The 144,044-nt window shown below is 33.9% G+C and overlaps 1 protein-coding gene across 1 annotated transcript; it reads left to right on the forward strand.

Annotated features, from left to right (window-relative positions):
• The first annotated feature begins 20,451 nt into the window (after positions 1-20,451).
• LOC129228439 (cubilin-like) lies at positions 20,452-113,842 on the forward strand. The gene is made up of 19 exons (XM_054863120.1): positions 20,452-20,538; positions 44,521-44,545; positions 50,294-50,560; positions 52,756-52,887; positions 57,443-57,693; positions 58,929-58,959; positions 59,437-59,586; positions 63,267-63,512; positions 65,175-65,306; positions 66,950-67,186; positions 70,506-70,634; positions 72,396-72,626; positions 76,700-76,834; positions 90,130-90,372; positions 91,291-91,413; positions 94,582-94,833; positions 103,005-103,145; positions 108,544-108,780; positions 113,678-113,842. The coding sequence occupies exons 1-19, from the start codon at positions 20,527-20,529 to the stop codon at positions 113,779-113,781; spliced, it is 3,078 nt and encodes a 1,025-aa protein (XP_054719095.1). The 5' UTR covers positions 20,452-20,526; the 3' UTR covers positions 113,782-113,842.
• Positions 113,843-144,044: the final 30,202 nt, after the last annotated feature.

A 144,044-nucleotide genomic window follows, 5' to 3' on the forward strand; every position in this document is an offset into this window, starting at 1 on the left:
AATAATATGCACTAATCAATTTGAATATGGAGATGAAATATCTTGAGCATTTCAAGCCAATTAAATACTAAACCCTTTATAATATCATTGAGATGCTATAAAATGAGCTATTTTAATTAGAAAACAATTTCTATATAAACAATGATTATAACACGAGAACGAAGTTATTAAATAAACCTACAGTGGTGGACAAAATTATAGACTCAATTTTTTTTTATTTTGTTTCAATTACAACATGACTCAGTTTAAATTATTTTCATTGAAGTAAAGATGAATAGTTGAAGAAATAGTTCTAAAATTAGTACATCTTATCAGTTTAATTAAAAAATTCATAAAATTAGAAAATTTGCAAATTTAATATTTTATTATTACGTGAAACCTGGACAAAAATATAAACTCAAAGGTAAAAAATCCAGAATTACGAGAAAGTTTCGTTCTAAAAGGTTAATTTAACGCCATAGAATGAATAAATGTTGCCATCAGTGATTGCTAAAAGTTTGGTTTTTGGAAATTTATGAGAAACATATAAATGCACTGCTGGACAAAATTATAAACTCATTTTTTTTTTCATTTTTTCAATCATAATTTAACTCAGTTAAAAAAATTTTTGTTCCAGTAAAGATAAATAACTCTTTTAGCATGGTAAAGCAGAATTGGCATTTCTTAATGGAAGATAGAACGCTGAAGATTACCAATTAATACTGGAAGATCATCTCTTACCTTTTGCTCATCTGATTCCTGGAGGTAACTGGTCATTTTAGCAAGATAACGCGAGTGTACACACAGCGAAAAGTACAAAAGAATGGTTCAAGCGCTGGGGTATCAAAGTAATCTAATGGAAAGCTCGTAGTCCGGATCTTAATCCGATTGAAAATCTTTGAAGGACCACGGTTCGCAAAGTTTATCATGATCGGCACCAGTACCAAACCATAGGGGAATTAAAAAGGGCAATATTTTTAGCATGGAACCATATGCCACTGCAGCTGTTGGAAAGGCTTGTGAAATCTACATGCCCATTCGCATATTCGAGGCAATTCAGAAAACTGGGAGCCCAACTCTTTTTTAAAAGTTTGTAGTTTACACTAATGGCTAGATTTAATGCAGTGTTAGTTTTTAAAACATTTCAAATATTGATTTTTTTAAAAAATTTATCCATGTTAATAGCAAAATTATATTTTCCTAAATCTACGCTTTTGTTTTACTGAAGTAATTGCAAATTTAAACTTAATTAAACTCAAAAAAATTAAAATTTTGTTAGCTTATAATTGTGTTTATGCAGTATTGTAAGTTTGTAATTTTGTAATTCAGCATTGGTTCATTTTTGGACATTAAATGATTAAGTATTTGAGTAAAATTCTACCAAACTTCAGAGTTTCTTACTTTTGTGAGCTGATACTTTTGTCCAGGTTTCATGTATTATAAAGATATTAAAGTTGAGATTTTTTTAATTAAATTATTTATTTCATAAAGTTTATGAGTTATACTGAATTCAGTACTATTTAGTCAGTTATTTATCTTTACTGGAACAAAAAGTTTTTTAACTGAGTTAAATTATGATTGAAAAAAAGAAAAAAAAGTGAGTTTATAATTTTGTCCAGGGGTGCATTTATATGTTTCTTATTAATTTCCAAAAACCAAACTTTTAGCAATCACTGATGGCAACATTTATTCATTCTATGGCGTTAAATTAACATTTTGGAACGAAACTTTCTTATATTCCTGGATTGTTTACCTCTGAGTTTATACTTTTGTCCAGGTTTCACGTAATGATAATATATTAAATTTGCAAATTATCTAATTTTATGAATTTTTTAATGTAATTGATAAGATGTACTAATTTTAGAACTATTTCTTCAACTATTCATCTTTACTTCAATGAAAATAATTTAAACTGAGTCATGTTGTAATCGAAATAAAAGAAAAAAAATTGAGTCTATACTTTTGTCCACCACTGTATACCTCTTGTGGGTTTTTATAAACTAACTTATATTTTAACTATTAAATAATCTTTACTAATATTATAAAGAGAGAGGGCGGGTTTTTGATAAAGAGAGAGGGCGGATTTTTGAGTGTTTATATGTTCGAGGTAATCTCCGGAACCCCTGCACCTATTTGAAAAATTCTTTCACTTTATGAAAGGTGTTTTTTACTGAGTAACATAGGCTATAGTTCGAAAAAAATCCGATAAATAGTTCTTTTTTTAATTCCAATTTAGGCCAAAATTTCACGTAAATTTCCTATTATTGGCTATTAAAGGGGTGAAAAATTACTTGCACATATTAATATTTTATATCGTTGAAAAGGGTAGAATTTTTCGCGTTCTAAGCAATTTGATTCAATGCTCTAACTTCATTACGACGGGAATAATTTGCGTTTTTAGCTCGAACTTTTTAGGCTTAGCTGAAATTTTGGCAATACTTTCTTCATTAAATTTATCAATAAAAAGTGAAGGAATTGTCTCACAGTTTTCTTTTTGACACCGTTGGAAAATGCGACATTTTTTACTCCAGAAATATCTCGACCTATGGTCGAAAAAATAACCTTCTATCTCCAAAGGAAAAAAATTTACAAGCCGTTAAAAATAAAACTTCGAATAAATCTAATCTCCATTAAAATTGCTAATGTTTTGTTTTGCATTACCATGGTTACGTCTTTTAGCTTCGCTTCATTTTAATTTCTTAAAGATCCACAAACTTGGCGCCACGGAATTATTAAGCAGTGGGGAAATGTTTTCGCCAATTCTGCACATCTTACGATCTACGTTATGATAATTCCCCTGGACAATGTAGAAATTGTGGGAAGAGTTTGAAAATTAGGAGACTCAGCAATTTTCCCTATTATCGCCAAATTTGTGGACGCCAAAGACCAAGAACTAATGTATTTCGACCATCTCCTTGCTGATAATGACAGAAGCAAACGATTATAGCCCATAATTGACGATAGCGCCAAACCCCCAGTTATCGAAATATTTTCGAAATTACAATGAAAAGAAACCAGTCCACCGAAAAAGCAGGAGGGGATGGAAGTTGTATTTCTACGTGCTTTTACATTTAATTGTAAAGAAGAACATTACCATGATTTAGCTTTCAAAACTTAATGATATCCAAACAAAATATCAATGTAAAAAGCAGCCAAGTTCGATCGAAATGAGGTTCTGGATAGACGGTGTCACCGACAAGATTCAGATCTCAACGGATAACAAGTTCCATAGCAGTTCCTCATGGAAATTGGATTGCCCCGTGTTCTTCAATTCATTTTGAAAACTATTTTTTACTTTCTTTAATCCCGGATTTAAACTTAGCAAGTTAGTGTATAATTGGAGTGGGCACATGTTTTGGAAATTGTTTTCTGACGACTAAAACTTGCCGCAATTGCAAACATGCTCGCCGATTTTCAGCGTCAAGAAAGGAAATACACCACTCAGAGCATCCGAGGTTATCGGATCCACGTTTACCGGCATTGGAAGCGAAGTTTCTACCACAAAGCCACGAAGGCCCCCAACGCATAATGAATGAGACATAATGAGTGATATAGTTTACAAAATCATTCCAATAAATTAATGAAAAAAAAAATTCTTTCGAGAGAATTTTGGCGGACAGGGGTAATCTTTATATCAGGATTTTTCTTAAAATTACTTTATGGACTATGTTTGGAGCTCAGACAAAATTATATGTGCACATTTTAACTAACGAAACAGGATCTTTCTTTTTATTTCGGAGTGCAAAGAGAAATTTACACTTGCTCTAAGAGTTTTTTTTTTTTAATTTAGTTTTATAGCACGAACAGAGCCGTGCGGGTACTCCTAGTACGTAATAAAGAAAATCATAGCTCCAAACATATAAGTTTTATTGAAGAATTTAGAAGCTATTTCTTTGCGCATTCCAAAGTAGTTTCTGAATTGTTTTTAAAATCATGATACAACTGAGATAACATTTTGATACTAAATGCCGTTTCCATTATTAACACGCTTTTATTAGCTTTACCTGTATGTATGTATGTATGTATGTATGTATGTATCTTGTAACGGAATCTTGCAGCTCAAATTTCGGCCACTTCCTGCGAATGGATTCTTTTGAAATTTGGCACGCGACCTCAGACCCGATGACAATGCAATATTGTATAATCAAATTAATTAACTCTTTTAATTGTTAGTTTAATCCAATTTTAATCAATATTTTGGCATAAATCCAACAATGTGAAAAAGGAAAAATTAAAAAAAAAAACATTAAAAATGATCGCAAAAATTATTTAAAAATATCTACAAAAACCTTTAATTTTTCTGCATCAGACAAAATTTGTTTCAATGTTCCAAGGTAATTAGAACATCCTTATATATTATTTCTGTAGCCTGTTTTTGGTTTCTACGCCAGATTTTCCTCAATTCTTGATCGATTTCTTTGATTTACGCCTTATTTTAAAGCTTATGGTGCTGGCTACTGACGAAAAATAGACCCACGGTCTAAAAATTGTTTTTTTCAGCCGAAAAACCTGTTTTAAAAGAACCAGAGTGAGATTTTCGGTTAAACTTATAACTTTAAATTGCGCTACGACCGACAGAGCTGAATAGCTTGATCGGCAGAGCGTTCTCTTCGTAAAGAGGAGAATGCGTGTTCGGGCCCACGTTCGGACAATCTGCAACAAAAAATTAGAGAAATATCGCACATTACATGAACACTTAATTAAGTGAATAACCACTATGAAGGAATAGAATAAATGAGAAGGAAACGCTCCTTGCTGATATGAAAACTTGAAGCGACTTTGTGCTAAATTACTTCGGAATGGTACGTTTTTTTTTTTTTTTTTTAAGCTTTGGCTCTGGTAAGAAAATTAAAGCATAATGTAAGCGAAAATATAAGTAACAGGTTTAAGATTTCAGACTACAATACAGCTGTTTTTTGTTCAGAAAAAAATAATAAATCGTATATTGAAATATATATTCTTCTAATGAGTTTTTGACTCTTTGTACAAATAAAAAAATTACTACCTCAATTTGAAGGGTAAAATATATATTTTTTCTTATTTTTGCAAAAAAAAAAAAAAATAGCTTATCACATTTTTACTACATTCGAAAAGCTACGCTTAAAAAAGAGCATAGTTCAATTTATTTTGTATTTTAACCGTGCTGTTAAATGATGAACACGTGCTGCCATCTAAGTCATAACGGTTCAAGCAGCCTGCGGTAACAAATTGTAAAAATTTTCAAGAATAAAAAAATGTTTCTTCAATATCTTATCTTATATGTTATTCAATTTTCATTTTAAAACTTATCAGGCTGGCTAATGAAGAAAAATAGACTTACGGTCGAAAAATCAAGTTTTCGAAAACGACCCTTGCTGTTTCAAAACCTTGATGCTGCCTGTAGTTCTTATACATTTTTTAAAAGCCACGTTCTAATGCAGTTTTCTATTTTTTACGTCGCTTTCGGTCAAAAAAAAAAAAAGAAAGAAAGAAAAATTAATTTGAATTTTGTCATTTTGAATTCAAGTTATGTTTTTCGCAATCACGAGTGTGTGTTTGTATGTGTGTGGGGGGGGAGGTATGTGTATGTGTGTAAGCATGTGTGTTTGTGTCTGTGTGCATTCATGAGTGTGTGGGTAGTTTTGTGTATTCGTGTTTGTGTGCGTGGGGGCGGGGTATGTGTATGTGTGTGTGTGTGTAAGCATATGTGTTTGTGTCTGTGTGCAGGCATGAATGTGTGGGCAGTTGTGTGTATTTGTGTGTATGTGTAGGTGTCTGTATGCATGCGTGTGTGTATGTGTTTGTGTATGTGTGTAGGGGTATGTGTGTGTATGGTGGTGTTTGTGTATGTTGTGTGTATGTGTTTGTGTGTGCGTGTGTGTTGGTGCGTGTATGTATGCGTGTGTGTGTAGGATATGGACGCAACCTGGAGACGGTTTTGGCTATAGGAGCAGCATCGTGAGGCCGGCCGACGCGACGGGTGGGTGCTGGCAGAGGGTGGCGCCGCGCCGGTGGGAAAAATGATAGGACGCCAAAAACAGTCAAATGAAAGAAATAAGCAATCGTGATTGCTCAAAAAAAAATAGCCTGTGTGTGTGTTCATATTTTAATAAAGCTTAAAAGCACTGGACTTAGTTGTCCGGTTAAATTGATAAGTTTTTTCGGCAGAGCGTTCGGCTATAAACTATCTGAACTTCGGACAAGTTTGGGCTGTCCGAAAGAATATCAAATTTATATTAGTATTACGCATTACATGTACTCATAACATACAAACGTAATAAAATAAATGCAGTGGGAATGCTACTTGGTGTTTTGACTTCTTTATGCAGGCTACAGTTATCATTCGGATAAGTTGACTGTTAATCGAAGAGTGTTCTTCCTTTTTTTTAAGCTTTGACTAAATCCAGACCACTCAGCATAATGTAAGCATAAAAAAGTATTAAATTTACCTAAAGGGAATCCTTTTTGTGCAGAAAAACATTTTCATTGTATGCTGAAATGTAGATGTTTCTAATAGCAGTGTTCGACCTTTTTGTACAAATGAAAAAATACTACGCCAAATTAAAACTACGAGTTTCACCCAGTAAACCTTTAATTTTTTATTCGAGCGAATACGATATAAAGCTTTAAAATTATTATCAACTTCATTAGCAAGAAATCATTTTCTACTCCTCTGCTTTCTGCTGAAAAAAAAATACATTTTGTCTACATTCGAAAAATTACACTTAAAAAACGGACTCAGTTCAACTGGTTTTGGTTTTGAATTTTAAGTGTTCGATTAAAAGAGAAACATGTGCGGGCATTTGAGCCGTAACTCATAAAGCAACCTTCTATGTGAAATAGTTCAATATTCAAAGATAAAAGCACTTATTTTCAATCTAATTTATTACTTCTCTAGAATCTTCGTTTCAATCGCTACGTGAGATCTTCGTCATTCTTTAATCAAATTCCATGCTTTTCGAATAATTTTAAATCGTATCATGCTGGTTAATGACAAAACATAGAAGCATGATCTTATTATTATTATTATTTATTTTTTTTTGGCAAAAAGCTTTTTTGCTGTTTTTCACTACGCATTCCTTCAATGAATAGCTTTCGAAAAGGAAGGCGCAATTGCTACGTTCGTTGGGGTGTCGGGCTGTTAATCAGAATGGCGCCAATTCGAATCCGTGCCAATAAATATCTCTTCAATATTTCCTTTTTTCCCCGTCAGATGTTCACATGGGCAGGACTGTATTTGCCACAACCTGTTTTTTTACATGCACAATTATTGCTTTTTCACGAGTCACTACTCAGCCACACTTTTAATGATATTTATGTTTGAATTGAAAATATGTACGACCAAAAGGTGAGCGATGATTAAATTATCACAACGTTATATTTAACGAGGTTTTGTTACTGATGTCATTAAAATACATGCCTTCTCTTTTGGGCTTACTTTTTTTTCGGTTCTTCTTCATAATGTTCTTCCTTTGAAATTCTTAAAGAACGAAATACCTTATGAAACGATTCGAAGTGCGGAGTTCCGCACGGGTCGACTAGTGTATTTATATTTGCATTGAAAATACGTACAACCAAAAGGTGAGCGATGATGAAGTTATCACAACGTTGTATTTAACGAGGTTTTGGTACTGATGTCTTCAAATTACATGCCTTCTCTTGTGCGCTTACTTTTTTCGGTTTTTCTTCATAATATTCTTTTTTTGAAATTTTTAAAGAGCGAAATGCCTTATGAAACGATTCGAAGTACAGTGCGGAGTTCCGCACGGGTCGACTAGTGAAATATAATTGTTTTTGACTAATTTCATGCCAAAATTTAGGTGAGCCTTCAATTGGAAATTCATTGCTGATCAGACCATTGTTGAACAAAACTTTTATTCAAATGCATCTCAAATTTTCAAAGTAATATAAATATAATTTCCCCAAACATACATCGATGACTCACAGTAACTTCCCATCGGGGGTGCCCTTGTCTTTAAGATATTACCTCGCACTCGTTTTATAAATAATTTCGTCACCTGATAATTCTCCAACATAAGACTAAAAAACAGAAAAATAAAATAATAGTTTAAAAAACTAAAAAAAACACGCTTTCGTAGCAAAATGAACTAAAAAGTGAAAAATAATCTTTGGATGATAGTAGTTGACCAATCACTTAATTTTAATGTAATACAAAAAAGCGTGGGGGCTTCTTATCAGTTGTCTTGAATTTCTTCCATTTGTTGTCCAAGCAAAAATGTAAATAGACAGCACCCCACGCTTTTTTGTATTACATTAAAATTCAGTGATTCGTCAACTACTATCATCCAAAGATTATTTTTCACTTTTTAGTTCATTTTGCTACGAAAGCGTGTTTTTTTTTTTAGTTTTTTAAACTATTATTTTATTTTTTTAATTTAACGTGCTTGCCAATAAACTACCATGTGATATTATTTTCATTTTGCATTTTTCATTAGCTGAAAAAGAAACCTATTGTTTCTCAAACAGCTTCCTGGATCAAGATGACTTTTCTAGGTGCGTCGACACATTTTTAATAATGTTAATTATTGATTCCATCAACACTGAAATAATGGACGAATCACGATGTTATGTTCCCTTGAATTCGAATTCAGTGAGTTAAATGTTTTCCGTCGCTCTAGTCTCTGATTCCAATATTACTTCTTAGCAAACAAAACTGCTTTTTAGAATGAAGGCATTCACGGCCGGTGTCAATAATGTTGTAAGATTCCGGACTGTTGTGCAGTGGTCTGAGTGTTGTTACCCCAACAACACTCAGACCACGGCACAACAGCCCGGAATCTTACAACATTAAAAATAGTTGACCCGTGCGGAACTCCGCACTGTACTTCGAATCGTTTCATAAGGCATTTCGCTCTTTAAAAATTTCAAAGAAAGAATATTATCAAGAAAAACCGAAAAAAGTAAACGGAAAAAGTAAGCGCACAAGAGAAGGCATGTAATTTGAAGACATCAGTAACAAAACCTCGTTATATACAACGTTGTGATAATTTGATCATCGCTCTCCTTTTGGTTGTACGTATTTTCAATGCAAATATAAATATCATTAAAAGTGTGGCCGAGTGACACGTGAAAAATCAGTAATTTTGCACGTGAAAAAACAGGTTGTGGCAAATACAGTCCTTCCCATGTGAGCATCTGACGGAAAAAAAAGAAACATTAAAGAGATATTTAGCGGCACGGATTCGAACTAGCGCCATTCTGATTAACAGTACGACGCTCCAACAAACCTTGCAACTGTGCCTACCTTTTCGAATGTTATTCATTGAAGGAATACGTAATAAAACACAGTAAAAATGTTTTTCGCCGAAAAAAATATAATAAGATCATGCGTCTATGTTTTGCCATTAGCCAGCATGATACGATTTAAAATTATTCGTGAAACATGGAATTTGATTAAAGAATGAGGAAGATCTCACGTAGCGATTGAAACAAACATTCTAGAGAAATAATAAATTCGGTTGAAAAAATAAGTGTTTTTATTTTTGAATATTCAACAATTTCCCACAGCAGGCTGCTTTAACCTGCACGGCTTAAAATCCCGCACTTGTTTTTCTTTTAATCGAACACTTAAAATTCAAAACCAAAACCAGTTGAACTGAGTCCGTTTTTTAGGTGTAATTTTTCGAACGTAGACAAAATGTTTTTTTTTTTTCAGCCGAAAGCAGAGGAGTAGAAAATGATTTCTTACTAATGAAGTTGATAATAATTTTAATGTTTTATATAGTATTCGAATAAATAATTAAAGATTTACTGGTTGAAATTCGTAGTTTTAATTTGGCGTAGTATTTTTTCATTTGTACAAAAGTTCGAACACTGCTATTAGAAAAATCTACATTTCAGCATACAATGAAAATGTTTTTCTGCACAAAAAAGATTCCCTTGAGGTATATCTAATACTTTTTTTTAATGCTTACATTATGCTCAGTGGTCTGGACGGAGTCAAAGCTTAAAAAAAAAGAAGAACTTTCTTCGATTAGCAGTCAACTTATCTGAATAATAACTGTAGCCTGCATAAAGGAGCCGAAACACCAAATAGCATTCCCACTGCATTTATTTTATTACGTGTGTTATCTGTTGTATGTTATGAGTACATGTAATGCTTAATATTACTGTAAATTTGCTATTATGTCGGACAGCCCGAACTGGCCCGAAGTTCAGACAGTTTATAGCCGAACGCTCTACCGAAAAAAAAAACCCACAGGTAATTTTAAATTTTGTTTCTTGCCGAGAAGTGCTTTTATTTTTGAAAATTTTTACAATTTGTTATGGCAGGCTGTTTGAACCGTTATAACTTAGATGGCAGCACGTGTCCATCATTTAACAGCACGGTTAAAATACAAAATAATTAGAACTAAGGTTTTTTTTAAGCGTAGCTTTTCAAATGTAATAAAAATGTGATACGCTATTTGTCTTTTTGCAAAAAGAAGAAAAATGTGTATATTACCCTTTAAATTGAGGTAGTATTTTTTTTATTTGTACAAAGAGTCAGAAACTCATTAGAAGGATCTATATTTCAACATACGATTTATTATATTTTACTGAGCAAAAAACAATTCCAATGTAGTCTGAAATCTTAAACCTGATACTTATATTTTCGCTTACATTATGCTTTAATTTTCTTCCCGGAGCCAAAGCTTAAAAAAAAAAAAACAACCTTACGATTGAGCATCAATTTAGCTCCGTGTTGCATCAAGTTCTCGTAACAGCTAGGAACATTTCGACCTCATATATTCCCTCATATTTGTTATTCATTGTTCGTGTAATGCGTGATATTTTTCTAATTTTTTTGATGCAGATTGTCCGGACGTGGGCCCGAACACGCATTCTCCTGGTTACCAGTCGAGCGCTCTGCCGATCAAGCTATTCAGCTCTGTCGGTAACAGTGCAAGTTAAAGTTATAAATTTAACCGAAAACTTCATTCTGGTTCTTTACAACATGTTTTTTTGCTCGAAAAAACTTTTTAGACCGTGGGTCTATTTTTCGTCAGTAGCCTGCACGATAAGCTTTAAAATAAGGTGTAAATCAAAGAAATCGATCAAGAATTGAGGAAAATCTCGCGTAGAAACCAAAAACAGGCTACAGAAATAATATATAAGGATGAAAATGTTTTTCTGCACAAAAAGAACTTCCTTTAGGTAAATCTAATACTTTTTTATGCTTACATTATGCTGAGTAGTCTGGATGTATTCAAAGCTTAAAAAAAAGGAAAGAACACCCTTCGATTAACAGTCAACTTATCCGAATGATAACTGTAGCCTACATAAAGGAGTCGAAACACCAAGTAGCATTCCCATTGCATTTATTTTATTACGTGTGTATGTTATGAGTACATGTAATGTGTAATACAGGTGTAAATTTGATATTATGTCGGACAGCCCAAGCTTGCCCGAAGATCAGATAGTTTATAGCCGAACGCTCTACCGAAAAAAACTTATCAATTTAACCGAACAACTAAGTCCAGTGCTTTTAAGCTTTATTAAAATATAAACACACACACTCAGGCTTTTTTTTTTTTTTTTTTTTTGCCGAAAGCGACGTAAAAATTTGGAAAACTGCATTAGAACTTTGCTTTAAAAAAATGCATAAGAACTACAGGCTGCATCAAGGTTTTGAAACAGCAAGGGGCGTTTTCGAAAACTTGATTTTTCGACCGTAAGTCTATTTTTCGTCGTTAGCCAGACTGATAAGTTTTAAAATGAGAGGGGAATAATATATAAGATAAGATATTGAAGAGAAATGTTTTTTTTTTTTTTTTTTTGAAAATTTTTACAATTTGTTACCGCATGCTGCTTGAACCGTTATGACTTAGACCGCAGCACGTGTTCATCATTTAACAGCACGGTTAAAATACAAAATAAATTGAACTATGCTCTTTTTTAAGCGTAGCTTTTCGAATGTAGTAAAAATGTGATAAGGTTTTTTTTTTTTTGCAAAAAAAAGAAAAAATATATATATATTTTATTCTTTAAATTGAGGTAGTAATTTTATTATTGGTACAAAGAGTCAAAAACTCATTAGAAGAATATGTATTTCAATATACGATTTATTATTTTTTTCTGAACAAAAAACAATTCTATTGTAGTCTGAAATCTTAAACCTGTTACTTATATTTTCGCTTACATTATGCTTTAATTTTCTTACCAGAGCCAAACTTTAAAAAAAAAAGGACATTTCAGAAGTACTTTAGCACAAAACCACATCAAATTTTCATAACAGCAAAGTGCGTTTCCTATTCACTTATTCTATTCCCTCATACTTGTTATTTACTTAATTAAGTGTTCATGTGATGCACGATCTTTCTCTAATTTTTTGATGCAGATTGTCCGGACGTGGGCCTGAACACGCATTCTCCTTGGTTACGAGGAGAACGTTCTGCCGATCAAGCTATTCAGCTCTGTTGGTCACAGTGCAAGTTAAAGTTATAAGTTTAACCGAAAATCTCATTCTGGTTCTTTAAAACAGGTTTTTCGGCTGAAAAAAACATTTTTTAGACCGTGGGTCTATTTTTCGTCAGTAGCCAGGACCATAAGCCTTAAAATAAGGTGTAAATCAAAGAAATCGATCAAGAATTAAGGAAAATCTGGCGTAGAAACTGAAAACAGGCTACAGAAATAATATATAAGGATGCTTTTATTCAAAAAGGCTTTGTGTGCTTTGTATTCTTTTTAAATAACTATAAAATGTTCTTAACGTTATAGAAAAGTCAACTAAAAATAATAAATTAAATACATAAATTAATTCATCCCTTGGGGGGGGGGGAGGGGCTCCCCTTAAAATCTGCTGCTAGAAACAGTTTACTTTTAATTTTATAATCATAGTGGAATATTTGTAATGTTTTAGTGTTTATTTCATATTTTCTTTTTGTAATTTCTTTCTCTAAATAAACATAAAAATTGTTTACTGTACAGATATTTTTTTGGTGTTTCCACACAAAAATTTCAAAATGAATACCCTTTTCAGAAAAAAAAAGAAAGAAAAGGCATAGTTATGCTGAAGAACAAACCCCCTTTATTAGTTCAAGAACGAACACTATTAATGTTTCATAATGAATTGTTAGTGTTATTGAATCTGTTGAATTTCTACGGAATGGTATGGGGGTGGGGGGGGGGAAGTTAAAGTTCGCTATGGGGGCTAGAACCCATAGGTATGCCACTGGTCTTAACTTTAGTAATACACTCAGGAACATTGAAAATATCGCCCCAAGAAGGAAACATTGGATTGAAGTGAAATTTAATATACATAATAATGTAGGTGAGAGAGACACTTGATCCGAAAAACCAGGCAATTAAACAAATACAGACTAAGAAATGAGATAAATACAGTGCTACTTCAATAGCGCGTTGTACCCCCTTTTGCTGCAATAAATGCCGTAACACGAATCGGCATTGAGCTAATTAAACGTCTGATGTTGACCTGAGGCAGATGGACTCTCAAATTTTGAACAGCCTCTTCTAAATCTTGCACAGAGATGCACGGCGACGTCTGGCGTTTCAGCTGATCCTATACATACTCTAAACGGGACATGTCGCATTGCCATCCATGCAGCTGGCATTGGAAAAGTTTCAAAAGGACGTAAGAAGTCTTAAGTAACTCTAGCTGTATGCGGGCAACATTATCTTGCTTAAAAATTGCCCCTGGGAGACCATTAAGGAACGGTCCTACATGTGGTTGCAGAATTTCATTAATATAACGCTGGCCCGTTAAGGTTCTACGTACCAGAGCTAGAGTGGATTGGCTATCATAGGCTATGTCCCCCTTCCCAGACCATTATGCTCGTTGTTCGGTAGTGTGTAGTGCGATAAAATGGGTTGAATGGTACCTTTCTCCAGGGCACTTCCACATCCGTTTGCAGTTATCATCTGACCCCAAAATGAACCGGGATCCATCACTAAACACCACCTTTTGCTAGTCGGCGACTTCCTACATCGCTCTGGCTCCGTACTATTGTAGACGGAGTTGCCTATGCTTTGCTGGAAAAGGGAGTACGCGAAAAGGGCGCTTGGACTGCAGATTCAGTGCCGCAAGACGTTTAGAAATGGTTCGTAGAACAACTACTACCCCTACGTCTGCTTGTATGGTGGAACGAGTCACTATGGGATACACGAGTGCTTGGAACACGATTACTCGATTATCTCTCCTCGTCGACTTCCTGGTCGTTCCAGACCCGGTTTTCTGCACGTGGATACCATCTCGTGTCCACTGCCTACAACAGTTTCTAACGGAACACTCCTAGCGATCCACCTGAGCAGCAACACGGCTTGTCGACCAGCCTACAATTTTCATGCCGATGATCAAACCCACGGTCGGACTGGGAGCAAAATTCGGCTCGGGCTAAGGAAAGGAGAAATTCGGGACCCTTCATAGATGCTCTTTGATGATGTTATCAGGTTATCAGGTGGTTCAGGAGTTTTCCCCGAATTTTTTTTTTTTTTTTTTTTGAAATTAAAGTCTCCAAAAAGAAACCCCTAAAAAGTACCCCTGGAACTTTTCTAAATTGAAGGGCTAAAAACGTTATCGAAGGATATCTTCAATGATGAGAAAATAGGGTGGGGGGGGGGGAGTCGGAAGCATGGGTGAATAATTCTCCTGGAAGCCTTTCGAATTCAAAGTCCTAAATACGTAATTGTTAGTCATCTTTGATGACAATAGGAGAAGTAATGGAATTAGGGAGCCCTCCCCCGGAATTTTTTCGAAATCAAAGTCTCAAAATGCACTTTACTACCTTTGGTGCAATGTAGTAAAAGGAATGGATAAGGTTCTGGGACCTCACTTCCTCCTCTTCTGTTATTTGTCTTAGTTATTGATAAAAATGTTGCGGAAAACCTTCTCCCAGTTTTTCTTTTCCAAAACTTCATTGTTCAAATCAGTCATCATTAAAAAAAAAAAGTGACCCTCTATTCCGTTTGTCTCAACAATCATGTTCATTATGTATAAGTGGCAAAACCCCCACATTGTGTGAGAAGGAAATGAGAGTAACGGGGAGAGGTCTAAATCAGGGCCTTAAAAAGGCCTAAATAGCTTTTTTTCCCTTTCCGATATTTTCTTTTGCAAATCAAAAAATTCTTCACTTTTCAATTTAGAAAAATTTATACAAAAAAAAAAAAAAAACCTGCCATGAAAGAAGACAACGATCGACCGGCGCTTTTCAGAGCGGCGCACCGGGCATTTGCCCGAATGCCCACATGGCCAGTCCGACCCTACAAACCTCTCTCAAACTTGCTTAACTGTAAGAAACGCTTTCTAACTAATTGACCTGGCAATTGATTGGCCCTTCACTCATTAAGGCCCTCCAACAACCGGGATGTTATCGTAACATTTATAAATCCTTAATTAAGCACTGGTTTATATAGCACCTTTTTCCCGATTGCACCAATACTGTAGGGTAAACGTTCATGTGCATTGACACCAAACTTGGATCATATGCATATCAGATGTCACTCTTCTTGTATGCAAAATTTCGCGATTGTACCTTTCTTATTTCTTGGGGCGCTATTTTCAATGTTCCTGAGTGTATATACCTTGTACTTAACTCTAAGAGAAATAGTCCTCAAACAATTGAAACTGCATCATTTGCGCTTATTCCTAACACTCACTAGATATACTCATCTATTGTTCTTAAAGCAGCAGTCACTTTATAATCCCATGTTCCAGTTTTTACAATAGCCATGTTCGGGGAAAACATCTGATCGCCTCTTCTGTTGCGTACTTAGCCATGTTAGAGCAATGGACAACGAAAGAGTCGGTCTCAAGCTAAAGATACAAATACGCATAACGTTACAAGTATACCAACAAATGATTGATAATCCCCGACTTTCTTCTCTTTGTTCTACATTTTCTCTGACATTTTCAACAGTAATTTTTTATGGCAATCGAGGAGAAAAAAAAAAGTGGTCTGAATTTACTATAGCATTGTCCTTAATGATATTTTTTTCTCATTTCTATAATTTATATTTCTCCGAATTAAAAACTCATTAAACACAATGATAGATAACTTTACGAAATATTTCAATGTCATGCAAGTTCATATTGAGTGAGGAAATTGGAAGAAAGCAACAATGAGAGAAACTACATTATTTCGTTACGCTTATTATCTTATATGTTGCGCGTTTTCCTTTAGCGAACATAAATACTCAATTAAGTTTGAAACTTTTTTTTTTTCCAAACCGGTGACACTTTCGTCTCGGATAGATACATCCTTGACACGAACGTGATGACAGGAAACAGGAATGAGAAATTCAGCACATTTTGCATTTGAAGTTTCAGATGAATGATAATTCGAAAAGCACTCATCAACCACAGAGGGAGAAATCATTTTAAACACGAATATGCTAATAAGAAGCACGAGATGTAATTTTTTTATGAAGCAAGTTCGGTGACTGATAAAGATCAAGATTAGCGGTCGGTGAGTGGCAACTACGTAAAAAAAATGGCGACTAAAAATGTTCAGTCTCCACAAAAGACTTTGATGGGACTGGTGCTGTGAGGTTGTGGTGTTCTGAGACATTGTACGGAGCAGACGGCCAAATTTATGACATTTGCAAATTAATGAGAGGAAACAAGAATGAAAAATTCAGCATTTCAAGAAAACGAAATAATTAGGCTGGAAATTGAGAATTTTACTATGGGAAATCCAAGCAAATAATCGTGTTTGGCAGAGGAAAATTGGAAGAAAGTATTAGCACAATTTGTGTATCAATAATTAAAATTTAAAATGAAGATAGGGACGTAGCCAAACCGAGGATAGAGTGGAGAACTCCAAATCCTTTTTTTAACGTCCCCAAAGCTGGCCTGGAAGTGAGTTTTTAAAACTTCAATTTTGAAAAAAGAAATCGAGAAAACGTTCTCAAACTCCATCCCTTGCCCTAACGTCATTAAAGATGGCCTATACATGAGTATTTAGGACTGCACTTTCGAAAAACCATGAGAGTGCTTCCAACATAACCCCGAGAAACGCCCATTCAATTAATCATTCATCATCATTCACGATCGAATAATTTTTGTCTTTAGACTTTGATTTAAAAAAACTACCTGAGGTCTCCCGAACCTGTCCTCCTCCTAATATTACCGAAGATCCTCAAAAATGTCATTGTTAAGGCTTCAATTCAGAAAATTTTTCGCGGGAGATCCCCCAAATCCCCTACTTTTCTAACAGTATTGAAAACTACCTACGATTGCGTTATTGAATTTCAATTTTGAAAATTTGCCAGGGGAGGATTCCAAATATCTCCACCCATTAACAATGCCAAAAATCTTCTCAAACTGCGTTTTCTACAGATCGAAAATTTTTCAAGATAATGGACCTCTCTGTCTCTCTCGTAAACATCATCGAAAAATGTCTTAAATTTCGCTTTTAGTGCTTCAATTACGAAACATTTCTGTGCGCGAGCCCCTTCAATCGAAAGTTGGCTTAAATTACGTTTTCGAGAGCTTTAATTTCAAGAAACTGGCGGTGCACTAAATTTTGACAAAAAAAAAAAAAAAAAAGCCAACAACCGCCTTTTTAAGGTTTCAATTTCAAAAAATTTCAGGGGGATGGCCTCGCATTTATCTTTCCCTTAATATCACCATAGATCGTTTAAACTGCCTTTTTTGAACTACAATTTTCAAAATTTTCCCGGGGGAGAACCCCTGGACGCCCCTTTACCTGGCACAATCAGCAATAATTCATAATCGCGTGCATTTGGAGTTTGAAATTTGAAAAAATATCGGGGGATGGCCCCGAGTTTCTTCCTCCCTTAACATGACCATAGATCGTCTAAAACTGTTTTTCAAATAACAATCTTGAAATTTTTCCGGGGGAGAGCCCCCGGACCCCCTCTCCTGAGCATAATCAATTATAACTTACGATTGGGTTTGGGAAACTCAAATTTAGAAACATTATCGGCAGAAACTATCCTAGACCTCCTCTCCCCTTCCTACCCAACTTAATAGTCTAAAACTGCCTTTTTTCATCTTCAATTTCTTCTTCCTTGCGATTAAATTTATATTGCTAGTACTATGGTCTAGTAATACGCCTATCCCCTGCCTAAACCAGACGCTAAATCTTCTCTCTCTCCATATTGGAACATGCGTTAACAATTAAGGGGACGTCAAATGCGTACCCCCCCCCCCTTTTTTTTTGACCTAGCGACGGCCCTGTGCGCTTTGGCCCGTTTACTTCAAGTTTCGTGCGTTCGATGATGGCCAGTGGCTTGCGCTACGGAATTGTGCATCTAGTTATACTACATCTATGGGGAAATATCGAGTGTATCTTCTGGTGATAGATAGAAACCGCCACTTGTGTGCCAAGTTACGTATCATGTGGGAACATTTCTGTAAAGAAAGAACGGGAGGTATTGTGCGGGAAGAAAATGACTATTCATCAGGATCGGTATCTTATGGGCTCCGGAGCCCAGTACAGATGAGCTCAGCCACTTGCCACCTAATTTGTAAAACATCGTTTCATAAAAAGAACAACAGGAGCTAAGCTCCCATGAGTTCCCTTTCAAATTAAGCCCTGGTCGCAATTGTAGTTAGACGACTGCTTCATAAATGACATTATTTTCGGTAGAAGTTAATTCGTCTAGTAGCTTAAAAAACACAAATAAAATGGGGGACAATTTAAGTTAAAACAATAACCCTTCAGTGACAATAAAGCTACATGCACGACGAGAGAAAAATTTAAATTAAAAAAGAATTAGTTTTCTTCATTGAAGCATTGAAGTAAGAAAAAAAAAAGCAATTGTGATTCCCACATTTCAACCAGAAAAAAAAACGTATCCTTCCAGAGGACAAGCAGGCCCGTCATTTCAAAATTTTCCTGGGGAATGCTCATGAATACTCAATGCATATTATATTGAAGAATAACAAAAACCACCGCCACAAATACAGAAGGGAATTAATTACTCAAAGCCCAAGGGGAGGGGATCGCCTTCTCCTGACCGCCATAAATAACGGGACTGGGGAAAAGATCTCTCACGTGCTTCCTCTATCTTACACCTATACATGGGCCTGTTTTAAATAGTCATATCATAAACTTTCTTACATTCTTTTTCTTTTTTAAATTCTCTTCCGAACGCTTCCATAGTTCGCTTGTTTGGCGAGAACATCAGAAACCTTTCAGGAGAAAAAAAAACTCTTCCCCTTTGGCGGACCTTATGACTTTCCTCCTGTCACCTCCAAACGGCGCAAATAAGTCGAATTTGCCAAGCTCGTTCCATCTTTTCGCTCTTGGAAGTTGCGAAAGTTGAAGAAATGAAATGCATATAAAAACCCGTTGCATATTTGCCTCGGATTGAAACCAGAAGAAGAGAAAGTCAGATCCTGTTTACAAAACGGGAAGAACTCTAGTATGAATGTGTGAAAAGCTCTTCCTCTGGCTGGGCGGGACATCCTCCACACTTTCTTCAAGGAGTTGACCAAGAGGGCGTCATGCGTGTTCCACGCTTCGTCGAACGCCGGAAATGACGATGCTTCAAAAGAAAAGATTCCTGAGAAGCTTTTTTACCTTGGCTTCCAACACGCACACGGCCTACATCTTGTGGTCACGCCTCCTTGCATCCCTTTTCCTCATCCCTCACTCTCAGAATAAGAAGAATCTACCATGATGGTGTCCTTTTAGCACATTCAGGAAGATGATACTCCTATCCATGTAAGAGACTTCGCTGTCGTTCAGTGTTCGAGACCAGTTTCCAAATTAGAATTTTGGACTGCTTAATCAGGATACAGGTTTTCTGTTAAGACTCCCTCACTGAAAAGAAACTATTATTCTCAAAAACGTTGCCTTAGTAAGAAGTTTTGGAAGAGTCTAAAATAGGATATTCGTGATATCAATGTAACAGAAGCTCTTGGAACAAAATGAAATGAGTTGAACAGAACCTGGTCGCAATCAAGAAAGATATAGAATTAGCAAATTTCTGTTTCATTTTCTTACGACTTTCAAATTCTATCTTACCAAACTTACATATCATTGCCACATTTGTGCACAAATACTGAATTTTACTGCAATTTACCAAATCAAGATTTGCAAGTGTATACAAACCGAGATCTTTTTGCAAAGAATGGATATGCTGTTTCATGTGCAGAGCTATTTGTTGGTGAATGTATGACAGCTGACTTCAACATTTGTCTGTCTCATAAAAAATATTACATATTTTATTTCATTGAGCGTCTGATAGAAGGCTTCATCAGCATCACAGGACATAATTAGTAATTTCTTTTATAAGAAAACCCTTGAAAAAGTATATCGACCGCAATAAATCAAAAAGAAACGGAAAGTAGGAGTAAAATATTGCTGTTGATAATATCATTAGAAATAGAACTGCTGCATAAAAGCAGATGAACCTGGAATCGCACTTTTATTAGGATACTAACTACGTATTGCAATTTTCCATCCAAGCATTCTTTCTGGAATACCAAGCGGAATAATGTGGACTTGGATACTTCTCGTTTTACCATATGTTGTCAGAGCTGTTGTGAATTCTGATGGCTTTCTTGGACATAGAAACTCGTCTTCAGGTTTGATTGTCCTCAGAGGATCTGAAATTGAAAGGAGTGAAACCAGAAGGATGAATCATCCGGTGAGTGGATATTTTATTTTTATTAGTTCTGATAATGAAACAATTCATTTAAATATTTAAAGACCTTAACATTAAATTTTGCTACATTTTTTTTAACGAAGTATTCAATATCACTTTTTTTTTATAAAAACTTTTTTTTTCTGCAACCTGAATGGATATTATGTAATAAAGCAGCAAAATTGTTGATTGAAAAATTGAAAATTAATTGCTACCAACATCTAAGGTTTTGTTAAAGGTTCCGTTGCTTTATTTTAAGTTCATTCTAATAAGCGTTTACGTTTTTCCTTTATAAATGACTAGTTTTTGCGCCATTTAGAAGTTAATATTTTTTGCTATCAAAACTGTACCAAATTGTATATGGTCATCAAACATGTCAAAAAATCTGGTTTGGATTGTTAGGGACCGTATATCGGTAGCACACAAACTAATAACTTTATGCTAGTGTGTGTGCGTGTGTTTATGAGAAGGGCCAGATTAAAGCATTGGAGCGCAGGGCACCAAAGTTGAATGGGTACCAAATCTGTAGCTGAAAATTATAAAAAATCTAGCAATTTCACATCGTACTGTAGCAAAGTGTAGATATCAAATGTAGAAAAAGATTTCTTTTATAAAATTTTATTCTTTACATATTCTAAAGCCACTCCAGTTGCAGTACTCTATTTACTATATTATTATTTTAAAAAGTTTTAAGAAATACTTTTGATATTTACGTTTTATTGTAACAAGGCAAAAATTTACGACATATTTTATTGACATCTTCCATAAACAGTCAACTCTCGATAACTCGAAGTCTTATAACTCAAATATTCCATTATCTCGAAATTTTTATTGGGTGCCAAATTTTTTCAGATGGCGGTAAGAACTTCTCATAACTTGAACTACCAATAACGTGAAGGTTTCAGCCGGTCCCTTTGGATTTCGAGACATCGAGAGTTGACTGGGTAAGTATAGTCCATGCAGGGAGGGTGAGGGGGTGCCCAGTGTTCCCAAATGTCATAGTCGAGGGTCGGGGCATGTGTGTGTGTGAGAGAGAGGGGGGAGGAGGTAAATTTTAGCATTTCGAGTCCAGAACCTAATTTAAGCTGAACTTAATCCAATACTGAATTTACAAGGGGTGTCCCAAAAGTTCGTAAACACTTGCAAAAAATTAAAATTTTACTTGCCAAGTAATAACAAAAAAAAAAAAAAAAACCAAAAGGCTAAAAACTGAATTTTTAGCAAAAGTTTGTGAACTTTTGGGACAACCTAGTAATTCAAGTCAAACTACTGTTAGCATCCAAGTCATCTTTCGGCCCAACACAAAAGTTTTATAAAATGAAAAACTGCTAGTTCATTCAAGGACTTACGTCTTTGAACTGTAGAAAGGGTGTCCACCTGGGAGGGGGAGGGTCATGGCGCAGACTGCGTCATTGAAACTTTTAAGGAGGAATTTCAAGGGCTATTTTTCTTTTTTTTGGGGGGGGGAGGGGGGAATCTTGTTCTTGGGGGATATTTGTGGTACTTAGAGGGGCACCCTTGCTTTTCGGGAGGGGGTACCCCTGATTACAGAACGATGATTTTAGTAGAAATCTATACAAAATATACCAAGTATAAAACAATGAAAAGTTTTAAATTCTTGATGTTCGAATTTAATAAGAGTTTTAGAGTTCTGCTAAGTTTTGCTGCAATATAATCCGACAACCCGATCTGGTATAGGATAGGGTGGGGCACAGTGAAACGAAAAATGCAAAATTCAAGAAATTTGGAAACCTTGATTCGATAATAATGTTTTTAAGGTGGATTTGTAATGCAGCTTAAGTGTACAAACGTTTGAGCCACAAAAAATTTCATAACTATTAGTTAAAGTTTTTGAGATAATATAAAAAAAGGAAACGTAAAATTTTGTCTCACTCTACCCCACGCATGTGGTACAGTGATTAAATGAAACATAATACGTTGAATGTTTAAAGTCAAAATTAAATCAAAATGAAAAAAAGATTCAAGTTTCCTCGTACATTTAAATAAAAATTTAACTTTCAAACCAGAAAAAAGATTTATTTCGTTTTACATCATTTCTTTTCATAGGAGCTATTAACAACAATTTAATAGTTTTATTCGGAACGGTTGCAATATCTGGTGCAGATGGTCAAATAAAAACACTTAAAATGGTTTTACTTTTGCGCAAAAAACTAATGTATGTGTCTCTATCGCTGTCATCTACCATTAGAACATTTCCAACATAAAAATATTTATGTTTGATAGAAAATTCTATCAGAACAGTCTGCTTCAAGTGTCTCACGAGCAAGCTCTTCAAACCCAGGAGGTAGACTTTCGCACATGTCAATATGGTCTGATAAAATATCAGATTCCTCATTTAATTTTTTATACCTGTTTGAAAGAAGCCTACATTTTTTGAGCAATCACGATTGCTTATTGTTCTCATTTGACTGTTTTTGGCGTTCCTATCATTTTATTTTCCCACCAGCACCCTCTGCAGCACCACCGCCGGCCGGCCTCACGATGCTGCTCCTCCGGCGAGCAAAGTCTCCAGGTTGCGTCCATATCCTACACTTACACGCATACACACACGCACCTACAACATACACACATACACCCACACACAAACACATACACACACACACCTACACATACACACAATTACACAAACACTCATGCCTGCACACAGACACAAACACATATGCCTACACACATACACACAACAACCCACACACACACAAACACACATGCGAAACACACATACACAAACCCCCCCCTCTCCCCACGCCTACATACACACGCACACTCGTGATTGCGAAAATTATAATTTGAATTCAAGACGTCAAAATTCAAATTATTTTTTTTTTCTATTGTTTTGATTTTTTTTTTTCATTTCTCTAGTTTTTGTGTTTTCTTCTCATAAAATTTGTTTTCCAGGAGTATCGATCACAATGATACTTTTATCCATTTTGTGCTCTTTCTTCATTACTCAACCTTTCCTATCTTAGGTTTTTGGATATCCTCTGAAACTCTAAGATCCTAAGAAAACATTCACTGCTACACTACACTGTAAAAAAATTCAGAAACATTACTGACTATTTCTGTGTCCAGGAAATGGGTATTGTGTTTCGGGATTTCAATGGTTTTTATCCACTTCCTGGAAATAGCACGTATCAAGGACAAAAAGTTTCCTGAATTGCTACATGTTGCACGAATGCAGACTTCTCTCTGTTGTAAAAAATATTTTTAGCTCCCAGTTTAAAGATTAATTGAGAGTGGTATCTGCTTCAGTTCGTTTACGGCTCGTCCATGCTGATTAAACTCCCAAAGGGAGCGAATAAGTATGGACTTCATAGCTTTGCCAGAATTGCAAGCAAGTGAGATGCTTGATACTTGCAATTCTAGCTTAGCTATGGCCATGCTTGCAGTACTGCTTTTGGCATTGTCTTGATAAATCAGGAAGGTGCCAAGCTCTGTAATATTATCCCTACCAGAGATAAGTTTGAACTTCCAGAGACACAAAGGCTTTAAACGGAAAGATTTCTGGATTTTTCAGGAAGGTTACTTTTTTTAGCGGAAAACTTTCCTGGTTTTTGCGAGATATGTTACTGACAGAAAGTGGGCACATCAGCTGCCTATTATTTTCCAGGAACGTTTCTGAATCGTTTTTACAGTGTAGACTTAGATACCTCTTTTGTATCGGTTTTATCTATAATTTACTGATTATCATGATCTACTTTATCTGAAAAGCCATTTGAAGTCAGAAAGGTTAGTTACAGATGAATTTCTCGTGGAATTGTCAGAAAATATCCCTATTTTTGCCTGAGGTGGTTTAATTTGTATTTTGAATGAGATAAAGATACCTGTAAAGTAAATAAACAGCAAGTTAGAATCCATTAAACCACAAAACAAATTTAAAAAATAAACTTCCCTTTCGAATCAGAATTCAGGAAGGGACACAGTGGGATGGTTTCACCCTGCCCCGTCTACAATTACCTCACCGTATGTACCCCACTCCGCCTTTTTAAGGAGTTCGTTTAAAGCCTATCCTAAATGTTTTGAATGATAATTAGCTACATAGGTAGAACAATGAAAATAATCGGATGGCTAATTTTATTCATTAAAAAAATGTTATAAATCGATACGCGAGAGTCAAAAGAAAAACATTTCTTGCCTGTAATCAGAAAAATAACAACATTAAAAAAAAAAAAAATACTAAGCACTTTAAATAATGCACTCAAAAGGACAAAATAACTTTTCTGGATCAGAAAGGACAATTTAAGTATTCCTGTAATTTTCAAAAATTCCAAGAAAATGACACCACAAACGAAGAATAGTGCGGCTCAGGTCATGAAGAGAATTTCTTATCATTACCTAGCTTTCACTAAAAAAAAATTCCGAAATGTTACTGAGTATTTTCGTGTAACGTTTCGGGATTTCAGTAGTTTTTATCCATATCTTAGAAAAATCAAGTATCATGGTCAAAAAGTTTCCTGAATTGCTGCAAGTTGCACGAATGCAGACTTTTCACGTTGTGAAAAATATTTTTAGCTCCCAATTTAAAGCTTAACTGAGCGCACTTATATAGTGTATCGGCTTCAGTTCGATTACGGCCCATAGAGACTAATTAAGCTCCCAAAAGGAGCGAATAAGTCTACGGTCGGAGCTTTGAAAGAATTGGAAGTGAGTAAAATTTCTGATACTTACTTGCAATTTTGTCTTAGCTTCAGCTATGTTTGCAATACTGCAATTGGAACTTCCTTGATAAGCCAGGAAGGTGCGAAGCTATTAGAAATTACTATAGACGACCCGTGCGGAACTCCGCACTGTGCTTCGAATCGTTTCATAAGGTATTTCGCTCTTTAAGAATTTCAAAGGAAGAACATTATGAAGAAGAACCGAAAAAAAAGTAAGCGCAAAAGAAAAGGCATGTAATTTAAAGACATCAGTAACAAAACCTCGTTAAATACAACGTTGTGATAATTTGATCATCGCTCACCTTTTGGTCGTACATATTTTCAATGCAAACATAAATATCATTAAAAGTGTGGCTGAGTAGTGACTCGTGATAAAGCAATAATTGTGCATGTAAAAAAACAGGTTGTGGCAAATACAGTCCTGCCCATGTGAGCATTTGACGGGAAAAAAAGAAATATTAAAGAGATATTTATTGGCACGGATTCGAATTGGCGGCATTCTAATTAACAGCCCGACACCCCAACAAACCTAGCAATTGCGGCTTCCTTTTCGAAAGCTATTCATTGAAGGAATGCGTAGTAAAAAACAGCAAAAAAGCTTTTTGCCAAAAAATAATAATAATAAAAATAATAAGATCATGCTTCTATGTTTTATCATTAACAAGCATGACATGATTTAAAATTATTCGAAAAGCATGGAATTTGATTAAAGAATGACGAAGATCTCACGTAGCGATTGAAATGAACATTCTAGAGAAGTAATAAATTAGATTGAAAATAAGTGTTTTTATCTTTGAATATTGAACTATTTCATGTAGAAGGTTGCTTTATGAGTTACGGCTTAAATGCCCGCACATGTTTCTCTTTTAATCGAACACTTAAAATTCAAAACCATAGCCAGTTGAACTGAGTCCGTTTTTTAAGTGTAATTTTTCGAACGAAGACAAAATGTTTTTTTTTCAGCCGAAAGCAGAAGAGTAGAAAATGATTGCTTACTAATGACATTGATAACAATTTTAATCTTTTATATCGTATTCGAATAAATAGTTAAAGGTTTACTGTGTGAAACTCGGAGTTTCAATTTGGCGTAGTATTTTTTCATTTGTACAAAAGGTCGAACAATGCTATTAGAAAAATCTACATTTCAGCATACAATGAAAATGTTTTTCTGCACAAAAAGAATTTCCTTTAGGTAAATCTAATACTTTTTTATGCTTACATTATGCTGAGTGGTCTGGAAGTAGTCAAAGCTTAAAAAAAAGGAAGAACACTCTTCGATTAACAGTCAACTTATCCGAATGACAACTGTAGCCTGCATAAAGGAGTCGAAACACCAAGTAGCATTCCCACTGCATTTATTTTATTAGGTGTGTATGTCATGAGTACATGTAATGCGTAATAATAATATAAATTTGATATTCTTTCGGACAGCCCAAACTTGCCCGAAGTTCAGATAGTTTATAGCCGAACGCTCTACCGAAAAAAACTTATCAATTTAACCGAACAACTAAGTCCAGTGCTTTTAAGCTTTGTTAAAATATGAACACACACACAGGCTATTTTTTTCTTTTTTTCTTTTTTTTTTTTTGCCGAAAGCGACGTAAAAAATGGAAAACTGCATTAGAACTTTGCTTTTAAAAAATGCATAAGAACTACAGGCAGCATCAAGATTTTGAAACAGCAAGGGGCGTTCTCGAAAACTTGATTATTCGACCGTAAGTCTATTTTTCTTCATTAGCCAGCCTGATAAGTTTTAAAATGAGAAGGGAATAATATATAACATAAGATATTGAAGAAACATTTTTTTATTCTTGAAAATTTTTACAATTTGTTACCGCAGGCTGCTTGAACCGTTATGACTTAGATGGCAGCACGTGTTCATCATTTAACAGCACGGTTAAAATACAAAATAAATTGAACTATGCTCTTTTTTAAGCGTAGCTTTTCGAATGTAGTAAATATGTGATTAGCTTTTTTTTTTTTTTTTTTTTTTTTTTGCAAAAAGAAGAAAAAATACATATTTTACCCTTCAAATTGAGGTAGTAATTTTTTTATTTGTACAAAGAGTCAAAAACTCATTAGAAGAATATATATTTACGATTTATTATTTTTTCTGAACAAAAAACAATTCCATTGTAGTCTGAAATCTTAAACCTGTTACTTATATTTTCGCTTACATTATGCTTTAATTTTCTTACCAGAGCCAAAGCTTTAAGAAATAAAAAAAAAAAACCGTACAATTCCGAAGTAATTTAGCACAAAGTCACTTCAAGTTTTCATATCAGCAAGGAGCGTTTCCTTCTCATTTATTCTAATCCTTCATAGTTGTTATTCACTTAATGTTCATGCAATGCGCGACATTTCTCTAATTTTTTGTTGCAGATTGTCCGGACGTGGGCCCGAACGCGCACTCTCCTGTTTACGAAGAGAACGCTCTGCCGATCAAGCTATTCAGCTCTGTCGGTCTTAGCGCAAATTAAAGTTATAAGTTTAACCGAAAACCTCATTCTGGTTCTTTAAAACAGGTTTTTCGGCTGAAAAACGAGCTGATGTGTGCATCACATGACTTCCTTTTACTCCAATTTAATGTCATTTCCCCATTATTCGCTATTTTAATGTGATTCAATATTTATTCTCTAAATATCACCAACAATGGCCAAATTGAAACCAAAAAAAAAAAACTCCGCCAAATTTGTCGCCAAGTTGGCGACAAAACTTGGCGACCAAAAGACTGGCGATATATCGCCAAGTGTCCGACAAATTATAACGCCACTTGAGTTTACATCGAAATTAACAATGATTTCCCCCCAAAAAGGTGCAAAAGACCCCCTTAGGAACATCCGAAAGCAACCAAAAGGGGAGGTGCACAACTAGACCCCACTACGAGTCTATGTACCAAATTTCAACTTTCTAGGACATACCATTTTTGAGTTATGCGAGATACATACGCACATACGCACATACGCACATACGCACATACATACAGACGTCACGAGAAAAGTCGTTGTAATTACCTCGGTGATGGTCAAAATGGATATTTCGCTTGTCTATACATTCTTAGGCACATTTCCGCATGTGGTCGAATCGAAAAAAAAACTCAACATTCATTTGGGGGTGAGCAAAATGGAAATTAAGGGCGATTTTTGAGTGAAAATTTTTTCGCGAATACAATACTTCCTTTTTTGTAAAAGGAAGTAAAAAACAATTTTTAGACCGTGGGTCTATTTTTCGTCAGTAGCCTGCACGATAAGCTTTAAAATAAGGTGTAAATCAAAGAAATCGATCAAGAATTGAGGAAAATCTGGCGTAGAAACCAAAGACAGGCTACAGAAATAATATAAGGATTGAAAATAAGTGTTTTTATCTTTGAATATTGAACTATTTCACATAGAAGGTTGCTTTAACAGTTTCGGCTTAAATGCCCGCACATGTTTCTCTTTTAATCGAACACTTAAAATTCAAAACCATAGCCAGTTGAACTGAGTCCGTTTTTGAAGTGTAATTTTTCGAACGTAGACAAAATGTATTTTTTTCTTTTTTTTTTTTTTCAGCAGAAAGCAGAGGAGTAGAAAATGATTTCTTGCTAATGAAGTTGATGATAATTTTAATGCTTTCTATCGTATTCGCGCGAATAAAAAATGAAAGGTTTACTGGGTGAAACTCGTAGTTTTAATTTGGCGTAGTATTTTGTCATTTGTACAAAAGGTCGAACACTGCTATTAGAAACATCTACATTTCAGCATACAATGAAAATGTTTTTCTGCACAAAAAAGATTTCCTTTTGGTAAATCTAATACTTTTTTATGCTTACATTATGCTGAGTGATCTGGATGTAGTCAAAGCTTAAAAAAAGGAAGAACACTCTTCGATTAACAGTCAACTTATCCGAATGATAACTGTAGCCTGCATAAAGGAGTCGAAACACCAAGTAGCATTCCCACTGCATTTACTTTTTTACGTTTGTATGTTATGAGTACATGTAATGCGTAATACTAATATAAATTTGATATTCTTTCGGACAGCCCAAACTTGCCCGAAGTTCGAATAGTTTATAGCCGAACGCTCTACCGAAAAAAAACTTATCAATTTAACCGAACAACTAAGTCCAGTGCTTTTAAGCTTTATTAAAATATGAACACACATACACACAGGCTTTTTTTTTTTTTTTTGCTGAAAGCGACGTAAAAAATGGAAAACTGCATTGGAACTTTGCTTTTAAATAATGCATAAGAACTACAGGCAGCATCAAGGTTTTGAAACAGCAAGGGTCGTTTTCGAAAACTTGATTTTTCGACCATAAGTCTGTTTTTCTGCATTAGCCGACCTGATAAGTTTTAAAATGAGAAGGGAATAATATATAAGATAAGATAGTGAAGAAACATTTTTTTATTTTTGAAAATTTTTACAATTTGTAACCGCAGGCTGCTTGAACCGTTATGACTTAGATGGCAGCACGTGTTCATCATTTAACAGAACGGTTAAAATACAAAATAATTTGAACTATGCTCTTTTTTTAATCATAGCTTTTCGAATGTAGTAAAAATGTGATAAGCTATTTCTTTTTTTGCAAAAAGAAGAAAAAATATATATTTTACCCTTCAAATTGAGGTAGTATTTTTTTTATTTGTACAAAGAGTCAAAAACTCATTAGAAGAATATATATTTCAATATACGATTTATTATTTTTTTCTGAACAAAAAACAATTCTATTGTAGTCTGAAATCTTAAGACTGTTACTTATATTTTCGCTTACATTATACTTTAATTTTCTTACCAGAGCCAAAGCTTAAAAAGAAAAAAAAAAATACGTACCATTCCGAGGTAATTTAGCACAACGTCACTTCAAGTTTCCATATCAGCAAGGAGCGTTTCCTTCTCATTTACTTTATTCCTTCATAGTCGTTATTCACTTAAGTAAGTGCTCATGTAATGCGCGATATTTCTCTTAATTTTTTGTTGCAGATTGTCCGGACGTGGGTCCGAACACGGATTCTCCTAGTTACGAAGAGAACGCTCTGCCGATCAAGCTATTCAGCTCTGTCGGTCATAGCGCAAATTAAAGTTATAAGTTTAACCGAAAACCTCATTCCGGTTCTTTAAAACAGGTTTTTCGGCTGAAAAAAAACAATTTTTAGACCGTGTGTCTATTTTTCGTCAGTAGCCAGCACCATAAGCTTTAAAATAAGGCGTAAATCAAAGAAATCGATCAAGAATTGAGGAAAATCTGGCGTAGAAACCAAAAACAGGCTACAGAAATAATATATAAGGATACCTATCTAAGTAGTGTCTGAAGTCCGAGAGACACAACTGGCTTTAATCAGGAAGATTTATGAATTTTTTAGGAGGCTTCCAGGATAATTTCAGGAAGGTTACTGAATTTTAGCAAAACACGTTCCTGGTTTTTGCAGGATATGTTATTGGCAGAAATTAGGCACATCAGCTGCCCATTATTTTCCAGGACCGTTTCTGAATTGTTTTTACAGTGTTCAATCATAACTTTGAGTGTGTTCGTTCAAACATCCTTTTTTTTCTTATAGGAAAAGTTTGGTTTGAAATGACTAGAACCGCACTTTTCTTCGTCTGTGGTATCATTTTCTTGGAATTTTTGAAAATTACAGGAATACTTAAATTGTTCTTCCTGATCCAGAAAAGTTATTTTTCCTTTTGAGTGCATTATAAAAAGTGCTCAGCATTTAAAAAAAAAAATGTGTATTTTATTTTTATTTTTTTAGTGTAAATGTATTTCAGAAATAGAATGATGTTACACCATCACGAAACTTCACCTTATTTTTTCATCTAAATGCTTAATATTAAAAAGAAAAAAACCTATATACGTGTCTAAAACTTTAAGTAGTTGCCACTAAAATTTTATAATTGTTTCTCTCTAGGATTTATTTGTTTGTTAATTTAATTAAATATTAAAAGGTTTCCCAAACTAATTTATGTGTCAAAAATTCTTATATGTATCTTTACTTAGCCCTTATTGATTATTGGCATAGATGAGAGCAATGATAGGAATACTTTTCATGCTTGCTGCAGAGAAGCCATTATTCAAAATGTTTATTTGGATTGCTATTAATATTACTGTTGCAAGGCAATAAAATAATTGGGAAATTATATGAAATTTGCTGTTTTCCATCCAACCAAAATAATAATTTTATTTTAGAATTTTAATTTTTCAGTCTGAAGTTGCACCTTAAGATTAAGCAAATCATTTAGTGAAATCCCGAAGTTTCTAAGTAGTCTAGTTGCTAAGATATAAGCGAAAGCAGGCTTCAGATTTTTCCGTGACAATCAGGCCAAGTATAATAAAAATGCTTAAGTATAATAAAAATGCTTAAAAAGGCTGTTTTTTTTTTTTTTTTTGTTTTTTTTTTGTTTTTTTTTTTCTAATTAAAACTTTTAACTTTATGTGTCTTTCTGTCAAGCAGAAAAAGAAGATGTCCAGATTCAGGGCCCAATTTCCCACTTAGGGAGAGTAAGCAGCTGCTTAAGGCGGCAAAATTTTTAGGGGGGGGGGCAAATTTTGTTTAAGCCATACATTTTTTAAGTGATTTTTTTTATTCTTGAAAGTAAAATATTAGCATTCTGTCATTATTCAGAGAGACAATTTTGTCTTAAAATCCAATAATAATAATTACTTTCACACATCTTATGAAAATCACATGTTTTTCAACCCTTCTGCCAATCCTAATATAGTGGTTTGTATTCAGGTAATGATTGTTATTCCCCCCCCCCTTTCAAAAGGTAATTTCTGGTTACGTTGGTCATTAGGGATCATTACAAAGTAGGAAAACTACAATATTGCAACACTGTCTCCGTATTTGTCGAATCGAGAGACAAAAAGCGCCGCTTAATGACATTTATGGAAAAGTCACAACACTGTAAAAACGATTCAGAAACGTTCCTAGAAGTTAATAGGCAGCTGATGTGCCCAATTTATGCCAGTAACATATCTCGTAAAAAACCAGGAAACTTTTCCGCTGAAATTCAGTAACCTTCTTGAAATTATACCGAAAAATTTAGAAATCTTCCCATTAACCAGTCGTGTCAATGGAACTTCAGAATAATCTTAGTCCAACAGAATGGCACCTTTTTGATTTATCAAGACGACATTTCCAAAAGCAGCATTGCAACCATGGCCAAAGCTGCAAGGATCTAGTACTTCACTTGCAATTATTGCAAGGCTACTTACTACCAAACGGCACGAACTTGAGGGTCACAGATTTGGATGAAATCCTGGATTTAGGACAATTTCCACTAGTTATGAACCATGTAAAGCGGTTTGACTGCATAGGCCTTAGTTCGGCAGAAACGGGGGTCCAAAGTTGCTATTTGAGTCCAGAAAAGCAATGGTTTTCCTTTGAAATTAAACCTTTCTTTACGCTTCTCTTGCATTCGCATTGCAGAAAGAGCCAATTAAATGCATTCACAACCATAGAATAAATCTCCCCTCCCCCCTTTGCTGTATTGACAAGAGACGCCGAATGTCTTGAGAGGGTAGATATTGTCCCAAAGTTTCAAATTCCAGTGGTAACGCCATTGCAATTCTGGAAGCTTGCAAATCAGTGTGGTTCTAACGGCAAAAACTTGAGAGTTCGAATCTGGATAAACTTCTGGATATAGGTTAATTCGTACTAGATATCAACCCAGGTAAAATAGTTTGAGCGCATAGGGTTTAGTTTGGCTGCAAGGAGGTTCTAAATTTACTTGTTTGGCCCCGGAACTGCAACAGCGTTTTCTTTGGAATTTTGAAACTTTCGCACAATATTTGCTCTCCTTACATCTGACGCGCCTCTTGTTAGTACAACGTAGGGATGGTGGAATTTGCTCTATACTGTGAATGCATTCAGTTGGGTGATACTGCAATGAAATATCAAGAAAAGAGTTAAAAAAAAGGTAAATTTCAAAGGAAAACCATTGCTTTTCTGGAGCCAAACTAGAAACTTTGGACCGCCATTACGGCCTAGCTAGGGCCTATGCAGTCAAACCGCTTTACATGGTCTCATATCTAGTGAGCATTGACTTATATCCAGAATTTCGTCCAGATCCGTGAACCTCAAGTTCGTGCCGTTTAATAGTTAGTCCAAGAACTTATGCGCTTCCTTTGGGAGTTTAGTCAGTCTGGACGAGCCAGTATCGAGCTAAAGCCGATGTATCTTATAAATACTCTCAGTTATTCTTTAAACTGGGAGATATATTTTTTTTCACAACAGATAGAAGTCTGCATACGTGCAACTTGTAGCAATTCAGGAAACTTTTTGACAATGATACTTGATATTTCCAGGAAGTGAATAAAAACCATTAAAATCCTGAATCGTTACACGGAAATACTCAGTAACGTTTCGGAATTTTTTTACAGTGAATATCCTCGTTCACAAGAGACTTTGGAACCTCGCAAACCCCCGCTCCAGCTTCGAAAAAAAAGGTTGGAAATTTCCCATTTACATGTAAAAAGAGGTTGTCCATTGTACCCTAGAAAGCGGTTTTTACCCAGCATCCTTGACAGCTATACCCAACAAGTAGACGAACTTGTTTCTGGCAGTGCATTACATGTAAAAACTCCGCATTTACTCCAGAAAGAAGCAAGAGGAAGAAAAATCCACATTTAACCGGTAAATAACCGGAATGCGGTTTTAAGCAGGTTATTTGCGGGGTAGAAAGTGTCCATATAAACACGGCTAATGACCTACAATCCGGATGCCCCTGCTGTTACAGTTCATTTTTCAGTAAATTTCAACGGTTAAAGAGTTTTCTATCAGGGACACTTTAAATCATTTTATCAAATAATTTAAGAGTAATTTTATGAAAGGCAAATTGAAAAATAGAATTACAAAAAAAAAAAAAAAAAAAACTCTCAACGTATAACTTCGAATTTGAATACGTGTAAAAATTAATAAATATATACAGAAAAATAACCACCTTTTATACAATACAATGGCAAATAATATATTAGATATTCTATTTTTAAACCTTTTTCTCGTTTGTTCAGTAAAAAAGAAAAAAATATTAAAAGTATATCAACCAAGCAAAAAAAAAAAACTTTTTTTTTGTCCAAATCAAAATCGGTTGCAGCTCTTCTTTTTGGTTAAAAAGTGCATGTGTCCTCGGTTTTCTTTCTTTCTTTTTTGTTTTTTTGTTTCCAAAACTTTTTTTAAAATGTAAACATTACAAAGAAAAACAATGATAAAATACTTCTAAACAAACAATTTTTATTCGCAATTCAAATAAACTATCGGAGGCGCTGCAATCTCTGGCTAATGGCAGCTGAAAGAGGTAGAACAAAGACCAGTCCAAGCTCTATAACAATCAATCCGTTTGCAAAAAATAAAGCCCTCCCAATTTCCTTCTATTTTCTCTTTGCCAAAGAAACATAAATCTATATATGTAAAAATGGAGTTTGGTAAATTTGTTCCCTAAGATCTCAGAAACTACCCGGCAGATTTGGCTGAAACTTTCACCGTTTGTTTTTTTTTTTTTTTTTGGTACTGGGGAGGTTTGTAGACCAGTTCGAAAAAAATCCGATTGATAGTTCCTTTTTTATTCTAATTTGTCCAAATTGTCGCATAAATGCCTCAATATGACGGTGAAAAAATACGTGCACATATAAAAGTTATGTGTCCATCGAAAGCGCTTATTTTTCTGCTGAAGATGGCATCTGTTAGAAAGTTCTAAGTTGTATGAAAAACGAGTTATGAGCTTTTTTGTTCCATGTTCGAAGGCTTTCCTCAACCCAATTCATTATTTAGTGCATCATCTCAACTCCCAGTTCATAAGAATTGTTGATTTTTTTTGTGTTTCGTCTGACTGTTTGAGGCTTTTCTCAAGTCAAACATGAAAGTAACGTTTTTTCCCCAAGATTGGCTAATAATAATTAGATTTGGTTGATTATTTTCCATTTAAACGGAACTTTAGTGTAATTAATGGGTTTTTTTAATTATTATTTGTGCTGATTGGATTTTTTAATTATTATCCAATCTAACAGCAGAAAACTCGCCAAAATTTATGCAGAAAGATTTCAATAGCGGATGCATTTGGCAGTTTTTTCAGTCAAAGACTTCGCGGTTTTTGAAGTCAAAGACTACGTAATAAAGTTTGTCAGCTTTCACCATCTAAACAAAATATCGTCAATCAAAGAATCTTTAAAAACTTTTTTTACTGTAAAATAATGTAGCAACTAAATTAGGCAAATTCATAAACAGCACAAAAACTTCCACTAATGTGACTTTGTGCAGAAATTCAAACCATCGCCAAATGTTACTACTGGAAATTGGAAACATTTCAGATGAAATTGTTTAGCGCCATTTTATGGTGACCAAAAGTATCTTAGCATATGGCGACAATATCTCTTTAACAAAAATTAGTAACATACCGTTTTACAAAGTAAAGAGGGGGAGCATTATCAAAGGCATCCCAAAACGATTCCCGCAAATTCGGTAACATTTTAAATCGCACCAAGAACCCACAATAATTGAAAATTTCCAAAATAACTAAAGCAAGTTTAAGGGGATCACGGGCGCGCGACTACATTTTTTAAACAGTTCGTTCTTCAATAGCCATACAGAGAAGGTAAGACTCCATGTAAACAAAATGTAAGTATTAACTGATAAATCTTTTTAAACATGTGAAGTTTAATTTCATATTTCGGAAATTCTTCAAATTTGTAAACGCTTAAATTTCGTGTTTTCGTTTCTAAATGAATACTATTTTGCTCTTTTTACTTACTGCTACTTTAGTTTTATGAGTAAGAGAGAAGCTAGATTTTAAATCACGTCAAAAAGGTGCGTTTTAAGTTCTTTCACTTAAAACAGAAAACAAATGCAAGTAACGATTGTTTCTCATAATTATTGCTAATCCAGGCAACGCCGGGTATTTTTGCTAGTAAATAAATAAAATCAAACTGAAAATTTTGAATGGAAAAAAAGAAAACATGTCAACAAAGGATTTTTTTCACTATAAAATTATTTGCGCTATGAATTCACTTCATTTTGATTGAATCAATTAATCTCTAACTTTGTTTTATGGTATGTCTACGAGAGATGGAATTCCGATTTGAATGAGCAACTTTCTTCTATTTCTTGTAACTAAAGTTTAAGAATGGGTTCAGAATCTGCATACTTTTTCAAAGACTATTTCTTAAGCTACTTTCTCTGTCCTACTGACTGCCGATTCCGCTATTTAATTGTTGCCAAAATAAATAAATAAATAATAGAAATTATGAAGTTAATTTTTTTTTCAAGTTAAAGAACTAATTTCAAGGCTGAATATAGCAAGCATAGATTTGTGGACTTTTGGCATTTGAATGTTTTCAAATAATAATGGTTTTCGAAGTTTTCTTTGATTCAAGTCAAGTTATCAAATTAAAAGCTTTTCATTTACATTTGTGCATTTTTTTAAAAATTTTACATGCTAACTTGCAATACTTAAAGTAGATTGGCGGTTAATATAAACTAACGACTTATGCGTGTATTACTTTATGCACGCTAAACGAAAAACTTTAAAATCTCTATAAACAGTGACGGACAAAAAAAAAGTGCATCACTTGCAAAAATTCACATTTTAAACAATTTCCCAAAAAATAAGAGAATAATTAATTGTCACATAAAAGGTATGCTTCAGCTGAAGTGTTTCAATAAAAATTAGATCACTCATGTAATTATTAGACCAGCAACAAATTAAAGAAATCAGAAACGTTCTTGCATCATCCTTCATCATTGATAGCTGGAATGCTGGGAATAAGCTGTAACTGTCAGCAGTAAGTCTACTCGATATGTGCAGCAATTTTATACATTTTAGGGAAAAAATCTTTTCTATTTACGAAAACATAACATTTCTTTCAAGAATGTCAATTTTGTTCGCATGTTTTTAGCTCATAACACGCAGAGTTTTCCCCGTTGTGGCTTACCAAACCTTTATAAAACTTGACAGCATCCAAGAGAATCATTGTGGTTAAACTTGAAGTAAAAATTTAGAAAATTTGATGAAATATAACCATTTAAAGAAATTCAAAATTTCTTGCGCAATAGATTTGGAAACATATAAAAAGATTCCAGTTGAATATCGTAAAAACTTAAAAAGATATCGTTAACTTAATGAGCCGAATTTCAATTATTCTTGGATAACTGATGATTTGTAAGGGATCGTTAACAATTAATCTGTTTTTATCACGAATCAAGCTGCGCGATTACAGGGGAGTGTTTCTGTTATGAGAATGATCCCTAACAATTCTTCTCGTATCCGAGAATATTTGAAATGCGTCTATTAAGTCACCGATATCTTTTTAAGTTTTTAAGATATTCATCCAGAATTTTTTATAAGTTGCCAAATCTATTGCCAAAGAGATTTTGAAAATTATAGTTTGATATCTTTCGCGCATGTGCAGTGAAAAATTAAATGCTTTAAATATTCACATTTCATCAAAATTTTAAAATTTCTATTTCAAATTTTAGTATAATGATTCTCTTGTATGTGCTGTCAAGTTTTCGGAAAATTTGGTAAGCCTAAAAGTAAAACTTTGCACGTTCCAAAAACATGCGAACAAAATTGATATTTTTTTTTTTTTGGCGCAAGAGCCTTGTTAGGTTAGGCGGTGCCAAATGAATGTCTAATAGAAAAAGTGCCCGAAGAGTGAAAAGGTTAAGAAAGCAGAGGACACAGAACTTCTAGAATCTTGAAAAACATTGCCAAAATAACACATAATGAAGTTTTACGTTTTGAAATAAAAACCAAAGGAAAAACTGAGAAATAATTTAGAGTAATGTAAAACATATAAAACAAAACAACGACTAAACAAAAACAAGGAGATAAGGACGGGCACTAAATTAAAGACATAAGACCAATCTCCTAAAGGAAAGGGAACGATTTCGGACGAGGCGTGTTCCCTAACAATTCCTTCAAAGAGTTAGGAAAATAATTAAAGAATTTGAAGCGAACATGATTGGAATTCGGACAAGCAGAGAGGATGATATTTTTGAAAGAGTTGCTTATATCTTACTCAATAGGAAGTGATACTTTTACGAATACGTATAAAGTTGTTTAAGTAAACTAATGGCTGAAACTTACAGCTTTTTCTCAGCTATTTACGATGAAGGCTGATTAAAAAACGTTTCTGGTTTCATCAATTTGTTCCTAGTCCCTAAACGCTCGAGTACAGGGCAATTGTGACTGTGGGGTCAAAAAAAAGGGGGAGGGGTCGAACTATGAAGTTGGCGACCCTTTGATTATTTCAAACCTATCCTAAATAATGTAGAGAGAAGGAGAGAGAGAGAGAGAGAAAATCAACGATATGAACCGGATCGTAATTACAATAGGCCCTCAGACTTGTAGCTCTAGTTTTAGGTGAACTTTTGTGATGTTATGGGAAGAAGAAAGTAGGATGGCGATCCCCGGAAAATGTTCTAATTTGTATAGTATTTAAAATGCTAACTAGACGACGTTTATTAATGTTTGGGGGAGAAGAGGTTCGGGGACGCAGCCACAACCATTTTTCCAAATTGAAATTTCAAAAATACAAACTGCTATGTCTTTAACAGAGGGCGGAGGGGGGGGGGGGAGTTCGGGAGGCTCACTTGCGAAACTTTGTGGAAATTGAAGCCCTAAATACGCTGTTTTAGATGATCGTTGGTGATATTAAGAGTCAGAGAGATTCTAGCGCCCATCCCAGTAAATTTATCTAATTATTCGTCTTAAAAACGGTTTCTAAATGATCCTTGGCAACGACTATTTTTGAAAAGTGAATGTTTAAAATCGCAATTGTAAATTATCTGTGATTATGTTAGAGAGAGGGAATGCGGGGGTTTCTCCGAGATATTCTAGCTGTAAAACTAGTTTTAGACGATCTTTGGTGATGTTTAGGGTAAGAGAGATTTGGTGCTCCCCCCCCCCCCAGAAACTTTTTTGAAATTGAAATCTTAATTCAAAAAAACCTACTGCAGGTCATCTTTGGTAACGTTAAGTGGATCAGTAATTTCTTGTAATTGAAGCTCCAAAACCTTAATTTTCGTTGATTTTTAATGGGAGAGAAAATTTCGGGAGCTCTATCTCTTAAACATTTCGAAATTGAAAGTCTTGAAAACAAAATTTAAGACGATCTTTCATGATGTTGGTGAGATGGGATGTTGGGAAGGGAGGTGGGAAGTTACCTTCTAAAACAAAGGTTTTCGACAATCTTCGGTAATGTTAGTGAAAGTGAAGTTCGGTGACCTTCGGAATTTTTCCAAATTGAAGTCTTAAAGACGAAGTTTTAGTGATCTTTAATGGTGGAATGGGGGCATTTCTTGAGGGCTTGGGGTGAGGACGCTGTACTTAATTGTAGGCAATCTTTGATGAAGATTGGTGATAGGGGAAGAGATATGTTTTTGGAACTTTTCCCATCGAAATCAAGGATTTAAAAACGCGCCTATGTGCTACCTTTGGTGGCATAAAATAAGGGATCAGAGACTGGAACCTCCCTCTTTCTTCTTCCTTGGCTTCGTTCCTATCTCCTTTTATGTTATTTTATTATTGATAAAAATGATGCGGATAAATTTCCTCTCAATTCCCCCCTCCCCAAAAAAACAGTGTGATTGTTTTTTTCCACAATGAAATAGCAGTATAACCCCAATTTAATGGTTTTTCAAGGGACTGGAAAAAGTTATTTTTAAATCAAAGATATCGTTAAATCGAGGAACACAGATATTCAATCCAGTCAAATCCGAGCCAGTGAAATGCATCATTACATCGAGGAAATCGTTAAATCGCGTATTGTTAAATCGAGTTATGCATCAACCTTTGGTCGAATATTTTTCTGTTGAAAATGCAAGCGTTTGCGGCCCCATTAAAATAACTTTTAACATTTTGCACTTTATGTGGTACTTTTCAGTATCAGCCCATTCGATTGAGATTACTCTATTCCAACGTCCACTGAGAGTCGTTGCAAGACTAGAGCTATCCCTTTTGAAAACAGACAATAGAGATTCTAAATTTATTGAATTTGAGTGCAGGTTTTAATCAAAAGCATAATTTAATGCTCACATATCATTATTCCTATTGCACATGTATTGGGTAAAAGCTCTGTTATTACTATATTTTCGCAATATCAAGATCTTTCACCGCTTTGTAGGATCATAAACACTACGGGGCTCCACCCTGCTCGTTTCACTCGCCACCCCCAGGCTCGCCCCCTGGAGCGACTGCCATGAAGAAATGAGCAATTGACAGTGATGTTACGTGGAATTCCTAACACACACAAAAAAAGTTTCGTTGCGGTGCACCATACCTGCCAGTAACATATCTTGCAAAATCCAGGAACGGTTTCCACTAAAAGTCAGTAACCTTTCTGAAATTTTCCTTGAAACTTTCTGAAGCATTGGGAAATCTCCCTTGTTAAAACCAGTCATGTCTCGGAAACATTCTAGAAAAATCAAGTAGGTTTAATGTAATTTATTAGAACCTTCCTGATTGACCAAGAAAGCTCCAGAAGCGTTTGCAACCATGGCCAAAGCTATGAGAGAATTGCAAGTAAGAATCAAGCATCTCTCCTCGCCTTACAATTCCTAACTCGCAAAGCTATCCAGTGACTTTTTCGTTCCCATTGGGAGCTTTGGACGACCGTAGCCGAACCAGCCGATGCACTTAATAAACACGCTCATTTAATCTCCAAACTGGAAGCTAAAAAATTTTTCGCAACAGTGAAAAGTCTGCATTATTTGCGTATTTACTTGAGTTTTTGGATGGAAAACCAGTATGTTATTTCTAAGTGCTGTAAAAAATCATCAAGAGAATTGCAGTCATTCTTCATTGGATTTCCCCAAAGATCTTATGCATAAGCAAAAGCAAAAATAGGGAACTCTCTCTCTGGAATTCTTCTTAACTATAATATCTCCCGTCAAGGTATGACGGGTGAAAATTGCTTCTGCATTTAAACAAAGCAATTTCTTGTTTGATGATATTTTGATAGTTAAAATTCCAACCCTAACTCCAGTGGATTCACCCTAAACTCCAGTAGATAGCGTTCATTGTTGACCACTTTTTTGGTTCTTTATTCTCCTGAAATAAAATTCTTATCAGTAAATCAGTTAAGTTACCGTCTAAAAGTTATACGTTTGCATACATTTCAATTTATCTTCCCAATTTTTCATATATTCCAAATAACATACAAAAAGAATACTAATGACCAGTGGTGTTTCCATAAAAGTTATAAGTTTGCATAAATTTCAATTTATCTTCCCAATTTTTCATATATTCCAAATAACATACAAAAAGAACACTAATGACCAGTGGTGTTCCCATAGGGTATAACTCCATATACGCCGTATACTCTCAAACATTTTTTAGACATATAGCGTATACCCTCAAGCTTCATGTAAATTTTCATATTGTGACATGCTATGTATATGACCACATACACAAATTGAGCGTAATGGATTACTGGGAGTATACCCTCAGAAACATTGATGGGAACATTACTGCTAATGACCCAAGGACATTGCTTTTTCTACTAACTAGAAAAATGTGCTTATAAACCTATTCCGGAAGTGTCCCCAATCGACACACGTCAATAAAAAGTATTTAGGGGATGAATGATTTTTTTTTCATATTTAATATTAATACATGTTTCACTTTTAGCTATTAATTAAATGGGGCCTAAATAGCAGATAGGTGGAAAGCACTCTCCCTAACAGCTGCCAGAGCGTAGTAAGGAAGGTCGTGGGTTCAATTCCGACCGGCGTAAAGGGTGTCATTTCTTCTTGTTTATGCTGTTAATCTTTCTTCTGTGTTCAGTCGAACACAAGGAGTTACGTACTTTGTCTTCTTTTGTATATGAAGCTGGTCAGCTTCATATACAAAAGGTAGACTATAGTATATATATATATATATATATATATATATATATATATATATATATATATATATATATATATATATATAGTTATTTTCACCTATTAATTAAACCAGTTTACTACTCTCCCCTATTACTTAAGTAAGATTTTTTTCCCTAAAAATATAATTCTGTTTAAGGAAAGAAATATTCTTAAAAAAAAAGCAAAAGTAATAATTCGAAAAATAACGCACTCAAAGTAATAAACGTCATTCCATTGAATGAACTTAATTTTAAACAACAATGTACCAATTTCTTACGCAAGGTCATCGCGAACATCTCAGCACCGTCCATTCACGTGCCTAGAATAGAGTCTGGAACATGGAACTGACCTTTCTTCAACCTGAAAACATTCCAACCATATATTCTTATGGAACGTCTGCCGAGAAGTTGTGTTGTTTCATGCCTTATGAATTCAAAGAAAGGACCAAGGCTGCTGCGGACAATGGGCGAAAGTGGAATGGCAACCGCCAGCACTGATGAGCGGAAGGGACAAGGTCCGAGAATAATTAATTTATTATGTCGTTAGGGTATCTTAGGAGCTGTGCTAGCGTAACAACAGCAAGACGTTTGGATGGGTTGCTTTTAATGTTTTTGCATGCGTGGATTTAATTGGCGAGAAGATTTTGAATGAAAGCTATGAGGTTTGTTTCTGAACTAAAAGAAACAAAACATTTTGAGGCAGCAATGAAGTTTGAAGGCAAATGATGAAAAGGTCATGACCGATTTGCAGCATTTAAGTTTTAAAAAATAGATTTAAGTGAGCTTATTTTTGAAATTCATGTTTTACTTTTTACTATAAAACGTACTAGAAACACTAAATACATCTCCCATCGAAAGCATAAGGATTGCAGAAATTTTCCAAGGTGAAGGATAGAAGAAAATTTTTAACATATTTCAGGAGTGCCCACTCATGGCTCAGAATGTGCCATTAAAATTTTTAGGGTGGGGGAGGGTTTAAGGGGTAACTTTCTCTTTTTCTGAGGGGGCTCCTGTCTTGAGGGTGGTCTTCGCGATATTTAGGGGGGTGCGCATTTGCTCTTAGGAAGGTTGGGTACCCCTGCATATTTTATTATTAATTAAAAACAGTATGAAAGCCCATGGTTTTTGCTGAACACTTTTTTTAATTACAATAAGTTCAAACTCAAACTCGTAATTGCTGTCTCGAAATTTTACCTCATATTATTCAATACCATAAAATTTCAAGCATAGTAGAAGTTCTCTGTTACTAAGAAAAAAACCATTTTGTATAGGAGTAAACAAGAACACTTGCATGCTTTGTATCACGAAATCCTGATACTTTCCCGTAGATCGTGGCTTGGGGACTCAGAGGAAGTGTTCTAGTGCAGAGAGTGAATCCCTTTTGGAATTGTGAGAAAGCTCCACGAAGACCTGTCACTTTCGTCATTGTCACGTGGCAGGTCTGCGCATTTCCCAGCGATAACTCATTGGCTATCAATGGTTATAATTGCTTTAATTATGTAAACTCTTATGATACAAAATATATCCTTGTTAAAAAGCGATAAATAGCATTCCAGCTCAATTAAAATTTGGCGACGTACGGAATGTCTCGTGACAATCAAGCAAAGCCCGTTTTGTGTAGGTGACTGGGAAGCAACTCGATGCTTTCTCTTTGGATTATTTGTCGCGTTACGGAATGTCACTAGACAATGAAGCAAAACGTATTTTGTATTGGCGACTAGGAAGTAACTTTAAGCCATCTGTTGCGCTACGGAATGTCATGTGACAATCAAACAAAAGCTTGTTTCATGTTGGCGACTGCTATCCTTACTGAATTATCTATGGCGCTACGGAATGCCATGTGACAGTCAAGTAAAAACTTGTTTTGGGTTGATGATTAGGAAGCAACTCTATTGAATGTTCTGTTTCGCTATGGAGGGTCATGTAACGGTAACTTAAAATTTGTTTCATGTTGGCGACTCAGAATCAGTTCTATATTATCTCTGTTGACTGTCTGCTCTAAGGTAGCAGCACATTTATTAAATGAAGTAGTCGCCCATTAGGTGGTGAATCATTGACTTGAACAAATTAACTCGTTTTCCATTTTCTAGTGCACAAGTACTTAATAACTTACAGTATACTTACGCACTTGAGGAAATAAATACACAATACTTACTTCCTCACTGACATATAGATACTGTCTGATACCGATGAGATAGAAAGAACAACATCCGGTTATTGGCAGAAGTTGACGCATATGTTAGTTTTCAGTGTGCCACCTTTTTCGGATGTGTGTTAGCCTCTAAATTAATCAGAGTCACATTAAAATGAGCAAAACACGTTCACTAAATTTTTACTCCCCCCCCCCCTCATTCAGATGACTCGTCTTTACTGGACGTTTTGCAATTTCATAACAACTGTGTGCAGACAGTACGTTTATTTACTTATTTTTTCAAGCACAATAATGATGTAATATTTGTATTTTTGCAGGGATCTGGATCATATGGCAGGCCGGGTATGTACACGTAATTACTTCTTCATACTTTCTTATTCAGTGTAATCTTTTGTACTGCATCTTCTAGTTAAATAAAAATGTGATACAGTCCTTCTGGGCAACTTTGAGACATGTCGAGAAACTTTGCAACACTTCATTTTTTTTTTTGCATTGTTGACTTTGAAAGAAAAAAAAAACAATATATATATATATATATATATATATATATATATATATATATATATATATATATATATATATATATATATATATATATATATATATGTATATATATATATATATATATATATATATATATATATATATATATATATATATATATATATATATATATTATTGGGGTGGTCCTTATTTATATGGGAAAACAAAAACTTCGGAATTCAACAAGTGACGCCCTCTAGTTTTGTGACACTATAATAAAAAGTAACGTGTGCAAAATTTGAACTCAATCGGTCAATAATAACAAGTGCCCCTAGGCCGTTGAACTTTAACACTTTTGATAATTTTCTCACAAATCTTCGAAATTTTACTTCAGACTCAATACATCGTTTCTCCTAGGTTTGAAAAATATTTTTACAGTGAGGTAGCGCTAAAATTAATCTTTATAATTACTTTATATCATCTAAAGATTTTACGTTGAATAAGAATGAAATAATGCTTTAGAAACTTTCCTTAATCGTACTCTTTTCTCAATGTATCTTGATAGTGTGTATGGTTTTCCGATAGTCTTGGACGTTCTGTAAAATAAATTGTTTTTGTGACTGATATTCGGTAAATTAGTTGCGAAATTCTTCGATTAATATTGTGCTCCTCTTTCAGTTGTATCATTCACAATTTTCAGTATTTTAACGATCTTTCTTCCCTTTAAAGAGTTTCCTTCATTTTGTCGTAAATCAGGATCAAATAGAAAAAATTCTTTTAGTATTTATAACTTATCAAACACTTTTATTGACTCGTAATTGATTTTATGAAGAGGAAGATCTTTACCAAGAAAGTATTCCAAATCATCCACAGTTATCTGAAATTTGTTAAACAATCATCAAACACGTATTCCTTATCACAAGCATTTTTTGGACTTGCGTTTTCCTATCTTCAAAGTTAATTCCTTCATCCAATACGGACAAAGCTACTAGTTTATCCCCTAAATACCATAAGTGATTTATAAGTTTTCCAATCACTGCTTCTGCTGCATGTTTGTCGTCATTTTGTACGCTGCTAGTTTTTAAGACATTATATTATTCAAAGGAGCCTCGATTGGGTTGCTGCGAAAAACCATATCTTCATACAGCATTTAATTGTAAAACAGCAATGAAAGGCTTTCTTTTCATGTGAGGTCAATTTAAATTGTTTCCTAAATATTTTCAATAATTTTCAAACAAAAATTCCTTTTGCCACCTATGTGGCTCAGGGATAAGCTCCAGGTTGCCGAAAACATGTTACTGTAGATGGAAATTCACTACGAAATATTATTACGTTATGAGAATTATCTGTAATCTTTCTCAATTCCGCTTTAACGCACGAACAATAAATAATATGTTATCAACTTCGTCTTTTAGACTTTAAGTGGTATGTGTACTTGATTGAAATGTTATAAGTTCTGAATGATGAAGATCTTTCCACATAATTTTGAAGCGCTTAAATAATTGAATATCTGATCTAGAACTAAGAAAGGCAAGAACTTCTTTAAGGACACACTCTAAAGTACAATTTCAAGTGCATGATGATGGCAATCCTAATGTAATATATTACCGTTCAGTTTTTGCTCTAAAAATTGCATGCACAATTCATTGGTATTACAAGTTGTTGTATCAAACACTAAAGCTAGAACAGTTAGTAATAAAGAGCTATCATATAAGATATCATAAGCAACTGAAGAAATATCTAAGGAATTCGGTGTAGTTGTTCAATATTAGGACCTGAAGCTATCACGGTAATCCTGTCGGCATTTTTTTCCAGTTGCATCTGAATGTAGTTTTGTATTCCAGTGAATAACTACAAAATCTAAATTTAAATTCATGAAATTTAATTTTACCTCTCGAAGATTTTCTCTTGCTCTCTTAAGGAATGTATCATCGATCACTAGGTCATTTGGATTCAAATTTATTGCATCTATATAGGTTGTAAATAAATGAACAACATCTTTATCCCTAATATGGCATTTGTCTAATAGTGATGAAAGGCGAGCAGATATCAATAGTTGTCAAGCTTTTTTGCATTGAGGTAGACGAGCTGTAGAAAACAAAAGTTCAACAGTTTAGGATAGATATCCATTTCGGTTTCTAAATTTTGTGAATCGCCGGAATTTGATGATAATAAAGGACTATATACTGAAGTAGAAGAAAAATAATTTGGAGTATAGATTTCTACATTGTTCTGATCTGGATATTTTTTTGAAATTTATATTTTAGCTATGGAAAATACAGTATATTTTTATGTAGGGAGTAATCGAGAATTTTTCGAAATTTATATTTTAAAAGTTAAATTTTTTTATAAGCATTTATGTATGTTTATAACTAAAGAACAGCGAATTAAAATATAATTGCAATTACTTATATTTATAGCATTGAAACCTTGCGACTCTATTTTCCACACCTATTACATACACAATGAATTTTGTAAATCAACACCCCCAAAGCCTGGAGGAGGCAATTTGTCGCTGTCAAAGATCATTCATTAATGGCCTGTAGAATCCCTTGTGTCCATCTTGGTGGGAAGAAACGTTCCCCTGCTGCTTGGTTCGAACAAGCGCAGAAGAGCGGTGCGCTTGACCCAAGGCTATTGGTGTACATGTACCCGCTGTAACATGTTAAATTTTACAGAATGAAGGTGAGAGAATGGTCAGTCTGGAAATAGCAGCACCTATTGAGAGGTTCAAAATAACTTTATATATAAAACGTTAGAATTATTTTTACATAAAAAAGAGAAAATCCGCAATTTTTTCTTCGAAACTCAAAAAAGGGGGCCCTAGGGGCACGTGTAAATATTCATGGATTGACTTAAAATTTTGCAGGGATCATTTATTTGTATAATAGAACAAATTGAGGGAGCGTCGCTTAAAATATCTGCAACTTCAAAAATAAGGACCACCCTAATATATATATATATATATATATATATATATATATATATATATATATATATATATATATATATATATATATATATATATATATATATATATATATATATATATATATAAGAAACTAGAAGAGTATAAAATTCAAAAATGGCATTATTATATACTGGGGTGGATCGAAAAAAAAATTTTTTTTCAGAATTCCATATCGGCCAGTGCGAGAAAAGTTGTCCACTAGGACTAGATATTGCGCAGATAGTAATGCTCGTATTAAACAGCATAAATGTAAGCACAGGCGATTTTTCGCCATAAGTATAACAGTTGCGTCACTACGTGAGAGGGGAGGGGGCGCTCCGGGTGTCACCCGTCTGGGGGCTGACACCCAAAATAAAATTGCAAGTCTATGAAAAAAATAAAGCTAAAATGCATTTTTAAAACTAAGACTACAAATTTGGAATTTTTAACGGGGGGGGGGGGGTGTCCCAATAAATTACCGCCCCTGGTGTCACTAATGCTAGGTACGTAACTTGGTATAATATAATATGGAAAGCGCTGTAATTTCTATCAGGTCGTACTCTTTCTTCACACATTTTATTTCTGCACTAGCGTCAGTTGTTCATTGCCTGTAAAATACAAATGTGTTATTCTTCCTCATTATCTAACACTGTTATTTCTTATATATTGGGGAGTGGGGTATAAATAAAGTTTCTCTATTCAGTCCTAAGAAAAGCTTTAATGAACGTACTGTACTCTATATAAACTTAGTATTATGTTATAGGGGCCTAGAGAAAAAGAGATATGTAGGGGAATGTGAGGCAAAGTGAAATATCAGAGCAAAGTGAAATGGAGAAGTATTTGCTCAGCTTTTAGTGCCACCTATCTATTAATAAATTAACTGTGTAGTAAGACATGTAGTCTATTCCAGTCAGGAAAAAATTACCTTTGAAGATCAAAGCATATGATGATACAGCAATTTTCAAAACTTAATACTTAAATCGTAATATTTTGTTGAAATAAGGAATTATTTTTGTTATTATAAAATGACAAAGTTCTTGTTGTTAACATTTTAAATATTAATTGAGACCTACTAATATTCGGTTTAGCATTAATTTAGTTAATATTAAGATTATTTGTGTTTTACATATTTTGTACAATTAATCAAGTTCATGCGGGGCTATGCGGATGGGCCGAAACGAAATAGTTCCTTTCGTTTGCTCATTCAATCAATTACTAAATCACTTACGTATTCATTAATTTATTTACGTTCCTACATTTAATAATTCACTTACTTATTCATTCCTTCATTTATTTTCTTATACATTCCCTCTTTTATTTGCTCATTTGTTTTCCCTCATATATTAATTAATTTATTTATTCATTATTTTATGTTTTCATTTATTCATTTATCCTTTTTATTTACTCATTCGTTTTATCAAAAATATTTTTTACAATCAAATAGAAAATATTTCATCAGAAAAAAAAATTTACTTATCACTTTGCCCATTGAAAAAAAAAGTGAAAATTTTTCCACTTTTTTTTATTTTTTTATGGCACAAATTTACTGCTAAAAATAAAGAATTATGTTTCATTGCAAGTTTCATTATTAAATAGATTGTTCTTTATGTACTGTAATTTCCAAAACAAATTTCCAATCTGTTTATTTTGAAAGAGCTAAATCATCTTACTATGTTTCACTTTGCTCCACATATCTCTACTATTAATAAAACACTAGTTCATATTTCTTACTCCCAGGTTTCTTGGCTTCCTTATCAATTGCAATTCAAATCGTCAAGTTGTTGTAATTGATACCGAAACTGTTCTGGGGTATACTGAAATCGGGTATACTGCTGAACGTACTATAACAAGCTATGAACATATGACTAAAGCAAATGATAAGCCCATTAGGAAATAATGGGAAAAAATTTCTTTTACATCTAGACTGTTGTTTATTTTTTTCTTACTCTTCGTGCACCCCTTTCTCACCTGAAGGTAAAAATTTAAACTGGTTTTACCTAATTGTAAATTTATTTTCCTCTTAGTCTATAACGTGTATACCAAGTTTTTGTGATTTATGTCTATTAGAATGAGCTCTACGTAGTTTCAAACAGGGTTACTATAATTGCAAATAAGGTATAACCACCAGTAGTTCACTCTTTCTTTGTAGCTGACGCTTAAATAAGCGGGAAAGTAAGCATAGAGCATTTAAACACAAGTTTATAATTTTCATTAAAAAAGCAGGACATAAAGAACTAAATGCCTTAGGCATTGAGAAGCAAAAGGATGTAAATGCCAAAATTAAAAATTTGGAGATAGCCAGTACAAATGGTAAGTGAATCTCTCCTCTGTTTCGATTCAAGAGATTATACTAATAGAAGCCCTGGTAAGTGCTGCCATACAGCATGATTTAGAAAAAAAAAATTCAAGTTTATCTAGGGCCAGAACTTTAAATGCATTTTACTCAAAACTTCAAAATATCCACTTACAACCCTTTGCTTCTCACTGCCTCAAATGGTGTTTAATTTTGTTATGCTTACCTTTCAGCATTTCCTTTATAAGTTTCAACTTGTAGTGAAGCTTCAACTGCTTGTTGAAGTGTCAAGTACTGGTGATTTTGTCTAACCCAGTGTCTTTCTCAAACCTTTCTCGATTTTCATGAATGCAAACCGTTCCAGAACGACCACTTGATGTCATGTCGGAATGCGATGCTCTCATTCGCGGTCAAGAAGGTTGGATATTCACTCCCAACTACCCATCCGATTACGACAATTACAGGACGTGTGACTACGTGGTGCAGAGGCTGACCCCCGACACCTGCAAGGTGGAGATGACCCTGAACGACTTCGATCTCGAAGAGAGCGACCACTGTTTGTCGGATTACCTGGATCTGAGAGATGGTCAACTTGGAGTGCTTTGTGGAACTTTAGCCTCTGGAACTAAAAGTGAGTTTATTTGAAATAACATGTCAATGGTGGAAAAAGCTTTAAAAAGGGTTTTTAAACTAATGTCACGAATGGAGGAAATCCTTGAAAACCTGTATTATTTGACAAGTATTAAAGGCCCGAAATTATTAAATCTAGGTTTAGTTTGCTTAGGTTGAGCATTGAAATTAATTTCTTAATTTTATTGACAACTTCGCCCGTCAAGGTATGACGGTTGAAAATTGCTTCTACATTTTAACGAAGCCATTGCCTGTTTGCTGATATTTTGAGAGTTGAAATTGTAACCTTAAGTGGATTAACCTTAAACTCCAGTAGGTAATGTTCATTTTTGACTATTTTTTCGTTTCTTCATTCCCCTGAAATAACACAGTCTTACCAGTAAAACAGTTAAGTTACCGGATCGAGTTCAGCCTTGTCACAATAAAGTCTTTCCCTGCATGTTAAACATTAACAAAACATATTATCAAATTGTCATGCCGTAACGCGGGTTTAGTTTTTGAAACACGCGGGTTACTTGATTACCGGCTATTATATATAAGAGGATTAAGTTTATAACCAAACACCGACGCATGTATAAGGAGTAGTCAGAATGAAACGAAATTTTACACACGTGATGGCAACATCCATATCAGAAAGGGTCTACAGAAGGAAATCAAAATGATCATTTATTGCTGGAAAAATCTCAACTGAATGGAGGGTTAAGTACGTTGTTAAGGCACTTCTACTGTTAAGGTACGGGCGATACAGTCGAGAATTGAAGCACAGCAGTCTCGTACGTCATCTCATACCATAGTTACTGTAAACGCGCCACCAATTCGTTCGAACTCATAGACCGTCAAATTTACCGTCTAAAAGGATCCCAGATATGCTCGATTTGTAGCAAAACAGGGCATCTGGCAGGTCAGAGAAGTTAATAATGTGAAAGGTAAAGCCCCCGGAGACCCTTGCTGAGTGTGACCGACCATTGTCTTATTCAAAAATGACTCTGGGGATCCCCACCAAACTTGCTAACATATGTGGCTGAAGCACGACGCTAAAGTACCGTTATACTGTCATGATGCTGTGGATCAATTTTTGCGGTGACCGTGTTTCGTGTATGTTAGCAACTCATAACCTCACATCAACTGTGAGTCCGGTGTGCCGTTGAAAAGCAAAGGCACTATTTGGGAGTTCATAACCTTCGTGATGTAATGTCATCATTGTCCAAAGTCGATCTGGATTCATTATTGAAGACGCTATGGATCCAATTGGTTGCAGTCAAATCTCGTCGAACTCGACCCTATTCTAAGTGGAGGTGACAGTGTAATACAAGAGATCATTCACTCTAAACCAGTGCTTCTCAATCAGACGTGCCTCCCTAGGGGGAAGTAGAATTCCAAGGGAGACGTGAGGGTATAAAATAAAAATAAAACACGCGATGATTTATTCAATTTTGTGGTCGCGTATTAAATAAAAGTGTCAGTCCTCTCATGAATGCTGTGAAAATGACTAATGGTATTCGCCAACCTCACCTAAATCCTAAATTACCTCACAAAAATTGTGTTTATTTCTTTTCACAAAAATTGTATGTATAATGTGTTCCAAAATAAAGTTTTGTGTAGTAATGTTCAATTTGGTGTATGAAATTATTTGGATTTTTCTTATTAACTAGTTTCAGCAAGGGTGGATCCAGAAATTTTTCAAGGAAGGTGCGATTGAATTGTTCTTCATGCCTTTACTACGTATCCCGGCTTGCAAATATTCATCACAAATGTTACGGCCTTCAATTCTGAATCATTTTCCGGGGAAATCTCCAAGCCTCTCTTCTACTATCTGCACATTATCAAAGATCGCCTAAAATTGCGTGTTTTGAACTTAAATATTGAAATTTCACCAACGGAGAGTCTCTCAAGGGAGGGACGATCCCTTCAGTTTCAGCTATTCTAATCAGCTTCAGTTTGCTTTTCACTGCTTTTATACCACACATGGTGGGAAAGAGTTACCTCATACTTGTATTAACCATATATGATAGTAGAGGGGGGGGGGCATGTACTCATGTCAGTGTTCAAAAGCAGGGCGTAGAGCTTGAGAGTTGAGAACCCCTGCTATATATATTTTTAAAATTTTGCTTAAATTGCAGATTCTGATGAATGGTCTATGAAAGCAATTGTTGTTGGGTTTTTATTGGTGAAAAAGTGTTTAATGTTTTTTCACAGAACAACTTCAATACCGTTCCGGCCAGTATACTATGACCTTGAGGTTCAAAAGTGACAAAGAAAATACGAGGAAAGGATTCATGATTCAGCTGAAGCAAATACCAAGATCCTGTGGAGCAACAACTGTTCCAGGTGCGTATTCAGAAAATATTTATAGTACAGTTACACAGGTTCTGTTTGAAAAACGAGCTGATGTGTGCATCACATGGCTTCCTTTTACGCTAATTTATTGATAACTAGTGATACACGCACGGCTTTGCCCGTAATAGAAAAATCAAAAGGTCTCTTGGTTCGCTTGTATATTTACAAATAATGTGTGGTGAATTTTCTCGCCAGTTGGCTTGTACCCATCTTACGGTTCCACGTTATGATCATTTCGTATCTCGCCAATCGGCTTGTGCCCATGTTACGGTTCCACGTTATGATCATTTCGTAATTTACTCGTCCGTCTTATGATATATTTTTTTTCTTACAGTTTGAATAGAAAAAGAACCACATCGAATTTTCGAAAAATCGCTTGGAGGTGCACACCCCCATACTACAAACTAACTTTGTGCCAAGTTTCATGAAAATCGGCCGAACGGTCTAGGCGCTATGCGCGTCACAGACATACTACAGATATCCTACAGACATCCTACAGACATCCAGACATCCTCCGGACAGAGAGACTTTCAGCTTTATTATTAGTAACTAGTGGCACCCGCACGGCTTCGCCCGTAATAGAAAAATTAAAGGTCTTTTGGTTCGCTTGTATATTTACAAATAATGTATGGTGAATTTTCTCGCCAATTGGCTTGTACCGACGTTACAATTCCACGTTATGATAATTTCGTATCTTGCCAATTGGCTTGTGCCCATGTTACGGTTCCACGTTATGATAATTTCGTAATTTATGATAGTTTTTTTCTTAAAATTGGAATAGAAAAAGAACCACATCGAATTTTCGAAAAATCGCTTCGAGGTGCACACCCCCATGCTACATACTAACTGTGTGCCAAATTTCATGAAAATCGGCCGAACGGTTTAGGCGCTATGCGCGTCACAGACATCCTCCGGACATCCTACAGACATCCTACAGACATCCTCCGGACAGAGAGACATTCAGCTTTATTATTAGTAAAGAAGATAGTGCCTTGGAGTAAGCAAGGAAACTCTAAATATTTTCCTCCCTAGTTTGTTGGGAACCGAAGGGAGAAAAACGTTTTACACACATTTATTTCCCCATTATTGGCAATTTTAATGTGATTAAGGTCGATTTTTGAGTGAAAATGTTTTCGCGAATACAATACTTCCTTTACTATGAAAAAGGAAGTAAAAACAGAAAGGACCTGTTGTATTTTAGTGTATTAAAAATATTAAGACACTTTGCTGGGTAACCACTTAAGGCTAATTAAATTTAAATAAATGTATCAGGCAGAATAAGCGTATAGATACTTCGATGTAAAGTTTTTAAAATTAATAATCAAAAAAAAAAAAAGATTTTATTATAAAACAACAAATGTCGATTAAAAATATTTTAAGCAAACCTTTGTGAAAGAATAGAATTTTGTACCCTATTAAAATTATTGTAACACACATTTGAAGAAGGAAGGGAACATTTCATTGTCATACTAAATGAACTTTAACAAATACACGATAGAGAATTAAGAGACTGTTTTGTTCTAAAATATTTTATTCAAATGATACAAATGAGTTCATACTGTATACATTATGGTAATTATAATATGTACAGTATAAGTATTTCGACTTACAAAAACAGCAATAAAAGTGGAAGTTGCAATATTTGAGATTAAAAAAATAAATGAATGATAATCGTCTTTAATAACGAAATATTTCTTCTGTTAGAGTTGTAACATAAAAAGTTTTTTTAATCACATGACACATGCCCTGGGGGAGGGGGCGGATTTATTAAGCGGGTTTGAGATCAGACGCAAAAATACGAAATAAGCTAGACGGTTTTTAGTGTGACCAATTTTGGTAAATATTATTGCTACAGCATCTGAAACAGGCTTTACAGCAGAAAGACCGCTTTGGTAAGGAAACCAAATTTACAGTAAAGGGTTTCACGAAGATGATACTCTAGATATTTAAATGCAAAATTTACCAACGTTGTAAAGACACAAATCCAGGGAGACTGTTCTGTTCCCCCAATCACCACATCCGGTTAAACCCTCACCAAGGTTGGAACGGTGGGGATTGGTAGGGTTTAAATAAAAGAAACAAATTTGCAAAAAATTGCAGACACGTGTTTTAATTTTGCAAGAAACAGTTTTTTCTGTGCAAAAAGATATGAGTTTATGGATGGAAATACAAATCACAACACACACATATATGTCAGCATTTTTTACTCCCTTTTACAAAAAAGGAAGTATTGCATTCGCGAAAAAATTTTCACTCAAAAATCGACCTTAATTTCCATTTTACTCAACCCCGAATGAATGTTGTTTTTTTTTTTTTTTCGACTCGACCACACGTGGATAAGTGCCTAAGAACGTATACACACGTGAAATATCCATTTTGACGATTCGCGAGTTAATTACGAGTTTTCTCGTGACGTCTGTATGTACGTATGTGCGTATGTATGTCGCATAACTGAAGAATGGCATGTCCTAGAAGGTTGAAATTTGGTACGTAGACTCCTAGTGGGATCTAGTTGTGCACCTCCCTTTTTGGTTGCATTCGGGTGTTTCTAAAGGGGGTTTTTGCCTCTTTTTTGGGGGGAAATCATTGTTAATTTTGATGTAAACTCAAGTGGTGTTATAATTTGGCGGACACTTGGAGATATATCGCCAGTCTTTTGGTCGCCAAGTTTTGTCGCCAACCTGGCGACCAATTTGGCGATTTGTTTTTTCTTTTTAATCTGGTTTCAATTTGGCCACTGTTGGTGATATTTAGAGAGTAAAGTATTGAATCACATTAAAAATGCCAATAATGGGGAAGTGACATTAAATTGGAGTAAAAAGAAGTCAGTGATGCACATATCAGCTCGTTTTTCAAATGCAAATGTGTTTATCAAGGTTTTAAATTTACATTTACTTTTGAGCAAAAAGGTACAATTTATTTATTTCTTGTGCTTGAAATTGTTGTAAATATTTTGTGGGAAATTTTCAAAAATATATTCAGAACCGATTTTAAAACAGACTTGAAGAAACGAATCAAACTACCATTGTGAATTGTGCAATATAATAAGAAATAGTCTTTAAGCAATATCCACACTACTCTTAAATATAATTTTTAATGTTGACGAAAATATGTAAAGCTATAACTGTTGTTAGTGCAATATGTTTCCCAGCGTTGTAGTGTATGCGCATGTTATTTAACTGGGGTGGGAAACTTAAGTGTATTGTTGACTCTCTTAGAGTCCATTTAAGTTGGTATTCGTAATTGACTCCCTTATATACATATTAATCTCTTTTGCGCAAAGTTGAAAATACTGTTTTATAGTAGTAATGAAGTTGCTTAACAATAAATTTATTTCTTGCTTTTTGGAGCAAGTTGCATTTACAATAAGGATAGTTCAATTTTTTTCTTCAGCTCTGTTTCGAAATGAGCTCTATTTTTTTTACTTCATTAAAATATATATATTATTTTTCCGTGTAGATACATTATTAACTAGTATAGTTCCAGCCATTAAAAAAAATTTTTGTTGTTTTTCATATGAATATGCTGTAATTTTTTTAAAATATCGATGGTATCCTTTGAGGCTGTCACTAAAACGTAATCAGCATTAGTTCATGTATAGGAGCCTAACTCTGTCTACGTATCTGAAGAAATTATCGAACGATGAAAATTAATATAACGATCGATAAAATAATTCAGAAACCTACCCAATGAAAGCCAATCACGTATTTGGAATAAATTAGAAACGTTCCAATAAAATTATATATCTTTATAGCAATACCTGGGCACCTTCCTGATTTACCATGAAAGCTCTTAAAGCAGTTTAGCGAAACCGTTCAAAGCTAATGCAAAATTAAAAGCAAGTACCGAAAACCATATTTGCCTGAGAAGTCTCGCACAGCTACTGTATCCAGAGCCCGATTTTGCCCTCTTCCGGGTCTGAACGCGCCATAGTAGAACAAAAAGTGAAATACTTACTGAAAATGCTGTGCATATTTCAACATTGGTAGCTAAAAATATTTTTCACACCAGTGAGAAATCTGCGTTCAAACAATTTAGGAAACCTTTTCGCAAAAAAAAAAAAAAAAAAAAAAAAAAAAAAAAAAAACTTCATTTTCACTGGAAATTGTAGAAACTAGTGAAATCCCGGAGCCTTGTCCGGAAATAATCTGTGACGCTTCGAAATTTTCTTACAGTGAAATGATTTTGTATTTCTTACGCAGGGACTCTCAAATCTTGTTGCACGTCATTCGCATATCTTGTTGCACATCATTAACCCATCATGTTGCACATCATTAACCCATCTTGTTGCACATAATTAGCATATCTTGTAGCACATCATTAACACATCTTGTTGCACATCATGTAGCACATCCTGTTGCACCTTTTGTTGCATTTCGTTGTTAACCTGAAAAACATGTCTGCAATTTTACCGATATTTGTACGGTAAAATTGCAGACCGTACAAATATCGGTACAATGTTACAATGCTTTTTTTTTTCATTTGTTCAATGCGGAGGACTCTAAAGTGGAATATATTGAAATTGATAATATTTTTATTTTTACAGTGGGTCCAAGTGCTTGTAACCAATACATCGACACATTCACCAGTAGTTTGACTTCTCCGGGCTATCCGAATGGTTATCCGGCAAATTTACGCTGTGCTTACACCATCCGACGGGCTGACGCTAGAATCTGCAAGGTCATGCTGGAAATTCGCCTGCTTGACTTCGGACGCCATTCTTCCGGATCTTGCAGGGGAGGATTACTTGGAATTCCCCAGACTTGTCAAGGACTTGTACTGGTTACCCATCTAGAAGTAAGATGTCCTATGATTGATTTTAGCTCCCTGCTGCAGAGCTATTTTCTTGAAATTTAAAAATATTTTATTGACATAAGGCCATTTATTTTCATTTAGGGGGCACTATCCTTTTACTCTTTTTCCTATCTTTAAAATATTTCGTTATTCTTAACTTTTTACTCTTTATACAACATCAGGACAACAACGAAGAGTGGGTTTGGAAGTGAAACCTTCCCCTGACTGAGAACCCGTTGGTAGTAAGCCATATTACCAATCCTAGTATGTTAGTATATGTGCTCAGGGACTGCTATGACCCCCTCGCCAGAGCCCGACTAAGATATCAGGAGACTTAAGGCCAAATAATTTTTTGGGGCCCTCTGTATTCAAATTTTACAATTTTAGCCATTGGATAAAACAATTTCAGTCATTGGCTAAAATAATTTTGGTCATTATGGGCCCCTAGGCCATGGCATAGTCGGCCCATTCTGTAATCAGACCCTGACCCCCCCCCCCCTTCCAACAAGGAGAAAACTCTGAGTTATGACATGTCAGTCCCTTCCCAGGAGGATTTCTTACTGCACAAACAATTGATGCCTCTCACTAGAAAAACAGTTAAATTTTCATTTGAAAATGAGTAGCATTAATTTTTCATTGTATACTAATTTATGGCTTTCTTAAAAATGTTTACATCTGTTTTAAGAAAATATGATAATAAGAAGAGTTCATTGAAATTACATTTTTAACAATTTTCCCTTCCTATAATCTCAGTGTTAATAACTGTACTCAGGATACATGTCTCACAATTCTATTCCAGCGAAAACAATATATTCGATATTTAAAATGCCAAATAGAACTTAATTCCTTTTCCTGTAGTTTCCTTCTTTGATGAAAAATAGACACAGCTGAATTTTAAAAAGAATATTACTGATTTAAAATAGGGAAATTGTAACTGAAAACCAGACATTTAATCTTAATCATTTTTTCCTTTCTTTCTCTCTTTTTTTTTTTTTTTTTTGTATAGTTATTGCTATTTTTCTCTTTTTTTTTTTTTAACTTTAAAAATTTGTGTTACGTCTTAAGCGAGATTTCGTCCAAATCATCTTTATCTTCAACAATTTATTTAGCGCTAATTTTTAGCTTTATCTGGCGGGAAATGGGATTTCTTTCGTGTTAAGCAAAATTTCGCTTTACGAGAATTCGCATTAACGCAGTTTGACTTTATTTACATATCCCTTCTACTTTCATTTCCCAAGAAGAAGACAACAACAGTGAAAGAAATTGCTAGTGAGATACTAATTATAATAGTATGGCAGTGTTTTATTACTCAATTAGTGTGTTGTTTATGTTTACTTTGGAGTTTTTAATTTTTCAAAAATTGGCTAGCACGATTTTTTAATTTCCATATACCCTTCTGATCTCTTTGGCATTGATAACCTTAATAGACTCAAGAGTTTATCATGTTAATTGTTAGATTTTGGTAACTACAACAAATTAAATGTGCCATAGCTCAATGAAGTTAAAGAAAAATCATTAGTTTATTACGATTAAATGCCGAATTTGTGAATTACTCTGTATTTGGTAGAGTGAAAAGCTTAAATGAATCAGAACTGCACTTCATATGCTCATAATCTACAACTATTTTTTTATTTTTATTGAGCTGTACTCATTTTTGAATTCATAAAAGTGTGAGAGAGAAAAAAAAATCTCGCATAACACTGAAACATTTTCTTTAATAAAATGGAAATAATTGTTTCTTTGTAGAAATTGTCGATTTTCTACGAGGCAGTGACCTTTTAACCTTCACATTCATCAGTGACGGATATGGATCTGGGAAAGGATTCGACATAGAGATATTGCAAGTTCCAGATTCTTGCTCATCTTCTCCGCCACCGGCAAGAACACCAAGACCAGGTATGACTGATGGCAGATAACTGATGATGACTCATAACGTCACTTACATTAAAAATTGACTTTACGACGCAAAGTTTACGGTAACTTAACTATTTGAGTAAAATGCAAGAATGAGAGTATTTTTTTTTTCAACATTTAGGGGCCATTCATTAATTACGTAAGATCATTTTGGCAATTTTTGATCCCAGTACCCCCATGTAAGGGTAAGTATGATTTGTCAACCCAATTCTTACGGAAGATTCCATTTCGTTTTTCAAAATAATAAAATGTTGATAGAAACGGATCAGATACACTAAAACTCCCAGTTTGACATAAATCAAAGTTTTATATTTTTCAGCAGATAAGTTAGATTATTTATTTCTGTCAACTACATATTTCCCTTATATTATTAGATAAATATCTACTCTTTGGAATAACATTTATCAGTAGTTACAAGTAAATTTTTAAATAATCTTTAACATAAATCAAATAAACAATCTACAAATCAATGAAACTTTAAAAAATGATCGACTAATCTTTTATTAATATCAAACCACAAAAACATTTCAGATCATCTAGACTGAATATTTTTTCGACATTTTTTTTTTGTATATGATGCGATACTAATTAAAAATAAAACATGCCTTATAATAGTGCGATTCTTTTATTATATTTTGCACTATTCATTCTTTGCAAAATTCATTTTTATGGAGGGAGCGAGGCTCCTCTTATGCTGGTCCAATCCATTGAAAAGACATAAAATGGAGGGAGTGAAGATTTTCATTCGCGAAGCAAAACCCCCACGTCACGTGATAGAGTTTCAAGCAAAGCATTGGGAGAAATCAGGTTTCCTTCGCTAGTTTCACGCAAAACGTGTCAACTATTCGTCGTTGTTGAGTTACGTGACTTGGGGTCTTTGCCTCAGCTTTTGCTAAACCAATTATTCTACTTGCTCCCTCCATTTACTAATTCTTGTTCTAAGGTTCAAGCAGCAGCATGGAAACTAACTTTTGCCACTGTCATTCTCACCTGAAACAGCGGTTTTGGTTAGTGAATAATTTTCATGTATTCCTTGTGGCCAATATATTTTAATATTTTTTCTTATAATTGAAACACTTAATAGAGGAACTAGAGAAACCCACGCACACAAATTCATGCTTTACTCAATTTAAAAGTTTTAACTTATGCCGTTATCATTTTAACCCATCTTTAAATCCGAGCAATCGAACAGTACGAGTTTTTCAAATTACATCAGAGGCTTCGGTTCTGGCAGCACTTACGTATTTAAAAATTTTGTACCTCGGAGCCAGACTAACGTAAGTACAAAAACGGTAATTTTTAGGTTATTACCTTAGAGCAGGGATTAAAATGGAGGGAGCAAGTTCAATCATTGACTTAGTGAAAGCTGACCTAAAGACCCCAAGTCACGTGACTGAACAATGACGAATGGTTGGCACGTTTTGCGTGAAACAAGCGAAGGAAACCTGAGTTCTTGCAATGCTTTGCTTTAAGATCTATCACATGACTTGGAGCCTTGGCTTCACGAATGAAAGTCTTCACTCTCCCTTCATTTTATCCTTTCTCAATGGTTATTATTGCTTTATATGTAGAATCTTATTCCGCATCGAGTCATCACAATGTAATTCTTTAAGAAATATTCCTTCATAATTACTTATTAGCACAAAAGACAGCGAGCTGCATCCTTTGTATGCACCAGACGAAAGTTTTTTCGTTCTCCTGCAAAGTAGCAATAATGTGATTTACGTTAGTCTAGCTCTGATGTGCAGACATTTACAAACCTACATCAAATAAAACGTAATTCTAGCATATTTGTTTTATCCACTAAGTTTTACTCAGTTCAATTTTAATTCAAAACTCATTAAAACTATCATTTTATGCCAGGGGTGCCCCTCCCTTAAGTTCAAAAAGGCTCAAAATCTCCTTCCCTCCATTCTTTTTCAACCCTCCTTCCCTTGTTTATTTTTTATTTTCTAGCTCTCTTTTTAATTTTATTCATTTTTTACTTCCTTTTACAAACGAGCTGATGTGTGCATCACATGACTTCCTTTTACACCAATTTAATGCTATTTCCCTATTATTGCAATTTTAATGGGATTCTCTCTCTAACTCTTTAAATATCACTAGCAATGGCCACATTGAAAGCAGATTTAAAAAAAAAAAAAAAATCGCCAAATTTTTCGCCAAGTTGGCGACAAAACTTGGCAACCAAAAGACTGGCGATATATCGCCAAGTGACCGCCAAATTATAACACCACTTGAGTTTGCATCGAAATTAACAATGATTTCCCCCCAAAAAGGTGCAAAAGACCCCTTTAGAAACACCCGAATGCAACCAAAATAGGAGGTGCACAACTAGACCCCACTACGAGTCTATGTACCAAATTTCAACTTTCTAGGACATACCATTTTTGAGTTATGCGAGATACATACGCACATACGCACATACACACATACGCACATACATACAGACGTCACGAGAAAAGTCGTTGTAATTACCTCGGTGATGGTCAAAATGGATATTTCGCGTGTCTATACATTCTTAGGCACTTTTCCGCATGTGGTCGAATCGAAAAAAAAACTCAACATTCATTTGGGGGTGAGCAAAATGGAAATTAAGGGCGATTTTTGAGTGAAAATTTTTTCGCGAATACAATACTTCCTTTTTTGTAAAAGGAAGTAAAAAGGAAGTATTGTATTCGCGAAAAAATTTTCACTAAAAAATCGGCCTTAATTTCCATTTTGCTCACCCCCGAATGAATGTTGAATTTTTTTTTCAACCCAACCACACGTGGATATGCCTAGGAACGTACAGACACCCGAAATATCCATTTTGACGATCCCCGAGTTAATTACAACGAGTTTTTTCGTGACGTCTGTATGTACGTATGTATGTGCGTATGTGTGTATGTATGTCGCATAACTCAAGAACGGAACGTCCTAGAAAGTTGAAATTTGGTACGTAGACTCCTAGTGGGGTCTAGTTGTGCACCTCCCTTTTTGGTTGCATTCGGATGCTCCAAATGGGGTCTTTTGCCCATTTTTGAGGGGAAATCATTGTTTATTTCGATGTAAACTCAAGTGATATTATAATTGGGCGGACACTTGGCAATATATCGCCAGCCTTTTGATCGCCAAGTTTTGTCGCCAACTTGGCGACAAATTTGGAGATTTTTTTTTTTTTTTTTTTTTTTAAATCTGGTTTCAATTTGGCCACTCTTGTTGATATTTAGAGAGTAAACTATTGAATCACATTAAAACTGCCAATAATGAGAAAATGACATTGAATTGGTGTAAAAGGAAGTCATGTGATGCACACATCAGCTCGTTTTAATATGCTTTATTTATTTTTTTTAAATAATTTTTATTTATTTATTTTTAATTATTATTATCATCATTATTATTTTATTAGAAAAGTTCTGCGCTACGCCAATGACAAACACACACACACGCACACACAAAAACTAAATAAATAAATGAAATCAAATGTAAACAGAATAAAATAAAATATATAAACAAAATTAAAAATAAATCAACAAATAAATTTAAATAAATAAATTTTAAATCCTCGCCAAAAATTTTGATGGCGCAACTTGCGCCATTATCCCCCCCCCCCCCGTAGACACCCCTGTTGTATGTTGCTAACATATTGTTCTCTACTTATGAATCAATTTTACAAATAGGTGTTGTCGAGCAATGTGACCAAGAAGTTGCATCTGTGACTGGGCACTTCACATCCCCGAGGTTTCCCAACCACTACGGTCCCAACGAGAGATGTCGATTTACGGTTCGTAAAATCGACCCATCCGTCTGCAGCGTGGAACTCGACTTCAGAAGATTCGATTTGGAATACAGCGGACCCCGCTGCAGCAAGGACTACCTCACACTTCCTAGCTTGAACAGGCTGTGTGGAACCATCACCGGAAAACGTAAAGGAAACAGTTTTGTAAAATCATTAAAACGTTTTTGTCCTGGGGTTGCCCTTTTTGCTGACTGGGTAACTTCATTTCAAAAATTTAAAATACATAATTTAAAAATATGCCTTCAAGGGTTTTTTTAATAGATTACTACAACTTAATGTCAACGATTCCAACTGCCTACATCCCTGTTGATAGTAATTTATCCTAATTTCAAGATTAGCTTTGGATATGAAAAGTTTAAAACAATGCATTAGTGCAAAAATTTAGCATATAGTTGCAAAAAGTTAGTGTTTAATGAAAGTTGAATAACTGGATCATGTGTTCCTCTGATTCTCCTTTGCTCAAGGTTACACATATTAAGCTTTTTAGGCCCGGAATCGTAATTTCAGTATGAAAATCCATTGACGAATCTAGTGGCCCTTCTTCGAACCCTTTCCAATGAGCAATGGTTTTTATATTAATTTGAACTTCAGGATCGGGTAAGAATAAAAAATTTAAAATATTACAGCATTTGTAATCAAATACTGTTACTAGCTCTTTTTTTTTTTTTTTCAGTATTCACTTTTCTTCAAGTCGTATGCTAAATACATGTGTTTGCTGTACTTTGATTTTTAGGACACAGTTTATAATGCATTATTCTCACTGGTTTATTCTCCCAATTGTTCAGGCATCGGTTTAAATTTGTCATATATATATATATATATATATATATATATATATATATATATATATATATATATATATATGACAAAATACCCTGGGGCCTCATCAGGGGGTACTCCCCAAGGGTAGGGAAAAACCATGAGATGTTTCGTGAGTGCTGCTGGCGAAATTTGCCTAAAACAGCAGCACTTGTCCCCGACATCTCACAAAACAAGCAAGTGGGTTACTGAAAGTCCAGAATATCAGCATGACATGAAATACAAACAATGAACCTTTTAAAACGAAAAATACAAGATTTATACAAAGAAAATAGAACAACATTTAAACCACAAGAGAAACAAAATTCATACCTGAACTCAAAATCAAAAGAAAGAACAGGCAACCATCAAATTCATGGAGCAGAAAAATTAAGGAACTGACAATTGACTATCGCTAGTCCTCCACAAGACTGCAAATGAAATGCTTCGTAAGATGCTCCGGATATTGGTTTTCAGTTAGGGTAGCAGTTAAAATTCGAATCGCTGTATTCAGATTTGTTTTATTATTGCATATTTTTTTATATCTAATAATTTGTGAAATGATTATGTTTTTGAACACTTTTCTACTGACACAACTGTGAAAATGAATTAAAGAATACACTTTAAAATCAAAATCCTGACGTTTATCATACAAAGCTATAATGGGAACTTTATTATTCAGTTGAATATTGAGATCAAGGAAATTAACTGACTCATCCTTATTTGTTTGTTTCAGCAGTAGTTTCATTTGTGTAAATTGTGAAAATCATTGTTATTAAAAATAATATTGTCATCAATATATCTAAATGCTTCTATATTGTTGTTTATTAAAAATATAGATTCATAAAAATGCAAAAATTTTTGCATTTTATATATATATTTTGTATTATATATATATATATATATATATATATATATTGATTTGTATTTGTTTTTAAACAGTGGAAAAGGTATCAGACATAAATGGTAATGATAAGTCCTTTTTTTCCAGAGCTGATGGATTTACCGAAGGATAGTGATTACGTGAACCTGTATTTCGTCAGTGATGGTTACGGTCAAAATCCAGGATTTGATATACATGTAACGCAATTGTTTAATACATGCGAAGGTCACGGTTCACAAGGTAGCTTACAGTACTTATTTCAGTTTTTTAATACTACTACTTTTGTGCAGAAAATAAATTGATCGAAACAATGTTGACAAAGCATAAAAATAGAAAATTGCGACACACACGTTGGTCAACATGAAACTGAGCTTATTGATGAATTAGGATGTAATTTGGCGGATGTTCTTTCGGGTATGAGGTCACCTCGTCTGCTAGGAAAAAGAGTTTATTTGGAGCCCGAAACCTGTGTATGCAATAAAATTTTCAGTTTTTGTACTTTCTTAACATTGTTTATTTCTATTGATCCAAATTATTTGAAGTATTTAAAGTGATGTTACGTTACGTATACATGCAAGTTTGATGTTGCTCTTGAAAGAGTTTATTTGGATCCCGAAACCTGCACTGTAAAAACGATTCAGAAACGTTTCTGGAAAATAATGGGCAACTGATGTGCCCAATTTTTGCTAGTAACATATCTTGCAAAATCCAGGAATATTTTCCGATAAAATTCAGTAGCCTTCCTGAAGTTATCCTGGAAGCCCTCCTGAGAAATTCAGAAATCTTTCCGTTAAAAGCCGGTCGTGTCTGGAAAAAATAGAGTAAACTTAGGAATGTATAATATAACAGCTCGGCATCTTCCTGATTTATCAAGGAGCATGCGTTCATGATGATGATTTATCAAGGAGTTCCAAGAGCATTATTGCAAACATGGCCAAAGCTAAGCCAGAATTACAAGTAAATGACGAGAATTTTACCCGCCTGCAATTCTTGCAAAGCAGCGTAGTCCATACTTATTCGTTCCCTTTGGGAGCTTAATTAGCATGGACGGGCCGTAATTGAACTGAAGCCGATGCACTTTATAAATACGTTCAGTTAATCTTTAAACTGGGAGCTAAAAATATTTTTCACAACAGTGAAAAATCTGCATTCGTGCGATTTGTAGCAATTCAGGAAACTTTTTGACAAGGATACTTGATTTTTCCTGGAAGCTGATAAAAACCATTTAAATCCCGAAACGTAACACGGAAATACCCAGTAACTTTTCAAATTTTTTTCCAGTGTGTGTATTTAATAAAATTTTCAGTTTTTGTGCTTTCTTAACATTGTTTATTTCTATTGATCCAAATCATTTGAAGTATTTAAAGTGATGTTACGTTACGTTTGTATGCAAGTTTGATGTTGCTCTTGAAATCATCTTCTTATTTACAAAATTTCATAGATGCATTAAAGAAAACTATACAAAGTGGATTAAATGCCAATAATTAGTAAAGCTTAAGCATAGACAAAATAACGGAAGCTTATTAGCCAATCAAAAACAGGCTATTAATGTGTATCTTTCTATTTTTAGTTGTAGCAAAAGACTTAAAATATTATTATTTCCCCCTGTTGTGCAAGGCGTAACAAACCAAGTCGTTATAATGCAAAATTCAATAAATAATTTTAAGCAAACCTTATGCTTTCTAGGTACTGTCTGTCAATCATTTTAAAATGGAAAGTTAACTATAAATACACTGAAAATATTTTTGAAAAAATAGTCAGACCTTTATTTTTAGTTACAGAATTTTTTTTCCCGAAAGAAACAGACGAGGACAAGTCGAATTTTCATCCAACATTGGTATCGTTTTTATGTTCCCTGAAAATGTATTTTTTGTTCTCTTTAGGTCCCTGTGATCAAGAAGTTGGCACTTATACCGGAAGATTCACATCACCCAGCTATCCCTCTAACTATCCTCCAAATCAGCGTTGCACGTTTAGCATCCACAGAGCTGATCCAACAGTTTGTTCCGTCGAACTGAACTTTCTCAATTTCGATATCGAGTTTTCTAGAGACCAATGTTCCAAAGACTTTCTCATGTTACCCGACAGATCAAGGATTTGTGGCACCACTAATGGAATTCGTAAGTGTTTAAACGATTTGACAACATGATTTGAAAACTAGGAAGAAAATGAAGACCAAAATGGGAAAACGCAGTGAGTGCCAAATAAAAATGTTTACATTGCATCAAAAATAAAATTCCAGACGGATTGTGGCACTTACTGAGTTTTCCATTTTCTTGCATTATGGACTAGGCACTTAAAAAAAGAGACCTAGATAAGTAACCTTCAATAAACTTCAATGGCATTGGCACTTACTGCGCTCTACACCACAACACTACAAAAACGATTTAGAAACGTTCCTGGAAAATAAGGGGCATCTAATGTGCCCAATTTCTGTCAGTAACATACCTTGCAAAAGACGGGAATGTTTTCCTCTAAATGTTTGTAACCTTCCTGAAATTATCCTGAAATCTTTCTTAAGAATTCAGTAATCTTCCCTGTTTAAGTCAGTCGAGAAAAAACTTACATAGGTTCAAAATAACAGTCTGGCGCCTTCCTGATTTGCCAAGAAAGCTCCAGAAGAGTTATTGCAACTTAGACCAACGCTAAGTTAGTATTGAAAGCACCTCTCTGGCTTGCAACAATTCTAGCAAAGCTGCGGAACCCAGAGACTTATTCTCCGCTCTTTGGGAGCTTAATTAGGCTGGACGGGTCATAATCGAACTGACACCAATACACTTAGTATAAAACGCTCAGTTAATCTTTGAACTGGGAACTAAAAATATTTTTCACAACAGTGAGAAGTCTGCATTCGTGCAACTTGAAGCAATTCAGGAAACGTTTTGACAATGATACTTGATTTTCTCAGGAAGTAGATAAAAGCCATTGAAATCCCGAAACGTTTCACTAAAATAATCAGTAACATTTCGGATCAGTGGCGTTTGCAGCTTTACTAAATTTCTCTTTTTCCACGGAATTTAAAATCAACTCTAAACATGTAACTTTTTGTTTTCCTTTGAATGAAGCAATGTAGTGCAGAGCATTTTTTTCATCTTTATCTCGTACAGTAATATCTGCACCATTTTTTTTTATTTATGTATTTATTTATTTATTTATTTATTTATTTTTTTGAGCAATCACGATTGCTTATTGTTCTCACTTGACTGTTTTTGATGTTACGCTGATTTTATTTTTCCACCAGCACCCTCTGTCAGCACCACCGTCGCGTCGACCGGCCTCACGATGCTGCTCCTCTTGCGAAAACCTTCTCCAGGTTGCGTCCATATCCTACACACACACACGCATACACACTCATGCCTGCGCACAGACACAAACACACACTCCTACACACACACACACATACACACACTCATGCCTGCACACAGACACAAACACATATGCCTACATAAACACACACGAACGCTTACACACTCACGCGCGCGTACACACACAGCACTGCATACACAACACGCACACACATGCATACATACACACATATACACGCACCCGCATACATGCGCCTACACAAACACACACGCGCATTCATACACACACACGCTCGTGATTGCGAAAGACAATATTTGAATTCAAGATGCCAAAAATTCAAATTAATATAATTTTTATTTATTTAATTTTTTATTTATTTTTTGTTTTGTTTTGCAATAGTTCTAGCGTTCGGAGTTTTTTTTTTTACAATGAAAGGCGCTAACTCTTGCTCCACTGGTGGACCCTAACAACGTTAATCTAACTAATTTTAGGGAGATAGGCATATAAATCGTTTCCCACAGTGAAATGCTTGGCATTTACTTAGTTTTACGGAAAAAGAAGAAAAAAAAATGGCATTTTATGCGTTTTTCAATTTTAGTCTTCAAATATTTGGACGATTGAATCTGACATCCATACGTTAGAGACACCCGGGGCCGTGCGCCGGTTTAGTGAAAACGACTATACTTAAAGATGAATCAATGCAGAATACATAAAGCCGGTGAAATGATTTTAACCATGCGAGAACACGGCCATTTGTTTTTTCCTAGATTATCGAACAAAAAGGATTTTTTCAAAAGTATACATTGGAGGGAGGGAGGTCCATTAATCGATTTTCTTGCATGATATTTGCTAACGATTGTAGAAAAGTTTCATGTACGAATAGAGTTGGAAAATAAGTTTCCCTTGTTGACTGTGGTCAGAGTTGTCTATGAGAGTCAAAAAATAGAATGTTGCGTCAAAGATAAGATGTAACTTTATTTTTCCACACAAGTACCAATGACACTGAGACATTTGTCATACAGCTTGATATAAGCTTCAAAAAGCTTTCCAGGAAAAAATAAGGTTTTGCATACGGAAGAAGCGTTTAATAACTTCTTTGACTTCAGCATTGCTTCCAAAGCGCTTTTCCGCAAAACCGGAAACATATGGAAGTCACTTGGTGCAACATCAGGACTGTATTGGCGGATGTTGTAGATGCTCCCAAGCAAGAGTGGGCTTTTGTGTCGCTGTCACCGAGTATGGTTTGTCATTGTCATCCAACATCAGAACGTCCGATCAGAGAAGGTCAGGTTGATTTTTTCGAATCGTCCACAGTCGTTAAACGCTTTCTTCCGTATGCGAAGATCTGAGTTTTTCAGGAAGACTTCCTGAAGCTTATCAAGCGGTAAGACAGATGTCTCAATGTGCTCGGTTACGTTGACAAAAAACGTAGTGTCGTATATTTCACACCTTCTTAGATAGTTTGACTTTCATACACACCTCTGTGCACAGTCGCAAGATTATTGATGATTAACACTTATTCTGAAAGAGAGATTGCCTGTAGATCATTTTCAGCAGTCCCTCGACTTTTAAAAAAGGTGTTACTTTTTCCGCTTGACATTCTTAACTTCTCTAAGGGTTATCCCAAATTTCCAAATTGCTTTAACGTAAAAAAGAAAAAAATTGTTTCTGCTAAGCATTCTCAGTTTCCATGAGAATCGTTAGCAATTTCCCCGTTATTATATATTACAGAAAAATGTTTCACCCTTTATGCATTCTCAACTTTTCTGCAGACTGTTAGTAATTTTTTATATGTTTTAACATGGAATAAAGATGTTTCTCCTACAATGCATTCTCAACTTTTCAGCAGTCTGTTAACAATTCCCTAGATGTTTTAGCATTGAATAAATATTTCTCCGTCTATGCATTCTCAACTCTTATGTAAACTGTCAGCAATATCCTGAATTTTTTAACATTGAATAATTATGTTTCTCCCTCTATGCATTCTCAACTCCCTTCAGACTGTTAGCAATTTCTCAAAAGTCCAAACATTACAAAAATATATTTCTCTCCCTATCCCTTCTTAACTTCTCAGCAGACAGTTTGCAATTTTCCAAATGTTTCAACATTGCACAAATGTGTCTCTTCCGCTAGGCATTCTCAATTTTCCTGCTGGCAGTGATATTCTTGCACTGAATTTCTTCAGCGATAGTTACCGCAGTGGTAGAGGTTTCGACATAGAGGTGACACAACGGAGGAATACCTGCAGTACACCTGTATCAGGTAATTTTATTTTTATTAATTTATATATATTATGAATAGTACTCTAATATTTCTGCATTGTTTCGCTATAAAAAGATATATTTAAAACGTTGTTTAACAAACAGAAAAATTTTTTTCCCCAAATAATTTCAGGTTTTTAAGTTGTTATTGTAGTTTCAAGCACCTATAAGCTCCACAATTTTCCTAAGAAATAGTTAAAAAACTAGGCACTAAATTCAGTAACTAATTACTTTGTAGATGTTTGATTTAGAAACCATTTCACTTTGGACCAGCCAGTGGGCCCTTCTTTGAAATTCTTTTGCAATGAGCAGAGTTGGAGCCCCTTGAAAGACAGGATAGCGGGTTTGCAATTAGGTTAATAAACAAAATGCACTGTCTTCTTTTCACCACCACTCGTTTCCTTTTGTTAGCACAAGGCCTTTTAGCCCTTTATGACTTATTGGGACTTATATTTGCCATCAAAAAATCGGTTAATAAAAAAGAAACTGCATAAATTAGAACTTGGTCCTAATTTTAAATTAAAAGAAAAAAAAACACTATTTTCTACAGAACTTTAATATGAGGTGTTTATCATGCGTTAAGAAATGCAAAGATATAGCTTGCTACGTTGTATAAAGCAGAGCAATTATGATGGAAAACCTCCTATATTCGAATTTCAGATAGACTAAAATATTGATGAGTGTTCCTTAAAAACAATTTAGCATCTTGTGTGCCCAATCTCTGCCAGTAATATATCTGGAAAAAACAGGAAAGTCTCCCGTTAAGAGAAAGTCTTCTAAACCTTCCTAAAATTTGCCTAAAGGTGATTCTGGAAAAATCAGAAACCTTCCCAATTAAAACCAGTGTTTCCCGAATAAATTTCCAAGAAAACTTAAATATGTTTATCGTAATAACTTGGCATCCTCCTGATTTACCAGGAAAGCTCCTAGAGTAAATATGACGGAAGCTAAAAGCTAAAGCAGAACTGCAAACAAATACTGAAGAGCTTACTTGCCTGTAATACACGCAAAGCTGCAATAGCCAGAGACTGCATTTCGCTCTCGTCCTGGGCTCAATTAATCCCACCCCGTAACTCAGCTGGCGAAACACCTAGTTAAGAGATTACATTTTTACATTGTTAGCTTAAAATATGTTTCCATAAGTGAGAAGTCTGTATCCATGCAACTTGTAGTGGTTCAGAAAAATTTTCGCTAACATCTTTGTCTTTCAAATGAAGCTGGTAGAAACCTGCGAAATTCTGGAACATTAGGGCTGCGGTAGAAGCACTGGCTTTTTGCAGACCCACTACGATCCCCCGGCATAGCAACCACTCTTTCACGTGGCACCACTTTCGGTGGGACGCCATTGCCACGAGAATTTTGACGCCCAGTTTCCCCACTAGATGGAGGCACCTGGACTTATATTTGATGCGAAACAGCACTAGGAATTTAGTTTTGCCAAGAGATACTCCATGCTAAACGAATACTCGAGGGATCTTTCACATGCCGCATAATCATACGACACATGAAAGCTGTCGATTTTTTGCGTCTTGAAAATCTACCGACAGGAGCCGGGACTGAACCTGCACCTTTGAGCGTAAGAGGCCAGCGTCTAACCACTACACCACTCTGTCGGCTCCTACAATGTATAAATAAAAACTTAGAATTCAATATCCATGAGTGTGGGAATTAGCTCTCCCAAAAATTCTCTCTCAAACTAAAAAAAAAATATATATATATATATGTATTATACATTCTAGTGACGTTTTATCTTTCGTTCTAGATTGCGGAGGAGAAGTGACTAGTTCAGCAGAACGCATAACTAGTCCCGGTTACCCTCGTTACTATACTTCTGGTCTCAGATGCCAGTACAAGATCAGGAGGCCAGAGCCAAGTACTTGTACTGTTGAATTGGATTTTCGAGCTTTTGATGTAGCAGTCAGTGCCGGTTGCAGTGAAGATTACTTGGAGCTACCTGATCATAGCAGGCTATGTGGTAGCCAGCTTTTGCCAAGTAAGTAATGAGCGGCGCATTAATTACGAACCTTTATGGAGAAGTATTATTCAAAGTTATTCATTACGATTATTAACGAACAAAATTACTATTCCCCCAGCAGTAAAACCTTATGGATCATGCTCGAAAACATTTCCGAGGTTTTTGGAATTTTTCTTTCATCAATTTTAGCCTGTCATCAATTAATTATATTGTTTAATGATTTTCGATTTCATTGTGTGTAATCAAGTGTCAATTACTTACACCAAAAAAGTAAAGGGTTCGAAAATATTGTGCTTTAGAAGAAGAATATTACTGGCCCCAGCTTCAAATCATTAAGAGTTAAAATGTGATTTTAAATTGTGCTGAAATGCAACAGCAATATAAATTATCATTTATAACTTTTACATAAAAATAAAGTTACAACACAAGTTGAAAAAAAACTTTTTATCTGCAAACAAAAGTTTTTTTTTTTTTTTTTAAGTGTCCCAACATTTTCCATATTTTGTATTGTATATTTCGTTACATCCATTTCGAAAATAAAATAAACAGCATCCATGGCGTCATTACCAAGTTTTGTGCAAGTACCTTATATTTTAGTTCTCTAACAAATGAAAGCTGTAAAAGTTGTTTCTCTGCCAACGTACTGTCATGCAAGGAAAACAAGATGTCTTCGCCACTTCAGCCGGAAAATTGAGGCAATGTGATGAAGTACAGGGATGCAAGTGGACATTTTCAAGTTTTGAGCAAAACGCGTTTAAAGATAAAATCCTAGGTAGGCATTCATTGATTTTTTTTTCTAAATCATGCTGTATAGCATCAACTACCAGGGCTACTAGTATCATCTCTTGCCCCAAGACAGAGGAGAGGTTATCATACCATGTGTACTGGTTATCTCCAATTTAATTTTGACACTTACATCCATTTGCTTCTCACTGCCTCAATTGTACAACTGAAGGACAAAAAGAAAAATAAGGCATTCTCTTGCACGTGCTTTATGGAAGAAGCACATTGGAGCTCATGGAGGAGCACATTTTCATTCCCATTTTTTTTTTCATTCACGCTTAATAGTTCATTAATTTACTGTTTAAATACATCTGAACTGCCGTAAACAGGTAAGGGGCAGTAACTGCATTTTATTTTTTTGTCATCTATTGTATGTTAGCTTTATTGTACAAGCTTGCTTATTTTGTTTCCATTGAAAAAAAAATCGCGAAAAAAACGTAAAGTTCCAACATTTTCCTATCGTTAGTATGGAATCCAAAACGCGTTTCTTTCAAATATCTCGAAAACACAAGATACAGCTGTTTACCTGCCCATGGCAGTAAACACATTTGATTTGCAATATTTAAACGCATTACACTGTCACATGAAGCATACTTCAAATTTTTTCCAGCACATATTATACGAGATTAGTTTTATAACTTTTTAATGTTAACTATTTAGAAGTATTCGTAAAGGTGCTTTCATTTAAACTGCAAATTCATTTGTTCATTTTATTTATTTACGTATAATTATTTATTTATCTATTTAGTGCATCATTTAAGGGAAAAAGTAGCGTGCTCATATCAAGTTAATATAAGATTTTCTCCTTTGACAAAGCATAAACAAGAAAATGCCTTACTTTTCATTTTTACCCTTTAACTCTAGTTTCTCTACCTGATATCATTTAGTACAAAAATGATATTTTGCTTTTCTTGCATGGCAATACACTGGCTAGGCAAAGTAACAATTTTTTTCTAAAATTCATTTACTTTTATCAAGACCTAGCGGAAAAACGAACTAAACACTTCAGTGGCGTGCAGAAAAAATGTTTTATAGGGTGAGAGTGGAGAAGGGCGCTTATATGAAATTTTGCGACTTTTTCTTACTCTGATTATTGCGAGTCTTAAATAATACTAATTATATTGTTAGTACTAGAGTAATACAGTGCTACTGTGTAAGCTTCGTAAAAAAAAAGTAGTTGTCTTTCCTCTTTTTTATAAATAGTTTTATATGATGCAAATAGTAATCTTATTTTATTATTTTTTTACATCCACGTTCAGACTCGGCTCAGACTCGCTGCGACAAAACAACAATATATTCTACCAATTACGAACGTTATGATTGAAATATTATGGTCAAGATGTAGGAGAGAGGATTTCACAGGGTTTTTGATCTCATTTGGGAGGGGGGCTCTCGTTCTAGGAGAACTCTGTTGAATTTGAAGAGGGTAGGTCATCAACCTTAGGGGGATGGGCTCCCCTTATGGTCGGTAACATGCGTTTACTTTGGGGAAATTTATAGAATGCTCGCGTAGTGCACATTATTCTTCTTCAAATGAAAAAGAAGACAAGAAAAAGAGAAAAGAAAAAATACTAACCAAAAAAAGTTTTTTCTCTCATCATTTCTATTAATTTTTTTTGAATGCACATTTTTGTCTTGTAAAGAACAGTACCTGTTATTGCTAAATATTTTTCAACCGCAAACGAGTCTTCATTAGCTGTGTTGTACGCAAACGCTATTTCGAGTTGGAAGTTTTGAAAGTAGGTTTCGAAAGCTGATTTCCAGTTTAAAAAAATTAAAAAAAAAAAAAAAAACTAATTTCCTTTCACCTTATTAAAATAAATGAAAGAGTCATACTGCTTATTTGAGTCTATAAGCTTTCCATTACAACTTTACGTTCTACATCGCAGGGCAGAGACAAGAACTGTGTGTCATGGTTCAGCAATCTGCATGAAAAAATTTTTACTATTACCATTGTGTAAGAAAAGCGGAAACAGAGCTCAGAGAACTTTGTTTGAATTTTTATTTCAGACATCTGTATTGTTATGGTTTCAATCATTTATTTATCTTTTGTGCTTATTTTTTGGTTTATGATTAATACCTAAAGATGATAAAACAGTTGATCTTTTTTTATACACTGCTGGACAAACTATAGACTGATTTTTTTTAATCACAATTTAACTCAAATTAATTTTGTTTTGTTAAACTAAAATTGAATAAGTGAAGAAAATATCCTTGAATTCTGGATATCTCATACGTTAAATAAAAAATAATAATGTACTTAACTTCAAAAATGTATAATTTTGATATTTTATCATTAACTGAAATCTGGATGAAAGTTTACTCTCAAAAGTAAAAATTCCTAGATTACTGTAAAATTTCGGTCGAATGAGTTTAGTTAAAGCCATAACATGAATCAAAATGAAAAATTAATGTTTTATTAACATAATTAACATTTCAAATTAGTTGACATTTCAAAATTGATGACAAACAACAAAGATATAAATTGTATGTCCTTGGTGGATTGCTATCAGCAAGCCCAGAAAGTAGTTATATTATTAATATTAATCATGATACATGCCAAGCGAAACGTTAACTCGAAACAACCTGGATTGAACTGTTACTTGCAAGCCTGAAAAGCAGTTAATTCTTAATAATAGGCCTGTGACCTGTCATGTAAAACGCCATCGAGAAACAATCTAGAGAAACTGCTGCCAGGAAGGCTGGAGAGTATTAATAATAATAAGCCTGAGACATGTCAGACAAAACGCCAGCCAGAAACAACCTAGACGGGCTGTTGCCAGCAAGCCTGGGGAGAGGAGTAATATCGGTAATATTAATAATAATAAGCCTGAGACCTGTCAGGCAAAACGCCAGCCAGAAACAATCTGGATGGACTGCTTTCCGCAAGCCTGGGGAGAGTAGTTATATCGGTAATATTAATAATAATAAGCCTGAGATTTGTCAGGCGAAACGCCAGCCAGAAACAACCTGGATGGACTGCTGCCGGAAAGCCTGGGGAGAGTAGTAATATCGGTAAAATTAATAATAATAAGTCTGAGGCATGTCAGGTGAAACGCCAGCCAGAAACAATCTGGATGGACTGCTATCCGCAAGCCTGGAGAGTAGTAATATCCGTAATGATATTACTAATAAGCCTGGGACTTGTCAGGCGAAACGTCAGCCAGAAACAACCTGGATGAACTTTAGCCTGCAAGCCTGGAAAGTAGCAATATTATTAATAATAAAGCCGGGCCTTAAGGACAGCAGCCTGCAAGCATAAAAAGTAGTTACATATTTAATAATGTGTACGTTTCTTGTCATTTCAGAGGCGTTGGATTATTCTTCAGTAGGAAGTGATGTCATGACGTTGACATTTGTAACAGATTCCATCGGAGCTGGGCGTGGATTTGATATTGTCGTCAGACAAATACCGAATTCTTGCAGCATACTTCCTCCACCACGTAAGTCAAGAAAAAATGCATGTTCTTTTATCTGTAGCGTTTTAGCGGATATTAGAAAAAAAGATTTAACCCTTAATTACTACGGTTTTTTTTAACGTTTAAAAAATGTGTGTTGATTTTTTAAATGTTTAATTTAAGCGACAACCAATCGCTCAATAGTAAAATTCTTCTCGCAAGTCATCACCAAAGCGAATAATTCTACAACCGTAAGTTGAGATTGTTCCGAAAGCACTTAAATATAAGACCAGGGGCGTGCACAGGGGAGAGCAGGGACACCTATTAGCCCGGATCCGAACCTGAAGGAGCCCAAGATTTCTAAAATGAGGGGTGAAATATATGTAGAAACATAGGGGGAAACAACGTGGAGGGGGGCCCGTAAAAGTCATATGTGACGGGCCCCGAAATTTCTGAGCAAGCCCCTGGATAAGACTAATCAGCGTTTTCCGGTTAAACCCACAAAAACCTCTATTTTCGCAACTGTTAGTCCCAGATGCATGCTTCCATTTGCAAAAATAGTCAAAACAAGATAAAGAATTAAAGTATTGAAAGTTCGAACAAAAAGAGAGAGAAAGAAAAATTAATTTGAATTTTGAAATTTTGAATTCAAATTATGTTTTTCGCAATCACGAACTGAGACAGGACCCTACTCATTGAAGTTATTGTTTCTAGAAACAGCTACTGTCCCCCCCCCCCCAAGCCTGCCTCTCCTCCTGGGCGGTTACATGTGCATAGTTGTGTGCATATGTGTGTGTGCGTAGACCTGTGTGCATGCACGTAGGCGTGTGTATGTGTGAGCGTGCGTGTGTGTGTAGGACATGGACGCCTCCGACCAGGAAAAGCGGATAGCTCAGGACCGGAGCAGCCGCGCCGCGCCGCCTGCAGAGGACTGTGGGCGGTGGTGCTGCAGAGGCTTCTCGTTCAAGCTGAAAAAGGCACGGAATATCAAAAACGGTCAAATGAGAACAATAAGCAATCGTGATTGCTCAAGAAAAACTTGGAAAGAGAGGAGGGTAATTTTTCCATTGCTGCACTCCTCTTGCGAGGCGTAGATTAATTTGACCAAAATGTTCGTCAAGGATCCGTTTCATAAGTAGTCATACAAATTTCAGCTTTAAAGCCTTCTTTAGATCCCAAATCGGACCGTTCACAAAATTTGAAAATGAACTTTCCAATAAATCAGTATTCGTAAAACTCAAAGGAGTCCTTTAACCAGCCGTTGACATTCACTACGGTATAAAATAAAAAACTATTATTAAAATGTCTTAGAACATTTAGCGCATTCTTTGTGAAAATGGTTTTGTGTTAGTTCGACTGTCAGCTTTTGTGCGAAATATCACGAAATTTTAGGAAAAGAAAGTCTTTCTACGTTCAAGTCTTGTACGTACGCAAAAGATAGAAAAGAACTAAATGCAAATAATAAAAAACGAATAAATAACTAAAACTTTGCAGAAGGAAAAATAATAATAACAAATGGCGCATAGTTCTAAAATAAGTTAGTTGCTCAAAGCTAAGTTTTGTTAATCGAATTTATTAATTATTGGTCGATGATTACGTCCCTTCCCACCAAGGAAGCAGCAGTCCATATTCACAAAATTTCAAAGACAGTTACTTTATTTTAGGTGACTAGGGGGCTCTGCCCCCTGCTCGTTACCGCTCCCTAACCACCGAAGATTGCTTCGCAATCTTATTTGATTCGCAACAGGCACGTAGCTAGAACTTTGTTAAGGGGGGGGGGGGGGGTCCAAGGTTGCACGAACTTCAAAAGAGGAGACATGCTAAAGCAGAATTAGTAGCTCATATTTACGTAAAAAAATTAATTTAATTAGAACTAATTGTGAAAGTATGATAATTAACTAAAATTAATTAAATCATTGAAATTGATAGAGCAATTAGTTAGAATTAGTTAACAAAAATTTTATATTAAGTGGCAAAGAAATTATTGTCAGTTTATAAAGTTAACATTAAACTAAAAGTTATCCCATACTAAGTTTCCAAACATGGATAGAAAAATTCCATCACATAAGTTTCCTCTGGCGTCTAGTCTTTCATATGCTACCATTAAGGCGCGGATGTGACTGGCACAGAAAATTTTTACTCCGAGTTTCCACTAGATGGAGACATTTGAGCTCTCTGCGATGAGAAACTGCACTAGGGGTTTAATTTTGTAAAGTCAAACGAATACCTGAGAGATCTTTTACCTGGCGAGTAATGGAATGTATAATGAATGAAATTAAGCATCTATGTATTTTTATTTTAACAACATTTTGGAAAAAATGTAAATAATTGCTTTTTATGAATGTTTTTTTATAAGGTCATGAATAATTTGAACATTTTTGGCAATTTTCCTCCAACGTTTTCAATTTGATGCTTCATTTAAAAGATCAAGAGGAGGCATTGCACCCACCTATCTCACCATCAAACACGAACTCTGTTTATTCTGCTGATACAAAACAACTTCTGTGTAAATCATTCTTTTTCAAATTAAAAAAATAATTGTAAACAACTACAGGGAAAATGGCAATATGCTCTGTTACGAATTATCGCGACAATATTTGATTATAACCTGTTTACTTTACTGTCTTTATTAGCAGTAAGCAAGTGTCAGACTCGAAAATTTCATAATTTGGAGTCAAACGTCAAATTTTGATCATCAAAGTAGTCTTCGTCCCGTTTGCGATAATACAGCAGCATCAAATTAGATACATTTTCAACAATATGTATGCATAAAGCTAGCCAATTTTTGGAAACAAAACTTATAGGTTTCTTATAGCTTCAGTTTGCAAATTTTTTGCTCCTCAGTCATCTGATGTTCCAAAGTCTAAAGACAATCTTTTGTAAAAACTGTTAGAATAATTGTGGTTAAAATCCAGTAATGATTTAAATCAATCTTCCAAAATTAATATAACAATGATAACACTTCTGATTCCTTCATTTTCAAATTGGTATAACTTCCATTCTAGGAGTAATTTTGTAATCATTCTGTATTCTCGAAAGCATATCATATTTCATAACATAGGTATTGACTTTTTTTTTTCGTTCTTATATGTGATGTTAGTAAAATATATTCTAGTGCAAGTATAGCAAGTAATTTTAACTTGAAGAAATTAAGAGTTGAAATATGTATATATAATATATATATATATATATATATATATATATATATATATATATATATATATAAATGGATGTATGTTTGTGGGTGTGTGGGTATGTGTGTATGTTCCTTATACAAATCCACAGTTTTCGTCGGATTTCTTCCAAATGTGGCACAAAGGTAAATTGTTGCTCATGAATTCATCTAGGCGGGTTTTTGGAATTTTAAAAAGACCCAAAGAGGTCTAATTTCATATTTTGAGTCATAAAATTGTTCTTTTCTGCACGAACGAATTTTTGTATAATAAATTTAGTCTAAATGAAAAGTCCGTAAAAAACTGCCCTAGATGAAGTTTCTTCAAAGATTAACTTTAATCGTTAAGTTTGTGAACCTTGGTTTAAACCAAATGAAAACGGTTATCAGCATATAACCACCAGGCGCTATTTCAAATGCAATCAACACAAAACGTATCCTGAACGACGGCCGTCAATGCCGCGTAGCGATGAGCGTTAAAGCATGTTTGGCGAGAACGCCGTAGATGTAAGAAATGATGCTGTGTACATCGTTTCTTAAACTGCGACCTACGAAGCCCCAGGGATCCATTGATGCTACTCATGGTTCTACTTAATTTGAATGCTACCGTTTAATTATAATTTTTAAATATTGTTTACTTATAAAATCCACAACAGTAAGGGTTGCGTGTAATTTTTGATCAGTGTTTTTCCCATTAATAGCAGAGAAAGTACAAACATGAATAAGGTAATAATACTGCATTCAATATTGACGTACAATCTTCGACTGTTTCAGCATTAGAATACTTTTATTAAAACCTCATCTATTTCAATCTTGTAACAGAAATTTAATGTAATGTTCTATGATCCTTATGAAACCAATTTGCAATCTATAAATTTTCTTTATACTATTCCTTGATTTACGTCGAATCTTTAATTCGGTTCAACTATAACCGATAACCTAATTCGGTTTAATAGAGGTCGCTCCAGGCTGTCAAAAAAATGGAGTAAAAGTACTAATAAAGCAAATAAATTGCAAAATAATCATAGTAATGCATAAAAGCGCATTCGGAATTTATCTTTTAAAGGGGAGGGATGTGGTCAAGGCTTCCCTACATGTATCTATATATATAAAAGTGGATGTACATTTGTGTGTGTATGTTCCTTCTATAAATCCACAGTTTTCGTCGGATTTCTTCCAAATTTGTCACAAAGGTAAATTGTTAATTAGGAATTTATATAAGCGGGTTTTTGGAATTATAAAAAGACCCAAGGTGGTCTAAATTCATATTTTGAGTCATAAAATTGCTCTTTTCTACACGAACGAATTTGTGTACAGTTATGAATTTAGTCTAAATGAAAAGCCCGTAAAAAACTGCCCTAGATGAAGTTTCTTCAAAGATTAACTACTGTCGTTAAATTCAGAAACTTTGATTCAATGGTTTGCAACTTATAACCACCAGGAAATATTTTAAATGAAATCAAAACTAAAGGTATTCTCAAAGCTGGCCGTTAAAGTCGATTCGCGATAAGCGTAAAGCATGTTTGGCAAGAAAACGAAATCGAAGTGCTGCTGTTCAGCGTTTTTTTTCCTGCAGAGCAGGAATGCATTGCGGTCTCCGACAGTTCTACTTACTTTGCATGCTTTCTTTTGGTATTTCCGTTGCAGTAATGGTAGAACGAAGTTATAGATTAGTATTTCCCACGTGACCAACCCAGAAAGTACCAAAATCAGCTCGGTACCAATAATACATTCATTATTCATATACAAGCTTCAACTCTTCAACAATTTAACATTGGATGGTCCTAAAAACCAATATGCATATGTTCTTTATACTATTCTGATTTACGTCGGATCTTTACCTAATTCGGTTCAACTAAGTTTAATCGCTAAATGCTAACAAAGAAAAAGAGTAAAAAATACAAAATTCGCAAATAAATTGCAAAATAATTATATTTGTGCGTAGGAATTTGTAGCGTATCTGGAATTTGTTTTCCAATGGGGAGGGAGGGGATGGTTATAACGTTTATTACATGCACATAAACTACCCTACTAAGATTACCAATGCGTGCTAAAATTAAAGGTTGTGCACCTTTTTTACCCGCAAAACCACACGAAATATAATTCGGCGGCATTCATACCGTTTGGGAAGGTTGGAGTTTTAAGTTTGGAAAAAATGCAAATAAATATTAATTTAAATTTAAACTGTTTTAAACTGCAAAAAATTGGTAATATGAATGGAAAATTATCACTGTAATAGCTTAAACTCTCTTTAAAGGTATAGGGATAAGGTGAAATACTTTGTATCTCATATGTAACCATAATGGACGATTAAGTGCTGTAAATGTATTTGAGACGTAACTATTTTCGATATAGATAGCTTTATGTTACTTGCTTAAGGTTGGTTTCACTCACAAATGAAATTCTTCTTGCTGCTGGGAGGGGGACTAAGAACAATATTTAGGAGAAAGTTTTGAATTAAATTTATGGATTAGAAAAATTTGAATCATTTAAACTTTAAATTTTTAAACTACGTTTCGAAACGTGAAATACATTTCGTTTGCTTTTAAACTGTGGATAAGGAGAGCAAAATATGCAACAAGATTATGTAAAATGCAAACAAAAGATTTGTCTGTTATCCAGAGTTAAGTACAAACAAGGCATTTATTTTTCAAAAAATTTCACGGGCTGCAAATAATTAAAAAACAAAATCTAACACGGATAGTGACCAAAATGCGCACGCTTACTTCTTTCTCTGTAACGTAGTTTAATTGAAGGTTTTTAAATAGTGTGTTCAATAAGTTCACGTGCACCCATTCCCATTTTTAATGTTTTACATAACTTAAAATAATGACTGTAATGTAGTCAGTGGACCCACTCCCACCTCTCACAACGACTGTGTCTCTATAAATTAAAATTTTGATGTTCTCAAAAGAATACTCTGTTTAAAGCAACTAACTTAAATACGTGCTCTCTCTACCTGAACCAGTGTGCGATATCATGTATAACATTTGCGGCAAGTATTACGTTTTAAAAATTTGAACTAAAACTTAAATCTCGACAAATTTCAAATCGTTACAAGACATTAATATTACTGTATAACTGTCATTTTTACGTACAAAAATAGAAATTTGACGTCAATATCTATATATATATATAAATGGATGTATGTTTGTGGGTGTGTGGGTATGTGTGTATGTTCCTTATACAAATCCAGTTTTCGTCGGATTTCTTCCAAATTCGGCACAAAGGTAAATTGTTGCTCAGGAATTTATATAGGTGGGTTTTTGGAATTTTAAAAAGACCCAAAGAGGTCTAATTTCATATTTTAAGTCATAAAATTGCTCTTTTCTGCAAGAACTTTTTTTTTCTATGGTTATAAATTTAGTCTAAATGAAAAGCCCGTAAAAAACTGCCCTAGATGAAGTTTCTTCGAAGATAAAAACTTTAATCGTTAAATTTGTGAACAATGGTTCAAAGCAAATGAAAGCGGTTATCTACATATAACTACCAGGAGCTATTTTAAATGCAATCAACACAAAACGTATCCTGAACGATGGCCGTCAATGCCGTTTAGCAATGAGCGTTAAAGCATTGTTTAGCGCGAAAGCCGTCGATATAAAAAATGATGTTGTACATCGGCTCTTAAACTGCGACCTACGAAGCCCCAGGGGTCCATTGATGCTACTCATTGTTGTACTTAATTAGAATGCTACCGTTATACTATTATAATTTTTAAATATTGTTTGATCATAAAATCCACAACAGTGTAAGTGTTGCGTGTTTTTTATGATCACTGTTCTTCCCGTTAATAGCAGAGAAAATACACACATGAGTAAGGTAATAATATTGCATTCAATATTGACGTCCAATCGTCGACTGTTTCAGCATTTGACTACTTTTATTAAAACCACATCTATTTCATCTTTACAACAGAAATTTAAGGTAATGTTCTATGATCCTTATAAAACCAATTTGCAATATATTAATTTTCTTTATACTATTCCTTGATTCACGTCCAATTTTTCAGTAATTCGGTTCAACTATAACCGATAACCTAATTCGGTTTAATAGAAGTCGCTCCAGGCGATCAAAGAACAGGGGTAAATCTATTTATATATAAATAGATGTATGTTTGTGGGTGTGTGAGTGTGTGTGTGTGTGTTTATGTTCCTTCTACAAATCCAGTTTTCGTCGGATTTCTTCCACACTTAGCACAAATATAAATTGTTGCTCAGGAATTCATATAGGCGGGTTTTTGGAATTTTTAAAAATTCAAAATGGTCTGAATTCATATTTTAAGTCATAAAATTGCCTTTTTCTACACGAACGAATTTGTGTATAGTTATTAATTTAGTTTAAATGAAAAACCCGTAATAAATTGCCCTGGATGAAGTTTCTTCAAAGATTAACTACTATCGTTAAATTTAGGAACTTTGATTCCAAGCTAATAAAAATGATTTGCAACTTATAACCACCAGGAAATATTTTAAATGCAATCAAAACTAAAGGTACTCTCAACGTTGACCGATTCGAGACTAGCGTAAAGCATGTTTGGCAAGAAAACAGAACGAAATCGGAATGCTGATGTTAAGAGTTTTTTGAATAGCTGTCTCCGACAGTTCTACTTACTTTGCATAGGAGAAAGTTTTGAATTAAATAATGGATTAGAAAAATTGAATCATTTAAGTTTTAAATTTTTAGACTACGTTTCGAAACGTGAAATACATTTCGTTTGATTTTAAGCTGTGGATAAGGGGAACAAAATATGCAACATGATTCTGTATTTTTTTTTTTTTTAATTTCGCTGCCTGCAAATAATTAAAAAACAAAATCTAACACGGATAGTGACCAAAATGCGCACGCTTACTTCTTTCTCTATAACGCAGTTTAATTGCCTGTTTTTAAATAGTGCGTTCAATTAGTTCACGTGCTCCCACTTCCATTTTTTATGTTTTACATAACTTGAAATAATGACTGTAATGTAGTCAGTGGACCCATTCCCACCTCTCACAACGACTGTGTCTCTATGAATTAAAATTTTGATGTTCTCTAAAGAATACTCTGTCTAAAGCAACAAACTTAAATACGTGCTCTTTCTACCTGTATCAGTGTGAGATATCATGTATAACATTTTCGGCAAATATTACGTTTTGAAAATTTGAACTAGAACTTAGATCTTGACAAATATCAAATCGTTACAAGACATTAATATTGCTGTCTAACTGTCATTTTTACCTACGAAAATAGAAATTTGATCTCAATATAAGAAAATAAAATGTGGCTGACGTGCGTCTTTTTAGGCAAGTTGCACTTATCCAATTTTACTCCATGGCATGGCACTAATGAACCTTGGAAAGAGCGAGCAGACACATTTTGTAAAGTTTTTTTTAATACTAAGCAAACTTTTTCTACGAAATATGCTTGCCTGAAAACATACAAAATAACCTATCACTTGATACCTTCATTCGAAAAACATCGCCAAACAAGAGTGTTATCGTCTATTAACAACACTGACTGAATTCTTTATTTTCTGTACGGTGGACTACCTGTTTAGCTTTTGGACATTGAAGATGATTTTAAATTAATCTGAAAATATTATAACTGTGTCCAAGAAGGCTTTTTTGTATATATTTGTGCCTGATTATAGGGAGTGATTTTTTTTTTTTTTTTGCTAAGCTCACTACTCTTTCTTAGGAACCATTTAATGATTTATTTTCGAATAAATTGTACGTGGAAAGTACTGTTACATTTTTTTAAGTCTTGGGGAAAGAAAAACCTACAAAGGCGGCACAACGCTTTTCTTTCGAAGCATCACGTAAAAGGTTGTCCCACAAGACTTGCAAAAGACAATCATTTGTCTTTTCCATTTAGACAATTTAGATATTCTCATTTAGATAGAATTCATTCATTTGATAATCCAAAATTTATGTTGCATTAAAAAGCACCCGGGCAACGCCGGGTAGTAAGCTAGTATATATATATATATATATATATATATATATATATATATATATATATATATATATATATATATATATAGAAGTGAAAAACACAAGAAAATTTACCTCGCATTCACCTTTTTTTAATTATTTGCTTGTAACGCAGTAAATAGCAGAGATTTTCACCTGGTAATTTATAGTTGAATGCACATTTCCGTTTTTGTTACGTTTAATGCTACCTTCGCAATTTACTAAAGATGGATGCATAGATGCTTACTAAATAATTCATCAGTACAAACGCGGTAAATAACAATCAGAAAACTTATTTTAAGGAAGCAAATACAAATATGCTTTACTTGAAAAACGGAACAACATCGAAGAAAGATTTTTTTCCTTCAGTTAAAAATGACTAACGACTCTTCTCTTGGGACCATAGACTCACAATTCAGTAAGATTTAAAAGTACGAATTTCAAATAATTACTTTTAGATTACACGTGTTAATATGGCCGAACTTGCAAACCTGATCACAGTAAAATATTCGATTAATTTTCAATTTCATTCTTCGCTTTATAAAATTTTGATACAGTGAAAAGTAATTTTGTTGCATCAACTTCAAATTTTATTTATTCACTTATTTTACCTTCAAACTCAAATTCTTTTTGGGCATTTAATATGTTTCATGGTCATGTTTAAATATTGGGTGCAAAAACATCCGTGGAAAATCTAGTTTGTTTCTCAGAAAGGAGAGAGAAGTTTCTCAATGTTATCTTGAGCTAAATAAGACACAAATATTTAAAAAAAAAAAAAAACTTTTTTCAGGATTACAGTTCAAAAGTTGTAAGCTTCTGGGGACATAAGTAATCTATTATTGTTAAAAATAAATTGAAAGTTTAAGTAAGAGAAAAATCAAAATATAAAATGAATCTGAAATGAATCACCTCAAAAATATAAAGAGCAAATATAAATTAATTAATAATTAATGTTCATTTTTTCTCATCCTTGAACACACGAAATGTGCAGAATTTCTTTTTCGTTGCTGTCTGAACTTGATTTTTAAATGGGAAAACACCCACATTAAAATATAAAATTGCTCGTATTGTTCAGAAAACTTTAAAAGGGAACTACAACTTACCCAGTTTGTGTAAACTTAATTTTCTTCTGATTACAAATTTGTTCCAGATATGTTTCCTATATGTGTGTGGTAGAAAAATACTGTGTGTTAAAACAGAAAATAATAGGAATTTCAATTACTGATTCAACAGGAATGCACCCTACTCTGGCTGTCCTTCGTGCAGCATGTGTCTTGGAAATCAAGTCCAAACAAAAAAAAAGAAAGAAAAAAAGAAAACCATGCCAATGAGACGGGGTACGGTGAAAGTGACAATAAATGTTTGTTTTCAATTACTTTGCTGATGGCAATCTGGTGGATCAAGGGAAAGGGGCCGAATTTCAAGGTCACAACCCAGCTGAGTTGAAAGAAAAAACGGAAATTCATCATTTTCGCACGGAGAACGCGACACAGCAAAAGATAAGCGGCAAGAAGGAACTGCAGTTTCACGAGGTTCCTGTGTTCTGAATTGTTTCGGATGCGGGAAAATTGCCGATTAATGGGAATATTTAAGGGGAAAATACCGGGTTTCATAAAACTTTTCTCTTTTGAAAAATTTTTGTTGACGTGAAGTGCAACAACTGACAAAAAGCAGCCGGTGGTCTTTCGGGAAGGGGGGGGGGGGTGGGTCCGGACCCCATGGACCCCGCCCCCCTTGGCTACGTCCTTGTTCGCAAAGATTTAAATCGTTAATTAAAAAGAAGCAGATTAAAAACGCATTATGAGCTCCATTTTGGAAACAAAGAGCACCCTTTCCCCGGGTTTCAAAATGACTTGCACCAAATTGCTGAGCCGTAAGGGCTAAGGAGCTCCTGAGCATTGGAAAACAGCAGTTTTGTACATTAGAAAAAGGTCGCTTTCATATATTCGTGGTCTTTAGTAATATATTTTGCTTTTTAGCTCGATGGTTGAATTGAGATGGTTGAATTGAGTTGAGCCCAAAATTTTCCGTTAAAATCGAAACCCTTAAAGTTTGTGAATAAGAAAAAAGAAACATGCGAATCGAAAAGACGTAACTATTACAGCGCCAAATAAGTTATTCCATCAATAATTTTAATGGATGTGAGATAATTCGAACTTGATTTTTAACGGCTTGTAACTTTTTTTCCTTTGGAGATAGAATCTTAGTTTTTCGACCATAAGTCGAGTTAGATCTGGAGTAAAAAAAGCCGCTCTTTCCAGTGGTGTCCGGAAACTGTGGGACAAAAGAGTGAGTAGAAAAAGGAAAACTGTGGGACAATTCCTTCGCTTTTTACTGATAGATTTAATAAAGAAAGTAATGCCTAAATTTTAGCTAAGGCTAAAACAGTTCGAGCTAAAAACGTAAATAACTCCCGCCGTATATAAGTTAGAGCATTAAAATAAATTGCGTAGAACGCGGAAAGTTCTACCCTTTCCAACGATTTATAATATTAATACGTGCAAGTAATTTTTCACCTCTTTAATAGGCAATAATGTTCTATTAAAGCGATTTTTGAGCTTAAAAAATTAATTCGAATTTTAAAAAATAAAGCCCCAGGTGCACAACCCTGGGGCTCGAAGCAATATTGTACAAAATTTCAAGGCTGAAGGTGCTATAAGGTCTCCTGGATGCAGGTCCGCCACAGACTTCCTTCCAGAATTTCTTAGAAACCTTACTTTAATCTTTATACATAAAGGGCTAATCTCTGTCCGGATGTCCGGGGTAAACTTGAAAACTACTGGAGGGATTTTAACCATTTTTTTACCATAGATAGCTACATAATCGGGGAGCAACTTAGGCTATAATTTATGGCTAAAAAACTTAGTTTAAAAACGTCGTGATGGAAAACAGTAAATGTCATGTAATTTCCACACCAAATGATTAAAGATTAAACCCATTGTTTCGAAATTCGTTGTCCTACAACAGCAATATTAAAAGTAATCATAATGTAAATTTTGAATCAAGGCCTCGCTGGAGCAAGCATGACATTAATTGCTTTCTTAGCAATTGCATTCTTATCTTTATACAAAAAGGGCTACTTCTGTCCGGATGTCCGGGGTAAACTTCAAAACTACTGGACGGATTTTAAGCATTTTTTTCGCCATAGACAGCTACATTAACAGGGAACAACTTAGGCTATAATTTATTCCCAAAAAACTTAGTTTGAAAAAGTTATGATCGAAAACAGTAAGTTTCATGTAATTCTCCCATTGAATGATTAAATGTAAAACCCATTGTTACAAAAATTCGTTACCAACAACAGCGATATTAAAAGTAATCATAATGAAAATTTTGAATCTAGGCCTCTCCGGAGGAAACATGAGTTTAAAGTCATTCAAACGTTTGGAAACTCTACTTTTTGCACACTTAGGGAAACATAGTAGAGAGGGTTTTTTTTTTTTTTTTTTGTGTGTGTGTGTGTACTATTTAATTAAATAAAGAGCAAAGTTTTTTTACTGATCTTTGTTTTTGTTAGTTCATATTTTGGAAATTCTTCAAATTTTTATGTGCTTCAATTCATGCTTTCGTTCCTAAATGAATACTCGTTCGTTCTTTATACTTATTGCTATTTTACTTTTATGGGTAAGGAAGAAACTCGATTTTTAATCACGTCAAAGCGGTGTGTTTTGAGTTCTTTCAGTTTAAACAGAAAACGAAAGAATGTAGCGATTGTTTCTCACAATCATTACTGACCCAGGCAACGCCGGGTATTTTTGCTAGTTTACTATAAAGAGATAACCTCGTGTAAAAATTGCATTGTCATAAAATTTTTTATCTTGTACGTGTACTGTATCACTGGTATAAATAAATAAACATCCAAAGAAATCACCGAAACCGTATTGCAATAATGAAACAAATCGTGAGCAATTTCACCAATACTGTCTACTCACCTATGCTTGATATGGAATTGGCAAATGCCCAGTTAAGACGAGTCTAGCTGAATGAGAAGGGGGGATGAACAGTTAAATGCTCGTATTTCAGTCATCTCAATGCGACTAGGCTACCACACATCTGCATAAGAGGGTATTCCTGTAAACTAATAGATGCGTCCATTGCCGCCTGTAAACCGGATGTTAACCTTTTCATCTTATCGGTGGGCACACAGTAATAGTCCAATCCTGTGAAATTATTACTCCCCTAAAATTAATGTATCCTTTCTTTTCATTTAATTTCAGCTTCCTGTGACGTGACCATTACCGACGAGAGGACAGTCATACACAGTCCCAACTATCCCGACGATTACCCACCGGACGCACTGTGTGTGTATACTATAACACGGCTTGACCGGAGTATGTGCCAAGTCCAGGTGGAGTTTCTGGATTTCGACTTAGAGGAAGTACCTAGCTGCACATCCGATTTCTTTCAGTTGCAAAAGAACGGAGATAGGTTATGCGGCGTACGACGACCACCACCGACAGGTAAGCAAAGTTAGACTCGATAATGATGAGGGGATTAAACGATTCCATTTGTTAAAAAAGGGGTGAAGAAAGTCGGTTTTCTTCGCCATTAGCGTTAAGTCCGACCACGTTTGCCGTAAAAAAAAAAAAAAATGGCAAGCAATCAGTTAAGTCGATTCTATCTAAATCAGTCTGGGGGGAAGGGGGGAATGAAAAATTTGATGCGCGTGCTTCGTTTATTTCGAAGTGTCTGCTTCGAATTCGGTAAATTAGTTTCCCTGTAAACTAAATATTAGGCCTTGAGAAGGTTACAGTATTCATTAAAAATACATTTCGAAATAACTGCACAATTTACAAACTCTTTATGTACTATTTAACTATTTTTATTATCACAATACCGTTTGAGTGATATTTGCGAAAAACCAATTTTTCGACATTTGGCCTTGTATACAACTTTTAGCTCAAGTGGGGTCAATGTTCACTTTTGACATTTCATTTATAATGTTTTATTTAAGGTCTGTGAAATGTTCAGCTTTTTACAAATTTTTCTGAACTTTTCAAGTTTTTTTTTTTTTTTTTTTTTTTTTTTTTTTTTGTCTAATTTGACATTGCACAAAATTTTTAGCTCAAGCGGTATCGATGAGGACTTTTGACACTTCATTTATGATGATATATTTAAGGTTTGTGCTAATTTTAAACTCCATGCGAGTTTTTCCGAATTTGAATGTCAATTTTGACTGGACTACATGTGGATTTACTTCAAACAAACTTCACGAGAAAGAAACCATTTATAAAAAGAAAAAAAAAACGTCCTCGAAAACTGCTAGGAGTCACAAGCCTGACAAGGACACAAATTCATCGAAGTTTTTTTCTTTTGGATATTGAGTGCTACAAGTATAAATTTAAATGTTTTAATTGAGTGTTTCTTTTCTTTTGCAGTTATTTCTTTTGAAGGCGATTCCGATATTCTGCGAATGGTGTTTAGGTCTGATTCAGTCAGTCATCGTAGGGGTTTCGAAGCACGTGTGAGGCAACTAAGAAACTCTTGCTACAGACCTGTTGGTAAGTACAATTAGAAAAGCTATCTTTCTTTTCTCAAATTAATACTGATTTTTCTAAATGTTTGTATGCAAATGATGATGATGAGGATGACGATAATGTTGATAACAGAAAAAAAATATGACAATGATGACCGATGCAGATGATTATGATAATATCGATGAAAATACAAAGGAAATAACAATAATGATCATAATACAAAGGAAACAATACTGATGATAATGCAAAGGAAAAGCAGTATCGTCATTAGTAAATACAGACTGCAAGAGAGAACACTATTGTGGATAGACACATAATATTTTTAGGATGTATGTAAAAAAACTTTCTTTTTTAAATTTTACATCCACAAGCACATTCTAAATCGATGAAGAAGAAAAAAAAGTGTCTTGTATTGCATAATTTCATTCTGGGACAAACTAAAAACTCGTGGGACTGAACTGAACTTAATTCAGTAAAAAATATTTTGCTGGGTATTATTACAGTAATAACGATAGAATACATAGAAATGCAAATCTCTTGTTGGGTTGGTTGCAAAAACTAACAAAATAAGTCTAAAAAATAACCCAGTGTAATGACAGAAAATATTAAGTGACTAGCCGCGTGCCCGGCGTTGCACGGGCTACTTAAAAAATGAAAGAGATGTCCAATTGATGTTTTTGTATTACTCTGACATCAGTTTCTAAAGCGCTAAGGAGTAAATAAATACGCGTAATGCAAGGTTTGCAAAACACCAGTGCAGCATATTTTTGGCAAAAATCTCTTTAACGTTAATAATGGTTTCAATGACACAAGTTATTAGTATTTTTAATTAGCACAAAAGATGAAAATATATGCATTATCAACTGTATAATCTGTGATTACATTAAAATGAATTACATCTGATAGACTATATCTGAAATATTTGTGTACAATTACAATCAGCTTTTTACATAAAATGACACACACTTTTTGGTTGATTACCTGAAACTAAAGCACAAAGACTAAATAAATACCAATAAGCATTAATTTAATACCAAGACATCAGATTCCAATTTAGCTTTAGTTAAAATCCTTAAAAAATCCCTTCTTTTGTTCAACTCTGTTTCACTTAAAGAAATTCAAACAATCTTAATTTAACATGTTCTTTTAACGATACAAACTGTATTTCAAAAATAGACACAGGAAGGAAAAATAGAGTTATTACAATTCGAAAACTCAGCCATGTAACGGCATAAAGTCCTACAAAATAAACATAATTAATCGCACATCCTAAATGTACCAAAATATGAGGCCGGTGAATGATAAACTTACACTACAATCAATAAACATAGCTAAAGAAACAACTTTCATATGCTGAAAAGAGTTAAGAACGTTGAATGTAAAAAATAAAAAAAAGACAGACGATAAAATAAAGGCTACCAATTTTAAACTAATTTAAAATTAAATTCTAGATGAAAACGTTGATTTAAGATTTGGACAGCAGCCAAAAAGAATATCTTTTAAAACAATTATTAGAATTTTACTTGCTCACCCATATGCAAAATGGCAACAGGAAAGAAATAAAAATTCCTGAATAACGTTATGTTAATTAACGTTTTAATTAATGTCTCCGCTAATTAAAGTCGCACAATTACGAAATTGGTCCTATTGTTTTCTTTGTAAAATTTCGAATTGATCGGTATTTCGTTTGACTCTCGATTCGCAGCGGCTCTCGAGAAGATAGATCTTCAGACAGACAGACAGACGGACGCGAACAGATTTTAATATTATAGTGGATTCCTTTACTGTAACAAAGAACTTCGGAAAAATTCGTTCCACTTTTTAATGCACCAAATACAAGAAAACTACTTTTGTGCTAAAATAGTACTACTGAACAAATTGAACAATTTCATCTCCTTCTTTTTTTATCCCAGAAGCAATTAATTGGTTTTTATGTTTGTGCATTTGAGAACAATATTACACAAGCTTTGCCTCGCAATACAGTGCCTGTAAAATAAGAAATATCAACGTCAAAAAACACAAATTGCCGATTACTGCAGTAACAAGCATTATTGCAGTAATTAATTTGTTGTTTTTGACGTTGTTATTTCTTATTTTACTTTTCGGCACAAAGGTATTTATTTATCTTATAATGTCTGTGATTGAAAAGTTAAACGAATTGATGTATTAGATGTTTAGCAGGAGTAATTAAAAATTTTAAACAGAATATGAGAAGTCTTGATTTGAATCAATAATTACTGCTATTTGTAACATAACTATACAGAATTTTATTTCTATAGATTTTTATGAGTGAGTTTTAAGTGAATTTTGAGAAGTACAGCTTTCAAAAGAGTCAAAGGAAGAAAATGTGAACATGTTTTTGAATAGAATCACTACAGCAAGTTTCAAAGCTTTAGAAGATATTTTTTAGTTCGCTTAATAAATTTCATATTGGTGTTCCAAAAACTGAGTTTTGGATGATATTCAGCAATGATAGAAGAAAGAGGACTATCCCACTTAATTATATTAGAATTGAAGTCTTCAAAACATTATTGTAGTCCATCTCTTATTACTCAAAAATAGAGATAACTTTGTGCAGGAATTTTTTCGAAATTGAAGACCCAAAAACTCAGTTTTAGACGATCCTTAGGTGATATCAGATGGGGTTCGGGGGATATCTCCTGAAAATTTTTAGAGATTAAAGTCCAAAAAGTCAATTCTAGGATACCTTTGATGACGTTAGAGCAAGGGATGAGGTTCAATACACTCCTCGGCAATTTTTACAGATTAAAGTTTCAAGGCAAAAACCTCGGAATATTAGACGACCTTCCATGATGTTAGAGGCAAAGGTTCGAGAATGTAAAAAGGGTAGTAATAAAAATCAATCGTCCCTCTTTGAACAATTTCTGGATCTCCCTTGGTTAAAAATTGTCTGGTTTTTTCCGTGAGATAGATTTACGATAAACCTCTTAATACTTATAAAAGTTTAAAAAACGGAAATGGTGATACATGGTAAGTAAGCATTAATAAGAGGATGAGGTTAAAGAATTCTTAATTTTGCATAATATGAAACAACTGTTAAAAATATAGTTACCAACCACGCATTAATGCAGTCCTGTGTTACGAGATTCGATATCGTGTCCAGAAATCAAAATAACGAGAATAAAATACCTTAAAATTGCAGTAAAACTTCAATTTTATTTTGATTTGCAGGTCCGGCGAACTCCCGACTGTGTGGATCTTACGCAGATCCCGTGACCTACATTCAGAGCGAAAATTTCCCACTTTTGTATTCACCGAACACAGACTGCGAATATAGAATAGTTCGAAGTTCTTCGGACATCTGCCAACTGGAACTTTACTTTTCTCATTTCGACGTGGCCTCCGAAAATTCTGCTAATTGTGACCGAGACTACTTGGAAATCAAAGGAGCGAAGTATTGTGGGAAGAGAGATGGCCAAAGAGGTATGTGTATCTATAGTTGGGGCAAACCTAACCTGGCGCGGCGGCATTGTGAAGGCCACACAGATCCTAATTAAAGCATTACGATGGTACAGGTTTATTTAGTCCCAACTATAGTTTGCTTTCTTTTAAAAAGTATTGATTATTTCAAATACTAAAATAATGAGTTTTTTCATATCCGAGGTTTTGGAGAGAGTTATTGAAATCTTCAACTTCAAGGTGGTTTGGTTCAATATTCTTAAGTCGATAGCTATCTTTTTACACTTTTCATGTTATAAAGTGTAAAAAATTTTTGCTCATGCAATTAAGTTTTGCAAAAAGGGACAGACAAGATGATTGAGTACTTTGTTAGCTAAACTTCTGATTTCAGTCTGGAAAAGAAGCCGAAAATGACAGAAACCATTTTCTTCTTTGTAGATAACTTCCTAAGTTTCACTTTGCGATTGAGTGTACTCTATTGCAGTTATTTTTACTTATTTTGTACTTTTTAACACACTAATACCGCAAAACCTCACTTCGAGAAAAAACACCATGCAAAATGTTTGTCGGAAAAAATAAAGACATAGTTATCACATTTAGCTAATTATCTTCCTTTTCAGAAGATCGTCGTGGCTGGGTGGGACTTGTCCTTTTTCAGAAGTTTTCTAATAGAATCTCTACTCTTGGCAACAGTATAACTTTTTATTTTTCAAGTGATTAATTAAAAAAAAACATGATGTTGTTTCAAACTAGTATGTTGTGGCCATCACGAAACTTTCTTCTATATTTTTCCTTTTTCTGATCCCTCCCCATGCTTGACGAGGAAGCAATATTCCTAACAGAAACAAAATTACACATGCAAAAACTTGACGACCATTTCAATGTCTGAATTATTGCAAAAGCAAAGCAAAAAGCGAAAAATGAAAGTTATTTTAAAAGCCTTGCTTAAATTAATTACAAATATTTTATTCATTAACAAACATAAGATGGCAACAGTTAAAACTTTTAAATCATTGAGATAATATTTCCGATCATTTCCATACAATTAAAATCACGAGAAATACGCACTATTACGATTTATCTTTCTTATTGTTGCATTAGTAAAGCTATTTTTATTCGCAAAAAAAAAAAAAAAAAAAAAAAAAATCAACACCTCTTGGAGCGATTGGCGTCCAAATTGAACCAAAGCCTGTTTACGTATGGATTCACATATATTCCAAATTTCAACCAGAACGTAGCATTACTTCTTGAGATAGGGCACTCACAATGGAAAAAAAGAACGGGCGATTGCGCTACCCTCTTTTTAGCTGTTGACACCAAAATAAAATCAGCTCTTATACCCACTAAGGGCTACTTGTCAAAAAATTTTTGTTTGATTCCGTTCGTTATTTCTTGAGATACAGCAGTCACAATTGACGACAAAAAACGTTCTATAGCTCAACCCCCCTTTGAGTTATTGACACCAAAATTGAATCAGCACCTGCTCCTGTTAATGGCAACATATGGACCAAATTTTGTTTGATTCCGTTAGTTACTTCCTGAGGAATAGCAAGCACGCGTAACTCAAAAAACGTCCCATTGCTCCACCCCCCTTGGAGGAATTCGCGCCAAAAACTAATGGGCACAAGTTCACATACGGGCACATATGTGTACCAAATTTCGTTCGATTTCATGCGGTAGTTTTTGCTGTAGAGCGGCCACAAAAAACTGGTCACACACAGACGTGACACACATACATACACACACACATACATACATACATACACACATACACACACACACACAGACAGACAGACATTTTCCAAAAATAGTCGAAATGAACTCAACACACCTCAAAACGTTCGAATCCGTCAAAATTCGAAATTCGAAAATTTGCACGAATCCAATACTTTCTTCTATACACTGTAACAAATTTCGGAAACGTTTCTCGATATATCGGAAACGTTTCCGAAATAGTAGGAATCCTTCATCCAATAGCGAACTCCTCAATATTCAGAAAGCTTTTTGTTATTTCAAGATATCTAGAAGCGGAAGTGATGACGCAACGCTTCGAAACCTATTTCATCCTTCCAACACAGGCGCCAATGAGTCGGAAATAACGAGAACTTCTTTTTTTTCTTATCTATGGTTGCTGCAGTCAGCAACTGTGTAGCATTGGATTGCTTGTTATTTCATGTCTAGAGAGTAGTAAAATGTGTCGAAACTAATTTTACGCCTTTGCATTTTGGACTGCCCTTGATTTTTTAGACGATGTACGCAGCTATTAAGTTAGTTAATAATCATTTGCTTCTTTACAATTTCCAATGCGACCATAATTAGATATATATTGTGTGTTCAAGCGTGAATAGTTTCAACACCCGTGTTTATACTTAATGAAACGAAACCCTTTGGATTACTTATTCAGTTGTAATGGAGGTACTTAGATTTTCTTCCGCTCATGTTCACTTGTAAGTATTAATGAATATTTTAAAACATGTGGTTATATACATTTATATTTTTGTTGATTTGCATTTGATGAGGCTCCAATTGTAACTGTTTTTGGGTTTATCGAATTAATTTAAAGTTATCCTACATATACCTATGTGCGCGGTGTACTATTTGTTGTAACCAACTGAAACTGATTAATTACGCAAAAGAAGTAAGATTTATATTTGAGAAGCAATCACAGAAAAGTTATTTCGAAATACTTGGATGTACATACATTTTGGTTCAAAAAGAAAAAAAAATCAATTGTTTAATTCATTAGAAATATGGTAATGCAAATATTTTCTAGTATTGTAATATGCTTCACAAAAAATGTGCCGGTATAATTTATCTTTTTTTATTATAATTTATTCATTCATTTAAAAATATTTATACCATTAGAAAATGACCATGTTATCTATTAGTAAGAACATAGTTATGCAATTAATTCATCTGCTTATTCATTTTGTTAAATGTGGTTAACAATACAAAAATTCCTTGACATTAGTTGTTCCGAAAATAACATTTCCTTCGTGGATATACTAGTTTAACGTAGGACAGTCAGGAGGAATGAGTCAGAGGCAAAAATGGAACAGCTGCATTTACATGCCGAAATAAAAAGTAATATTATTTCATGTCATCGTTTTAAAAGTGATCATTTTTTAAATACTATGTTATTAATATGCAATGCACATATGGGGAGAAGACGAGGGGCGTTCACCACGCAGACTGTGCCATTGACATTTTCAAGGGGTTGCTTTTTTTAAGGGGGGGGGGGCGCTTTATATCATTTTATGGGTGCACCATCACTCTTATGGTGTGGGGGGGGGGACTGTCGTATATATGAAATGGAATAATCATGTACTAGAGTTCAATGTTTTAATAAATAAAATATATAATGCACTTTGCGCACACTCTAAAAATAAAATCAGTAACCTATTTTGATTAAGTATCTATATTTGTGATAAACTGGAAAAGGGCAAGAACAGAAGAATAAACCCGAATGGTTCCAGCAGGGGGACTTTGGTGTCATATTTAAATTCATCAATTTCTCTGTTGGTACTTTTCGGTACACTTTGTTCGTCAAAGAAATTGACTTGACGTGAACGCATTTCGGAACGCAAAGTGTAGGTAAGTTCTGTCAAATTTTATCCGAAAATAAAAGCTATCAAGTTTGATACAAGATATGTTTTTAAGTTCTGCATTAAAAATACAATATGTTGATAATTTTGTCTTGAAAATATTGAGAGAAAAACTGAAGTTTAATATTGTTTAACAAACAATCCCACTTTTGAGAAAGTACTCCCCTTCCCTCCCCCGACGATTTTGTGATTATGAATGAAACTACTATATTATTTCATAAATTTTCAAAAATTTATAACTGTGCATATGTTATGCTGTTAACAATGCTATTTGTCATTAGAAATTCAGAAAAAAAAATCCACGAATGATTCTAAAATTGCTTGTTTCATTGCTCTTAGATATGAAAGAATTGAAACTGATATGGCATGCAATACTATAGTAAAAAATTATTTTTTAGAAAAAAAAACGGAAAAAGGATTTTGAAATTCTCAGAAACGTTTTTGAAAATTGTTTGGAGAATTCCGAAATACTCGGAAACGTTTTCGAAACTTTCATGAACCACAGCTGCACAGAATACTCAGAAACATTTCTGGAAATTACGGAAAGAGAATTCCGAAATACTCAGAAACGTTTCTGAAAATTACAGAAAGAGGATTCCGAAATACTCAGACACGTTTCTGGACATAACAGAAAGAGGATTCCGAAATACTCAGACACGTTTCCGGACATTACAGAAAGAGAATTCCGAAATACTCAGAAACGTTTTTGAAAATTTCATGAACCGCAGCTGCACGATATACTCAGAAACGTTTCCGAATTTTTTTTACAGTGTATATTAGATATAGAAGAAAGTAAAAACAACATCAATTTATAAAAAGTAGTCGAAAACTTTGTACTGCATAGTGAATAAAACATGACAACGTATATAAAGTACAAATTCAGAATGAAAAATGGTTAAAAAACCAGCAAACAGCTGTTTCGGCACTCTAAAATACAAGTGCCATCATCAGTGCAATTAAAAACGAAGACAGGTTCAACCCGACTAAAACACAGTCGAGGCGAACAATGGAATGAGAGACGAGTTGTAAAAGATATGAGAGCAGTACCGGAAACAGTGACGTCAAGGTTACGTCAGAACTACAGAGGACAGTTGCACTCAGGAGAAAAACGTCACGGACAAAAAATAAATCAAATAACAGACTTCCAAACATTAGGAAAAGGGGGAGTGCTAGACAAATCATTGACGATTAAATTAGCATTTTCCATATGTAATATTACTCCCAAAAATCTAAATCATGAATGGACGAACACTCGTGAATAACTTTGGCGGAAGAAAAAATAAAATTATGACCGCAAGACCAACAATGTTGAGCAATAGAGGAGCGTTTGAGATCCTGTTTTTTGACCCAATTTTCGTGTTCTTTTATCCGGAATTTGAGGGATCGTCGAGTCTGCCCAATGTAGGTCAATTTGCACTGGCAGGAAACACTATAAATGCCCCATTTGTCAAGGTTCTGAACAGGGTGTTTAAGCTGTGAAAATTTTAATTTATTAACAGGAGAAAAGTGACGAAAAAATGAAACTTTTTTAAGATTTTGGCAATTTGTAGACTGATTTTAGGAAAAAAGGGTAAGACAACGGAACTCGAATAGTTCACAGGAGCAAGTGTTTGATTTTTGTTAGTTGACCTACATAGCTTCTTATAAATGGTATCAAATCCATTTAGTCCCCCCGAGTGTTCGTCCATTCATGATTTAGATTTTTGGGAGTAATATTACATATGGAAAATGCTAATTTAATCGTCAATGATTTGTCTAGCACTCCCCCTTTTCCTAATGTTTGGAAGTCTGTTATTTGATTTATTTTTTGTCCGTGACGTTTTTCTCCTGAGTGCAACTGTCCTCTGTAGTTCTGACGTAACCTTGACGTCACTGTTTCCGGTACTGCTCTCATATCTTTTACAACTCGTCTCTCGTTCCATTGTTCGCCTCGACTGTGTTTTAGTCGGGTTGAACCTGTCTTCGTTTTTAATTGCACTGATGATGGCACTTGTATTTTAGAGTGCCGAAACAGCTGTTTGCTGGTTTTTTAACCATTTTTCATTCTGAATTTGTACTTTATATACGTTGTCATATTTTATTCAACATCAATTTATCTTATTCGGAGTCCATGAAATTTGGCAACACATTTCAAGCTTCTGAGCCTCAGCGTTTTCCCAGGATACGATACAAACAAACATTTTATTTGTTATATGTATATTAGGGTGGGCCGAAAAAACTTTTTTTTGGAAATCTGTTTTTGGATAGTGCGGAAAAGTTGCTATATGGGCCCGTTATTACCCATAAAAATTTTTGCTAAATTTGTTTAATATTTAGCCGGCGCTATTTGACCTTGAAAAACTGAAAAAAGGGCAAAAATGCACTTATTTCAAAAAAAAAGGGGGGGGGTCGAAAATAAAAGTTTGAAGTTAGTTTCAGAAAACATTAGAAGTATCTGTCAGTGAACTAGTTGAAATCCTCAAAGACTTTTATACATTTCGTAGAATATTTAGCTACGCTCCTTTAAGACTGAAAAATTGGAAAAATGAAAAAAAAAAATTAAAAGTAGTTTCGAAATAAGTACTGAAATGTTACGCAATACGTTACTTAGAAAAAACAGTGAAAATTCAATCAATTTTATGCGACATTTGTACGCCAATTTTAAAAAATGCACACATTCAAATAAAAAATAGTTACATAAGATGCTAATTTTTTAATCTTCGGTTCCAATTGTTTCTCCTGGATAGTAAACGGCGCTCAACTACTTCTATTATTCCTAAGATTATTTTATAACTATTTTATATATATTTGACAAATAGAGCCCTTGAGTATTAAAAAAATGTGAATCCTCTGAAGTCCTTTAAACTGATTAATGAATTGAACGCAAGTATTCTTCTTTTTCTCAAGCCATTTCTTCCTCTCGACTTTATGACCTACTTAAGAGACAAAACCCCCCGACAAGAAATGCTGTAATTCTACACCTCCACAGCTGAGAATTAAGCAATTAAAGGGATCCTCTCCTGTGTCCAATGTCCACAATGAGTTGCCACTGAGGCATCTTATACTGGAATTGGACGGTTGCACAAAGTGGCCACCTTCATATTCTGGAGCTATCGAACAACTTCTTAGAGACTGAAAAAAATCCGGTGGTCAAATTTGATAAAATTGACTGCAATCTTCTGGTTTTGGACATGGAAAATATAAAAAATTTAAGTACTAAACATCAATATTTGTATAGAATCTGTCTTGCCGTACAAGATGGTAGTTGTCCTTCAAGCGTGGCTGACAGTAGCCCAGGCAAACTCAGTCAATCATGCGCGATGGCTGACAACTACAAACCGTTTGTTACGCTTGCATATAGACACTCCAACTCCATCAGAAAACCTTACAATGCTTGTAAAGTATGTAATTTTAGTTTATGCTCCAATGTGGTTTGAAATAAAAATGAAACCGAACTGCCAGTACCGCGCCCAACATTTTTGGAAAATGATTTCTCTTGCAAGGCAGTTTCCAGACAACGTTAAGGAGATAATTTTTAAAGTTCTCTCATGTAATGCATATTTCGCTCATCCTGAACAGCTACTGTTGACAATGTTGTTTGACTCAAGAAAATACATTCGGGAATTAGCTGTTAGGCGCATTCTGAACTCTAGAAATAAGAAGACGAAGAGCTCGGATGGTGTACGATTTTTTGAGCGTCCTAAACTCAATTTTGAAGCCGTTGATTATGTTGATTTAGTTGATTGAGCAAACTGTGTTGTAACAGAGCCATCTCTTACAATGCATCGAAAAGACCAACAATTGAAAGAAATGTGCAAAGAACATTCTACAGAGTTTACTTTCGAGAAATTTCTCTGTCACACGCAAGCTGTGAAACGTTGTGTGAAACTAATAACCGAAGTTGCAATAAAAGTTCGTGGTGAAACTGCACGAGATGGATACATTCGTGCCAAACTTCAAGCTAGGAAAGAACTTCCATCATTTGATGACAAGGGACAATATTATTCCAAAAAATAATATTCATTATGCATGAGGTATTATAAATCAAATTTGAAGATTTCTTTTTTAAAATTTTATTATCTATATATGTAGTTCTCGAAAATGTATGATACTATTGCGTGACAATAATTGCTATGATTAATGGCGCTATTTAATTAATTAGTCTATGATTTAATTTTGAAAAATGATTTTCACATTGGTTTTTAAAGAAATTCAATATTTTTTCATTTTTTCTCCAATTTTTGATGTCGGAAAGGAGCGGTTAAATGCTCATTAAAATCAATGAAACATTTTATGGGCTCGAACTGGCTCATTATATAACATTTTCGGTGCATTCCAGCAAAATATTTGAAATTTAATTTTTAAAAAAAATTTCGACAAAAATTCATTTTTCTCTTTTTTTTCGGTTTTTCAGTGTCAAATAGCGCCGGCTAGATATTTTTTAATATCCAAGAAATTTTTTGTGAGTGCTAACTAGCTCACTACGCAACTTTTGCGCGCTATCCAAAAATTGATTTCGAAAAAAAAATTTTTTCGGCTTATTTCGGCCCACTCTAATGTATATATGAACCTTTTGCACTCAACGCATGATAATTATTATTTTTCTCGCAGTTCTTGTTGATTTTCCCAAGGATGAAAACGAAATAACGATGCATTTCAAAACAGACAGTTACCAGCAACTTTCTGGCTTTCGAATAGAAGCAAAGCAATTAACGTCCGGCTGCTCAACACCCCCACCACCGATGAATAAATGTAAGTAAAAGATTTACAATTTAAAAATTTGTGTATTTAGTTTTATACAATAAAAAAACTAGTTTCATCTCAGTTGTAAAGAGATATAACATGAACAAGTAAGATACCCTGAGAGAGCCGTGTCTAAGGGGAGGGTTTTAGGGGGTTAAATCCCTCCCATTGAAAAAAAAAGTACGTCAAATGAAGAAAACGATCGACTTAAATTAACTTTAATGTGAAAACCTGCGTTTAACGTCCCCCCCCCCCTTTCTCTCTGAAGTTCTTCTGTAATTTTAACTGAGTAATTCTGTATTTTTTTCCCTCTAATTCAACTCAGTTGGACCTAAACGTTTGCATTTCTTTCTCTTATAACTTAAAAAATTTTGCATTACATTCAAATGTGCAATAATTTACAACTGTTAAAGCTTTGCCGACTGAAGTAATAGTTTGGAAAAACTGTGGTGGTAGAACCGTTCAATTATCTACCAATACAAAGCATTAATATTGCTTATTGTAAGGAGGTAATGATGAATTTGGCATGTGTTGCAGCTATGAAGATGTATTAGTGATTGTGTTTAGTAATGACATTTGCATCTACAATACGCTCGTTCTAAGCCTTATTTCAGAACATAAAATCTGATATGCATTCTCTTACGTAAAAAGAATTTGTGGAGAGTTTTTAATACTTGTTGCAATAAACCGCATAGTTAACAGATTTAATTAAAAAGAAACAAACAAGGTTTGATAAAAGTGAATCTGTAAAATGAAGGAATACTTTGGTCACTTGAGCAGCCAGAATTATTCTTTTAGGGGAAGAATAGGGAGGGTACAGCAGTATTTACAGGTGCATAAACGACATACTGGGATCGATAATTTGTAGTAAAACTAAAGGTTGTGAGGGATTGAATTCCCCCCCCCCCCCAGGTAAGATTAAAACCCCTCCCTTTATGAAAATCTGCACACGGGCCTGTACCCTGATACATACCAGAATAAGTCGAAAACTACCAACTCCTTTCACTGTACAACTTTATTAAACTACTAGCGATACCCACACGGCTTTGCCCGTAGTAGAAAATTAAAAGGTCATTTGGTTCACCTGTATGTTTACAAATAATGGATGATGAATTTCTCGCCAATATGGCTATGTTCATTTGCTCGCCTACGTTGAGGTTTCACATTATGTTAATTTACTCTTCCACGTTATGACAATTTGCGGGGTAAAATGTTTTTAAATTTGGAATAGAAAAAGAACAAAATCGGATTTTTGAAAAATCGCTTCGAGATGCACACCCGCATGCTACAAACTAATTCTGTGCCAATTTCATGAAAATCGGCCGAACAGTTTAGGCGCTATGCGCGTCACAGAGATCCAGACAGAGATCAGGACAGAGATCCAGACAGAGAGACTTATAGCTTTATTATTAGTAGAGAAGATAGGGGGCAACCGCATGTGGGGGGGGGGCATAGGTTGAGTTAGCGCGTGTGCGGGATTTAAAAACGATCGCGTCAGTTGTCGTTTAGCTACAACAGTGTAAGTATGTCAGTTCAGTTATCAGATTGCACCAGCATCAAAGTGGAGCATCGAGGAATGGTCAGATTTTTGTTGACCAATAAGCTGAAGTCAGCGATTTGAAGCAAACACCGTGGTCTGCTCTCAAAAAAAGTTTTGTTGTTGCAAGGAAACGCCCAGCAGCATAAGCCCCATCACACCATAGAAACATCAGGTTGAGCTTTGGGACCCTGGAACACCCTCTCTAGTGCCCAGATCTCACTCCCTCAGACTTTTATCTCTTTGGACTACTCGAGGAAGTTCTGAGAGGTCGTCGATTTGCCTCATAAAAATAAGACCGTGCAAAACTGGCTTCATGAATCATGACCAACTCAAAACCTTCTACCAGGAAGGCCTACCAAAGCTTGTGGCACGCTGGACCAAGTGCACTGCTGAAGGTGGAGACTATATCAAAAAAATAACGTATCTGCTGTACACCTATCTTCGTTTAATAAAATAGTAGAACGAAAAGTGTAAATAATTTTGGACTTACCCTCGTATATCGAATGGAGACTCTTAGTAATCAACCATTCTTCTGATGTCTAATGCTCCAGCTTTGTTCTGGGGAAAAATGGTTTTATTATTGATGTAGCAGGCTGTTTACGGACGAAGAAAGTGTCAGAACGACGCAAAAACACAAGAAAAAATGGGAATACCAATGAATCATTTAAATAGCGAGCTCCATTGCCTGCGACACCAATCTTCTATATATATATATATATATAAATGAATGTTTGTCTGTATGTCATCTATGAACTCAAAAACTACCCGGCAGATTTGGCTGAAACTTTCACTGTTTGTTATTTTTAGTACTGGGAATGTTTATAGACCAGTTCGAAAAAATCCGTTAGATAGTTCCTTTTTTATTCCAATTTAAGTCACAATCCATTGGATAAATACGAATAAAATTATCGGCTGCAGAAATTAATTCGCGTGAAAGATCTCATTTGCAACTCCAACGAACTATAGGGGGCACTGAAGTCACTGTCTAATGGCGGACTTAAAAACTAAAACAAACGCACATGGTAACGAAGAAAATGCTAAAAGTGTTGTGATTTTTGTTCGTATGTATGATTTTTTCGGTTTATTCTTTTTAAATCAATATTTTAAGTCCTGAGGATATTTTGGCCGACTTAGAAAGAGATTAGAATTCAAGAAGCATTACTAAACGTCAAACATTAATGCAAACTACGTAGTTCGTAGTTCTAAGCAGCCATTTTCGCGATGTTGAGTTCGATATTTAACAATTCTTGATAAAACTAAATAATAATTGTGGCCTGACAAGAATAACAATTAATGCTAGAAAATTCAATATGACATTACAAATTGTTATCGAAAGAAGATGATACTTTTTTGCCTTGCTTGGCTAGCGCTTATTGTTTTCCATTTGTAGATGAGTTATTTCTCTCGAATTCCCGAATCGGTTAATTTAAAAATTTTCTGTTTCGATTTCTCTAATTTCTGAGTTACGATTTAATTGTGTCATGTTATGCAAATCATCAACAAAATTCTCACGGATATATGGTGGTAGTTTTTTTTTCAGTTGATTGACCATTATTTCTTTTCACTTATCGAATTCTGTAATCTTACTACCATTTTATTCCACTCATGATAAAAATTAAAAATGGTTTAACTAAAAACGCGAAATCTCGCCAAGGCTACTTTGCTCGCACTATACTAAAACTATATAACCCTAAACAAATTTGGCGAAACCTTTCAGCTGAGAATAAAAGGAATAAAGTAAATTCTTTCTCGGTTATTATTTTGTTCTACGATAATATATTCAAAAACATATTTTGCATACTGTCCATTCCAACTAAATGCTGCTGTAAAATATGGTAAGTTTAATTAATTTAAGATTAAAAAAAAACCCATATTCTTACAAATTCATACAAAACAATAAAAATTTTTACCTTGTATAACGTTATCCAAGTTTGTTAATCCAGAATTTTCGCTTTCACCAATTATTAAGGAAATAATGAAAACTAACATTATTTTGAGAAGCTCGAGAATACTACTAAGGGACGAATTAATTTCTGTAGCTGAAAGCAAACTAAGACACATCGATTGCGTTAATAAATACTCAGAACAAACTGCCTCTGTTTACGTCAACAGACACACGTGGAACGCAACGTGGCAATGTTTTAGTTTCATTTGCAGTTTTGTAAATCACCGCAAGGTAGCGTATTCGAGCGCTGGAGTTCCGAATTGATAAGAAGTTAGCTGTTGCCATTTTTCTTGAGTTTGAGCAAATAAATTCTTTCTTTATTGTTTTATGGCTTTTCATGCAACGGGGGGATTTAAAACTTTTTCTATTTGATATTTTTAGCGATTGATTGATCTTGCAAACTGCGTGAGTACAAAATTTGAGTATAGTCACACGGCTTCACTTGATACCTGGACCGATTATTATGAAAATTGCTTTATATATGTATTTTTCCACGGAGAAGGTGCATAATATGCTCATTGAAGCCACTCGCCACCAGGTGGCACTGCAGAGTAGCAACTTCTGCCCCGTTCAACCGATTGTCATGAAAATCAGTATAATTATGTATTTTTTTGTTGGCGTAGCAACGCGCGTCGGGTACAGCTATTACTACTATATTTATGTGAATTCACCATTATAGCGAGCAAAATTAAAATTAGCTTTTATCGTACTTGACCACTGTTTGATCGACAACATTTTATTATATGACTACCATTTGATCGGTTTCATAAGTTGACAGCACTGTGCAAGCATTTTATAGAATTCCATGTAACCGCAAAAATGAATAAAACGTGAGGACACTTTTTTTTCCCTCAAATTTTAACAGGAAAATGTTTGGAGTCACAGCACAAATGAGTTAAATCATTTATGCTTTGAAGAGGTCTGAGATATGTCACGCAAAAAACGTCAGCCAGAAATATCCTGGAACGAGCCTGGACGAGCCCGAAATGTAGTGAATTAGTAAAATATCTGAGTTCTTTACCTTTACTAAGACCGGAAATACTGCCGTGCTAAGCGCATGTAAAGTTTTGTGCCTCCATGTATGCAACTTTTTCAGAATTTTTTTTTAAAAATTTCCCATTGGCAAATTACCATAAAACTTTCTGTTTAGGCGAAATATGTGGCAAAGAATCACTTGGTGATCGTAACACAATTTTGATTTTTAAAAAGTGCGGATACGACTTTTTTGTGTTTAGCGCGGCAGAATACCTATACCCCCAGCACACAATTACTTTTTATATTTTGACATGCACTCTGAAACGAATTGGAAGTTTTCTGTTGGGAGTTATTTGATAAATTTCAGTTGCTCAAAATTAATTATTGGGAACTCCCAAGCATTAGAGCAGTAGGCAGTTGTGGAAACAGAAATTACGCATTAATGGAAACCCTTTCAAGGTGACTGAGAATCTGCACTGTCAAAGCGTGTTTGTCACTCAAACAGTGCGGATGTAGATTTGAGCATTAAAAGTGTTTGAACAGATGATAGTGTTATGAGGTCAATTACTACCATTACAATACTCATATATATAATAGCTGATGATCGAGTAACGCGCGTGAAACTCGCACCACGGCATGATAATTTGATGATTTGTTTTGGTAATGTTTGACATGGCAGGGAAAGGCTTTATTGTGACAAGGCTGAACTCGATCCGTTAACTTAACTGTTTTACTGGTAAGACTTTCATTTCAGGGGAATGAAGAAACGAAAACAATGACCGCTATCTACTGGAGTTTAGGGTTAAAATTTCAACTATCAAAATATCATCAAACACGCAATGGCTTTGTTCAAATGTAGAAACAATTTTCACCCGTCATACCATGACGGGCGATTTTCTAGTTTCATGAAGAAAAGAGCAGTAACTAATTGAAATTTCTCTTTTTAGCTTGTGACGAAACATTTAGTGAAGAATCGTTCCAAATCATCAGCCCAGGCTATCAGACAGGCTCCTACCCCGACAACACAGATTGCCAGTATACCATCAAAAAATCATCTTTTCAAGTCTGCGCATTGCAAGTCAAGTTCTATTCTTACGACATCGAGCAATCGGAAAACTGCGAAAAGGATTACTTGTATATTTCTGAGCAAAAATTATGTGGACGCATGGAATACGATTCCGTCCGTAAGTGTTATTGTACTGTATGATCTTTATTTTATTTATAAAGGCTCGAAATTTGCGCAATTCTAAACCTGAATTTTTTTAAATTTAAAGTGGAAATAAAGGATTAATTAGTTTAATTCGTAGCTGCTTCTTACCTCTAAACGTTATTAAAACGGCACGACAAGGTTACATACTAATGGACAGTAAGTCCCTCCAACCATCCATTTCAAAGAGATTCAATTTCATATACACTGTAAAAAAAATCTGTAAAATTTACGGAAAAAAACTGTCAGCCAGGACGCCAGTTTTCTTCCGTTTATTTTACAGAAATCTTCCGTATTTTTATTATTTATTCAAGCTGATTTATTATTTTATGAAGATTAAAAAATGAAACTATACTTTCATAAATACATTTCAATATTTACTATACTACTACGAAATACATGTATACAAAGGTAAATTTCCGAATATGCCTCTGTAACAGATGACAAAAAAACATAATAATAAAATATTGATTAGGATGCAATGAAATGGAAGTTGCAAACGATTTAAGACTTACTCGCTTTAAATAAATATAAGATCAAAAATTCGAGCACGAGAACCAAAATCCAAACACGCGGGGCGAAATTTCGAAGATTCGAAGAAGAACAAAGTACGCAGTGAGGCGATGGTAACAGTTAACGCTTATAACCGGTTACAGATTCAAAAAAACAGAGAAATCCTGTATTTTATTACGAACAGTTTTTTTCTGTAAAAAATGCGGATAACTTCTTCAAAATTTACAGGTTTTTTTTACAGTGTAGTACTTTTGAGCCCGTTTACACTGACCAAAAAGTTGGCTCATTGCAGGTATTTTCAAACAGTGATGGGCAGGGGCCGATCCTAGCAGGTGTGCAGAGTGTGCGCCGCACAAGGGCGGCCAAAGCAAGGGGCGGCCGCAGGCCACATCATATAGTTCTTATAATCAAGCAAAATTCCTCAAGAATTTCTCACAAGATAACTTGTAATAAGTAGAATAAATATGCTTATTTTTAAATGTTCAATTGTCAAAGTATGTGTCGATTTCCCGACAGCATAGCATAGTTTAAGAAAAATAGAATGTTAGAGAACATTGTGTTGGCTCATTGTCCATTACTGTCTACTCTTAACAACATGCTTCATTTGGTTGCAAAAATTTGTGACAGAACCGGTAATCAGGCAATGATACAGGGGAGGGGAAAGGCCCCCTTCTGAAGCATGAAATGGTGCCGTCTAAAAGGAGTACCGAGGGCGGCCACTAATGTTTACCCCCCCCCCCCCCAAGCTTTTTATAGACCTAAACAATGAAGACATATTTTATTTAAATTATTTATAAAAAAGCTATACTGATTAGATACTCTCGCAAGCATTTCAAACAACAAACTATGTAACAAACTCTGTGTTCAACAATCGAGGATGCGTGGAGATAAAGTGGAAAATTGCGACTCCTTTGAGAGTAACACATATGACTGACGAACAAAAATGTTGTACTTTTCCCCCTTTACGACAATTTTTCTGATTAAAATCTTGAATGAACTGCCAGGTTTCAGATCAGGTAGGAGGACAGGGCCCTTGCCCCGGGAAGCAAATTTAAATGTAGCTCCAAAACGAAGATCCAAAAGGATGCCATGACCTCCTTGACGAAACTAAAGAAGGCTTAAAATTGCGTTTCTAGGACTTTACTTTCTGAAAATTTCACTGGTTGAACCATCGATCTTAAAAGCCCAATTAAATCTCTGATTCACCTCTTCCACCTTAACTTAATCAAACATAGCCTAAAAAATGTTGGCTCCAAAATCCCAAAACGTGTTTTCAGACGACAGACCTTCCTATCATCAAAAGTCATATAAAATTGCTTTGGCATTTTTCGAAATTTTTTGCGGTGGAGGTCCCCGAAATCCATTCGCAAACATCACTACCAAAGACAGTCTCAATTAGCGTCTTGAGAAGCCCCGAATTCCACCCCATCTCGCTTAATGTATTGAAAAACAACTTAAAATTGCGTTTTACAAACATCAGTTTCAAGAACTTTTGGGGAAAGACCCGGATCCCCCTTTTCTCCAACGCAATCACTATACCTGAAAATTTCGTTTTTAGACGGTTCCGTGGAGCTACAGCTTCCTGCCTAAACTAGCCTGAAAATGACTTCAGTTTCAAAAACACAGTTCGTGAGGGCACACTGAACCCCCCCCCCCCCCCGCTCTCCGTCCCATCGTTATCAAACAATGCTTAAAATACGATTTTGGGACTTATTTTTCTAAAGAATTCAGGAGGAGAACTGCCAGGCTTATGTAACTTTTTACGGTGCTAGGACATATCTATCAATCGTCGAGGTGAGGTGGACAAAAGTCTATAGTTATATTTTTCAGATATTAATGTTGAAAAATATCCGAACCGTAGAAGCTTCCCAGTTTTGTTAACGTCACCAAAGATAATATAAAATTGTAATTTTAGAAATATCCGCTTCAGAGCTCCAAAACCCTTCCTTCCCAAAAATAGCCTATAATGGATTTCAGTTCCGAAAAATATTTTGTTTTGGAATATTTTCACGTTTCCCCTATTGTTTTCAAATCTAGCCAAAAACGGGTTTTTGAAAAAATAGTGCCGAGAAATTACCGGAGGATAGCCGCCAGATCCCCTACCGTCACCAAAGACGGAATAAATTTGCGTTTTAAACTTACATTTCAAAATCTTTTGATGGGAGACGATTGAATCTCCCTCCCTCTTGCAACGTCAACAAAGGTAACCCAAAATTGCGGGTTTAAAATTTCAGTTTCGAAGATTTTTCGGGAAGAACGCCGATCCTTCCTAAGCTACGGTCTTAAAAAATAGCTTCAAATTGATTTCAATTTTGAAAGAATTTTAGGAAAGAACTCTGCAACATTACTTTCACCTAAAGTCTCGAAAAAGTTCCTAAAATTGCGATATTTGACGTCAATTTCGAAAATTTCTCCATGCACCTTGAATATACTTGACTCTTTTGTCCTTACAACCAAACACAACTAAAGATTAACTAAAAATATTTTTCATACGCCAATTTCGACAATTTTCTTGGAGCAATCCTCCTTCCCTGAACCCCTGACACCTCCCCCCACGCTTGCCCTTCCTCCGTCCCTTCTCTGATGTCACCGAAGAAAGACCATAAAATGCGTTTTTACGGCTAGTAAATTTTTGTATCTATTACTTTCTTCAAAGATATAAATTGTACCTAAGAAGTTTCTTATTATAAAAAATTTCTTCTTTTTTTATAAGATCATTCTTCTGTTACCCCCCTCCCCTTTTTAAATTCGAACTTGGCATAGAAATTTAAAGAAAGATTTATATAGACGTTAAAGATTAGTCAAAATATGCAAATTACAGTTGAGGGGCGGCACATTAGGTCTTTGCACACGGGCGGCCGACATCCTAGGATCGGCCCTGGTGATGGGACAGTTCCCTATTCAAGAGGAAAAAAACGTATCATTTAATTTTTGACCAACTCCTTATCAGGTGAAGAGCGGCCTGCTCTGAGCGGGCTACTTCAAAGGGTCTGTCATCTGCAGGTTGCAATGTAAATGGGTGTTATCGGAATTTCTGACTTCCTTTATTAAACCGTCATTTTCTTTGTAAAAGTGCCTAATAACTAGCACCGAAAAGGATCGGTGCTAGTCATTAGGCGCAGAAAACTGTCTTCCCTAAAAGCTTTCAATTCAGAATTCAAACAAGGAAACGCTATAGTCTATGGCCAATGGCTGCTGAAAGAGGCATCCAACACCAGTCTACTTGCATATCGTCACCTCAGAGCAACAGTAGGACATTTTAGTATTATTTTTGGGATTAAATGTCTTACTGTTGCCCTGAGGCGACGATATGTCTAATGAGAAATCTGCCTTGTCCTCATAAAACTGAAATTTTTTACCTCTTTGGATCAAGTCTTAAACCACCACAAGGTGGCATATCCAAGCTCTAGAACTGCAAATGATATGTCCTCCATTTATACCGTCAGAAAGTTAAAAACCAAAAAAGGGAGGTCACTTCTATCACTCAATTAGGAAAAAACTACAAATTCAGTTAAACTCTGGTTTTTCAATATGAAACGAGCTGATGTGTGCATCACATGGCTTTCTTTTACTCCAGTTTAATGTCATTTCCCCATTACTGGCAATTTTGATGTGATTCAATAGTTTACTCTCTAAATATCACCAACAGTGGCCAAATTAAAATCAGATTTTTTAAAAAAAATCGCCAAATTTGTCGCAAAGTTGGCGACAAAACTTGGCGACCAAAAGACTGGTGATGTATCGCCAAGTGTCCGCCAAATTATAACGCCACTTGAGTTTACATCGAAATTAACAATGATTTCCCCCAAAAAGGGGGCAAAATATCCCTTTAGAAACACCAGAATGCAGCCAAAAGGGGGAGGTGAAAATTAGACCCCACTAGGAGTCTACGTACCAAATTTCAACTTGCTAGGACATACCATTCTTGAGTTATGCGACATACATACGCACATACAGACGTCACGAGAAAACTCATTGTAAATAACTCAGGAATCATCAAAATGGATATTTTCCGTGTCTATACGTTCTTAGACACTTATCCACACGTGGTCGAGTCGGAAAAAAAACTCAACATTCATTCGGGGGTGAGTAAAATGGAAATTAAGGTCGATTTTTGAGTGAAAATTTTTTTGCGGATACAATACTTCCTTTTTTGTAAAAGGAAGTAAAAAGTAAATTTTTTTTTGATACAGAAATTGATGATTTTTTATACAGAAATGTTTTTAATAGACTATCTTACTTTGGTCAGCATCCGTGAAAAATAAATAAAATCGTTGAGACAGAGAACTATAGATATACTTTAACATACGTTCCCTTCAATTGAAATATTTATTAATGTTTTTTTTCTTTTTTTTTTACAGGAACATATGAATTTTTGGAAGATGAAACCGTTATCAAGTTTCACAGTGATTCCTACAAAAATGGCGCCGGATTCTTTTTGTTGTTCGATCAAAAGTCTTGTTAATGTGAAGGACTTGCTTTTTTACATAAGTTTGTACATATAAAGTAGTTTTAGAAGAAAAAAATTGCATGATTTTGTAGTTTATTTTGTGAAATATTATTTAAATGAGTAGATAATCTAACTCAAAAAGCGTAATTTGCATTAGGAGCAAAGAATAGATACCGTGTCTTTCAAAATTAGACACTCAAATTATATACTACTAGCTTATCCGCACAGTGATGCCCGTGTTAAGGATTGAATAGAGAAAGGAAATCCCTTAAATAAATAAAAATCTAACCCCCCCCCCCTCCCCCGGATGTAAAATAATCATTTTTCTTTGACTAAAAAGCTTACCACCCTATAAAACGAGCTGATGTGTACAGCACATGATTTCCTTTTACTCCACTTTAATGATAATAGTGCCTCGGAGTAAGCAAAAAGACACTTGAAATATTTTCACCCCAATTTTGTTGCGAACCGAAGCAAAGGAAGCGTTTTATACCGATAAATTTTCCCAATATTGGCAGTTTTAATGTGATTCAATGGTTTACTCTCCAAATGTGGCCAAATTAAAACCAGACTTGGAAAGAAAAAAAAAAGGCCAAGTTGGCGATATATTGCAAAGGTTTGGCCAAATTATAACATCACTTGAGTTTGCATTGAAATTAACAATGATTTTATCCCAAAAAGGTGTAAAAGACCCCTTTTGGAACATTCGAATGCAACCAAAAGGGGAGGTGCACAACTAGACCCAACTATATCTACGTACCAATTTTCAACTTTCTAGGGCATACCGTTTTAGAGTTATGCGAGATACACACGCACATATACATACGTACATACGGGCGTTAAGAGAAAACTCGTTGTAACTAAGTCTAATTCAGACATCGCCCGCACATCATGTTTGCCACGAAAGCGGACAGACGTACGTTTTCCGAAAAGGGAGAGGCATTCCGAAAGTTGGGAGGCAACTGACCTGCGTTGCGCTGTAAAGCCAACAACCTCACCATTGTTGCTGTCAAGCAAAGCGAGCTGCAGGGTGTGCATGCGTCAGTATAACGTGGCTCATTACTTTTGGATCGTACCATGTATGTCTCTCTGGTAGTATGGTGCGGTAGCCACAGAAAATTCCCTAAACGAGTTCCGTTATAGATCATTTATCAAAGTAGCTGCAAACATCAAGACTGATCTCTAACTCTGCCGTACCACCAGGTACACCTGTACCTAGGAACTTAATGGTGAATTACCGGATGGGGGGAGGGGGGGTTGGGAAAGGAGGAATGATACACTCATGCCGAAACTCTCGGAATCGGCTGTTGCTCCTTACGGAATCTTGAAGATGATTTTGACCGATTGCTTTTCTACAAGTGACCTTCCGGTCCCTTGTAGAAAATTATCGTTAAACTACTTTGTCGCAAGTTTGCATTGCAAACGCCGTTGCAACAAACGGAATCAAAATATTTATCCAGGACGAAGGGAACGACGATGACATCAATCAATACCAATTTCTTAGAAAAACTTTTCCACTGCTGGTGACATGACCTTTCCGCCTCAGAATAAAACCAAGATGTCACCTTAAAGATGATAGAGTAGACCCCCGTTTTACGCGGGGGTTTTTTACGCGGTATCGATTATACGCGGTTTAAGATTTGACACCATTATTTTATTTTACGCGGATGAGTTTCGGCTTTGCGCGGATGCGGCAATGCAAACAGACAACATTTTCCCCTCTTTCAAAATCCAAACTTCTAAAGATTGCAGATTACACGTAATAAACTGCATTTTGGCGTGCTAATAACCGAACCTGGGCCACTGGAGACATTTTATGCGATTAGTTCCAAAGCTCTTTCCAGAAGTAAAGTTATTAAACTCACACAGTTCAGAACTTACTGGAAGAAGAGCTTTTAGGAGTGACAAAGGAGGCCAAAACCAACGAAAATACCGACATCGGTGACACACAACCAAAAACGTTCACATTGAAAATTTTGAGCCATTCCTAGAAAATAGAAATGATCTTTCTAATTTATTATTGAAGGAAGATTCTATAGCGGAAATGACGCAAGTGGTCATGGATGCGTTAATGCTCTGCAAAGCATTACAGAGAAAAATTCTTAATGACTGCCAAAACACTATCACTGCCAGCTCCTCTTTATAAACAGAACACGAAATTAATTTATGTTTTCTTTCTGCATGATATGCCTAAAAATCGATATAAGTAAAGTTAAACTTATTATACAATTAGTCATCACTAGAATGAAGTTTTTCTTTTTTTTATCTACGGAACCAAACCCCTATTTTACAACTACTATAAGGTCTCAATCTACGCGGCATTTTCGTGGAAGGTAACCCCTGCGTAAAAAGAGGGTCTACTGTATTTTTATTTTCTAATTACCTGTCAGTACATATTCCATATAAACACTTTCAAAATATGATTAGTAATAATGTAATAAAAACTATAATTACAAAAAGGTGCTGCCGGTCAGCTACATTTACCTTATTTCTAATAATTAAAATTTTCATTATGATGCTATAGCATCACATATTCATTTCAATAAGAATAACGAAATTGATTACATGCTAGTTTTTGATTACTTGTCAGCTGGGTGTCGAGGTGATTGGGCATCTCAGAATGAAGTTGGGCATAGGCTTCGTATTTCTCTCGTATCAGGTTTGAATCTGCAGTTTAAGTGTTCAGCCGGTGGATTTTTGAGACGCAGAAAACCGTCAGGGTCCTTGTCACATGATTGCTGCACAAGATCCCTTCAACGCCTGTTTGGCACAAACACTCTGAGACAAAAAGAACGAGATATTTTTTTTTCTCGAAAAGGTATTGGTTTTCAAGAACGCATACCTAAACGAGCTGATGTGTGCATCACATGACTTCCTTTTACTCCAATTTAATGTCATTTCCCTATTACTGGTAATTTTAATGTGATTCAATATTTTTCTCTCTAAATACAAGGACGTAGCCAAGGGGGGGGTCCATAGGAAACATATCTTGAACAAAATTATATGCAAAAGAAAATTAAGTTTACCCAAACTAAGTAAGTTGCAGTGCTCCCTTTTAAAGTTTTCTTTTAAATACGAGCAATTTTACGTTTTAATGTGTTTTTAAATTTAAAAAATAATTTTAGATTCTAAGCCAGCAGCGAAAAAAGAAATTCTACACATTTCATGTGTTTGAGAATGAAGAAAAATAATTATTGATTTTTTTTTCTTTCATTTTAACTCTTTATATTTTTGGCATGATTCATTTCAAATTCCTTTTATATTTTGATAAAAATTTTATTTGAACTTTTAGATTATTTTTAACATCTCTCTCCTTTCTGAGTAACAAATTACGTAGATTTTTTTACTGATGTTTTCCCCCAAATATTTAAGCATGATCATAGAACATATTAAATGCCCAAAAAGAATTAGTGTTTGAAGATAAAATAAATAAAATAAATGAATTAATAAAACTTGAAGTTGATGTAATAAACTTTTTGCGGAATCAAAATTTTATAGAAAAATAAAATTGAAAATTACTTGAATATTTTACTGTGATTAGTATATGAAATTACAAGTTCGGCCATATTAACGCATGTAATAAGTAATTTATTAGGAATTATTACTTTTAAATCTTACTGAATTGTGATTCTATGATCCCAAAAGAAAAACAGTTAGTAAGTTTTTTAACTGACGAAAAATTATCTCTCTCTCAACTTTTATTCAATGTTGTTCCATAAAACATATTTGTATTTGCATCATTGGAATACATTTTCTGATTGTTATTCACTGGCTTTGTACTGAGGAGTTATTTAATTAGCATCTATGCATCCATCTTTAGTAAATTGAAGGTAGCATTAAACGTAACAAAAAACAGGCATGTGCATTTAACTATAAATTACTAGGTGAAAATTAACGCTGTTTACTGCGTTACAAGCAAAGAAACAAAAAAGGTGAATACGAGGTAAATTTTTTTGAGTTTTTCGTTTCTATATTGCTTTTTTTTTTAATCTTATTTTCTTCAAGCTAAAGATATTTGCTATTTCTTGCAATAAAGTGTTTTGCTAACATCGCATTAAAGAAAAAAAAATCATTGCCTGCATTGTAAAATATGATATGTATTGTTGTTAAAATTAACAAAATGTTGTTAAAATAAAATCACACAGATGCTTAATTTAATTCATTAGGGATACATTCCATTAATCGGCATGTAAAAGGTCCCTTAGGTCGTTTGACTGGGAATACTCTTGACAAAATTAAATTCCTTTTGCAGTTTCGGAAAAGAGCTCAGGTGTCTCCATCTGATGGAAACTGGGCATCAAATTTTCCTCTGACATTCACATCCGCGCCTTAATGGTGGCATATGAACGACTGGATGCCATATGGTTGGTTCTCACTTGTTCTGCAAAAGGCTAAAGCCTCTAACACAGCCCCATTAGAAAGAAAAAAAAAATAATGATAAAAAACGGCAATACGCCTTTTCCAATATTTAAATTTTTTTCGAACAGCTTTCATCCTTTGAGGAATAGTGACTTCACTTGAGAACCCCATTTCTTACTTCTCTTTTTTTCAGCTAACTGAAATCACTTTGTCAGTTGGCTGAAGAAATATATATATATATATATATATATATATATATATATATATATATATATATATATATATATATATATATATATATATATATATATACATACATACATACATACATACATACATACATACATACATACATACATACATACATACATACATACATACATACATATATATATATATATATATATATATATATATATATATATATATATATATATATATATATATATATATATATATATAAATGGTTGCATCAAAGGAAGCCTCCGTCCCTCAAAGAGTTAATAGTTTGTTCAAGCTTTTAATTGATGAAAAGGAATGATAATTAGAAAACGGATAAGATTGGAAATAGCATTCTATTTCGTATTATCAAAAGAATATTATAAATGTAAATCAATAACAACCAATCCAAGCTTTTTAAATGAAACCTTGTTAATATTTTCGTTGAGAGAATTGTGGGATTTTGCCTGTAATGTTGTTCAAATCGGACAGGGTTACGTTATATAACGTTCATATAGTTATACATTCGACTCCATATAGATTTATTTATCCTCATATAAATAATGCCGATGATCGAGTAACCTGCGTGTTTCAACAATGAATCCGCGCCACGGCATGATATGTAGTTTGATAATATGTTTTGGTAATGTTTAACATTCAGGGAAATGCTTTATTGTGACAAGGCTGAACTCGATCCGGTAAGATAATTTTCAATGAATCTTTACTGGGGACTAATAAACTGGCTAGGATTAGCCTGGCTCTGTACAGAGCCTGGAGCTGTTCATCACTTTTGTATTTGTATCACAAATGGAATCTGATTTGAAATTTACTGCAGATATCAAAACACTGAACCTGAAATGAGTCAACTATATGGAAAACACTTCAGAATGATGGATGGTGTTGCATTCTCATGCTCTATTGAAATTATACTAAATACCTGTAGCTATACTTATAAATACTTGCAAAAGACTAAACTCCATAGTATAAAGTTAACAGGATAATAGTTTTATTTGCTCTTTCAACATTGCAAACTCTGCTCTCCAAATCTTCCGAACAAGCAATTTTTAAACCAAAGCTATTGTTGCCTTGACAACAGGGATGCCGACACACGCGGCTCAAAACATAACTTTATATAAACTATTTGCAAGGCTTAACATCCTCCCACCTTAAGTTGGCGAAAGACAACTTAACTATCAAAAGTTATAAAGTTCAAAATTTAAGAGGAAGTCCAAAAGTTCAGAAATAATTAAGTTATTACAAATTAAGTCGGTCAGGAGGTTTTATCAGTCTTCCGAAACTTGAAAATTCGGCATCATCCTTCATCAAACAGTTGCCCTTTCTAAACTCATCGCAATTTGGCGAAATTTCCAATGGAAAAATCCTCTGAATCGGTCTAAGCAACTGTCCTTTGCTTGTTTGTAGACGCACTACTCTTGATATGCTATCCTTTCCCGGTATTAGCTCTTGTACACGATCTAAAAAATGAATCTCTGTAAAAATGAATTGGGTGACAATGGGATTATTTCACTATCGTTGCCTGATACGTGTGTAAGTGGCCGAGAGTTGATTATCCATTCTGCGTCACATAAAATAGTTGTCATTTCTTCATAAGAAAAAAAAGCCTTTCCTAAAATCTTTTTTAAAATTTGCTTCATGACACCGATCAACCTTTCCCAAAAACCACCCCAACAGGCAGCCGTTGGAGGATTAAACAGTTATTTAATTTTCTTTGTTGTTATATTCTGCAAGTTTGCTCCAATCTACCTCCAATCTTTTAAGTGATTTGCAGCTCCAACAAAGTTGCTTCCGTTATCACAGTATATTGTAGAAGGTCTTCCTCTTCGTGATATAAATCTTCGAAAACTTTGAAGAAATGCTTCGGTGGACATTGACGACAGAAGTTCTAAATGTACTGCACGATAGATAGCACAAGTATATATACAAATCCAGGCCTTAGAGCCATCCTTTAAATACAAAGGCCCCGCCAAATCGAAACCAATTATTTCAAATATAGCAGCGTCTTTCACTCTATTTTCCGGTAAGGCGCAGGCAGGTGCACTCAAATTACGCTTCGCATGCCTTAAACATGTAACACATTTTGATATGACACTTCTAATAGCTTTCCTGCCGTTTAAGATCCAGTAGTGCTCTCTTAAGATATTTAATAGCATTTGAGAGCCTGCATGACAGTTCTTCACATGTTCCGTCATTATGAGTCTTTCTACTGCTTCATGATTAGGTGGAAAAATAACTGGGTTTTTGAAATCGGCAGAATCAGATCCGTAAGTTAGCTTGGTTTTGAGACGAAGAAGACCGTCGGTTTCTTCAGTCGTTAACGATTTCAGATGCCTTATATTCTCATCATTAAAATATTCCATCTGGATAGTCTTCAAAATTATCTTTTCAGTTTCAGCGACTTCTTGATATGATAACTCACCATTCATCCTTTTTGCTGGATTTTGGCAGTTAAAAATGAAGCGTCTTACCCAAGCTACCATGCGTAGTATTTTGTCAAAGCTTGAAAAATAATGGTAGTACCATTCTTTAGAATTATGCCTACCTTTTTTTATCTTCAATATTTTCATTGGAAAAAATAAGCAGAAGTATCTTTTAACTTCCTTTTTTCTTTTGATATAGCCCCCAAGTCGTAATCTTGATCAGAAGAAGGCCATTTCGTTGGATCTTCTTTTATCCATGAAGGCCCCTTCCACCATTTAGATACTACCAAATCTTGAGAAGTACAACCTCTGGAGGGGAGATCAGCTGGATTTAATTCCCCAGGGACCTATTTCCAACATTCAGGTGCTGTCAGCTTTATAATTTCCTTGACACGATTACTTACGAACACCGACCGTATTTCTTCATTTTTTATCCACGCCAAAAACTGTTGTTAAATCTGTCCAGAAATTAAGTTTTATGTCCTTTCGATCAACGTAGTTTAGTCCTTCCAATACAGAAGTACACAGTCTTGCTCCAATAAGTGCTGCAACCAACTTCAAGCGAAGTATGGTGATAGTCTTTGGTGGGGCAACTCGAGATTTTGCAGACAAGAGATGAACTGTTACTGTGTGATCCCTTTCAACTCTTATGAAAACAACAGCAGCATAAGCATGTTGACTAGCATCAGAGAAGGTGTGAATACTAATGATTTGGTTTTCATCAGAAATGTCGATCCAACGTGGTATAGCGATATACATACAATTCATTAAACCAACTTAGAATCCCCCCTTCCAGATTCAGGATCAACCTTCGAGTCCCAAGATGTTTTCAGTTTGCATAATCTTTGGAGAAGTAACTTCGGGAATAACATAACTGGACAGGCACATCCTATAGGATCAAATACTTTATGCGTTATTGACAAAATTGTTCTTTTAGTAACATCACTTAGTGGAAACTCATTCAGCCAACCTAATTTCAGGAACAATGTATCAGCTTTTCGATTCCAAGATATTCCTAACACTGTACATGGTAGTATATCCTTTTCTCCACTATAATGCCAATCTCTTAAATTGAATTTTCCTTCCGCCATTATAGTTTTCCCATCTTCTATGAATTTAACCAGTTCATCTTATGCTACTACGTTATCAACGTAAAAGCTATTTCTCAGTTTATGAATTACTTCTTCATCCCAGGTCGAATTTTCAGCATTTTTTCTCAAGTGGAAATCTAGAACAGCTGATAAGAGGTAAGGGCTGCTGATCAAGCCAAAAACAACTTTGGTGTGACGAAATATTTTTAATTTACCGTCTTTTGTCCACCATAGAAAACGTAAAAAATTTCTGTCTTCTTCACGAACACTTATTTGCAGAAAAGCTTTCTCAATGTCGGAAGTGACCCCATATTTTCTTTTTCTGAATTTCAACAGAAGATTAGGAATAAGTTCTAAGAGATTCGGACCAGAATTCAAACATTGATTTGAAGAGGGCATTGATTTCTCTCATCGAAGACAGGACGAATTTTCGTTGTTCCATACTGTTTCACCACAGGTCTGTGTGGCAAGTAATGATTTTGAACTACGGTTTCTTCTAGAGGCACTTCTTCAATTATACCCAGTTTATACAGTGAAACTCCTCCTAACGGACACCCCTCTTATGCGGACAATTTTTAATTCCCCAGTTCCAATGCAAATAACATTATTAAACCCCTGTTTTGCGGACACCTCTCTACTGCGGACAAAAAAAATTTGTCCCGATAGTGTCCGTATTAGAGGGATTTTGCTGTACCACTTTTCTAATGTTTCATCATATTTTACGTACAAGTTCTTTGAATTCAATCCATTGGTCATTTTTTCTAATTTTCTTTCGCTAACTTCATAACACACTTCTGCATTGACTATCACAGAATTCAAAAAATTCATCTTCGTCATAAAATCTTCTTCTTCTTTTGTTTTCCATTGAGTTGATTCTGTTATTCCTATTACATCTAAATTCCATAAATCTTCAATGGAAGCTTCTTCAGTAAATAGTAATGTTACAGTCAGGGCGAAATTTTCGTTACTGCTAAAAAAGGGTAATTTTCCCATCAATGTCCAGCCTAAATAAGTTTCAGTTGCGAGAAGACCGTTAGAAAGTTTTACTTGTTCGCCAGTAAAAATACTTGCAGCGATATCAGCTCCTAACAGTATCTCAATCGGAACTGCTGGATCATCAGTATCAGTAATCTCAATGTTTAGATTTCTAATCTCTTTCATCCATGAACCTTTCTCCACAGAACTAACATTACCATATATTATTGGCTGATCTAAAATTTCAAAACTTCCAGTTTATCTTCCATTTAAATTTCTTAGTTCAACTTCATAAAGTAAGTGTTTTCGTTCATTTGTTTTGTGCCTCCCCCCCCCCCCCCAAATAAAGAAAGCACGATTGTTTCTTGTCCCAAAGCAACACAGCCTAATTTTGAAGCGGTCTGTTTCGGAATGTAAGAACGTTCCGACCCTGAGTCGATTAGTGCTCTGAGAGACATACATGAAGAGGAACCTTTAGTGTTCATCTTTAAAGTTTGTAAAAGTACATTAGGACGCTTAACGAGACTTGTCATAGCAGACGAACTTTTGTCCCTGTCACTTTCATTACAAACAGCTTCTCTGTATTCAACTTTCTTTTCAGTTAACATTTTCCACATCAAGGGAACATGGCGTTTACTGCAAACAATACATTTCAGCTTCGCGTTACATCTTTTAGAATTATGCCCAATTTTTAAACATGAAAAACATGCCTGTTTAGTTTTCAAAATCTTCTGTCTTTCATCTAAAGGAATATTCTGAGCAAGAAAGCAGTCACAACTATTATGCATTTTAGCGCAAAAAATGCAAACATTTTCTCTCTCGTTTTGTATTATTAGTTCTGTCGCAGTTGCGAATTCTTCATTCCTCAAATATTTGTTATTTCTATTCTTCATGTCCTTTTTTCCAAATCCAAAACCATCCATTGTCATAGAAATTCGTTGTTCTGCTTCAACTTCATTTTTTAAGAACTTCATTAATTTCTCTAAACGGCCAGTAGGGGTAGGATCGGAATCAACATTTCTTCTATATGTTCTTAAAATATCTTCTGATAAGCTACTTTCTACAACTGGATATAATAAAGGAGCACATTTTTCAGAAATAACGCCTAAAGATTCGAGTGCCCTCATAGGACTCTAGCTTATCATAAGCAACATGAATTGGCAAAGGATTGGCAACATTTTTAATGACTAATTTCAACAGTTCTCGAATATAGACTTCAACCAACATATCATCTTGGCCAAATCGATCCTTTAAAGCTGCAATTACTTTTGGATAATTAAGACCGTTTGACGGAAAACTCAGAACAATTTCTCTAGCTTTTGTTCCTTCTTCAGTTGATTGAATCAAATATTGAAATTTGTCTTCAAGAGCCAAACTTGGATCCTCGTGAATTTTAGAAAACTGACTCCAAAAACCAAGCCAATCAATAATCTCGCCACTTGAACTTCTTAAGTTCTAGCAAAGGCAACTATCTTTTCTTTATACCGGATATAGAATTTTCATCATCAGCAATGTTATTCACTTGTTTTGTCTTTAAAAGAAGATTAAGTTTCTTATATTTTGCAGAATATTCATCAACTGTACGACTTTCAATTTCAAAATCACCTTCTGTAGTTTTTTCATCTTAAAGCATTATATTTAAAATTTCTTCATTTAAGGCGCCTAATTCATCATACCTTTCACTAAGAAGTTCAAATTGTGCCAACATTTCGAAATCATCTGCATTACTAATGTCCTCAATTTCTAAAGCCGTATCAATACTATTGCATAAACGGGTAAATGCAGTTTTAATCACTTTACGCTTTTGTATCAAAGCCATGATTGAAACAGAAAATATTCAATGCAATTCTTAGCAAATAATTTTCTTCAAAATTATACCTGTTCTCTTTACTTTTTGTCAAATATCAATACTACGAGTCCTGTACACTTTGGCTTTTTAAAATTTTTATAACTACAAGTCCTGTCACGGACGCCAAAGATGGTCCCCGTAGCAAATAAAAATTTTGAAACCTTGAATACTATGAAATTTTATTTCGAAAATTAATTCTGTAATTTTCATGAAACAAAGAAAAATTCAAATATCAAAGTATCAAAATAAATGAATAAACGAATGAATAAAATAAAACATTTGGACAAAATAATCAGAAGATAAACATAAATACTTTTAAGCTAAACAAGAAATAAAAAATAACTATAAGTTTTCACAATTTGAATCCCAAAAATATATAGAGCTTTCGGTTGAATGTTTTAAATACTTTGATAATACAGTAAGAAAACTGTTTAAAAACTTCACAACATAGTCCTATGACACATTTTTTTATTTTTCAAGAACAGTATTTTATACATACATTTTACGTTTTAACTGTGCACAGAATGACTAGATTGCAGACACACAAGAGCTCAGCTGAGTACGCAGTAAAAACTAGTTTTTATGAATGGCATCAATATTATTCAAAGACTAGTTTTCTATTCTCACTGCACAGGGATTTATTTATATTTTCACAAAAATAGGTGTTCATTTCTTTTCTGCTTACAGACATATGGCAGAGGCGTTCAGCATCACAACGAAATGGATGGCATTCTGAAGTAAGTATTATATCACTAAAACAATGCACCTCTAATGACAAGTCAATGCAAAACAGTTAAATATACATCAAACTTTTAATGTAAGAGGCCGTCAATACAGTTGGTAAACTCCCAGTTTGTGAAGAAATACATTTCAACATTGCTGTATTTAAGGGATGAATTTCTGGCATTTAAAAATCCGAAATGTTTCAAAATTATTCCAAAATATGTTTTTTATTATGTTTTTTTTTTGGCTAAAAAACTTTTTACTAATCTGTTATTTATTCTTTATTTATTTATTCATTTATTTATTTATTTATTCACTTTCATTTAAAAAATGAAATGATTATTGACAAATTGCACAAACTCAGTTATTTTTATTATAGTTATTGCAAAAAGGATTTCTTACAAGATAATTGAGTTTTAGTTCAAATTTTCAATGCCTAAGGATAACAAAAAACTTGAAATTCTTCAAATTTGAAAGTCTAAATTCAATATTTAACATATTTTGTACATGTTAAAAAATAGGAATTTAAAAAGTATTACTGTGAATGTGCGTATATGAGTACACACTTTTTTTTTTAATTTGTAAGTTATTAAAAAGACTAGGAATATTTAGCAGAAAAGTAACAAACTATTGTTTACTATTGTAATAAAAATCAGTAGAATCTACAAAATGAAATTAAATTTTATTGAATGTATAGATTTCAAGAAAAATGTCATCCCCGAAACAAAAGCCTGGTTATGGCCCTGCTTTTCAAGGTAGAAAAGACGTGTCCCTGGAGGAAAGAGAGGACTCATGGAACCGACTGAATCATCGAAAAATTTAGGAGGTGTTTTAAAGTTCTTAGTTTCTTTTTGGGGATTTCGTTTTTGGAGCAGTGGGGGTATGCTGAATAGCATTTGAGGCGATGCCATCGCTCTTACGAGGAATGAGCATCCCAGCCAACCAAAACAGCAGCTGAGAGAAACTCATGTTTACTATTATTACTGCCATTACTTTTAAGCAGAAAAGGTGAATTATCCTAATAGAGTCTTGCTTTCTAAACACAATTGAATTCAAATGCGAGTTAAATGTAATTCAAAAAAGTTCTGCCTAACTTAATTCTCTTCATTTTACTTTTCACACTTATGGCAAACATAATTTACCCTAATTTGCTTTTTTTTAATTTGTTCTGTGTAGTAAATAAAATTAAGAGGAAAATATGCTGTGGTTATACTGATTTCTCTTTGATAATGAAGCAATTAGAGTTAGGAATAGCAAATGTTAAAAATCAATACCGTAAAACCGATCAACTTTAGACCAGTGTTGCAACTTTAGACCATTGAAGAAATCTGGAAGTGTGTGCCATGTAGTAGTCGTTGGAGTAAAGCTCAAGTCTTAAAAAAATTCAGAAGGTTTGCAAGTGTTGTCCAGTGAAGTTCATGTTGTTTATCTCAAGCTCCAGCGTTATCATTCTCATGTAAAATTAATTTGTGTTGGGAGGTGTTTTAAAATTTTTGCTTCAGTTCTCGAAGTCTCCTTCGAAACTTATATTTGCTGATTGAATTCTCCGAAGAGAGGTTAGTTTATTACTTTATTACTTAGGTATCTAAGATTATTCAGCCTTATCGGCGAATCCTGATGTTGCTTTGTTTACTTGTCGTTTTGAAGTAAACAAAATACGGGAATTCCAGTTGCAACTTTAGATCACCCATTTTTACTATTGTTTGTCAATATTTTGTGGACAATTTTATATCATCTTGAGCAGTTTCTTAGTTTTCGTAAATAAATTTTTTTTTTTTTAAATTTTTGCAATGTACGGGATTGGAACAGAACGATCCATGCATTGTAACTTTAGACGGGAGCGGTTTAGCGTTGAATATCAAGGAAAATATGAGGTGGTCTAAAGTTGTCACCACCATGTGCAAACTTTACACCACTATAAAAAAATTCCCCCTCCCTTTGTGTGTAATTAAGATTTTTTTTTTTTTTTTTTGAAGCGTCACTCTACAGCTGAAATGTATAGTAGTGTATGGTTAAATTCTCAACCTTTTTTGGCAAAGAATAATGAAAGTATGAAGAAAAATACACATAAAGTGGTCTAAAGTTGTACGGTTTTATGGTATCTAATATCATTACCTATAAGATAAAGTATTATATTATCATTACTATCTTCATGGCATAAAAATATAGATCATTGATAATACTATTGAATCAGGAAAATTTAATCCACCAAAAGTGATTTTCGTTTGAAAATTTTATAAGATTTGAAAGAAGAAAACTGTGGGCAGTAATATTTTAAGCCTACATATCTTTTGAGTTTTTTTTTTTTTTTTTTTTTTTGACTTCTACCACAACTGATACAAACAAATTTTTTACAAATTTCAGGGTAAAGATGATGTATTAAAAAGAATTGATCCCTCCTTCATTTTTTTTTTAAAATAGACTATTTATATAAAAATTAAGGAGTTCCAAATGATTATTAAAATTCAAAAATTGTTCTTAATTACTTGCACAACTTGAAAATAAAGAAAAATATTTGAATTATATAGTTATATAGAATTAAATATATCAGAAAAAAAATTTTTCCCCTCAATTTAAAAAAGTGAATGAAATGTGAAAAAATTTTAACATTAAAATGTGAAACAATTTGTTACATCTCATCTCACTAAATTACCCTACATTTGCACCTTCTTTTTATTTTATAAAAAAATGTCAAAAACATGGAAGTTTTACCTTATTACATTTAAAGCTACAATTTTAATGTAATATTGAAACAATTTACTTTTTGGGACAAACTTTAAAAACATGTTACTAAATATGAGAAAAGAACATATCTACCACCTTTGTGCAGGCCCCAAATATTTATATTCCCTTCAAGAAATTTAAAAATGTTTTTTTTTTATATCTTACAGGACCTCTTATATTAAAGATTTGAAAATTTTAATGAGTACTATAGTAATAGCTACACATTTTCATGTAATGAATGATTACATTAATAAAACTAGCAAGCAGCTTTTCTGTCGTACTTTGAAAATATAAAATAGATACAAAACAGAAAACAGAGCATTATAGAAATGTAACAGAGATTAGTTTTATTTTTAGTGGTTAATGCAAATATTATTATATGCTTTATTAATTTCAAACATAAGTTCACAATTGCAAACAAACTTTCAAAGATCTTTTACATATTACACTCAAAATTGCATTTAAATTTTTATTGAAAGGGTCAACATGTATTCAGTAAGATGCCGTAGTTTTCCCCCCAAGCATTATTTATTACGTATATAATTTGAAGCTGTGTTGCCAGCCAATTTTAACAAACTTTTCCAATCTGAACGTTTGCAATTTTATTCTTTCTGATTAATTACATTGAGCATTGTTTCACACTCTGCACTAGAATGGTGAGCAAACTGATAAAGAGTAAAAATTTTGCATGAAACTTGATGATTAGTGCACATGGTGTTTGACACTATAAGTTTGTGTTTGATACTAAATGTTACTTGATGTTTTAATTTGCTAGTACACACGCCAGAAACTTTTAGATTACAAAAGTGTTTGCAATCAATAACCTACGAGAAGATCCATAAAAGCTGTCAACAATGAAAGATTGAACAGCATATTTGCTATAATTGCTTGGTTTTTTACAGTCCAAAAATCAAATACCTGTTTGAAATTTTACTTTTAATAAAATTTAAACTTTTGTCTATCCTCAAAAACTTGTCAAATTTTTGAAATTTAATATATTTTAGCACAATGCATTTGTCAAATGAACTCTGGACTTGTCTTGCAATTTCAAACAAATAGTATTCATTTGAATAACTGTAGAATCCAGAAACGAAAAGCTTAGGAGTTAATTGTTTTCAAACTTCATTTATTTTGCTTTATTTTATGTAATTTATTTATTTTTGATTAAAAAAATTTCTACACATACAGTCAAACCTCAATGAACCATCACCCTCTTAGTTTGCCAGGAAATGTGGTTAGAAACCGCTCAGTATAGGGATGCAATACAAATTATCTCCTAAAACCGCCACACTGCCGTCCGCCAACCGCCACTGATTTTCGAAGGAAATTGCATACTCGGTATGATAATATTGCAGTTTACACCGCAATCTTGAAAGACCATGTCAAGCAATTCAAACTTGGTGGTAAGCCATTTAGGAGGGCCACAGGGGGAAATTGTTGAATGTCACACATACTTGCTCACTAATGCCCCTATACAAATGCATCTACATTAGCCACTATGTAATTGTCCCAGTTATCTCTTTTTCTGTTCCCCCTGCCGCACTCAGTTGCCAAGGAGCATTGTTACCAACATCTCCATGAATTTTAACAGGATCTCTCTTTCTCTCTTATCTGCTCCACCACTGTTTTCAACCTTTTCATTTTGACATTTCACGACTCAGCTACAAAAGCATTCAATCTTTACCCCCTTTTCTGTTCGGATCCACGGGGGAGGGTGCTGAGGCTTAACCTGTTATTGACACTGTGTGCAGACTTTAGCAAATAAGTTTGTATCAACATTCTATAACATCGTATTCTTCTGCTTCTTTCTCCTAAAATACCGAAAACGATCTTTAGCATGCACAAAAAAATTCAAATTTGCGAGTTTAAAAATAAATATTGATTCCCAAGCCGTCAATTTATTGTCAGGGCCTGATTAATGCATGACCCTGTGGGTCCATAGACCTGGGCACTGTAATTTTAAGGGCACCAAAAGATGGTAAATTTATTTATTTCTACCCTTTTTTTGAAACTTGTACTTTAATAAGGTGCATGTTTTATTGGGAGTGGGGCACCAAATTAAACTAGGACCTGGGCACCACTTTCACTTATAGATGAACACTTTTCAAGTTCTGGAAAAAGAAAAAGAAAAGGTAGCCAAAAAACCATCCGTGGGCCATGTCACAGTGCTGGAAATAAAATGGCTGCTATTTTTTAAACTTCATTTGGAAAGGAAAATACATGACTTCAAATGTTTTTTTTTTTTTTTTTCATGAAAACATGCATTTATGCAGGTTTAGGGAAAACTCATTAAATCGCCACCCTCGACTTTCGCCAACTTTGCCCCGTCACTAAGGTTGGCGGTTTAACAACGGTCGACAGTATTGATGTGAAATTTTCAACACATCACTTCACTTTTCAATAGATTGTTGATAATAACCAAATATATTACAGTTCATTTTTCTAGATTTTGCAAGCAAAAATAAATTATTCACCTATCTCATTTGCATGTTACATTTATTTAGTGGATATTTAATGTAAATATTTTATGTAAAAAACAAAAAGTTTCTTTTTAAAAAAACTAACTTCACAAATAAATTAAATATAATTTGCCTTGCAATAATAAGTTTTGTTATAGCAAGGCAAATGATTTTTTGGCTCAACCTGATACCACCCTTTATGAAAATCAATACGTTTACATTTACTAACGCTTTGAAATAGGTCTTATGCAAATTCATATCACCAAAGCACCACAGAAAATGCTGCTTCAAAATTTTGTACATAACAATATCAGCAATACATGAAATTGAACATGGGTATCCACATTGGATTTAACCACATAAGTAGCAATCAATACACTAAATTTACAGAAATATTAAGAAAGCTTAGCTGCAACAGTATATGCAAATTCCTTCAGAAAAGCACACTAAAATATGCAACATAATAATGTTATGAATAATTACAAGGATTGTCAATGACAATTGTTATTGATTAGAATAATCATTTTCGATGATCAATAATATTTCAGATGTTTAGGTTTACATTTGAGTTAAATATAAGCATATACCTTTAAAGAAATTCATAAATTGAAGCACTCACAGTGTAATAGTATGAATTTGAAATATGGTTGCACAGTTATATATGACAACAAGTAAAACATAAAAATGAGGACCTGAACTAGTAATGGAAAAAATTTCATAAAGTACATTTAAGTCAAAGGTTTGTTGTGATAAGTTAAGTTTAAACTCAAATTTTCAAATTACACTACAATATGTGGCTACTAAAAGGATTCAGTTTAATGATAAGACCATTGATGTCAATAACTCAAGTTTCAGGCAAAATTATGCAGTTCTGAGATCATTACAGTTATGTTATGTAAGAAATGAAAAAATAAATTGAGTATTGAAATAAAGTTAATACAAAGTAACTAAAACTTTCAAATAAAACTATGGTAGCTAACTAACAAATACCAACATTATTATTATCATGTTATACTGCTTATTATTATTTCTTTCACAGATTAATGATATAATTCTAAAAAGACAAAAATCAATTTAACATATAGTCTTGTCTTAATCATTTAGAAAAAGAAATATTGTTAAAACAAATATTTTTAGAACTTTAAAGACAATTTCTGCTTTTGAAATTTTGTTTAACTACACTTTTAATTCATTTTCTCGCTTAGTTCCGAAAGAAAATCTGCATTCTTAGTGTCAATTTATTTTGAGCATCTTTACAGTATTTTAGTCCTTCATTGTTAAGTATAAAGGTACAAGAATCTATTTACATAATTACAGCTATATACAAAGAACATTTATACAGTTTTAATGTGCTAACTGGTTTATGATTTTGTCTCGGTAGACATTTTAATCTATGTGTCTCTAAAATGTTTTAAAAATTAAAACAATATCTTAAAGACTAATACAAAAATAATTATATATAAATAGAATCTAACAACGTTTTGCAGGTTAAACATTTCTTTCAAAAACATTATAATGTTTACAAAGTGGTTGATGAATGTAATAAATATATATGGTTCTTTTGCATCCACTTAATAAATTCATACTTCTATTCCAGGGAAGAAAATTATGTTTGGGGATGAGCTTAAATTTCTCTAAATATAGTAATGATGATATTATATCAAAACATAGTTAAATAAATTCATACTGTTTTTAACTGCCAAAAAAATGTAAAAAAGAGATCTTTCTCATTTGGAAGAATCAATGCAATTAATGCAAGGATAAAAGGGTTCATTTTTAGGATAAAATAATTCAAAAGCCTACAGACAATAAGAAATGTATTATCTAGCAATATTTCAAAGAACTTTGTTCAAAACCTAATAAATATATTTTGCTACAGCTTACTTATTAAATAATAATAATAAAAAGAGACACACAAATCATATACAACAATAAAATACATTTGTAAAAGAAACACAAAAATAATATTTAAAAAAATTGATAAAACCTAAATTTTAATCAACTGACGATAAAGCATTCAACATGAAAATAAAATCTGGAACAAAAAATGTTTTAAATATAAAAATGCTTACAAAAGTTATTTAAAATAAATTAAAAAAAAAAAAAAAGCTCTAACAGCTACAGGAGGACTGCAAATATCTGAACCTGAATGGTCCTCAAGATTCTGAAACTTACAGGTAGTTTTCACAATATGAATTTTAAAATTACAACCAGTAAAATGATACTAAGACTTACAGGAAAAATAAAAAGACTTTTGCATCATCACAAGCAATCAAACAAAAGGCGTAACAATCAAGAAATAATATTTTCAGACAAAATTTTTTTTATTGCAATCGCTTAGATTAGTTATGTGATACATTTTTACTTATATCTTTTACAACCTCTCCCAACTGCAATCATCCAACATACAACTAAAAATCTACTGTTACTTAAATAATTAATCATAAAATGCAACAAGATTTGTCCTACGTGAGGTTTTATACCTCAGTTATGTTCAAATATTGACTTATAATACTTGCAGCCCACTTGAATACATTAACAGAATTAGCAAACTAGCTTTTATTGAGATAATTCTGATAATTATAGGCAAAGAAGATGACATAGAAGATAATAAAGCAATGACTAACAAATATGTACATTATTTGAAGCCAAAAAAATTAAAAAGGGATATAAAAAAATGAACTTGAACAAATTTGGTATATAAAATAAATACATTTTTCCAATAATGGAAATTAATGACTAGATTTAATTAATGTAAATGTAAAAAAAAAATGTCTAACAAGGAGACCTTACAGTCTCGGAAATTCAGATCGGGATGAAATTCAGTAGATTAGTAGTACCCCATGAGAGAGAGTATCCACACAGTAAAGTAATGAAGCGCACTAGCCAGAATATTCCGAAAAAGTAGCCTCTAAAGTCTTATGCGTAGCTCATATATACTGGTAGAGATTACTCGCCAGTAACAGCTTGGTGGCCATGTGGTCAGCGAGCTGCATTCTTGTGCTGTTGATCCGGGTTCGATACCTCTAGAAAAAACCTTTTTTATATAAACTTATAAAGCGACTGTTACAGCTAATTGAAATTTAAATTGAAGATACTTTAATTTTAAATATGTAATGTATTTTTAATCGAAAAAATAGAGATAAATTCAATCAATCATAAATCATAATCTGAATTACCACAGCAACAAAATTAGGATAGGACTTGTTAATTTATGTAAAAAATTTAAAAATATAGTTTTTATTTATCAATTATTTATTTATATACGTACACCAGAATGATATCATAAAAACACCGAAACCAAATATTGTTTTGACATCTTGCACAATGCATAAAGGAAGATTGTTTACAGGAGTAACCTTTTCGTAAAAAATTCATAGGAAAACATGCTTCATTAACATTCATAAAAATTTCTCTCGTCAGAAAGTTTGGAAGCACACCGAATCCTAATAAAAAATTGGCGATGACAGTTGATGATGGACTATTGACTGTATTTTCATAATCTTCACGGGTATTTATTTTCCTATTACTTTCAACAAGATACACACAATTTTATATATGCTATATTAGACTCTTTACCTGTCTATAAAAATAGACGACGCAAGTTTGAATAAGTGAGATTAGTTTCTGTGAAAAAAAAGAATTCTTCAAGAGGTATCGAACCTGAGATGGATTGTACGAAAATCCAGTATGCTGACCACATAACCACTGAGCTGCTGCAGGCGAAAAATCTCTACTAGTATATAAGCTGAGCGTAAAACTTTAGAGGCTGTTTTCTCAGAATGTTTTGGCTAGTGCGCTTTATTACTTTACTGTGTGAATACTCTCAAGGGGTACTACTAATCTGCTGAATTTCATCCTGATCTGAATTTCCGAGACCGTAAGGTCCCCTTGTAAGTATGAAAAATGAGATTAACTGCAATATAATAAAAGAAACACATAACAAAGAGTGAATATTTTCATGCTTGAAAAAAAAAATTAATTCATCAATAGACATTGAAGATTTTCTAATTGTTGTCAAGTCAAAAGGAGACATGATTAAAGAAAATAAAAATAGTAATATGACTTAGTTCCAACAATTTTTTTTACAATGCACTGCATACATACAAGAGTAATTCATGTGTATTGTTTTCTTCAGAAACATATACAACATTTTATGCAAAACATACCTGATAAAATACAAAAACAGAGGAATCCAAGCCATAGCAAAAAGACTGAAAATGGAACATACATATAATATTCTCAACATTGCTCTGCAATATATATATATATATATATATATATATATATATATATATATATATATATATATATATATATATATATATATATATAAACCTATTTTATCATAGAACTTTCTTGCAAAAGAATAATTCAATTCAATAAATTAAAACTATTAATTAGCTAGCGGTGATTTTATACATTTCAAGTATATATTTTAATTGTACATATCATTGTTTAACATTGTACTGGAGTAGATTACAAGGAGGATGCCTGATTAAAAAGAAAGAAAACATTTATTCTTTTTCCTTTTTAAAACTTTTTCATGCATAATCATTTTTTCAGATCGCAAGATTCATCTTACTAAGTGTATTATACACTTTACCACATAATGGTGCAAGGAAAAAGAAGAAAAACAGACTTTAAAATTTGGATTTACAAGTATGCTGTGTCCCTAAAATCATGAGCACATCTATATAAATAAGACAGAGACTATATGTATATGTATGAGCACATATATGTGTATGTTTATATGTTTCCTATACAAATCCACAGTTTACATCAGATGGCAGGGAGGTACTTGGGCACCTGAGAAAGAACATGGGGGGGGGGGGGGGGGGTTTCAAATGCCAAAAAAATACTGAACCGTTCAAATTTTTATTTTAGTTCCCGAAAATGCATTAAGTGGCTCTTTATAACTGAAATAATTATCTGATCAGTTCAAATTTAGCGCCGTTTGAAAGTCCACGAAAAATACCCCGAAATTGAATTAATTCCATTCAATTTCCAAAATAAAAAAATTTAAAAAACGAGGCTGTAAAATCACCGGAAAAAAATCAAAAGCATTATTAAGCCTAATGGAACAGACATTTTATATTGGAAATTTATCGAATTTATCATTTGCTTGATCTTATTTTAAATTAGCCTAAATAAAACCATTCTGAAGAGTGCTACCTTTTTTCTTGACTGTGTTTAAATAAAATATTGTTTTTTGTTTCGAGGTAAAAATTTCTCCTTTTGATTATTTTCTTTCTTTTTTTCAGGATTTTAGGTGTATTCATGGAGGGTTGTGTTTAATTTATTCAGGAATTTTTATATTGGCGTTATCTTTCTTTAAGAATGGTTATTTTGAAGGTAGAATCTGTTTTCAACTGATGACAGACAGCTAGCCAGCCAGCAAATTGTAGAAAAAACACAGAACTAAACCATATAGGCTTTCTTAATGAATTACTTGAGGCAAATTAAATAATGAGGTTGCTTCATAAATTGTAAATGTTTGTCTAAAAATAAAAATATATTAAGGTTTTTAAGACAATGAGTTCATTGAACAGTTTTGATTTTTTTTCTATGAACAAAATGTTTTTTGCAAACAGTGGACTGTATATCAGAAAAAATCATTCAGCTTGAAAAAAAAAAAAAGAAGCAAATTGCTTTATTAGGCAGTCTTACTAAACTTATAATTGAAACTAAGAAACCATAGGTAGCTCATACAGGAAGAGGTAAGTGGGCCAACACACAGCCCCCTCACTTTCAAATGCAAAGGGTCCTTGGGTTGCTTCTTCACTTTATCGAGTTAAAAATTAATAATCCATTGAAAAGTGATTTTTTAGTGTGGATTGACTTATTTCACGTAAATAAAAATGGAAAACTACATTTAGACTTTTATCATGTTATTTCATAAGAATGGAACTTTGAATTGGAATGGGGAAGTTCACGGTGGTCATCCGTCTTAACTTTTGAGGTAATGTTTCATATTTTTAGAGATCTTTTAATCAGTAAAAGTTAAAATCCAATAAAAACTTTTGCTTAATTTTACAGAAGGAGGGGGACTGTTTCAAGGGTGCTCCCCGACACTCCCTCACTTATTTTGAGCCCCCACTCTTTTGTTGCACCAGCCGCCTATGTAAGAAATTGCAAGGAATGTAATGAATTCATAATTTTCGTCTGTTATCTATAGGATTTTTGAAAGCTTGGTAAAAAACTAAATTTTTATAATGGAATGTTGCTCTACAAACCAAAAGGTTGGACACCACAGTCATAGAATTTATTAACAACTCCAAATATACAAATATTGGTCTAAGTATTTTTATTCTAGTTATTATAGCCATTTCTTTCTTATTTGGGATTTATTATATAGATACATTTCAGAGTACATTTACATGAGCTATAAGTTACTTTTTTATTTGTTCATGGACACCATTGATTAATTATATTCACTGTTTTCTACATAAAATTCTAAAAAATATATATCTAAAACTTTCAAGTGAACAGCATATTTAAAGAAACTTAGTAGTACTTCTTTTTACAATAATATCCTTACTTCAATAAATTAGTACAGATTTTATATAATTTGAATCGCTGACTGAAATGTACCTATTATATTTTAGACTTTGTGTATAAATATATTTGTAGATTGTCAGAGAAAAACATAATAAATAGTAGCAAACTTAGCTTGTAATTCACAAATACATACTGATACTTCTTGCAATGTAATTTCCAGAAAAAAACAATGATGATGACATTTTTACACATCTTATAGCATTTTTGAGAACCTAATGTGAATGCGTCTTTTTAAACATGTCTTGCTTTTTTTCTCTTTTGGACCATCTATAACTTATCACTGGATGAACCTATTTTGATGATTCTTTTCTTTTTTTTCTCAATAGGGGGTGGTTGACTACGTCCTCCACCTTTATTTGACCAAATTTCGATTTCAGAAAAGAAAGTTATGGGTGGGAAAAGTTCCAAATCTTACTTATACAGTTTTTTTCTTAATAAATGATTAAATATGGAACATTTTACTCAAAAGAATCGGTAGCCAGAGAGCAGTAATATTAAAAGGCATTGCAATTAAAGTTTTGAATGAAAGCTACTATAAAGTAGACAGTCTGCTTGCACTGGTGTCATTTTTAACCAACCTCAAAAAGAGGAACTCATTCATTGTTTATACTTTGCATATGGTTCTGTTAGTTTGCTTATTCATCTAAGGATGATGCAATTTGGCAGAGGTTTTTTAAAATTTAAACAGCTAATTAGTGAAGTCCCTTGCGTATCACCTACCCCATGCTTTTTTTAATCATGTTTACAGTAAAAAGAATAGAACACATTTTTAAAAACATGAACTAAAACGTTGTTGAGGAAAGAATCAAACTTGCAAATTATTCTGAAATATAAAAATAAATTCATCCTCTTAACTTTTTTAACCTAAAAGTTAAAGAACAGCCTAAAAGTTAAAGTTTAGATTAACAAAAATGTTTTTTAACAAATTAAATTAATATTAAAAAATTAATACAAATTAATATTTAAAAAAAATACAAAACCAGGTTGGGAACCATGTGATCAAGTCGCATTACAGCACTCTAGATGCTTATAATGTTTACAGTTTTCACTTAGTACTTGAAAACTATTTAAATACTAAATTAATTAAAATCTTTTTTACATTATGATAAGATATATTTTACTTTTAACAATACAAGAAGTATTTCAAAGTATGTTAATGATGATGCAATTCTTTTTTTTTTTTGGAAATTACCATAATTTTAAAATTTTATTTAGAGTACTAAACAAGTTAAAACAATAAATAAAAAAATAGTATAACTTTTTTTTCTCAATATAAGCACATATAGTAAGATATATTTAAAATGTATAAAAAATGACTAGATAATGCCACATAAAAAATATATATAATGATAAATCTCAAAAAAATTAACTCAAAATAAAATAACTTCAACAACTTAACATATGAATATAATGATCCTACCCAAAAAAGGAGGAAAAATATTTTTCAAAAACAAATTGCATTTTAAAAGTGAAAGTACAAGTAGTTTGAATAGTCTACATACATAACTCATTTTCAAAAATCTTTATAAATTTTTAAAAACATCGTCTTTACTTATGTTTTGGCAGGAATAACTTAACTAGACCGAGAATTATCCGCTTCGGTGTCTACACCAGGGGATGCAGGACTTATTTTGGAATGCTTTAGAGACGAGAGAGGCCCACAATGAAGATCTCTCTGAGGTCCTTTAGCTCTGCTTTCCATTTTGGAACTCAAATTTTTAGGATCTGGACCACGACAGAGAGAAGAATTAGGTCCCTTGCAATTTTTTGGATCTGGACCAATCCATGGCATATATTCTTTTCTAGAGTTATAAAAACAATTTTATAAATATACAGAATAAATAAAAAAATAAAACAAAAAGAAAACAAAATGTTTGTCATAAAGACACATGATAAAAACTTTTATCTTTTCTACTTTTTACAATCTTTTTACTTTACGCACCCGTTTTCACTCACGCTACACTCTTGTTCTTTCTGCACCTGATTCAGGCATATTCACAACAAAATTGTACATTTTAATGAAGAAGAAGATTATTAACAACATGAAAACTAAACAATCTTTGAAATCCACTTTCAACTTGTGGTTAAAAACAATGTAAAATAATAGTAATTATAAAGTTAATTTTGTTAATTAAAATTAAACTAATTTCAAAGCTGAACTTAAGCAATGTGGGTTAGGTTATTGAACTAATGACTTGACTTGATTTTGAGAAATCTTCGAAAACCTGCATTATTTGAAAAGTTTAAACTGAACAAAATCTACAAACATATGCTTGTTTAGGTTCAGCTTTGAAATTAATTTGTAAAATTTATAAACAAAACCAACACTTTACAATAATAACTATCATTTTTCATTGGCAACAATTAAAAACAACTACGTCATTTCTGTCCAACAAAAAGGTTGAGGATCAGAATTTCAACTCTTTGATGTTGCTCCAATCACTTATTACTGTAACTTTTATCAAAACCTCTGTATCTTGAATTTTTCTTCTGCGTCTCGAAATTCAAGATAAACAGGTTCGACTGTATACAGGTACAAAAAAAAAAAAAAAAAAAAAAAAAAATATGGAAACATAATTATATAAAGCAAATAACATGAAAAATACCGTATAAACTAGGGTATAAGTTGATAAATTTAGTACAAAAAAAAAAAAGAGATTCAGTGTTGGAGGGAACAACTTATATGCCCTCCCCCAGGTCAAAATTTCTGAAAATTTTCCCCAAAAAATTTATAGAAAAAAAAAACACTCAAAAACTTGAACGTTTTCCCGATTATAGATCAACTCTTTTAAGCAGATGCTAAAGGAGTAAATACTTCCACATTCTACTATGATTTTACATAGTCTGTCTGTGAAATAAAGACTAAATAATTACAGTAAATGGCCAACTACGCAAAAAAAGTGCGTGACTCACTATATTCTCAAGTTCTTCGGATAAATTATTTTCATGTTTTAAAAACAGTGAAAAATTGCGAAAGTGTAAAATTTTATTGATATTAAATCAAAATAAAAGCAACAAGTAACAAAAATTGAAACAGCAAAATTGAACCCTTTTGCAAAAATCGCAATCGCAGAAAGGAACTCTCCATGTACAACAGAATAAAACTCAGACAATTTTTAACATAAAAATGCTCATTACATTTCATTTTCCTCCTTTTTACATTTTTTAAATTCAAAATTAAAGGCAAAACGCTCCCGATTTTTACAGAAAGTAAGGACTTGACTTATACACAGGTTTTCGGTTTTCCCCCCCGATTTTACTCTTAAAAGTAGGGGGAGGGGTTGATGTATTCGTGAGATCGACTTATCGCAAGTATATACAATATAATATCCCCCCCCATAGAAAAATGCCATAAATTATATTAAAACTCATGTTAATATTTTAATTGTAAATAATGAATCTGCTAGCTTTTAACACTTACATGAGTAAATTTTCACAAGGCCCTTTTCTTAATGAAGGGTCTGGTCCTTTGGCTCTGGTACGATAGATTGAAACATTTTCAAAATCATTACGTGTACTTGTTGCTTTAGAAACTCTGTGCAGAAACAAAAAGATCATCAACGTTTAGTTTAAAGAAAATGCATTATTTTGCTCACACAAAACAATATGGACATCAAATTCACTCACTTCATAACTTCTCTTTTCAACTTTGGCCGTGAAGTTCTTTCAGCTGTACTTGTACTGACAGTTTTACGTGCAGGAGACCCTGTAGTGACATGACGGCTAAAAAGAATTGAAAAATTATTTGGTTTCTTCTTTGTCTCTTGATATATTTTTAAACATTGGTAAGCATAATTTAAGTTTTATTTTTCCCTACTTGATTAAAAATACCAGAGACATAACATCAAAAATAGAGAGATTATTTTGTGTTTAAAGGACAAAAATAGTAAACTAACATAAAAATCGTCAAAAGGCATACAGCACAAAGGTCCATTCTTTACAATCCCAGCACAAAAAATGTACCAGAACCAGAGACCACTGTACTGCTGTGGACAGGTAAATGCAGCATTTGCATAAATGAGTTTTCAAGATAGTTAAAGGAATGCGTATTGGATTCAATACTAACATTAGGGAAATGTCGAAGTTTGACATTTTTTTTTTTTGCCTTTTTTTTAATGGAAACCAAACAAGTAAGCTTCTTTACTAATAATAAAGCTGAAAGTATCTCTGTCTGGATCTCTGTGATGCGCATAGCGCCTAGACCGTTCGGCCGATTTTTATGAAATCTGGCACAAAGTTAGTTTGTAGCATGGGGGTGTGCACCTCGAAGTGATTTTTCGAAAATTCAATGTAGTTCTCTTTCTATTCCAATTTTAAGAACAAAACTATCATAAGATGGACAAGTAAATTACAAAATTATCATAACGTGGAACAGTAACATGGGCACAAGCCAATTGGTGAGATACGAAATTATCATAACATGAAACCGTAACATGGGTACAAGCCTATTGGCGAGAAAATTCACCATACATTATTTGTAAATATACAGGCAAACCAAAAGACCTTTTAGTTTTTCTATTACAGGCAAAGTCGTGCGGGTACCACTTGTACACAATAAAGTCAATGTACAATATATTACAAAAATGCAAAAAAATGAAAAATTTGCATTTACAGCAGTTTACCTGCCCACGGCAATGTACTGATGTTACTTGGATAAACCCACTTGAGAGTAAAAAATTTAAGTAGCTCTTTAAGCCATTCAGCTTAAAATACTCCTGAAAATTTACCTGAACTTGAATTCACAGGACAAACTTCAGAACTAAAAATAAAAACTTTCTAAAAATGTCTTGAAAATAAAATGTTTAAAAACATATTTATACGTACAGTAGTGTAGTTGAGGGGATCACAGGGGATCAATCCCCCTAATTTTAAAACTAGGCCTTACCCATTTTTTTAAATCAATATCTTTTTAATTTCAGAAAATATAGCATTCCCCCAACTTTTTTTCCCTTAAACTCTACCACTATATATAACTATATAACTATATAACATATAACTATATAACTCGTGGGCACTTGGAATAACTTACCGGAAGAGGCGGGTAATGAGCAAGGAGGTATATAGCTTTAAGAGGACCATTGATCGTCATTGGGGACTAATTAATTGACCAGGACCAGCCTAGCTGGGCCCAGAGCCTGTTGCTGGTCGTCCTATTTGTATTTATATATATAACTATTTATTTATTTACACAAGGAAATTTTTATTTTATGAAGTGGGGACAGAAAGTTACAAGAAGATTCTATTACACTTAGTTTCTACTAAATGCATCAAATATTAATTGTTCAATCATAATACTATTCACAGTATTTCCTTTAAATATACATTCAATACTGACCATGGACTTTTGGATGGAGTTGCTTCTCGAGAACTATCACCTGAAAAAAATAAATAAATAAATAAAATTTAGAAATGAAGTTATTAACTTTAAATGGGGGAGGGGGGCATAAGTATGCAATACTGATTGTTTGAATTTACAGTTACAGAAAGAAGACTCATGATTACATTTCTCTAGACATTTTGAATGGCAGCTTTTGACGAAGTCATCAGATGACAGATTTGATTCTGTTTTGGAACCTAAGATCCAAAGATTTTTAAGATGTCAGTTTTTCAGGCAAAATAGAAAAAATAACAGCTCTATGAACTCTGTGTAAATGAAATAGCTGTTTTTGACCAGAAGAATTCATTTCACAATGACTTTTACAGGTTAGTTAAACAAGATAAACCAGAAAAGCAAATTTTTTAAGGTTCCCGAAATATCAAGTGATCATTTAAATTTTTAAATAGGTTCTTCAATTTATTCAAAATATCTTTTTATGATGTAACAAGTTTTAGCACCCTTCTTTGACATTCAAAATTGAGAACAAAACAAACACACAATAAAATAGCTGCACATTGAAGATATTACAATGCAAAACAAAAAAAAGAAGAAGAAGAAAAGAAAACATTTGAGGTAAATATCTGTTTTGACATTTACCAAAAAAAAAAAAAAAAACCTTATTACTTTGGCAACATGCACTACCATTTTATCAAAATATAATAGCTCAGTTCTGTTCAATTTTTCTTACATTGCACTAAAAAATAATGTTTACTTTTTTTTAACAGTGGTCCGAGAATTATCATCAGTTTATATATTTTGAAGATTAAATTTACCATCAACCAGCATGTAATGAAAATCTGAACAGAAAGTAATAATTTAACTATCTTGTGTTTAGACTAGGGACGCCTTTCAAGCTTTTTAAAAATAAATATTAAATGGAACATAGGTAGATTACAATATTTATTCAATATAGATTTTTTTAATATACAAGATTTTAATATGTTTTAAACGAGATATACTACTTTTGTTGTTTGTTAGAAGTTGTTGTTTCCTGTTATTCCCAAGATTTTTACTATGAGGCTAGAACTTTGTTGCTTTCAAAGTAGTCAAGTCTTTCTTGCTAATCTATTTTCAGCCTTTGTCAATAACAAATTCTTACAACACCATTTTATGATGTAGAAAGAATAATCTCATTGTTTCCTTCATTTACTTTTCTTCAAATTGTAAATTTTTTCACATGCCAGGAAATGTTTCTGATGCGACATTTTTGGTTTAGACTCTGGAGCAATATGAATGAACTTTTCTCAATTATGATATACTTTCTCCAAATCTGGAAACCAAAAAATCTTTTACTGGAAAAGCAATTGAAGTCCTAGTTCCTATGTTTCAAGAATAATTCATGTCACAAGTAGTTTCCCAATGTTACTTATCTAGGAACAAAAACATTAAAATAACCACTGCACTATGCTGATAAAAGTAGATAGAAATGAAGATGACAACAATGGTTTGTTTGTGCAAATGGGTATGCTTTATCATGGTTGACATTAAGAATGATTTTAGAAG

The sequence above is a fragment of the Uloborus diversus genome, chromosome 8 (genome assembly GCF_026930045.1).
Source record: "Uloborus diversus isolate 005 chromosome 8, Udiv.v.3.1, whole genome shotgun sequence".
Taxonomy (NCBI): Eukaryota; Metazoa; Arthropoda; class Arachnida; order Araneae; family Uloboridae; genus Uloborus; species Uloborus diversus.

Excerpts from the sequence above, each read along its gene's own strand:
- LOC129228439 (XM_054863120.1), top strand. Across the intron at positions 70,635-72,395 it reads CTGCAGTACACCTGTATCAG|ATTGCGGAGGAGAAGTGACT; the intron begins GTAATTTTATTT and ends CTTTCGTTCTAG. Across the intron at positions 91,414-94,581 it reads CTCTTGCTACAGACCTGTTG|GTCCGGCGAACTCCCGACTG; the intron begins GTAAGTACAATT and ends TTTGATTTGCAG.